This window comes from Lutra lutra, chromosome 8 (assembly GCF_902655055.1).
Source record: "Lutra lutra chromosome 8, mLutLut1.2, whole genome shotgun sequence".
NCBI classification, from domain to species: domain Eukaryota; kingdom Metazoa; phylum Chordata; class Mammalia; order Carnivora; family Mustelidae; genus Lutra; species Lutra lutra.
In genome coordinates, this window is record NC_062285.1 from 23,185,722 (window position 1) to 23,329,900 (window position 144,179).

At 41.0% G+C, this 144,179-nt stretch overlaps 2 protein-coding genes across 3 annotated transcripts; one reads left to right on the plus strand and one right to left on the minus strand.

The window, feature by feature from the left end:
- The first annotated feature begins 20,190 nt into the window (after nt 1-20,190).
- On the plus strand, nt 20,191-27,943 carry C1QL3 (complement C1q like 3). The gene is made up of 2 exons (XM_047739405.1): nt 20,191-21,685; nt 27,562-27,943. The coding sequence occupies exons 1-2, from the start codon at nt 21,098-21,100 to the stop codon at nt 27,739-27,741; spliced, it is 768 nt and encodes a 255-aa protein (XP_047595361.1). The 5' UTR covers nt 20,191-21,097; the 3' UTR covers nt 27,742-27,943.
- Nucleotides 27,944-30,376: 2,433 nt separating this feature from the next.
- PTER (phosphotriesterase related) lies at nt 30,377-99,227 on the minus strand. 2 transcript variants are annotated; one of them, XM_047739401.1, is made up of 5 exons: nt 99,088-99,227; nt 63,226-63,697; nt 61,634-61,899; nt 37,010-37,150; nt 30,377-31,220 (listed from the first exon to the last, which is right to left on the minus strand). In XM_047739401.1, the coding sequence occupies exons 2-5, from the start codon at nt 63,655-63,657 to the stop codon at nt 31,010-31,012; spliced, it is 1,050 nt and encodes a 349-aa protein (XP_047595357.1). In that variant the 5' UTR covers nt 63,658-63,697; nt 99,088-99,227; the 3' UTR covers nt 30,377-31,009. The 2 variants fall into 2 exon arrangements, with proteins under 2 accessions (XP_047595357.1, XP_047595358.1); XM_047739402.1 differs by having other exon boundaries at nt 99,048-99,208.
- Nucleotides 99,228-144,179: the final 44,952 nt, after the last annotated feature.

A 144,179-nucleotide genomic window follows, 5' to 3' on the forward strand; every position in this document is an offset into this window, starting at 1 on the left:
TCTCTGAGATCCCCGATTCACCGATGGTCTTCATCTCCACTGAAAGAAAAGCTTTCATAGCTGGGCCAGGTGCAGGAGCCAGCCTCTTTTTTTTTTTTTTTTTTTTTTTTAATTTACTTGACAGACAATGATCACAGGCAGGCAGAGAGACAGAAAGAGGAGGAAGCAGGCTCCCCGCTGAGCAGAGAGCGGGATGCGGGGCTCCATCCCAGAACCCTGAGATCATGACCCGAGCTGAAGACAGAAGCTTTAACCCACCGAGCCACCCAGGCGCCCCAGGAGCCAGCCTCTTAATGAATGGATATTGAGATTTATCTCTGCAGAGGCTGCCCACAACCGGCAGAGGGAGCTTCCCTTTTGCCTTCAGCAGCCCTTTCCCTTAATAGCGCGCTGAAGTTCGAAGGCGCTGTCTACCAACATGGCTTCTGACAACCAGGAAGTATGGAGGAAACACTGTAGCGGCACATATGTTGCCACAGGAGCCAAGGGAAATAGAAAAATGCGTGCCAAAGGAATCCAGGCTGAACAGGAAAGAAAGGAAGAGGCACCAACATGACTCCTAGTTGATAGGAGCTGGTTTTTAGAAAATTAAAACAGACGTTTAAGATCAAAGTTCAATTAACAAAGATCAAGGTAAAATGTAAAACAACAAGTAGTTGTTATGGGTATCCTCTTGGGGGAAACAAACAACCCCACTTGATGACTGTCTTTATCATCCTTTCTTTTTAAATAGATGATTTGGGGTTCTGGGGAAATAGAAAGTGATATCACCCGTGGTAAAAAGCATGGAGCCAACCAAATGTCTGGAAAACTCATACTTCACTTCTCACCAATCGCCCCTCATTCCTCTGAAAGAAATCTGGCTCCAGAGCTGCTGAGTGTGTAGTGAAAGGAGAAACAGGACAGCCTTTTCCCAGTGAAAACAGGATTCACAAAGACTGTGAGAAACAAACCAGCTTTTCTCCCTGTTCACGCATTTGGTGGAAGCTGCCATTTTCAGGTTTGGCACTTCTTTCCTTTCCACTAACCAAGAAGATTTTCTATGAGGTATTTATATATCTATAAAGTACTATCTAATGTTTTTTAATGACTAAATGTTTTTATAATTTTTTTTTATCCCAATGCTTTGGCTTGTACAGTAACTTTCATTTTTACTGAGATCCGTGTAGCCCTCGGAAAATAAATTAGGTTCTTTGAGATGATCTTTGGAATCTTCAGACCTTGTTGTTCAGGAGACACTCTTCCCTCCCTTGCCTACCTTCAGGTGAAGCCAGGGGACTGGGACCCGGGCATTTATCTGAGGTAGAATGACAGTGTGTCCTTCAGTCGAAAGAGCTATGGTGGGGCAGAGAGTTATGCTCACTGTTGCTGGAAACTGCCTTTTCCTCACATCTCATGAGCTGATATTATGCCCTCACTTAGGTGGCAAGGGAAACAGACACGTCAGTTTACACTGTCAGCTTCTTAAAACATTTTTTACCCGGCAGTGTTCAGACCATGTATTTACTGTCACATTTTATATTTGCTATCAGGCTTCTACTTACCATTTACAAGATATATTGAAAATTGCCCTCAAGACGTTGCATCCAATTGAAGACATATTTAAAGTTTTTTTTTAAACAAGATTGGGGCTTGCGTATCCTAGCTATGTGCATAGGAAATACACAAAGTAAATTAAATAAAGTTAAATAGATAAATGAAGTTAATAGATATAAAAACAACCAGTAAAGAGATGATCATTGGGAGCTTAAGCGTCTTTTCAGCCCTTATAAACCATCACAGACTGTGAGCCTTAAAGTAGGCAAGCAGGACTCAAGTGAACAGGATGTAAAAGTAAGGCATTTTGGAGAAGCCAGTCATGTTCACAGCCTCTCCAAGTGTTCCTTCCGAAAGAGTGGACTCTGACTGGACCAGCGGTGTGCACATGGCCCACAGGCATGAGATGGTTGGGGGTAGCCTGGCCATGAGTTGGTTTAATGACCTGTGGTGGCCTCCTACAAGGGACTCTGCCCAAAGTCACTGGAGTCATCAACTAAGCAAAGAAGACTAGGGCCCTCCAGAATGTGAGAACACATATGGAATGATCATTTAGGACTTAGAGAAGCACAGAGCCCACTTACAGAAAAAATCAGGAAAACAAGAATGGATGTTTACAAGAGAACATAGACACTAGAAAATCAGGTCAACCTTTGAAGACATCTTACTTTCCTGTGGTTTGTGCATGTTTTTATGATACACACCCTTTTACTTCAATTGCTGAAGTGAGCCTCTGTTAGCTTAATTTAATCCCCAGAATAGATACTGTTGTTATTCTCAAATATTTCATAAATGTACTTGTAAACCCAGATAGGACAAAGATGACCGCTTTTCATTTTCACTTGGCACTAACTAGACTTGATTTCTAGGACGAGAGTATTTCTGCTCTACCAGCATTCAACAATTAAGCCCATCTCCAGAGAATATAGTTACCTGGCACACACCACCTAGGGAACCAGCTGTCCCTAGAGACTTCCCTGGTTCAAATGAGGAAAAATTCCTGTTTGCTTATAGCTGTCCCTTTCACTTAGGTTTTTTTGGTTTGTTTGTTTGTTTGTTTGTTTTTGTTTTTAACATTGGAGAAAATATCAATAGAAAAATTATAAAACTTAGATGAAAAGGCAACATCAGGCAGTGTGTGGCATCTCTCAGTCCTATGGAAGATATATAGGCTTTAGTATTGGACTGGGTTGGGTTGGTGTGGCTCCCCGTTCCCTGTGAATTGTTTATAGAAAGTGAAGGACAGCTATGAAGTAAATCTCACCTTTAACCTGAGGGCAAGTGGTACCAAGATTTGTCAAGGGAACCTGGAGTCGAACTTGGACAGGAGATGTATGTACGTGGAACAGCCTAAAGTCACGTGCTGAGCTCATTTGTTCACCAAGTATGTATTGAATTCCAGACACTGTTGCAGGTGCTGGGAACATTGCAGTGATGAGGAAAAAGTCCCCGCCCTCACAAAGCTTATATTCTAGTTCAGGGTGTCCCAGATGTGATCTCCAAAATGCTAGTCTATGAAGGGTCAGTAGTCAGTAGCAGAAAGGGGGTGCTCTGGTATTAAGTGTTGGAAAATACTTGGTTGAATGAAATCAAGCAGGTTTTCATAAAGCAGGTCCTCACAGCCATATTCCTTTGTTAGGGCTGCCCTAAGAAAGTACCACAGATTTGGGGCAGAAGTTTACCGTGTCACCGTTCTAGAGGCTGGAAGGCCAAGCTCAAGGTGTGGGCAGGGTTCTTTCTTTCGAGGCCTCTCTCCTTGGCTTGCAGAAGGCTGTCTCCTCTGGGTGTCCTCCATGGTCTCCCCTCTGTGTGTGTCATGTCCTAATCTCCTCTTCTTCTAAGGACACTGAAGTAGTTGCATTGCATCAGCACCCACCCTGATGACCTCCTTTTACCCTAACTGTCCCTTTAAAGGCTCTGTCTCCAAGTCACATTCTGAGGCACTAGGGGTTAGAGTTTCAACATAGGAATTGGGGGAAAGAAAAAATTCAGCCAAAACAACAGCTTTGTGAAGCTGAGTCTTCCAGAATTGTAAATCACACCATGTCCATCCCATCCCTTGCCTACGTTGAGGCTCCTTGTATGAAAGAGTGAACCCTAATGTAAACCATGGACTTTAGTTAATAGTTGGTAACAAATGCACCATGCTAATGCAAAAGATGTTAATTATGGCAGAAATTGTGTGTGTAGCGGGAAGTGGGGATGGAGAACTCTGTGGTTTGTGGTCTATGTTTTGGTAAACCTAAAACCACTCTAAAAAAAAAAAAAGCTTTTTTTTTGTTTGTTTTGTTTTGTTTTGTTTTTAAGGACAAGTCCTATATAAACATTAAAAAAAAAAAAAGACCCCTCAAATGACTATACATCACCAGGTACTATAAGGAGCTGCCCTCCCCCTTTCTGTGTCTCTGACCTCCTCTGCCCCTGGCTGCATTCTGTTCCAGTCACACTGACCTTCCTTTTGGTTCTAGAGCAGGTCAGTCTGGTTCACAGTGGAAGGGGTTTTCCTCAGTGTTTCCTCGGCCTGGATTCTTTTTTTCTCTCCTGGTTTTCCAGCTCTCAGTTTACAGGTCACCTCCTCAGGGCTGTCCTTCCTGACCCTTTCACCTACAGGAGCCCACAGAGCACTGCCTCATCCCCCTGCGTTTATTTTCTTCACAGAATTTATCCTTATTTCTGTGTCTGTGATCTGTTTGTTCCTTTTCTGCCCCCTGGGCTCTTGTTCTCCCCGACCACTTCCTCCCACTTCCTCCAACGCTGCCTGGTCTCCTCTGAGGCTGCCTGCTCCAAGCTGCCATCTGACCTGATCAATTGCAGCAGCTTCTTAAATGATTATCAGTAAGATACAAATGAAGATGAGTGGGATCCTTGAAGATGATTCCAGCAATTGGGTCCTTTCGGCCAGATCTGGATTTCATCTCATATGCAAGGATTTCCAACCCCCCCACCTTTTTCTCTTGAACAGTGTAGCTGTAAGCACAAGAGGGGAAAGAAAGAAAGAGAGAGAGAGAGGGAGGGAGGGAGGGAGGAAGGAAGGAAGGAAGGAAGGAAGGAAGGAAGGAAGGAAGGAAAGAATGCCCTTCTTCCCATAGAGATCTTTGTTTAGCCTTCAAGATTTAACATCTTGGAACTCTTAGGGTAAGCACCTGAGTTGATCTCAGCTGGTAGAGTTAAGAAAGGTGATCCTGAGAGCAGCGAGAATTGATGAGGCAATTTAGAAAGAGATAGGTTTAAAAACACTGAGTGTTCCTGGTAGATTTTGGAGCACAGGTGTACTTTCTTCTATTTGGAAAGAATCACAAAGAAATTCTGTCCAACGCTGTGCATTAGCTGATGAAGGGCTATGGTTCTTCACTTACCCCAAAGTAAATGGGCATCAGTGGGAGATTTGAGAGGTAGGGAAGGGGGCCAGGGATTTTTATGCCTGTTTTCCTGAAGGGAAACACCTCTCTTTTTTTCCAGAAATTGTCACAGGGGTGAATGAGTCGGTTTGGGTTTTGGTTTTTTGTTTTGGTGGGGTTTTTTTAATTTGTTTTGTTTTCTTTGTGTGTTTTGTTTTCCAAACAACAGAAACACTCAAACCAACTTAAGCAAACAAGGGAAATTGATGATGGGGGTCACAGGGATGCCATGGAAATGAAGGGTGGAAATGGAAGTCGGCATTAGGAAGCTCCCTGTCACTGCTCTGCTCTGCCTGACTACATACTCCTTCGCTTTCTTTTTTTTTTTTTTTTTTAAACTCCTTCGCTTTCTGTGTGAACTGCCTTTCCTTCTCGGTGCCACAAGAGCACCAATCCCCCTTCTTCCATCACCTAACTATACAAAAAATAAGGGTTGCAGCCAGCAGCAGTGTCACGATTCTCAGTCTCAATCCATGTGCCTGGGAGACGTCATCTCAGTGGTGCAGTGTCCATCTCTGCTCCATGTCTCTGGCCAAGGGGAAGAAGAGAGAGACTCCCAGGACACACTCACTGACTTTCACCTCTGTGTTCTGTGCGTCGTGGAAGTGAGATGAAGGGTGGGGACGTGACAGAAATCTCAGCGAAGGGGAGTTGCTGGGAGCTGCGCCGATATTTCCCAGAGCCCAGTGGTGTGCACAGGGTCATCACCCATCCATTAAAGATTTATGGAACCCCTCCTGCAAAAGGGCAGAATTGCTGGCCCTGAAGACAACTCCTGCCCTCAAGAAGCTGGGAAGCAAAATAGGCACGTAGGGAAATTGTTGGACAACATGCAAATAGGACATTTTGGGATGAAATATCTATTGAGTACCTGCCATGTACAAGATACTACAGGTCATTAGGGAGTGAGGGTGCTAATAACTAGCTGCCCCCTTCTTGTCCAAGTTCTAAACCCACTGAGAAATAATGTAAAGCCAGCAGAAACCCAAGTGCTGCCTTTCTTAGCAAGAGAGGCTGGTAGGGGGAGGTAGTTTTTCTTTGCAGCTAAATGGGCTTCCTTTGCTAAACCACAGAATTGGGCAGAGATTGGTGGACCCAAGCATGTGGACTGGTATTCCAAACTCCATGTATTAAACCCCTACTACACACCAGGCATTGCTCTAGATACAGATATACAGCAGTGAACAAAAATAAGTTTCTGCCTTTACAAACTTGACTTTCTAGTGGGGAGAAATTGACAACAACAGTGAAAGGTGGTAATATATCCACCTGTATGAGTCTGCTGGTGCTGCCGTTATGAAATACCACAGACTGAGTTGCTTCAAAAACAGAAATTAATTTTCTGACAGTTCTAGAGGCTGGAAATATGAAATCAAGGTGTTGATGAGGTTTTCTTTGGAGAGCCATGAGGGTAGGATTGATCTCGGGCCTCTCTCCTGGCCTTGAAGAGGATCGACTTCTCTCTGTCTCTTCACTTGGCTTTCACTCTGTCTTATCTCCTCTTAGGAGGACACCAGTCATACTGGGTGAGGGTCCACCCCAATGACCTCATTTCAACTGAATCACAGCTCTAACAATCCTATCTCCAAATGCAGTCATGTTCTGAGGTCCTGAAAGTTGGGTGAGGAGACACACTTGGGCCCTTAATAGCACCATCAAGAAAATCAAAGCAGGGTTACAGAGTTTTGATGGAGGGAACACTATTCTGGACAGGGAAGACTTATCCAAAGAAGTAAAATTTGAATACAGGTTTTATTTTAATGAAGAGTAAGGCCTTTGAAGACATTCCAGATGGGGTAACAGAGCGAGGGGTTGGGCATGGAGTGTGTATGAGATATGTCAGCAGGAAGTGAGGAAATCTGGGGGGACTCAGAGGAGTTTTTTTCGGTAGTAGTAGAAATCAGAGTCATCCGCAGGGTGTAGTAAGGTGATAAATTATACTTAGCTCGAATTAGGAATTTGGGACTTATCTTGAGACAACTAGGCTGAGGGTCCTTTGAAGATTCCAGGGAACAGGAGGAACAATGAACATGGTCTCTTGGGAAGGAGAATCTAAGCTCAGTAAGTAGAATGAATGAGAAGTGGGACCGGCTGAAGGCCAGGGGATCATGCAGAAAGCCATTAGGAGGGTCCTGGCATGGGGTCATAAAGACTTACTCAGATAGCCCTTGGAGGAAGAAAAATTCAAAATTAGAAATAATTTTAAAGGAAGAATCCAACGAGTCAAAATCAGCATTCAAATCTGTTAGTTACATGGAATAAGTCGTACTCATTAAACTCCCTGGAAATGGTTGCTGGGAGTAGAGCTATGCCCATATCTATAGGTCAACTGCTGCTGCAATTAAAATGCAGAAAATGCAGTCAAACTTGGATTGGAAATGCGGCACAGGTCTCCAGCCTCAAGGGTGGCTAGCTCCTGGCCAGGCGAGCAGTTGGAATTTTCATCAGACCTTTGTCTCTCAGCCATGTCCACACAGAGACCATTAGTTATGGGTAGGACTGTGTCCTCCCAAAATTTCATACTTTGAAGTCCTAACTCCCAAGTGCCTCAGAGAATGGTGGTATTTGGAAACAGGGTATTTTAAGAGGTAATTAAGGTAAAATGAGGTCATTGGGGTGGGACCTAATGCAATATGACTGGTGGCCTTAGGAGGAAGAGATTAAGAAGCAGACAGGTGCATGAGGGAAGACCATGTGAGGACACAGTGAGAAGACAGCCATAAGCCAAAAAGAGAGGCCTTGGAGAAACCATCTTGCTGACATGTTCCTCTTGGCCTTCCAGCCCCCAGAACAGTGAGGCAAAAATATCTGTTGTTTAAGCCCCCCAGTCTGTGGTACTTTGCTACAGCAGCCTCCAAACGAATTCACCATTTTTTTCTGATGGCCATTTCTGAGCATGCCCGAGAGTCCCAGGAACCTTCCTTGATCTTTTTTCTCATGTTTTGCTTACAGCCAATGCTTAGCCTCCTTCCTTCAAATTAAGTCCAGTGTCTCTTGTTCTATCCATAAACAGAGGAAAGGATTTTCACCATCCTCAGCAGGCGGCCCCATCGAATACCTAGCCACTGGTCACCTGTGGCTACTTAAACTGAATTAAAATTAAATACAATTAAAATTTCAGTTGCTCCAGCACTAGCCACACTTCAAGTGCTCAGTAGCCACATGTAACTAGTGACCACTTTATTGGACACCCCGTAGACAGAACATCTCTGTTATCACAGAACATTGTACTAGACAGTGCCGGTGTAGAAGAAAGCTTAATCCTTCCTTAAAGCCCAGCCTGTTGTATTTATTAAGGTTCTCTCCAGTGTAACCAACATAAACCTGCTGTTGGTAGACTAAGGTTTAAAAAAGTGGGATAGGAAGGTGGTGGTGTGTCTTACTGCGAAATATCAAATATCCCACAGGATCAGAAGGTTGGTTGAAAGAAACAAGGGCAGCTCCAGGGCTTGAACAGTAGGCTTTTGTGGGCCTTTCCTCTATGGAGCTACCAATTTCCATATCTTTCCATGCTATATCTCAAAAATCAGGAAAGAAAGCTGAGTGCCATCTTTTTTTTTTTTTAAGATTTTATTTATTTATTTGAGAGAGAGAGAGAACATGAGAAGGGGGAAGGTCAGAGGGAGAAACAGACTCCCTGCCAAGCAGGGACCCCGATGTGGGACTCAATTCTGGGACTCCAGGGTCATGACCTGAGCCAAAGGCAGTCACTTAACCAACTGAGCCACCCAGGCACCCCTGAGTGGCATCTTCTGAGACAAGAGTCTACTTGGCCAAATTAAGCTGAGAAAGAGGTGGAACAGGGCACTAAAAGACAAAATGGCCACATGACATCCACCCTGGTATCTTCTCCATGATACCAAAGAACAAGGAGTCACTGTGAGTGGAGCTGCCACCTTGATCAGGGCACTGTTCTGAATAAAGAAGATCTCTTTTTTTTTTTTTCAAGATTTTATTTATTTATTTGACAGACAGAGATCACAAGCAGGCAGAGAGGCAGGCAGAGAGAGGAGGAAGCAGGCTCCCTGCTGAGCAGAGAGCCCGATGCAGGGCTCGATCCCAGGACCCTGAGATCATGACCTGAGCCGAAGGCAGCGGCTTAACCCACTGAGCCACCCAGGCACCCCTTGAAGATCTCTCTTTTGTGGTTGATCCAGAACCTTCCATTGCAGAGTAAGCATTGTGTATGCTTTGATCTGTACTTTTTGTGGGATGCAAACAGCAAGCATGTTGGTTTCCTTTACTTATTTTTTTTTAAGATTTTATTTATTTATTTGACAGAGATCACAAGTCAGCAGAGAGGCAGGCAGAGAGAGAGAGAGGAGGAAGAAGGCTCCCTGCTGAGCAGAGATCCCGATGCAGGGCTTGGTCCCAGGACCCTGAGATCATGACCTGAGCCGAAGGCAGAGGCTTTAAACCACGGAGCCCCCCAGGCACCCCTCCTTTACTTATTTTGACAAAGATTTACTGAGGGCTTGCTTGGTGCACAGGTGCTGATACAGATGCTATGGGGGATATGGAAGAGAATAAGGTGTGTTTTGTTAAAGATATCTAGTCCTCTAATAGAAACTCGTTCTACACAAAACCGAATAACCTGGAAACAGAATGGAGGCTAGTTTCACTGGATTCTTTGTCCCATCCTTTCCCAACCTTAATAATATTTTTATTCTTTTGCTGCTTCCCCACTTAGGAAAAATTATACAAAAACACAAGAAACTCTCAAACCTAAGGCCCTCCCTTCCAAAGCAACCACCTCGTTTACTTTAGCCAGTTCTGATCGCCAAGATCAACGATAATGATATCTTGCCAAAGCCCACACTTCTTTAGGGAGGAAAATCCTGTCATTTTTAACTTTCATGAATAGTTTACCCAAGAAGAGTTTTCCGTCTTGAATCTTGTACATTTTATTTAAGTCAGCGTACATACGCCCCAATCATCCCGTGGCACTGAGCTCTATGATTGCAGTTAAATTCCACACAAAGACTTCAAATCCCTATAAAATATGCTATCTACCATAAAGAGGTCACTTCGTGTCAGAGAACTCAGTTGAGATTGAACTCTCTCCTACTTTCAATTAAAAAATACTATGCAAATGAATCATTAAAATAATTGCAGTTGTGGTTAAAAAATTAAATCACTAATGATTCCAAAATTAATAATCGAAAAACAAAGGGAGGAGTGCATGGAGTGGATGACAGCCAAAATGAATCTCCAGACCAACAAAACAGTGAAGATTTTAATTTGGAGTTGCTCTACTCCTGGCAATTCATTCATAGCACACATCCATCAAGTCCCGATGACTATGAAGGAGCACGGTTTATCATGCCATCAGAGCCCCAAGGATGTCCGTGGATTTGGAGTTGGTCAGAGGAAATGGCGGACAACCTGTAGGGTGAATCTTCACCGTTCCTCTCCTTCCTCCCTGTTGTTTATTTCCAATTGCACTGCTAATAGTGCAATTGCCATTTCAAAGGGATTCCAGTTCTTTAGATAGGCTCTTCTTCAAAATCTGCCCGTGACCCTGACCGTGAGGAACCGTAAATGCTGAACTAAAACGTGCTGCCATTTTTGAAGCTTGAGTTATTCAGAGAAAGCCGGTCTGTAACACCCTCAAAGAAGGAAAATCAGCAAGTCGTTTTCCTCTCTCATTCAGATTCCCATTTACTAGTTTAAACCACCTATATTTATTCCTGCATTTTTTATCTCCCTGGCTCTGTTCCTTTTTGTGTCACGAAAGAGTATTTATTTCCCCCCTTTGTATTATGTACTGTTTATCGCTCTGTAAAAGCAGTTTGCCTTTTATCTTTTGCTGGTGGGAGACTGTTACCTTTTGAGTGGTTTCTGGTCCTGGGTATGAATGCGCCCATCATGGGGATGGCATTACCATCCACTGAACCCATTTCAAGTTCATTTGCATTTCACAATACATATTTCTATATTTGTGTGTAGATCTAAGAGGAGCTGAAAACCATTAAAATTCCTACTATTCTGCACGCTCAAAAATCTTCAGAAAATTCATCAGCTATGTCTGGAGTGCTGGGGCGCTCTTACCTCGCATACACGCATCTGTATTTTAGAGACCGTGAGTAAATATCCAGTGGCTTAGTACAGGCTTCATTAAGGCGTTACTAGGGTTGGCATAAATACTCTTAATTATAAGTAACCAATTCAATGGGAAGGGAGAGAAGTGATTTTTGTATTTGGTGTAAGTAGCTCAGCGCTTGCAATTCAAAGGGGTGCACGGGGTTGGCAGTCTTTTCTCTGAATAGTTCCGGTGTTTATGAATACTGTTATCAGACAGTATAGGCAATCATTTTGTTCTCAGAATTGAACACTGAGGTGTGATTCAGTTAACTTCCTGTCTGCTTATGGTTGTGTTTTTATAATATAAGTAGTAACGCTTTTATATCTGTAGTAATTCATGGGTCAAAATACTGTAGGCATGACTTGGGAACAAATCTGCCAAGTGGTTTAACTTCCTTTCTTTTTTATTTTCTGTAGCGAGTCACATTTGACTGATCTCCTCAAATTACATACTAAAAAGAACCCGAAACGTGGAATTTATTTGCATTTGTTTTTGTCGAGCTTCGTCACTCTGATGATAACATTTACTACACTTCTGATTTTTATCTGAAAATGAGTCGTCACCCCTTTTGGCTTAAGCCATATCCTCTGCTCTTCTTCCCATTCATTCTGCTCTTGCTAATTGTGTATTTTCTGGGAGTGCTGTTTGCTGCATGTTCAGCATGTCCGCTATCTTTGAATGAATTTTAAGATGTACTAGGGTTGGTAAGCTGAATTCGATTTGGGCTGCTTCAGTTTCTCACTGGGGAACATTTCTTCATTTTCTGGGAAGCTGTCTTTGACTCTTATTCATGATACAGTTTCATACCTCTGACTTAATAAATGCTTAGAATTTGACAGTTAAAAAAAATCTTGTTCTTCTGAATGATGAATCATTTCTTTTAATAAATCATAAAATGAAGATAACTCGTGACATTCCCTTTTTGCCTTGGCTATTGGGGAACCCAGAAGTATTTTATTTTCTATATAGCAGCTACCATCCTTGATATAACACTTCCCTGCATTTCTTTCTCCCTAGTCCCCAGCCTTTCTTTCTGTCACCTCGCTGTTGTTCTCTTGTCTGGATTTTTAAGGAGCTATTTTGTGTTTTCTTGTTAGAAACATCAAATATGGGGCGCCTGGGTGGCTCAGTGGATTAAAGCCTCTGCCTTCGGCTCAGGTCATGATCTCAGTGTCCTGGGACCGAGCCCCGCATCTGGCTCTCGGCTCAGCAGGGAGCCTCCTTCCTCCTCTCTCTCTCTCTGCCTGCCTCTCTGCCTACTTGTGATCTCTGTCAAATAAATAAATAAAATCTTAAAAAAAAAAAAAAAAGAAACACCAAATATTTCTTTGGAACTCAGTGATGTTTAAAAGAATTAAAATGATCAATCTGTATTTTAGAAGAAATACGTTGCATCCACTTTTTGACAGTTGATAGAGCATAGGCAGAATACCTTCCCATGAATCTTAAAGAAACAAAGGGAAGCACCCCATAGGAGATCCACTGAGGCCTGTATTTTGGGTGCTTCCTATAGCCATCCTCTTGGGCCAGAATCCCTGAGGAATTCATGTCCTCTTTCAGTAATCATGGGTGAATTTTTGCTCTCCACTATGTGCATGGTATGAGGTATTTTGAAAATACAGTAAACAAATCTAATTGCTCATTTCAACTATTAGAACCAGGTCTGCAAGTATCCCTGCTGGGAGATGAACACATATTAGGTATGAAATCTAAGGCACCATGTATTTTTTTTTTTTAAGATTTATTCATTTATTTGTGGGAGAGTGTGGGGGGTGGGGGAGGCAGAGGGAGAGGGATAGAGAGAGAGAGAGAAGCAGACTCTCCACTGAGCACAGAGCTTGATACTGGGCTTGTTCTCAGGACCCTGAGATCAGTATCTGAGCCAAAATCAAGAGTCAGACCCTTATCCGACTGAGCCACTCAGGCGCCCTGGCCCTAGTCCATTTCTAACTCTGATTCCTGTACAGGTTATTTCTCAGCTCTTATTTTTCCTTTTATTTATTTATTTTTTATTATTATTATTTTAATAAAGATCTTCTACTAATCTGATTCTTAATCTAATGTTTTTGGCAGTTAAAGGGTTTCCATTCCTTTAGGGAAGTCTGGTCCTTGGAAGCACCTAATTTCCAGTCCACTCTTATACACTACATCTAGATTTCTTAAATCTTACAAAGTTCTTTTGAAAGCTATGCTGTCAAACCCAGTTTAACAATTCCATTCAACAACCAACCTACTTAGCCCCCAGTCAACATGTCTTTAGGGCCTGTGGGTAGGGTAGGGCCCAAAGATGAAATGTCCTGGCATTTCAGTCACAGGTGAGGAAACAAAGCCGGAGGAGGGAAGCCCAGCAAGAGGAGGACACACCACAGGCTCTGGAGGCACCAGTGAGGTGGGGGGTAAGCGGGGTGGGGGAGTGCATGGTAGGAGCCAGTAGGAGGAGTGACGAAAGAGGAGGTGGCTTTGGAGCTGGAGGGCAGGGGGTTTGAAAAAGAAATAATATCAGGAGGAGGAAAGAGGAGAGGGAGGAAGTCGGTGGCCAGGGTAGAGGAGAGACAAGGACAAAGTGGAAAATGACAAGGCCACTTCCGGTGAAATTAATGACCACTTCCAGCATGTTTAACCAATAACCAGAGAATGGATAATGAGGGGACCGAGTATGAAAATCAAGGCTGGGAAGGCAAAGAGGCCTTTTGGCAATTTCTGAGGAGCCTGGCATTCTGAGCTTTCGTAGTTGGACTTTCCAGCCATGCGGACAATGAGGAAGATACCAATTCTGGGCAGAGTGGTGACATACTGAGCAGGTGCTGAAGGCAGATCATTGCAAATGCCAGCAGGAGACTGTCTGGTGACGGGAGAGGCTTCAGGAGGAGAAAATGGATTACAGAGTCCAGTTCTTGTGGGTTTTAACTCCATTCAATTGAATTACATTGAACACATTAATGAGAAGATAATAGAAGTGACTTATCCAGAGAATTCATTCTAACTAGTACAGTCAAACCCTGGATAAAACATTAGATTACGGCCTTCTGAGCTTGTTCTGAATTTCTGAAGGAAAAGTTAATTATGTAGTTTAGACCTAATGCCTTATTATATCTGAGAACCACACGTCCAAATTTCCTTTTAATTAGCTCCTTCTTTTCTTTTTTTCTATTCAAGGCCTTTAAAAAAAAAAAAAAAAAGCCCCTGCTACCCTCAGCCCTGGGGAAATGAGCAAAGAGGTCTGTGGAATGCTAGAACAAATGTTCATACGTACTCGGGTGCCGGAATCATGTTATGGGGCTTTAACGAAGAAATCCATCATGGGTGGTCCACTTCGGGCTCTCATTATCCAAATAACGAGACCTTCTGCCCACCCACAAAAACAAATCCTTAAGAGGAAGTGAAAGAAATCATATATATATGTATGATTGCAAACACACACACATACATGTATATGTGCACGATGGCAGCTCCTGGATAATGGACCTGCCTAGGGGATCCTTGATTTAGCAAACAGTTTTGAACTTTCTTTTACAAAAGCAGCCAATGGTAATAAAATGAACCATTTTGCCCCTGTTCCTGCCCCTGTGAAGTTGTCAGCCTGCTGGAATGGTCCGGACAAGAGAGCAGTAGACAAGAAAAGGCTAAAAGACCCAGAATGATTAGCCTCTGTGAAGAAGCTCACACTTAGAATATTCCCATGTGCTTATGAGTCTTAGAAGCCCGAGTGAAGTCAGAGAACCTTTGCAGATTTTGACTAGTGGAAAGATTACCCCTTGAATATGGGACTCTCTGGGCTGAAGAAAAACACCAAACCCTCATCTAAGTAGCATCAACTTTTACTGACTTTTTCCACTTTCCAGAGCAAAAGATAAAGTAATTAATAAAATTATGAATTGTTATAGGGTAACTGGGTGGCTTAGTCAGTTAAGCAACGGACTCTTGATTTTGGCTCAGGTCATGATCTTAGGGTCCTGAGACTGAGCCTGGCATAGGGCTCCACGCTCATGGGGGAATCTGCTTGTGATTCTCTCCCTCTCCCTTTGCTCCTACCCCCACATGATCATGCACTTTCTCTCTCTCTCTTTCTCATAAATATATCTATAAAAATAAATTATGAATCGTTACAACGACTCTCAGTGGGAAATGTTGAAATATACAACTACTTATATTCAACATACAACTCCCTCATTTTTTCCCCCTCTAGCTTATTACAGATCTAAACTACCTACCTCTGCAATTTATTTTTAGGATTATGGTTTCAAATTGTATCTATTTTTATATAGTTTAAGTCTTTTCCCAAGAGGTTGCCTGATTTAGGGAAAAGCTGATACATTGGTTCACATACAAATACCCAAGGAATGCAGTATGTATTCACAGACGGATTGTTCATATTTGAAGGTGACGTGCTCTGGGGTAGGAGTGGGGCCAAATGCACCTTCCCTTGATAGTCATATCCACTCCAGCCCACTTTCTCTTAGAGCCAGATTCTAGGATATTCTAGAAGATCAACTGCTCTTGGCAGGGTCTGGCTCTGTTGGTGGTTCTCTGTTAGACCTCTTAGGATTCATGATGCTTTAGATTTTTAAAACAAAACAAAAGAAACAAAACAGTAAGACTACCCCAGTTCTGCCTGGTTGGTCTGTGTGCTGCACAGCTGTGTTCCTGTGATACATTTTCTGCTTGAAATTCCTCAAGGTCTAATGGCACCTGTGTTTAGTTTCTCTAATTCACCCATCTTCCTTGTATGGCTGAGGTATCATGACCGTCCCTTGGGAGGACTGGCTGACCCTCTTAGATTTCATTCTTGGAAACTTTTCCTTCAGTTCTACATCAAATAGGGTTTTAGGGACCGAACATTCCACCCATGGAAAACAAGTATGAAATATTATATCCATCCTAGAGATTTCTTCCTTATATTGATTGATATGGCAAGAATTTGAGACCAACTTAAAGCCATACATTGTAACCAAGTTTTGTGTAATATGCTCATTATCATCTCCTCCTGACTATTCAGTAATTTTCTGCCAATAGACTTGCCAGGCTAGTTTTCCAACTCACTATCCTCCATAGAGAATTTTTTGTTGAAAATTCCCTATTGCATGGGGTTATGACTCAGGTGTCCTTCAGAGTGATTGATTACTCTTCTGGCTAACTCAAAGCAGCCCTCTCTCATATGTTCCCTTTTTCTGAGAATCACCATCCATAGGAATAGTTCCTGAGTAACTATCTCATTGATTTTTTTTTTTTTTAATCTCATTGATTTTTAAATACACTTGCAACTTGTTGACTTGGGGAACTTCTCAGAGCAGGAGAAATAATGCTTCCTCCCAGGTTGTAAATCCAAAATCTTGGTCTGTCAAACTGCAGTGAATTCAAATTATCTTGGTATAAAACTTTCTTTTTCTTACTTTGGAGAAGGGTGAAATGATCCTTGTGTTGAGTTTTGTCTTACTTTGTTTTATATTATACAATCGTACACACAGGCAGCTCTCCTGGAGAACTTGGGTGTTCTAATTTTGTCTAAGTCTATGACATTTAGTATCCATTGATGTCATTTGTCTTAAGTCTGACGCTTTAGCTTCCTGTACTGAGCATGTGTCCTACCATCCAGCTCCTATGCCCATGCACTGTTCAGAAGTCCTACAACATATGAACATGGAAATGGACATTTATTGGGCTCTGGGTGTGAGTTGGGTAGCATTATCATTATATGCACTAACTTGCTCGGGCTTCACAACAACTGCATGAGTTAGGTGTTAGTGTTCTTCCCATTTTAGAGAAAAAGAAATGAAGCCTCGGGGAGATTTAGTGACTTTTATAGCAACTCAATGAGGAAACCAGGATCCAAATTAAGACCCATCTGATTCCAAAGCTGTAAGGATATACTACTTCCCTACATTGCTCCAAACAGACCCTTTCTGGCTAGAAACCTAGAACTCTTCATCATAGGGGTGTATGTTCTGAAATATAATTAGGAGATCGAGAGCAGAGTAGCGCAGCGGGAGCGTGCTGGGCCCATAATTAGGAGATCGAGGAATCAAAGGTAAATAGCTGATCCCAGTCTGAGGGTGTTTTTTTTCTTTTTTGGTTTTTGGTTTTTTTTTTTTTTTTTACTCTTTTTATCTCTATTTCTGTAGATAGTCCTTGGGTTTGTTAACTCATTTTATTTTCCTCTTATAAATGCTATTTTTGGTTCAGTACTGCTGGATTTGGAAACCATTCTCATGACTAAAGATTTGTTTGCCTCGTAAGAGCCCAGTGTAGGGCTGTGCTGCCAGTGGGCGCTCGATAAAGATTAATGGATGGCGGTGCACGTCTGTGTGGGAGTCGTGTGGCTTCGGATCTGCTCGGTTCTCCGAAAGAGACAGAAATGATGCGGGAAGACGAAAATCAGTGGATCATCACCCAACCCAGATCTTGGGTTTCTGTGTTGGACTTTATGATCTGAATGGTCCCAGAGGCCCAGGTGCTGAAGGAAATGGGAACACAGAGCCTTATGTTTTCTTGAGACGTGATGGGGGAAATTAGATCGCAGGGCTTGCTTCCAAGATTAATATCAACTCTGAGAGAAAACTTGCTTCTCTGATGAGGACTGAAGAGAATCAAATATTTTTTTTAATTGACACATTTTCTATTATTATATACATATAGAGATGATGAGTAATATGCCATATCAGATGGCTTATTCAAACTGTCAGAATAAGGGCTGAAGCGTGAGTAACTTTCCAGAGAACCTTCTGAGAAATTCAAGCAGTGGAAAGTGGTAGCCACCAGCCGTTAGTTCATCTACTACCCAGTCATCCCTGAACCAAAAAGAAAAAAGAAAGTTTCTCCCAAAGCACATGGTGGGACACCTCTAGAGAAGAGGGAGGAGAATGGTAATGTATATTGACTTCACTCAAAAGCCAGCTGTCCATGCGCCACCAGGTTTGTCCCCTCACTGGAAGAACGGGTCAGCCGTGTGACCTGGGAAATGTTGCCTGCGTTGTGCACAATGCCCACAGAGCACTTTTCCAAATCTCAGAAGACTTTTAAAATGTTGGTGCCCTCCCTTGCAAAACCAAGCTGGGCTTTGGCATTAGAGATGGTGGAAAGAGAATCGCCTCCATTGTAGGCCTGGTCCCAGAGGTCTGACATTGTGGCATAGAGGAGAGTACAGCTGCACACGCACTGGGAGGCCTTTCCTTCTGCTCACACCTGTATCTCACACTTACCGTCTGCAAAAGTGAGCAAGTACAGGCGAGCTTTCTAGCATTCATTCCGTCTCTACCGTTTCATGATATCCTCACTGGCTTCCTCTGTAAGATGAGCAGCCTTCAGTGGAAGTGTATCTTGAGCTTTTCAATGAGAATTTACTTATTTAACTCTACCTTTTAGAAAGTCCCCGTCCATCCCCCACGGGAGTCTCTTTGGCAATGAGGAGGTCTTATGAATTTTGATAACTTGGTGCATTCTAAAAGAGTTTGATTAATACATTAACCTTCATGGCTGTTCCCACACTTTACCGTCTTGTCCCCCAAAAGAAAGGTGACTTTTTTAGAAGCAACCCACATGGTGTGTTAGGAAAATAGGTATTGTGGCCGGGGGGGAACTTTCTATGTGTCTGATGCTCAAACATATGAAAATAAGTAACTCCTGTGAACCAAAGTCTTATGCCCAAGACACAGACACACATTTCTGAAACCACTACCCTAAAAGGTAAAGATTTGAGGAGTGGGAAGGACTCTTATCCAGCTGCAGCCAGAGGGAGAGAAAATATGGAGACCTGGGCCAAGCTGAGCCCCAAAGGCCGGGGGCTCACTCTTGATTCTCCCCAGAAAGACCTAAAGGAGCTGTTGACATTTCTCTTAAAAGAATCAATGTGGTTTTCTTCTCTCTGCTCATTTGACCTTATTTCGGTTTGAAACATAGAAGAAGGAAAGAAAGAACTAAATTGACATGCGGTGGAAGTTAGGCAGAAGGAACAGACAAGGAAATGCTCAGGCAGGATCCCAGGCCGAGGATTGTCACCCCAGGACGTTACTATCTCTTGCCTTCGCCCTATTTGTTCTTGCTTCTCATTTCAGATTCTAGCCCTGATGTAATAAGTCACCGTCTTCCCAGCCATCATCCCAGTATTGACAAGCAAATGTCATCCGCATTTGATTGACATCCATTGCTCCTGAATGCAAAAGTATGATTTACAAATCAATTCCACTTGTTTATTTAAAGCTGTTCTTGTGTATCTTATGTATTTGTTAGTGCCATAACTTGCCTGATATCTTCTCTGGGGGTTTTACATTATTATTACAAAGCCAGGCTTTCCCTTCTCCCGCTCTCTCATTGCAAATGGGGCTCTTCTTTCTCACGTTTTTTTTCTTTTTGCCCCGTGCCTCAGTGTACATCCAGGAAATGTGCTGTGAAGCCTAGAGGACACTTTTCATACCTTAGCAAAAGATGTTGCCCAGTACTCTTGCAAAGGCTGCTTGATTTGTCTTAAGCCTTTTAAAGACATTTTAACAAGTGATTATTTTTCATTCATGTAGTGCAAGTAAATGCAACTTCAGGTCCAATGGCAGTGTCTCCTGAAAGGTAGCTAGAACTGTAATCCTGTAAGTGGAGGACAAAGTATATACTCACCATCCACAGCATTGGTTAAAAGAAACCCCCACCCCCTCGCCATTAAGTGGTGGGCCTGTTCACTCACAATCGTTCAAAATATCCTTTGGCTTTTCAATGTGCCTTAAATGTTCTCTGGGTAACATCTTACTTCATCTTAGGAGGCTGGAGAGGAAAACCATAAGGTTAAAAAAAAAACCATCTGGAAAATTCTAAAGGGCCCTTCTTATGTTAAAAGTGGCATTTCAAAAAACACCTGAAGCATAGGTTGATTGTGGGTGAGCCAGTAGAGAAATATTGTCAACGGAGCCACCCTCTTTTCAACCTTCACCTCCGCCCTCCAACTGGCGCCGCTGGCCGCATGGGAACTAGAGGGCTTAAGTGTGACCTTCGAGGGCCCAAGGCTATTGCACATCTGTCTTCCTCCCCCCAGGTGTGTCCAGCGAGAGCGCTGCCATCACCTGGGCTCGGCAAGGGAGTATTCACGATCTCACTGTTCATCCATGTGCAGGGGGGGGGGGGGAAGAGAGGCTGGAAAAAAAAAAATCCCACATTGTCAGAGTAATGCCAAACTCTCTCTGAGTGGGATGAGCAGAGCAGATGCTGCAGTGAGATGCCAAAGCGGCTCCCCTTCCTCTGTGCCTTGGGTGCCTATAAATTGCTCCGGCGCGCGTTTGTCAGCCTCCTCTTCTCCTGGCAGGTGGTACCCAGGCAGAATTCTGCGTTCAGTCTCTCTCTCGCTCCGCTCCCGGCCGTGAGGCGCTCGCCGCTGCTCACTAGCTCCTCCGCTCCAGCCCGGAGCCTCGCCGAGCTGACCGTGCCCGCCGCAGCTGCTCCGCGCACCCGGGGGGCGGCTGGCCCGAGCTCGCGCCGCCAGCGCCGGGCGTTGGGGGTGCGCGTCTATTAGAGTTGTGGTGGTTGCAAAGGAGGGGGAGAAAGGCAGTGGAAGGGCGAACAGAGCAAACGAAAGAAGAAAAGAAGGAGGCAGAAAAAGGCAACTTCAGACGGAAAGTTGGTGCGAACTGGCGCAGTCGGCAAAAACGGAAAAGTCGATCGCAGGCGGCGGCTGCATAAAAGTGTGAGCTGCCCGGGCCAGCGCGAGAGGCGGCGGCAGGCTCTGCCCTTCGGGTGGCCGCGCCGGCGCCCGCGGCAGCCACAGGTGCGAAGGGGCTCGCGGCAGGCGTGAGGGCGCCCTGTGCACCCCTCCCCCAGCCCCCACCCCGCAGCCCGGGACTTCAGCTCAAGTCACTTGGCGTCTGAGCTCCCTCCCCAGCCGCAGCTTCGGCAGGGGGGAGCGGGAGCGGGAGCAGGCGGGGAGCGGCCGGCGCGCGCCCGCCCAGGGGAGTTGGGGTTCGCAGGGGGTTGTTTTCGGCTCTGAGGAGGTCCCCGCCCAACCTTCAAAATTTTGTCCAAAAGCAGACAAGAGGATCGCCCCGCGCTGAGCCGGCTGGTGGGCAGCAGGAGGCGCCTGATCGCCGCCGGGGCGCTGGGGGTGGTGATGGTGCTGCTGCTGGTCATCCTCATCCCGGTGCTGGTGAGCTCGGCCGGCACGTCGGCGCACTACGAGATGCTGGGCACCTGCCGCATGGTCTGCGACCCCTATGGGGGCACGAAGGCGCCCAGCACTGCCGCCACGCCCGACCGCGGCCTCATGCAGTCCCTGCCCACCTTCATCCAGGGCCCCAAAGGCGAGGCCGGCAGGCCGGGGAAGGCGGGACCGCGTGGGCCCCCCGGCGAGCCTGGGCCGCCGGGTCCCGTGGGCCCTCCGGGCGAGAAGGGCGAGCCCGGCCGCCAAGGCCTGCCGGGCCCGCCCGGGGCGCCCGGCCTGAATGCGGCCGGGGCCATCAGTGCCGCCACCTATAGCACGGTGCCCAAGATCGCCTTCTACGCCGGCCTCAAGCGGCAGCACGAAGGCTACGAGGTGCTCAAGTTCGACGACGTGGTCACCAACCTCGGCAACCACTACGATCCCACCACGGGCAAGTTCACCTGCTCGATCCCGGGCATCTACTTCTTCACCTACCACGTCCTGATGCGCGGAGGGGACGGCACCAGCATGTGGGCTGATCTCTGCAAAAACAACCAGGTGAGTGCCAGCAGGCAGCAGGGTGGGCGGGGAGGGAGCGCGGGAAGGTACGGGCAAGAGGGAGGAGACCCCGGAAATGGGGGTGGGAGGCCGCGGTGGAAGGGCGCGGCAGCCCGGCTCCTGGGAGCCAAGCGGAGGGGTCGCCGCTATTCGCTGGCGAGGCAGGGGTCGTGAGCCCGCACGGGCGCCGGGAGGCCTGGAGAGCGCGGTTCCCAAGCTGGGATCTGCACTCAGAGCGCGAGTGCGAGCTCGACCCTCGAGGGTAGGGAAGCCGGGAGCTCCGTCCCTTGGACAGCTTGTGCACCTGGCAGTCCCGGGCAGGAAGCTACCTGTGGGATCCTCAGCAGGGCAGGGACGCTCTCAGGCTTTGCCTGGAAGAGGAGGGCTGGGGAGCCCCGAAATGGGCGTGCCAGGGTGACAAACTCGGGGGAGAAAGGGGCCCGCGGGAGAAAGAAGGGATCCGAAAGAGGGAGTCCAAATGTGACGCGTCGAGGGCCGAAGAGGGACCGGGGGACTCGCGGTCGCAAGGCCCCTGCGACGTCCCAGACCGGGGAAATGAGCATACCGTCAAATTCAAGGCACAGACTCCGGTTTAGATTTCAGCCCAAGGAGAAGAAGGGGGAGAAGTAACGAGTCCTGATAACAAGAGAGAAAAGTTGGGACTCATGGGTGTACTCAGCAAACACGAGCCCAAACACAGAACCCAGACTCCAGGGGCTGAAGTAGGAGGCCGCACAGGCAGGTGGCAAGGAGGGCGAGAGGCAGAGCCGGCGCTGGGGCGATGGGCCTCACTGCCAGGGAGTCCCCGGGCCGCCTGCGTGAGGGTCTTTCCAACTCTGCCTTCTCACAAGGCAGTGGCCTTGGCCTTGACTGTGCCCTAGCCTCAGATTAGCCCTGAGCCCCAGGATTTGCTCTCCCGGGCTGGATGGCTCCGCCATCAGGGCCACGGGGTCTGTTTTATGTGGGGGCCACTTTATCGTTTGCTTGAGAAACTCGCGGTCGCTCCAAAACCAAGGTGTGCCCGATCTCTTAGAAGAGGAAAACTGGATTTGTAACTACCCTGAAGTGTCCTCGGACCTGAGGCACGCGCTGAATCAGCAGGAGCGCTCTGGGCCAGGCCTTGCAACCAGAAGCCTGCAGTCTGGGCTAGTTCTCTGGCTTTCATTTTGCCTCTTGGGTGGTACAGGGAATGGCCAATTTAGATTTAACAAGGGCTACTGGGCTTCAGGTAACCCGCGTCTTGAATTTCAGACCTTTTCAGTTATAACCCAGGTTTCTATCAAGCAGCATTAAGGCAAGATTTCTTCCAAAGACCCAATTCAGGATCAGAAGTGTTGTTTTTTGTTGTTGTTTTTGAAAAGTGAAAGACAAATAGTATAAATGTATAAGAAAGAAAGGACAAAAAAATCCTGTCCCTCCTTTCTCCTCCCACCCCTCTTTTCTAAAGGAATTTAGAAGTAAATAGCTCAAGGACCCCACAGGACAGGTAGAAGCAAAAAAAAAAAAAAAGAAAAGAAAAGAAAAGAAAAAATGGCCACCAGGAGGCACTGACAGGGTTGTTTATTGTAGTTATTATGCACAAAAATAATATTAAGATAAATAAATATTTACAGAGGAGTGAGATAGTTATAGGTGTATGGTTAAAAAGGGCATGACTCACTGTATCAAAATAGAGCTATTCGATCACCTTTACGACATGGTTTATGAAGAGTCCCTTAAGCAGACAGCAATGAGGCACCCATTTATTTACAAACTAGCTCTCTTCTGACTCAAAGGTTAGGTCTAGAAAATACTGTCAGGCTGAAGGATTGTTTTTAGTGGTATTAATTAAGATGGAATAATATTCAAGTTTTATCAGCCACTGAATAAAAACACTCACATCTTTAAAGATCTGGAAATTGCAATTGCATGAAAAATCAGGGAATGACACATTTAAATTAGTTTAAAGGTTCCTGTCTCAACTGCGGAGCCCAACTATATTGAATTGATTCCAGGAAAACCATTTTATATACCTGTTCAGGTGCTTTTTGTTTTTAAAATTATTCCATTGTTTGGAGAGCAGAATGCTTCTTTGTATCCTCCTAGCTTGCACATTCTGTGAGGATCAGGAAAAAAAAATAAGGCAACCAGCTGACCTTATCATGTATAAAGCTCTCCCCTGGCATTATTAAGCTGTTACTTCTTCAAAAGGTATGCAACAAGTAATTCTGAAAAATATACATAGCAGCAAACAATATATTTTCAACTTAAGCATGGACTATTTTGGAAAATGGTTATTAAACTATTACTGTTAAGGAATTTTATCCCTAGAGTAGAACGATTTTATAAAGGCTGACCTGTAGACAGTTGCAAATGAGAAATATTTTATAAAGTTTATTTTATTAATATTAAATAAATAGTTTATCAGTGATCTTCAGTTATGTTCTTGTCTGATCACTTCTTAGAGTGGCAGTTTCCCCCCTGGGCAGACCTAATTTGTTTTCATAAAACAGAAACTCAGAGATCCATGTCAGTGTAATGTTCTATGGATTAAATGGATTTGAGAAGCACAAAAATTAAACTAAAAATGCAGTGCACTCTAGGATAGAGGAATGCCTCTGGACCGTAACCATATGAGAACCATTTTATTTATGCTTTGTGTTGAATGCAGGATCACAGATGGAAACATCAAAGGCCAGTAAATTAACCTGATGCACCACTTAACCTTTTGTTTATGATTCCACAGAAGTACAATGAAAATGAAATTATGAGAGCATCAGTAGCAATTAATTAAATTAGCAAATGTTACCATAAATATTGTCTCTAATGATAAACCCTCCCTAATAAGATAATGCTACAGCCACGCAAACTCCCAGGTTCTCACAAACAGGCCAGTAAAAGGATCACAGTTCTCATATTCCCCATGAAACCATCAGCCCAAATTTAATCATATCATTTGTTGTGAGCCCATGACAGTGCATATGAAAGCTAAAAGTTGGACTCCGGTGGCTTTACAGAGAGACAGGAAATATAATTTTAATGTGTTCGTATACCTTTGGCAGAAAACCTGAATTCAAAAATTGCTCTTTGAACACAGTCACTGTGATACCACTATACTAAAAGCTAAAACTGGCTCAAGATTAGAACTATAAAATAATTAAAGACCCGGTTTCATTTTAAGAAACTATTAATTAATTACAGCACCAATGACCACAAGATGTTGGAAACGATAGTTTGTGGGTTGATCATTCATTCATTAGCGAGATTAATGAAATGTCAAATTAATATTGTCTTTTTAAAAGCGGTGACACACGCACTACAGATCAAGCAGGATCTAAATAGTTAACTTAAAATTTGAAAAGATATTAGAGTACATTCAGGCAGAAATGGGGGATATTGGGCTAAGGAAAGGATGCATCATATTCCCAGAGAAAATGCTGAACTCGGTATACATTTAGGAACCTGAAAATAGCGTCCAAGGCGGATGCATTACCTTCCTCAGTAGTTCGATGGCTTAAAGGGAGAATTGTTGGAAGTCACCGAGCTGATTACTAGAGCTTGAAATTTCAAGTTCCATGATACCTTTAGAGTAGTAGGATCAGGTGAGCTGGCAGGCTAAAATCATGCAAAGCACATCGGAGTGTGGCAGTTATTTAATTGAGAGAGTCTTGTGGTACAGTATAGGGTAAAATTTTAAGAGAATCACTTTCATTAAAAAACAATCACACAACAAAGGAAGTGAAAAACCGTAAGGGTAACCTTCTAGTCTGTGGAATCACCCTAATGCATTTGCAGAGTTTGTGGTCAAACCTACAGAATAAAAACGGTCACATTTACAGGGTTTTCTCTTTATACCCTGTAGAATAAAAACTGCATCATATATATATATATATATATATATACATATACTTATATTTAAGACTATTGCCTCTAAATCAAGGGATTTTAATGAGTACTGGTTCCCAGATGCCTTTATAAAGAAAGCAGTGTTACAGCACAATACCCATAGAGCATATATTAAACATCTAAAGCACTAAATAAAATGTGTCTGCCTATTAATAATAGCTGAAAAGTATATTTATGGATGGCTAATTAATTAATACATTACTGACATGGCTAATTTCTAATTTGTATTTTAATTTTTCTCACCCATTAAAAGTCCACGTGTTTAAAAAAAAAAAAAGATGAGGTCATAACAGCGCTATCCTCCTTGTAGATTTTTTTCCCAGGGAGTTAATGACTAGATGAAATTAGTGAATCAAAGCACTCAATTCCTACAAACTTATGATTAATTTCTAGGAAATATTATGACATTAAATTGTGTTATTAATTAACAGTGCAAACAGATCACCTCATTGAATTGGTGTATACATTTGAGTCAATGTTTCAGAGCCTAATTGCATGGTATATTGCTTTCACTGTATTAGTTAGTGTCAGCACAGTGTTAAGCAATTATAAATCCTTTAAGCCCCTTTCTCCTTTTGCTATATGATATCCAGAAAGAAATTTTTTAAATACTACTCAAATTACTTTACAAGTTCAGCAGTGTCAAAGAGCCTTCTCCTTTTTTAACATTTTAGCATTAATGTGAGAACATACCACATGAAAATTTAATTTGAAAACCTATCATTTAAGTTTTGAAAGAAATGCATGGAAATTCTTGACTTATGTCTCAGTTCTCTCATTTTACCAAGTGATAAAATTCAGCATATTATACCCCAAGTCATGCATTATTACATAATGCAGGTTTACAAAACCACTAAATCACTTGCTGTGTTATTCAGGGAAATACCATTATAGTGGAATAGAAACAAGCCACAGAGTGGAAGATGTTTTACTGAAATAAATCAAATTACAAGTCTGCCTACTGAAAATTTTTTTCCAAGGCAGAACCAAAATATAGCTAAATGAATATAAAGCCTAATTTGAGTTGAGGAAGTGACAGAATGTCCATATTACTTGAAATGATAGGCAATTTGACCGTTTGCAAATGTCTATCAACCCACTGATGAGATCACAGACTCAACACGAGTGGATTATAGGCAACTTCCATTCTCAAAGCAAACCACACATTTTTAGAATCACCCAAATGAAAAAGGGTGTTCAATCAGATCACTAAAAATGTTTAGAAATTTGAGAGACCTCAAAGCTTAGTTCTTTCTATAACTTTTAGATATGTTGAAATTAAATATGGAAGCACACACATCACAGGTTAGTAATAAAAAGGCACATCTAGAAAAATGAACTCTGCAAACTTGGGTGATGTTTAAATGAGGTTTCTGGCCAAAAAAAAAAAAAAAAAAAATGCTTTACCTGAATTAGATTTTGAAAGCCCCAAATCAAAAGACTTCCTTCCTTTTTTTTTTTTTTCTCCCTATATAGTAGAGTTGGAGTCGTATTATTTCTCTGACGTCTCCACTGCTATGGCTCTCCATTTTCTAATAAGCGTGGGGACCCGCTGAAGTTCAGATTGAACCTCTGTCCTTGTAAACAGCTGCTTAGAATATTGCTAATTGGCTTAAATTAAAATGCAAAAAAAAATTTACCCTTCTTTCCATTCCAAGAAGTGACTGGGCCTAGAGATTCAAGAAATGAGAAAAGGCGCTGATTTACGAAGAGGATAGAGTGATGTGCATGTGGTTTACAGCACACAGTAGGAAAAAAGCCTGCTGGAATGACCATTGCATAGCACCTTTTCATCTTTCTGCTCCTCCCTTCCAGCGACACAGTTGAAGCTGTTACAAAGATACCCTCCCAGAGCTCCAAGGCCCTGGTGGACTCTCCCGGGCTGAATTCTGTGCTGTGGCGCAGGTTGGCTTCCGATGCTGAGTGAATGGCAAAGAGGAAAACCCGACAGCTCTCTCCTCCAGATTCTAATTCTCCTTTGCTTCACACAGGTGCGAGCCAGCGCCATTGCCCAAGACGCTGATCAGAATTACGACTATGCCAGTAACAGTGTGGTTCTTCATTTGGAGCCAGGAGACGAAGTCTACATCAAATTAGATGGCGGCAAAGCCCACGGAGGGAATAACAACAAATACAGCACATTTTCTGGATTTATTATTTACGCTGACTGATCACGCAGAAACTAAGCTTATTATTCTGAGTTTGAACGCTGGATTCGTATGGCTAACGTCCGTGAATCAAGGATCCCAGGGGATGCCGGTTGCGGGGCACCTCAGTTGTGTATATGTGGGGAATTCAAATGCTACCTGACTCACATCTGTATACGCAGAAACATTATGTAAAAAAAAAAAAAAAAAAAAAAAAAAATTAAAAGCAAGATAAGCAGATGTGTTATCCACTACCGCCAAAGCAAATACTCCTCCTTATCGTTAGTGTCCATGTGAATGAAGTCCTATATAGATCACAAATTTTTATAGAAAAATCTAAGACACTGAATTATTTCTCCAATATATCTGAACTTTGGTGTACTGTGATCTTGCTGCTTTTATCCATATGTCAGCTTTGGTTCTTGTGAGTTTACCTGCTTATTATGATACCTGGAGTCCATTCATAGTGTGGGGAGAATTATATTACCCTGCAGGAGAAGGTCTGATTGAAACAATGCTGCTTGTCCCCAAAGAAATTGTTTGCCTTGTACTTTTGTTAACTTTAGAGCTAGTCCTGGGAATGATTCAACTTCAAGCCTTAACCTGGAATTTTCTGGATTTGAGGGAATTCCCAAGCCTATGATAATTTTCACATTTTCTTTTTTCTTATGAATTCTTTTCTCTCTTTCCCAGTGATAGTCTTTAAAAATAGAGATTGAAATTGTATCATAGGATTACCCTCTAAGTGTGAAAATGTGTAATTATGTATGGTATTTAGAAAATCCCCTGTGTGTCCATTTTGTCCATAGGATGCGTTTAGATTTACTTAGAAAGTCAGAGAAATTTATTCTTTGGTGTTAAATCAGACTGAGGCTTTTGCCTTCTTTGGAACAAAAGATTATTCATCACCCAATGCACAGTGGTTTAATTTGAGCTACTGCATGGGTCACCAAGGGGACACTAAGTAAGGCCTTCAAATAGTTACTACAAGTCACGGCCTGAGGTTATTTCGAAATGAGCAATTTCACATATAACCAATAAGACAACAAGGTGTATATATTTTATACAAATACCTGCTACATATACATGTATTTGTGTGTACACACACACACACATATGTTAGATCAAATATAATATATACATGGCTTCAGACCAGAGGCACAGTGGCTGTATAGCCTCAAAAATTTAATTAAAAAAAGGTATGTGTATATATACACACAAACACTCATAAATTATTCGACTTATTTTCGATCAAAATATATTTTGGATTACAAAGGCATATGGAAGAGCAAAATAATTTAAGTGGCTTCTCTCTTAAGAGTTACCCAGAAAATTAAATTTTAGTCGGTTAAAATGCCCTATACATCACATGTCTGTAAATTATGCCTATGGCTTCTTTATTACCATGTGCCAATCAATATTTCCACTGGATTCTGTGGCAGACTGTTAATATTAGGACTGCAGAAACAAAGTGGCTCTCTTTTGCAATGTTTATGAATCACATGCATTTGAATTATCCATTTTTTCCCTTTTTTCTCAGGTGGATTAAAGCTGACGGTAAAGTAGATGTTGAGAGTAGTGTAAATCATTTCTCTCTGGCTAAAATACATTGCCAAAAGCCATCTCTTTAATCTAAGAAAAAGATTAAAAATGCATGTTGATAGGTCCTAACTATCAGACAACTTCCACTATTATGATGAAAAATGTGCTCCCCTCTCAGCTGCCTTTGAAGACTCTTTGAGCAAGTCGATTTGAAAAACAGGGATTTAAAAATCTGCTTGTTTTACTGGTGAAGGACATTTGCATTTTTTCATTTAAAGGAATTAGTTTGTTCTCATGGCTTGTTCCTCGTGGGTACTTTCTGTTCTAATACACAGAAAAAACTCGATCATCTTTGATCCACAGAAATATCTTGTATTTAGAAAACCTCAACTTTGCAAAAGAGTTTAGTGTGGTGTTCCCATCTGAAGGTGCTGTTGGCTTGGTTTAAATGCCTTGGTCTGAGTAACTGTCATGATTTTTATGATTAAAACACTTAGCCCATTCATCAAGAGTAGTGACTAATTCTGTTGGGCCTTTCTGATACGTTGGATAAGTCATGAAGGAGTTGCAATGGATTTATGTCTGTTTAACAATATGTATTTATCAAAGAGAAATTGGTAGCAAGGGTTTGGAGATTTGTTTTGGGGGGTGAGGCAGTTAACAAATAGTATAACGAGGAATCAACCAAAAGATTAATTTGTAAGCAGCAGTGCACATCTTCTATGGGTTTTAAAAAGGCTTTATTTACACAAACATCAGGGCTCGGTACCTTCTGAAGAGCAGGCTCTAGAATCAGAATGTCATTTCTAATAGATCTGACCTTTCCTTCAGATAACTAAGCATTATTTTCTCTGTTTAGGCCCAAGGAAAAACAAATAAAAGGTAAAGGGATTAAAGGGAATACATATAAGGCAAACATTTCTCTTTTTTTGCATTATATATTATTAATTAAACTGTGGCCTTTGTTATAGATATAATGATTCATTAAACTATATTATGTAATATATTTTTATTATTATGATTGAATTTTTATAATTCACTATTAGGTGTTCATGCTCCCTTATACAGGTTGTTTTAAAACAACAAAGTTTTACAGCAAAAATGGATACCAGGAAGCCACAGGCAACAAAACTGATTTATTATCAGTAAATATAGATAAGGTAGACAGCATATCATTAAGCTTACACAATCTTTTTTTACCATTGTGAATCAGTAATTGTATTACAGTATCCTCCAGGGGAAAAAAAAAAAAAACCTCAAAATGTAACTTCCTTTGCTGCTGAAGCTATTTTAAAGTGCCGTATTATTCATTAAGTATTAATTAAAGAACAGCAGGATAATTAGTAGGATCATTAATATTACAAGTAACATTAGATTGCTCCAGAAGGGGGTAATTTAACTAGAAACACTTTAAATTTTCTCAAGGAGTGCAGCTGATAGATTAAGAAAACAAAACAAAACAAAACTCCACTAAGGTGACACAGACTGTAAATCACTGTTTGGAAATAGGTATTTCTGTATTTATTTTGTGGAGGCAAAACAATAGGGCTGAATCAGGTTAGTAACTTCTTAAGGTACAGGGGTAACCGCAGTTTCTGAGAAGGCAAAACTCTTCTAATTCTCATGAAAAGGAAAGGGCCCACTATTGGTCCTACAGGGCTCTGATTAATATCTCACAATGCGCTCGAAATCACTGAAAAATGTTCTCCGCAAGCCTGATACTCAAGGTGTGAACTCATAAACAACCACCCTATTTGAAAGTTAGCCATTGCTTAGGGTTTTCTATCAGTATCTTATCAATCGCATTCTCAGTGATACCTCTAAGCAACATTTTAGGAACAATGTTGGTGAGTATATGAGAATAGCCGTGACCTCCATATTTCATTAGCCGATGCTTCGTATGTATGTCATGCGCCATCAGAATTCGGTCTTCATAGCCCTCATCCACCAGAAGACGCACTCTGTGAAAAATGTTAGCTCATTAAATGGCATTGGTCTCACATTTAAAATTATCAGGGCGCTTGAAACGTTTTACTCATAGACATATTCTGCTTGCTGTAGAAATACTGCCTTCCGCTATGGCACGGGTAGTGGGAAGCCCTCATTAAACACTCCACGGTGATGATAAAGATAGCACTGCATCCTAGTAGGAGCCTTGTCCTTATTCCACGCACAGAGAAATTTCTAGCCTGTGGTATTTATGACAACGCCAGCAATACTGCATTAAATACAGTTTCTAATAGAATGTACCAGTCATTCAGAAAGAAATAGGTGGCATTTCACAAAGGAACTTTGTTCTGGATTTGTAGCCAGCTCTTTGCTCTAAAATCCCTCTCTTAGTGGACCCATTTTCCAGATTCCATTCTCTCTCTGGCTCACTGTCTCTCTGCCTCTCTGTCTCTCTCTCTCTCCATTCTTCTAGCAAATACAATCAATGGCAATTTGTGATTAAAAAAGGGAAACAAAAGGAATCTTCGTACAACTAAAACATTCCGAGGGTAAAATCTGTTGTTTTGAAGGTGAAGGGCCTATTATCAACTAGATGATCATTTTTAAAAGGCCAGGAAATGTACCTCTGTAGTTTGAGCATTGGTCCATTCGAAGTAACTATGGAAATTTTGGCTTAGTACTTGTCTCAGAGCATTGGATTAAATAAACCAACAATTGATTCTGTCTTCCTTCTATTTCAATAAGATTGTTGTAAATATTGAGATGTTCCTTTAAATTTATAGCCAGTTGCCTCAAGAATGGCTTTCCAACTTCTGTCTAAACATCTAATCCTCTTTGCTTTGTTAAATGCTGTAATCTATAGTGTGAGTCACCTCCTGACAGCTACCATCTGTGTGTGTCTGGACTCTGGGCACTGTCTGTCGTGACTTCTACGAGTCGCTGATGGCAGGAGGTGCAACTTGGAGACAGTGGTTCTTCTCTGGCATTCTCTACACGGGCTTGTCAGTCTCTGGATTCCCAAACGAATCTAGACGGTTGGACAGCACCTTCTTCCCAGAGACTAATTATTTAAAAGGTATCCTTTTTGTTTCTAGGACATATTTTTGCCATTCCGGTGCATGAGTCATATTTAATAATAACTAAAATAAGCAAATTGTGGACCACCACACAGAAACCTCAAGCACAAAGCCTTGCCCTCCGAGAACAGATGTTTTAAAATAAAATTATAATTGAAGATGAGATCTTGTGTTTGTAGGTCAAAGGAAGGCAAGTGCCAGAGAAGAGCCACCCGAGCCTTTTGTCTAGAAATCTGTATTCGTGTCACATGTACCCAGGCGTGTCCTGCAAGATCTTGGACTTCTGTTTGTGCCGCCGTGGATATTTACCTCTTTAAAAATTTGTATAGCGTCCAAAAGCTCTTGTCTGACGTTACTTTTGGAACAGGCTCTCTTTAAGGGAATGCTCTGAGTTATATGATCATTTATGAGAAAAGAGGAAGATTAAACAGAATGCATACGCATTGCTGAAACTTAGCGTAACAAACCTTGATCCCCTACTGAAAATGAGTTATGTTCCCAGAAATTTTAGGGCACACTTCCCCCCTTATATTTTCTGAACATTTCCTGAAGTTTTTGTCTCTTTTCCGTGTCTGAGAAAAAAAATGGTGTCACGTTACTACAGAGGCATTTCGTATGGAGAAACAAATTCCTGTACGTGGCCTCGTGCCATACCCTGACACCCAAAGTTATCAGATTGTGAGATAGTAAGGAAAGAGTATAATGGATAAGATACTCGTTGAAAAGTGAGAACCCATAGAACTCATTAAGTCAAGAATGGGGAGACCAGTTCCCTCATGAGAATATTGCCATGGCACTTCAAACATATGTTATCTCCTGACTATCAAGATATAACTTGGCCACTCTTTTTTTTTTTTTTAAGAGTTTGGTTTTTTTTTTTTTTTTCCCCTTAAAGATTTTATTTATTTGAGAGAAAGCGAGAGAGCAGGAGCAGAAGGGAGGGGCAGAGGGAGACGGAGAAGCAGCCTCCCTGCTGAACAGAGAGCCTGATGTGGGACTCCGTCTCAGGACTCTGTGATCATGACCTTGCCCGAAGACAGATGCTAAACCAACTGAGCCACCCAGGAGCCCTAACTTGGCCACTCTTAGAATAAAAGCTTCTCTCTCGTGCTGTGCCATTGTATGGAAGAACAGTAGTTCCAGCGATGCCGCCAGAAGGAAGGAACCACTGTAGATGAGAAGACAAATATGACAGTAATTATAGAAATACAAATGAGTTAGTGTTTTGCAAACAAATATTAGAGAGAGACTACAAAGTGTGAAAAGGCAGAGATATAATAAGATTTGAGAAATGGAGCATAAGATTGAAAACAGGTGTTAGACACAGAATTTCTGGTGCTGAAAACCAGAGGTAGGCAGAAGCGTGCTTCTCTGTTCTTGCAGTTCAGAGCTGTAAGATGACTAAGGCTTGGAAAAGGACTGCCAATGGATGATGAAAATCAGGTGCCCAAAGTGGGGAGGGGGGGCGAGGGGTACCAGAGCGCAAAAGGTCATTCAGTAATTACCATAAGCTGTACTCGAGTCAAGTCACCTAATGCGTGATTTTCACTTAAGGACAATTAAGTATATGTATGTGGATATACATAAACACACGTATACTACATATAAATTTTGATGTATTTCCATATGTCCAGAATGTTTATATTTGGTTCAAGGAAAGCTGACCAGAATGAAATTCTTGTTCTTGAATTAATAGCCAAAAGCTGCTAAGAAGGGATATGAGACGAGGTGTTGGTTGTCCTCCCCGCCCCATATCTCCTTTGTAGACCCACTCTACAGATCCCTGCCCCCTTATTCCAGGTCCAAGAGCCTCATGAATAGCGTAGGCTTCCTCCTAAAGATACAAAAGACGCAGCTCACTGCCACAAAGGAGCTTAGGGAAAGGAATCAGGTCCTCAAAGCAAACTTACTGTTTCTAAGATGAATTGTTTCCTCCTCAGGAAATCATGGTTTTGAGATCATGGAAGATGAAAAAGCCCTACCATGCTGCCCACTTTAAATTCCAGGGAATATTCGCCTCTGAGTATGGCTTGGGGGTCCTAAGGACACACGTTTGCGCCTACTGAATGGTGCTTCTGGGCAAGTAAAAATCGTAACACAAGATGAACACACAAAAATAAATCTGTGTATCAACAATAATAATCAACAAATCTGTGTATCAATAAATCTGTGTATCAAAGAACTGATTTCAGTGGTTTAAAAAAAAATTTAAAGACCTAGCTTCACTGGTCAGGTCAGTTTGCTTACGTATGGCCAATATGTCTTCATATTGACATAGCTAGGGTGGGACGGATCAGCCAGCTCTCCCTGTCGATATTAAACTTGAAGCATCTTTTACTGTTACTGAGGTCATCAAGAAGGAGTGACCACACATAGGGACAGAAGAAGGTACGCAGATGTAAAGGTTGACTGCCCAGGGTAAGAGCTGAGGACTGTCCCAACTGTGGCCACCGGCTCGAGATCTTTCCCTCAGCCCCCAGGTGTGTATATCCCACTATTGCTGCTTGAATCTCAGTTTCTGGATGTCCCTTCTGTAAGTCAGTTCTCTCTACTTGTATTCCAAATCGGTTTCTACACCCATAACCACATTCTGGTTCTTGTCATCATGGAAGACTACTTCCTCTCTGAAATCTCGATCTTGGGTTTCCCACTCTGACCACAAGTTACATCCCTCTATGTTTCTTCTCACCTCCTTCTGTGTACATTCCCCCACTTCACTCAGGCTTCTGGTTATTCGCCTCTGCTATATGATTCCTGTATCGTCCCAGTTCTCTCTACACTCTCTTTCCTCCGTCTTGGACCCCATGACCCTCACTCAACCCCACCCTTGCTCCCCGGGCTCTCAGCCATGTTTTTGAAGACAGAATCCCAACCGTCAGTCTCTCTAACTGTTCACATTTTCTGCCTCTCCTCAAAGCTTCCTTGGTCTTACTGCCAAAATACGCAACATTTTGGGTGGAAATAATCACCACATCATGTGCATTGGAGCCACTCTGCAACTTTGTAAAGATCTTGAGTCTCACGTGGGTCTCACACACAACACGTCCCATCCGTGTCTCTCTCATTCCCTGAGCATCCATTCCCAGTCTTCCTCCTCTTCCACGAGGTCCTGCCCTGAATCTTTCCCTTCCTTCTCAGAAGATAACCATGTCTACTTCACAGGGACACTACCAAACATGTGTGACCATATGTCCTCAGTTTCCTGTTCTCACCACGACATCTCTCTGCATTCACCCCATTGCTCGCCTTATCCCTTTCAACCAACTTTCCGTTTGCTTCCCAGATTCCATCTGTTTGTCTCCTTAGAAGCCTCGCTCTGTAGCTCCTCTCTCCAGATTGTTTTAAGTTAGCATCGATTGACTATTTTCATATTCTGCACCAGACACTCACGTAAAAACTCTGCATACTTTATTTCATATAAATTCCATAGCAGCCCTATAGAATGAGTACTGCTTCCAGGACTGGTCTCGCTCTCCATCTTTGTCTCTCTGCTTTTGCTCTCAGGCACATAACCATGCTCAACTCTACAAAACCTCAGGATCTTGTCGTGGCTTCTCGCTTTGGCCCTACACCCCTGCTTCCCTTTACTACCGAGCTTCTTGAAAGAATACCCTCCACATTCTCTCTTCTCTCCCTTACCCCTCCTCCTTCCTCAAGCCTTGACTGTGGAGACTGCACTTACTAACTGCAAGACAGTCTCCAGCCTATGAAATCCAACGGACACTTTTCAGCCTTGACCACGCTTGATACCTACCACCTGTCCAGTGTCCAAGCCCTTCTGCTCTAAGTATTCTCCTGACTCTCACCACAACACATTTCCCTGATATTAAAACTTTTCAATCTGTCCTTGAGTGACTGTTCCTGAGTCCATCCCTTAAATATCAGTGTTCCCCAGGGTTCTGTCCTCATTCTCTTCTCTGAGTGATCTCATTCGTTCCCACGCCACCAACCATGACATATAGACCAAAGACGCCCACATTTAGTCTCAGTTCAGATCCCTGCCCTGAGCTTCCCACCCTTAACCATTTGTTCCACTGGAGAGCAACTCTTAGATACTCCCAAACCAGTCATCCTTGTTAATCCCGAATCTGTGTCTCCTCTCAGATTCCCTAATTTGGTGCATTCAAGGTTCACATTACCATGTAACCAAGACAAACCAGGTAGCCATCCGCCCTTAACTCCAAAAATTTTCCACTTGGTTGCAGAGAATGACTCATACGATTATTCGCTTAGACAGTTTGGAAGGGGTTAGATCTCCTTATGATGGTTGGTCTTTAGACATTCTACTTACAGCATTTAAGTTTCAATCATCTCCATAGTGAGTATTTTTGATAAAGCGTTTCAGAAATTCATTGTAGGAGGTTAGAACTTCAGCGTCGGCAACATGGGAAAGAAACTGCTTACTTCGTTAGGGATAAAAAGAGGAAAACATCTTTGTTCTCTTATTGCCGTGGCCGGGGTTAAATATTATCTGTTTCTTGTCAGCTGCCCATCTGCACTGAACTTCTAAGGCTCCGCTAAGCTTTTGCCTACTTAGGATGACTCATTTCCTTCTTGAAATAATATATAAAGATTTTCTCCCTGCAATAGCATTGATACTTTTTTTCTGCAAGTCTCTGGTTCTGCCTGCATACTGTTTTCTGAATCTTTGCTAATACCCGCCCAGCTATGAGTCAAAATGGGTTGGGAAAAGAGAATGCTATCAGAGATTTCATCATATTTACCTTCTAATTCTTTTATTATCGTCGGGCATGTCGATATCCGGGTTGAATTGGTAATGAAGGAGTTCGGTCCCAAAGAGATCATATTCCAAGTAACAGCCAAGTTGAGCAAACTCTAGTAGTTCCGTTTTATCAAGTATAGTCCTAGAGACAATAAGACAGACACACTGTTATTGTCAAGAGCACATCTTCCACATATACAGATTAAAAGTTCTAAGTGTACTGTGTACTGAAGTATAATGGAAGTAACAGAACTTTTGAGTTGGCTCTTACGGTTTAGCTATAAAATAGTAAATGCAATTTGTTACCAGAAATAAAGGAATTTACCCTTATCTAAAAGGGAGTTTTCCCTTCTAAAGTACTTAGGAGCTATAGAAATTTTAATGATGCTGCCATTACTCAATACCAATTTTTAATTCTCCTTCAGAATTGTCTTCAGGATATGTTCCATATTCTTTTGAAAATCCTTCATAGAAGTGGGATAGCTATGAACTCTGGAAGTTGACAAAGGGAATTTGGCATCAGTCTGGTGAATTACGTGAGTATTGCTAATCTGGATAAAATATGAAGCTAAGGTAAAGTAATAGGGTGATTTTCTTGTGAAGACCATAAAGCGGTTCCAAAATGAATTCCAGTGTCGTTTTGGGCTTTATTGTCATTTGTGAATATCACTGCAACTTTTCAAAAAGAGGGCAATACTCGTACAGCTCTTTGTGTTCTGGTGTGCCTAGTTTTTAAATAGAATTTATTATTTCATGATAATTTTTAGGGATGTCTTCTCATTTCTTTAGACATCATAGTAAGAATAGCACTGTTTTATGATGTAAGACAATGTAAATGAACAGGGAAGAAGAGGGGGTAGAAGAGAAGCTCCAGCTACAAATAGGGAAGCAGAGTTCAGAGCAAGAGTAGATGATCTCAAGAAATATAACAAGTAAAAATTTAAAGAATTTTTAACAAGTAAATTTAACAGGTAAAAAGGGGTACATGAAGCTAACCCCAAAATACCCTGGTAGAGGTGCACCTGGGTGGCTCAGTGGGTTAAGCCTCTGCCTTCGGCTCAGGTCATGATCTCAGGGTCCTGGGATCGAGCCCCGCGTCAGGCTCTCTGCTCAGTGGGGAGCCTGCTTCCTCCCTCTCTCTCTGCCTACTTGTGATCTCTGTCAAATAAATAAATAAAATCTTAAAAAAAAAAACCATGGTAGAGATTCAAACACATAGAGAAAAAAGAAAGAAGGAAGGAAAGAAGGAGGGAGAGAAATCAACCAATCAATCAGGAACAATATGGAAATAATGTGAATGAAAAACACACCCTTTAGACATTTGTGAAGGGAGGTCAGGGTGCAGAGAATGGAAGTGATTGAAATTCCAAACTGGCCTGGCACAGAGTTGGAATATTAGATGATCATTGTCTTACTAGGCTTTTATCCACTGATATTCTCTTACCTTGGCAATTCCAGGATACAAGGATTAAAGTACCGTTATATGTCTATAAATCTGCTTCGAAGAGGTCAGAAGTATTTTCAGGGCCTTTCTTCCAAACCATAGGAGGACCAATTAAGCCTCTGTGTGTCATGAGTGCGAGAGGTTTCTGCTGTCTTGGGATGCTACCTAGGAGGTGACTATTGACTTTCACTCTAAGCAGTCATATTGTAGCTGGTTCCGTTTTATTCCATTCAACAATTCAGCATAACTGATAGTGCACAGTGTTGTTTTAGGCAGGGAGGCTAAAATATCTTTCTTTTACACTATAAAATGTGCATTTGTTCTGTGCTATCTTCTGCTAATACCACTCTTTTTCCATCTTCTTACCCTGGAGACTGTCTTATGCTTCCAAAATTACTTGCCTAAAAGAATATGTGTTTTTCTATAGTAGACACATTGTGTTTTCCCCCAAAGAACCAGGCTTAAGAACAAAATATACACAATTAAAATAACATAAGAGGGAAGTTTCGTGTGTTTCTCTTGACTCAGTTCCTTCAGTTTGTTAATTACCAATACAGGCAAGGTGCTGGGGGTAGGTGAGGAGACAAGTAGGGGATAAAGGTGCCTATGACCCCTTCATTGGATCAAATAGGATCTCACTGCTATTTCAGCTCCTAATGTCCTTCTCTTTCCTTTGGCCTAATGCTTTGAGACTAAGTTTTGTAAATTTTAAGTGATATTTTGAAATAGGTATCCAATGAAAAGTCTATGTTCAATGAAAAGCCATAGGAGAGTTTTTAGTCTTAGTTACAACTGAAAACAAAAAGTAAAGTTGCTTGGCATCATAAGAGCTGAAAATTATAAGAACTTACTTGTGTCTGGCATTCTGCTAAGCACTTTATTATCTATTACCCCATTTAATATTCTCCGTACTTCCACTGATCTCAATTTTACAGATGGAAAATTGAAGTGAGAGATTGGAAACTTATTCAAGGTGATGTGTTAGAATATGGGTTCATTTCAATGCTAGAATCAGCTATCTTAACCATCATTCTATTTGACTTCTCCTACTGCCAAACATTTTGTGCTCAAAGGACTTTGTCCAGAATTATACTGGCAACAGCACATGAAGTGTTGTTTTAATCTTTATTTTGAACTTGATTTCCCTCCCCACAAAATGCACTTGAAAAATGGGGAATTTCCCATCAAATGGTAGCATGGGGACAAGGCAGTGATAAACCCAAAAAGTAAGAAAGGATTACTTTGTACATTTCTGTAATTGTTAGCTCAGAGGACAAATACATATGGTAGGCAGGAGTTGACTATTACAGTTATATTGGACAATTCGAATGACATGGTAAAAGGAGGAGAAGGAATTGAATTAATGATGACCACTGCTTACTTTCTTACTAGGAACGTGATATTGCTCTAAGGCTCTCAGGGGCACATATGAAGGGTCTTCTAACACCGGATCAGACCTCTGTCCTGAAGTCCAGAATTGCATATCTAATTGCCTGTTTGCCTTCTCCACTTAGGTGTCTAATAAACAGCTCAAACTTAACATGTCTCTAACTAGAGCCCTCATCTACCACCCTAAACCAGCTGTTCCGACACCCTTGCCTCTCTCTGCTGGTGGCAACTCCATCTATCCATTTGCTCAGGCTAAATGACTTACAGTCATCCTTGACTGCTTTCTTCGTCTCACACTACACATCCAGCCTATTGGGACAGCTTTTTGGTTCAACTTTCAAAATGTGACCAGAATCTGGTCATGTCACCATCTCTCCTGCTACCCTCTGGCCCAAATCACCACCATCTCTTTCTCAACTGCTCTCCTCACTCTTCTGCCTTTGCTCTACTGCGGTCTATTCAGATATGGTGACGAAAGTGCTATCACTACAACTAAGTCAGATCAGGTCTCTCATGTGCTCAGAACTCACCAATGACTTCCCATTTCCTACAGAGAAAAACCTAAGGCCTTGTAGTGACCCATGAAGCCATGTGCGATCCCTTTAATGTGGTCCTATAACAGCCTCATCTAACAGAGGGATGGGGAATAATAAAGATCCAATTCTCCAAATGTCAATTTTATACAAGTGCTTCTAATATTATAAATGTTATCAGAGAATATCGCCACAGATGAAGATATTTTTCTAGAGGAAGGCTAACATGTTTAATAAGATTCATCAGCACATGTAAGTTTCAAAAGCAACCCCTGGGAATTCTTATTCTGTAGAACAGCACATAGAAAGCAGTATGATTGGGAGGGGGGTGCTGTCCTTTTAAAAATTTCATAGTCACATGGAAAGGAGAAGATTTCTTCAGAAGAAGAGTAAAAGCTGTTATTTTGGACATTTGGAAAGTGCAGTTAAAAAAATGAAGCTGACAAATTTGCTATCATTAAAGAGCCAGGAGATAGATAGATGAAATCATACATTATACATTATATACTATATATTATGCATTGTATATTATTATTTTTACTGAGATTTGGTGATATGACACCCTCTGGATAACTGAACATTAGTGTGAAGGAAACTGAGAAATGAATTCACTTTCATTCTCCTCACTGATGTGCAAAATCCATGGGGAAAAAATATCGTCAGTGATCATACACAATTTTCAAAAGAAAGTCCTGGAAAAAAATCCAGAATTTAGTATGAGTTGTTAATGGGGGATAGGATGGGAGAGAGAGGTGAAGCAAAAAACCAAATCAAACCAAACCAAACAAAAAACCCCCACATAATAATCATCAAGTATTTAAAATAGCCCTATCTCATTTAATCCTTGCAAAAACTGTATGAGGAAGGTGGGATCATCCCCGTTTCATAGATGAGGAAACCAAGACTCAGAAAAGCTAAGTAACTCAACTTCCCAAATGACAGGTTGAGAATAAAGCCAGACTCCGTTTGTCTCAGAAGCCATGTTCCTGGGCCACGCTGCCCCTTCTGTGATGGGAGTGTCCCCACATACTTCTCACCAGCACTCAGCTACTCATCAGCACTCAGCTACTCACCCCCCCCCCACACACACACACATCCTGGAGCAGCCCTGCACCATTCCTTTCTAACAAGGTGACTTCACCACATTAAACTGGCATTCATTTGGATGACTTCCACAGACTGTCAAGGTGCTACTGAAGTTGCATTTATGCAAGTGACTTTTTTTCACTTGGAGGAAGCCTTGACCCCAAATGTCAGAATGGTACCCTGGGAAAATGTACTCTTCTTGACGCCTTTCAGATGAGGATTAGCAGAGGTCCTGCCCCTCCCAGTCATCAGTGATCTCCTGGCACTTCTTATAGAAGTGGAGGTATCAACTCCAGCCAGTTCTGTTCATTCCATATTCTATATCCATAAAAATTATCTTCTTTCTTATTCCGGTCTTCCCCAGCCTTTAAGGTAAGTATTTTTCACCTCTTGGCCTAACAGGCACTGGGGTGATTTTGAGATACAAAGAGCCTACTGCCTTTCACACTGGAGAAAGTCCCTTCTTCAAGGTGGATGAAGTGATTGCAATGTCATTTGTAAAATATCCTGGGATTTCCTGGGAAGAAGCTGAAATTTTTGTATCAAGAATTCTTGTCATTCATATTTTATATATATTATTTCTTCTACTACATGTTTTATACTTTCCTGCCTATTAAACTAATTCTCTTTAATAAGGAACAGGCATAAATTTAGGACAAACATACTGCCATCAGCCCCCCTCCCCCAAAATGGTACCTAAAATGATCTGGCAATCTTCATTTTCAGAATATGGTTATCATTTACTAGCATTTTAAGGCTGGTACTAAATCGCAGGAGAGTTGATTCTGTTTTTCAAACCTCTTTATATTCTAGATCTTATCCAAGTGCTGAGGGGTTTGGTTTAATGTCAAAATGTATCTTGAGTGGGAGCAAGGAAGTCTGCGTGAAGTGATAATTTAGATGAGGGTCGTGGGCTGTCTAGGTAGAAAGAAGGAAGGAGCAGAGGAAAGGATATGATTTGTGGATATGATCAAGATGATAACAGTATCTAACATCTGTCTTGGGTTTTCCAGTTTCAAAGAACTCTCAAATACATTGTTTCATTTCATACATTCAGGCACATCTTCTTGAATTAATTCAGCAAGCACCTACTATCTTGTACTATCACCTACCTTGTGCTAGCCTGTATGTCTGTATCCGCTGGGGATACAGACATGACGAAGAAATTTGAGCTGCTGTCTTAAGGAACGTAAAGTCCAAGGGAAGGAGATAAGCATTTAAACTAATAATGACAATTAAAAGTGTTGAAAGCTTTTTTTTGGTACAACTAAATATGAAGTGTTATGAAAGGACAATAAAAGGAGACATTCATTTGAGTGGAGTTTATTGAATAGAAGACTGTTCAGAGAAAGGTTGGGGGAGTTCAGGTGTTGAGGGATGGATGATAACATCTGTTGAGAGGGGGAAAAAAAAAAGAAAGAATCTTGTTACCGAAGACAGTGCTGTGATTTTCAGAGCTAAAGTGCATGAGGGTAGAAGCAACCATCCATCTATGCAACCACCTATAAGAAATTATTGATCATCAACTTATAGTATGAGACATTCACTGGATAAACAAAGACGAATAACACACTGTCCCGTCCTTTAATAGGTTCAGGGTCTATTAGAAAAAAAGAGACAAATAATTGTTTTACAGACCTACCAAGGATAATAATAAAATTACTGCTAGGAACTGCGCTGGCTCAGAGAAAGGGATAACAGATCCTGTTTGGCTCATTCAGGAAAAGCTTTGTAAAAAGAAAACCTCTCATGAGCTGCAGATTGAAAAGCATGTAAGAACAATGAGCACAGGGCACTGAGCGTCACAGCCTGTGTGGCATTAACCCAAATGTGGCACATGTGCTAGAGATCATGGGAGATGAGGTGGAGGGATGGGTGTAGACCATATGATCAGGATGTCTGGATTTTGTGCTGAAGCTGAAGGGGTCCTTTAAGAGCTACAAGTCGGGGTTGAGGAATGTAATCTAATTTGCACTTGGAAAGATCAAGATGGTGTCTACATGGGCAAAGCTAAGGGAGCAATTCTTGTTTGGAGACTATTAACAGTGGTTCAGATGGCAGATGAGGGCCTGACTTAACAACAGAGGACTGGCTAGGAGGCGTCATATTTGGAGATCTTTGTGAGGTAGACAGGTTTCATCATGTGAGAGCGCAGGCAAGGGAGGAATTTAACATCTGGGTGAATAATGCCGTCCTTGACAAGAATAGGGCAAACAGCAGGAAGAGTCAGTGATGAGTCACCATTTCCATAGTGACAGCGACAGAGAAGGAGAATCAAGGGCCTGTCTTGGGCAGTTGATTAGATGTTGGTGTCATTGAATGATACCAAGTGCATGAGACAAGTCTGTTCTGAAACTCACAGTCCATTGGTAAAATAGTTATGCCACATAGTATCATTATCGCATAGATGAAGAAACTAAAGCTTGGATCTCTTAAGTGATCGAAACCAGATATTCCTACTCCTAGTGCCCTTTCCATTACACGGACTGTGATTGTGCGGTAATCCATCTGCCATTACAATCTGTGAATTCCTGGGCCTAGAGACTTTGCACCATGATTTAGCAGCGCTAATGTGAGATCAGACTAGCTCAGGGCCTAATGCAGAGAGAAGCACAGGACATATTCATTGCTAAAACTTAATGAACTTGACCGAGAGACTTTTTTAGAGTTGGCATACAAATACAATAATAAATGGATCTGTAAACAACTGATTTATTAAAAACAGTGTTGAATTTCAAAGACTGATTCTTTTTAAAATTATTTATCACCAAGTAACTCCCAAGAAAAACTGTCTCTCTCCCTAGTGAATTCTTCAGTTTAAAACCAATGGATATTTGTACAGATAGTGTTATGTAAGATTCTTTATTATTTTATGGGAGTTTTTCAACAACTGCTTAAGGGAATTATTAAGCTCACCTAGAACTAACTATCCATGTAATAACCTATGAATGTTTAAATGTTTATCATGGAATATTTCAAAGAAATTAATATGAAAATTAATAAATTCAATATTAATATAATTCTAAAACACTATTCTTGTATATTCCTATATTGCTAATAGCAGTTGCATCTTATAAATCTGAGAAATTCTTAACTGACAAATTTCAATTAATTTATTTTTAATGCCAAAATAGAAACTAAATAGAAAGAGGCAAGTTGGGTTTTTTTTTTTTTAATTTGAATTCCTATGTGGTAACATACAGTGTTATGTTAGTTTCAGATGTACAATGTAGTGGTTCAACAGTTCCGTAGATTACTCAGTGCTCACAAGATAAGTATGCCCTTAATCCTGTTAACCTATTTCGCTCATCCCCCCATCTACCTCCCCCACTGGTGACCATCTGTTCGTTCTCTAGTTAAGAGTCTCTTTTTTGGTTTCTTTTTTTTCCAGTTTGTTTTGTTTCTTAAGTGCCACATATGAGTGAAGTCATATGGTATGTGTCTTTCTCTGACTGGCTTTATTCTCAACCTGTCATTTGGGAAGTTGAATTACTTAGCTTTTCTGAGTCTTGGTTTCCTCATCATTTATTCCACTTGGCATTGTACTCTCTAAATACATGCATGTTGTTGCAGATGGCAAGATTTTGTGGAGTCTTTTTTTATGTCTGAATAATATTCCGTTGTATATGTACCATTTCTTCTTTATCCATTTATCTATTGATGGACACCTGGGTGCCTTTTATAGTTTGGCTATTGTAAATAATGCTACAATAAGCAAAGGGATGCTTATATCCCTTTGAATTAGTGTTTTTGTATTCTTTGGGTGAATACCCACTAGTGTGATTCCTGGAATGTACAGTAGTTCTATTTTTAACTTTTTGATGGAACTTCATAGTCTCTGCAGTGACTGCACCAATGTGCATTCCCACCAAGAGTACACAAGAGTTTTTTTTTTTTTTTTTTTTCCTCCATATCCTCACCAACACTTGTTGTTTCTTGACTTTTGGGATTTTAGCCATTCTGACAGGTGTGAAATGATACCTCATTGTGGTTTTGATTTGCATTTCCCCGATGGTTGAGTGATGTTGAACATCTTCTCATACGTCTGTTGGCCACTGGCTGTCTTCTTTAGAGAAAGGTCCATTCATTTCTTCTGTTTTTTAATTGGATTGTTGTGTGTATGTTTGTGTGTGTGTGTGTGTGTGTGTTTTTAAGTTGTGTTAAGTTCTTCTTATATTTTGGATACTAACACTTTATCAGATACCTCATTTGCAAATATCTTTTCCTATTCAGTAGGTTGTCTTTTAGTTTTGCTGGTTGTTTCCTTTGCTGTGCAGAAGCTTTTATTTTGATGTAGTCCCAGTGTTTTACTTTTGCCTTTATTTCCTCTGTCTCAGGAGACATATCTAGAAAGATATTGCTATGACCAATGTCAGAGAAATCACTGCTTGTGCTCTTTTCTAGGATTTTTATGGTTTCAGGTTTCACATTTAGGTCCTTGACCCATTTTGAGTTTATTTTTATGTATGGTGTAAGAAGGTGGCCCAGTTTCATTCTTTTGCATATAGCTGTCCAGTTTTCCCAACATCATTTGTTAGAGAGACTGTTTTTTTTTTCCCCCATTACATATTCTTTTGTCCTTTGTCAAAGATGAATTAACCAGATGATTGTGGATTCATTTCTGGGCTTTCTATTCTGTTCTATTGATCTATGTGTCTGTTTTTGTGCAGGTACCATACTGTTTTGATTACTACAGCTTTGTAATATAACATGAAATCTGGAATTCTGACACCTCCAGTTTTGTTTTTCTTTTTCAAGATTGCTTTGTCTATTTAGGATTTTGGGGGATTCCATACAAATTTTAGAATTGCTTATTCTGGTTCTGTGAAAAAAGCTGTTGGTATTATGATAGGGATTGCATTAAATTTGTAGATTGCTTTGGGTAATATGAACATTTTAACAATATTCGCTCTTCCAATCCATGATCATGGAATACCTTTCCATTTGTGTCATCTTCATTTTCTTTCATCAGTGTTTTATAGTTTTCAGAGTACAGGTCTTTCACTTCTTTGGCTAAGTTTATTCCTAGGTATTTTTATTGTTTTTTGGTGCACTTATAAATGGATTATTTTTTTAATATCTCTTTCTGCTGCTTCATTATTAGTGTATAGAAATGCTATGGATTTCTGTATATTATTTTTGTATCCTGCAACCTTACTGAATTCATTTATCAGCTCTAATAGTTCTTTGATGAAGTCTTTAGTGTTTTCCAGATAAAGTATCATGTCATTTGCAAATAGTGATGGTTTTACTTCTTCATTACCAATTTGGATGCCTTTTATTTCTTTTTGTTGTCTGATTGCTGTGGCTAGGGCTTCCAATGCTATATCGAATAAAAGTGGTGAGAGTAGACATCCTCGCCTTATTCCTGACCTTAAGGAAAAAGCATTCAGTTTTTCCCCAGTGAGTATGATGCTAGCTGTGGGGTTTTCATACATGGCCTTTATTTTGTTGAGGTATGTTCTCTCTAACCCTACTTTGTTGAGGGTTTTTTTATCATGAATGGATGTTGTACTTTGTTAAATGCTTTTCCTGCATTTCATGTAGTTTTTGTCCTTTTTCTTATTGATGTGATACATCAAATTAATTGATTTGGGAATACTGAATCACCTTTGCATCCCAGGAATAAATTCCATGTGATTGTGGTGAATGTTTTTTTAATATATTGTTGGGTTCAGTTTCCTACTACTTTTGCTGAGGTTTTTTGCATTTATGTTCATGAGAGATATTATCCTGTGGTTCTCCTTTTTTGTGGTATCTTTATCTCATGTATGGGTAACACTGGCCTCATAGAATGAATTTGGAAGTTTTCCTTCCTCTTCTATTTTTTGGGGGGAATAGTTTGAGAAAAATAGGTATTAGCTGAAGTGTTTGGTAGAATTAATCTGGGAGGCCATCCAGACCTGGACTTCTGTTTGTTGATAATTTTTTGATTAATGATACAATTTCATTGCTGGTAATTTGTCTGTTAAAGTTTTCTATCTTTTCCTGTTTGAGTTTTGGTAGTTATATGTTTCTAGGTTTTCCAATTTATTGACATATAATTTTTCATAATATTCTCTTACATTCATTTTATTTCTGTAGTGTTGGTTGTGATATTGCCTCTGTCATTATTGATTTTATATGAATCCTCCCCCCCCTTTTTTTGTGTGATGGGTCCACTAGAGGTTTATCAATTTTGTTGATCTTTGCAAAGAACCAGTTCCTGGTTTCATTAATCTGTTCTATTGCTTTTTTACTTTCAATGTCATTTATTTATGCTCTAATCTTTATTATTTCCTTCCTTCTGCTGGTTTTGAGTCTTGTTTGTACTTCTTTTTCTAGCTTCTTAAGGTGTAAGTTTAGGTTGCTTAATTGAGATTTTTCTTGCTCTTTGAGTTGATGTATTGCCACATACTCTCCTCTTAGAACCACTTTTGCTGCATCCCAAAGACTGTTGTGCTTTCATTTTCATTTCCATGTAATTTTTGATTCATTTGATTTCTTAGTTGACACATGTGTTGTTTAGTAACACGTTATTTAACCTCCATGTATTTGTGTTCTTTCCAGATATTTTCTTGCGGTTGACCTAGTTTCATAACATTGTGGTCACAAAAGATGCATGGTATGACTTCACATTTTTGAATTTGTGGAGACTTGTTTTGTGGCCTCTGTGATCTCTTCTGGAGAATGTTCCATGTGCACTTGAAAAGAATGTATCTTCTGCTGTTTTGGGATGGAATGTTCTGACTATATCTGTTAGATGCCTCTGGTCCAGTGTGTCATTCAAAGCCATTGTTTCCTTGCCAATTTTCTATTTGTATGATCTGCCCATTGACGTAAAGTGGGATGCTAAAGTCCTTTACTATTATTGTGTAACTATTGATTATTTCCTTTATGTTAATAAAAGCTTTATGCATTTGCTTGCTTCCATGTTCGATGCATGAGTATTTACAATTGTTATATTTTCTTATAGGATTGTCCCCTTTATTATTATATAGTGCTTTTCTTTGTATCTTGTTACAGCCTTTGTTTTAAAGTCCATTTTGTCCAATATAAGTATTGCTATGCCAGCTTTCTTTTGACATCCATTTCTATGATGTTTCTCCATCCCCTCACTTTCAATCTGCAGGTGACTTTAGGTCTATAAGTCTCTTGTAGGCAGCATATAAATGGGTCTTGGTTTTTCATCCATTGTCTTTTGGAGCATTTAGATAATTTATATTCAAAGTGATTATTGATAGATGTGTATTTATTTCCATTTTGTTACTTGTTTTGTGGCTGTTTCTACAGATTTTCTCTGATCCTTTCTTCTCTTGCTCTCTTAGGGTTGGCTGGCTTCCTTTAGTGATATACTTGGATTCCTTTCTCTTTCTCTTTGCATATCTATTATAGGTTTGTTTGTTTTTTTTGTTTTTTTTTTTTACTTGTGGTTACTCTTAGGTTTGTATGTAACATCTTCTGCATATAGCAGTCTATATTAAGTTGATGGTTGCTTAAGTTTGAACCCATTTTTTGCTCCTCTCCCTCCTACCCCACATTTTGGTTATATGGTATCATATTTTACATCCTTTTATTTTGTGAATCCCTTGACTCATTTTTACAGATATACTTACTTTTACTGCTTTTATGTTCCCTACTTTTCTTACTCTTATTTATAGTCTTTCTTTTCCACTCAAAAAGTCCTTTATGTTTCTTGTAAGGCTGGTTTAGTGGTCATGAACTCCTTACCTTTTGCTTGTCTGAGAAACTCTTTATTTCTCCTTCTATTCTGAATGATAGCCTTGCTGGATAGAATATTCTTGGCTGCAGACTTTTTCCTGTCAGCACTTTGAATAGATCATGCCACTCCTTTCTGGCTTACAAAGTTTCTGTTGAAAAATCTGCTCGTAGCCTTATGGGGTTTCCCTTGTATGTAACTGTCTTCTTTTGCTGCTTTTTATAAAAAAAAAAAAATATATATATATATATATATATATATATATATATATATATATATATAAATTTATTTCAGGGAGGGGGGAAGAGCAGAGGAAGAGGGAGGGAGAGAATCTCAAGCAGACTCCTCCCCACTGAGCCCAGAGCTTGACATGGGACTCAATCCCAGGACCCTGAGATCATGACCAGAGCTGAAATTAAGAGTTGGAACCTCAACTGACTGAGCCATCCAAGTGCCCTCTTTTGCTGCTTTTAATATATATATATTTTTTAATCAGTACTTTTTACCATTTTTACCAGGTGTCTTGGCATGGACCTCTGAGAAGATCCACTGAAGCCTAGGTGAGTGGGGCTTGGTGTAAACAAGTCAGTTAGTAGATGGTGGTACCCTGCTGGTTCCCACAGGTAGCTGTGTGTTTATGCTGAGGGGCAAGGGAGGGAGAGGACATCTGACAGCTCTTTTGTTCCTGAAGGGGTCTTCCAATGATCCCTGCCCCTCCACACATGCTCTGAGATGAGTAAATAGCTTTCCCTCCCATATACTCCAGGCACTTTTCAAACTGCTGCTTCTAGGCTGTGTCAGCATGGACTCTTTGTTGTGCTGTCTCTTTAAAGGCAGGCATTCAGCTTCCTATTCCCCTCTCGGCTCTCCCAGAACTGAGCCCCCCAAGTTTCAAGTCCCTCTGGTTAAGTTCTGGTAAGAACTCACAAAATTTGGATCTCTTGCCTTCAAAGCCAAATGTCCTGGAGATTTGTCTTCCCTGTGCAGGCTCCCCCAAGTATTAGTCTATTTCTCTCTCCTCTCCTCACCCAGGGCTGCCCCATCCCCCAAGGACAGCCATCCCATTTCACTCCACACTGTGTCTCTACCCTTTGTGCCCTCTTTGATGTGGCTTCTTCTCGGCTTTCAGTGGTGGAGTTTGTTCCAGTAGTCTTCCAGACATCTTCTGGGTTATTCACACTGATGAGTTACTGCGTTGTATTTGTGGGACAAGGCGAGTTAGAGTCCTCTTACTCTGTCATCTTCCCAGTCTCGCCCTGAAGAAGGTAAGTTCTTAATGTGCAGTCTAAACATTGCGATGGATAGAAAGTATAACTTGTTATTTCAATGAAATATTGCCCAGAAACTTTAGTTTCACACAAAGTCAGACCTGCAGTTAGAACGGTGCAGTCACGTGAACATGCTCGTTAACTCCATATATGTAAGCATTTAAAAAAAATTTTTTAATTTTTTTATAAACATATAATGTATTTTTAGCCCCAAGGGTACAGGTCTGTGAATCGCCAGGTTTACACACTTCACAGCACTCACCACAGCACACCCCCCGTCAATGTCCATAACCCCACCACCCTCTCCCGACCCCCATCTCCCCAGCAACCCTCAGTTTGTTCTGCAAGATTAAGAGTTTCTCTTATGGTTTTTCCCCCTCCCGATCCCATCTTGTTTCATTTATTCTTTTCCTACCCCCCAAACCCCCCAGGTTGCCTCTCCACTTCCTCATATCAGGGAGATCATATGAAAGTTGTCTTTCTCCGATTGACTTATGTATATGTAAGCATTTTAAAGCTTCATTTATCTTTTGGTATTAAGACATTGCTTTTATGGGACAGTCTTTCCAACATGAGAAAACCATTGGGAATGAAAAGCAATAGAAATATAATTCACGTTGCTCTGTATTAATTTTATTCCCCATTATCTACAGTTGAACAAGGATCTTCCTCCTACTTTATTCACTTCCCTGACTGCATGAGTCCCCACCTTACAGAGATTATTTAATGACATCATAGAAGGAATGATGTCACACTTTCAATATTATGACTTAAGTGTCGGCTTACGCAAAAGGAACAGATGGCTGCAAGAGAGAAATACCCTTGTTTAAATTAGACTAAAACCAGAAGTTGGCTCTGAATTGTGAAGCGTAATTAAAACTTTATTTTAAAATACATTTCACAGTTTATATACCCTAGGAAGAGCTTTTTACCATATGAACTTTCCAGCTGCCACATAGCACAAAAGAGCTTGCGTTTTTCATATAAGGCGGTACACAGTTCAGGGAATGATGGTATTGAGAAGAGTGAAGATAAATCTCATAGACATAGCAATCCTATTTGTTAAAATGTCACATTCCATGGGAATGGTGTCAGACTCATGAAAAATTTCTTCAGAAAAAAAAAATTGCTGGTAGAAGGTTTGGGTGGGTATAATGCACTGACCAGTGCCTTCTTTGGGCCCCTGTATGGGCTGGTCTGCCCATATGTTTGCTAAAGTGTAGCGTACAATCTGGGATACTCCACAAATATCAATTACCAGCATACCTTAATTATATTTTATTTGGGATTATTTCTGTATTTTAAGATGTTCTGCTGCCTTTTAGTCTGTCACACATTTGTCTGGACTTTTAAAAAGAATTATTAATATACAGGTCCTGCAATGAAAGGAAATCCATGATAAACAATAATGGGGGGAATCCACATAACGACTTTAGGGGTTAGGAGTAATTTTTCTTAAACCCTTTTGACAGATGAGCAAAGGACTGGAAAGGCTTAAGTGACTTGTTCAAGATCACACAAAAGTGCTGGTGTCGTTACCAGAAATTAAGCCACATGATTCCAGCACCCCATTTCTACATCATCCCATGTGTGTGTAGAACACACTTAGAAGGAAGGCACATTGCACGGATGAAGGAATAGCTACAGCCAATATCATCACACAATTTTAACCTCAAATGTATTCAGAGTTTGTGTTTCTATGTCAGTGAGTACTCTCCAGAAACCAACGTAGATCTTTATATAAAATTTGGCCACAGTGTGACAAGTTATAGACAAGCGGCCATAATGACATGTTTAAAAGCATCTAGGCTCTTTTTTTTTACCCCCTAGTTTTTCTTTTCTGTCATCTGCCATAGCGAGAGCAGAAGAAATGTCAGTGGACATTAGTAAATTTTGAAAAGGGGAGTGTTCTTATTACCTATTTTCTTTTAAAGACTCTCACTTGCTTACCAGACCTCTCTCTACTTTGTTGCCTGAACTGATTTCTTTAGTTTTTCACTCCATGGTAGGATCTGAGCCAATATGACTAAATAGGTTGTCTTTACTATAAATAATGTGCACAATGTATATACTCTACAATGTGTACTCATGCCTCTCAGACATACTCTCCTTATGCACATAATGCATGCATATGCATAATGCTAATAATAAACTGTTAAGAACTACGGCACTGTACACACAGGATTCGAGATGTTCTAAACCATTTCACGTGCATGACATACCAATTGTTCGTTCTTTAAAATCCTACCATCCTACTTAAGGATATAAAGATGTTCAGAACCATTTACATTTGCCAGATATTTCCCTGGAATTGATTTTGAGTGATCCCATGTAAATTCACTAGTATTTATAGGAATTAAAAACATGCAGTTCCGAGGATACCATATAATAATTTTTTTGTGGCTTTTCAAAGACAACTGTAAAGTTAAAAGTCACCACAATTATAATCCAATTATCAGTTTGAAGGCAGAGAATGTGTCATGTTCCCTGCTCTATCCCAGTGTCTGGTACATGAGGCACTTGATAAATATTTGTTGAATGAATAAATAAATGAATCAATGAAGTAATACTCTACCCTCTTCCTTCATCTAATTGAAAGCATGAAAAAAAATGTATCAAAATTGTATCCTTTAAAGAGTTAGGTGAATTTGGCGTGAACAATCAGAGGTACAGAGAATAAAATGGCTTATTAGCCCATTCCTTATGCTCTCACTTCTCTTTCAAAACCCTTGGGTCAACTACTTCTACCCTCCACCGGGAGCAATTTTCCAAGAGAGAGGTGGGCTATATTCCTGCGCCTAACTATTATTGTGCCTCTCATCAAACTCTAGGCCCTAGATTTCCATCAAAGCCCTGTGCTTCGTTAGATAGATAACCAAGTAGAAAAAAGATGGAGACATAGCACCTGTCTTTTGCCCTCCCAGAGACTCAAAACTTAATCAGGAAATAGTTAGTACCCCAATGCTTTCCAGCCCTGTCCTTTTACCCAGCTTTCACTGGTAATGAAAAAATCTTATTGTCACAAAAATACCTACAGCTACCCTATTGTACACGATGGATAAAATATCCTTGGAGGTGAACTGCGAAAAGACCATCCATGGGCTATCTTCTTGAATCCCACACACCCTGTATTAGACCAGGGCAGAGACTGTGCTGGGATTCTATGCTCACTGGAAAGGTAGGTAGAGTTTTAACAGGTAGTATAATTATAATAAAAAGGGCATAAAGCCTTTGTAGATTAACAACCCAAACAGGGACACCTAAGGGCTGGTGTTATTTTGCAATAACTGTTGACTTTGGGTGGTTGTAACTGTGAAGGGCAGCCCCCTGCCCTGTTCCCTAGGGCTAAATTCACAGCCGTCCACAGGCACGTCCACAGGCCCGTATTTCTTGAAGAGAACAGATGGTGAGGGGAGGGCCTAGACACAGAAGCAGATTTATCTTGTCAAAGTTGCTATCTCTAGGTAAACGACCTTAAGCAGGTCATACATGGTCACATGACAACAGTGTGGTTCAGAGGTGTCCTGAGGTGTCCGCCATTCATTAACTCTTCCTTCTCAGCCTCCCAACTGCTCCTTTTGGATCAGTAGTGGCAATTTTGCTGTTGCTGCTGTTGGGGGTGTGTATGTGTATGTGCGTGCATGTGTCTACATGTATTTAAAGAGAGAATGCCTTATGCATGAATGCTAGTGAAGATTTATCTACCTTCAAAATATTTCACTGCTTTAACGTGACTGTGGACATCCTGGAGTATTTTATTTTGTGTTCTCAAATGATAGAAGTCCTACTTTGAAGGGGATAAAAGCACCCTTCTGATAGGTAGTCAAATCTGAGCGTCGGTCCTGGTGAAAGCCCTGGAAAAGCAGTTGTGGGGCAAAGCCAGTGTCTGGACCCGTCATCTCGTAATCACAACAACTCGGGGTTCAGAGCCTTCTCCTGGATGCCTGAAAAGGCATGGCAGGATGACTCTGTGTTTTGTTGGGTTGGCTTTTCCTGGAGGTCTTGTTCTCCAAATGGTCTACTTTTTATGTGCTGTCTGTGTATTTCCTTGCAGGAAATACATGCCCTTTTATGATTTGTCCCCATTATAAAAGCTGAAATCCTTGCCCTTTCAATACAGATCAGATTGTGTGTGCACCCTGGCAGACCTCAGGAGTCTGTGAAAGGCTGACCTAGTCACACTTCAGCCTGGCGACTGTCTTGCTGTGAACACCCACATTGAAAAGCCAAAGTTGCCAGCATCTGCCTTCCTGAGTATTATTATTATTATTATTTTACTTTATTCCATTTGTTTTTCCAAATGCACTACCTTTTTTTTTCCTGAAGCCATTTTTGCCCAGTCGCCTCTTCCCTGAAATGTTCCTACTTCTACATATTTATTTCTTCAGGCACTGGAGCCCCGCATTGTCCTTAATATAGGTATAGAATGGGTGGGCTGCTCTCAGAATGGTCTCAGGATTTCCCAGCATGCTCTGAATTTGTCTGATGTCAGGCCAACCTCTCAGTTCCATCCTGAGCCATTCTAGAGGGAGGCACTGGAAAGGCAACCCCTGAAAATCAGATAATGTAGCTTTGTTATTCAAAAGAAAATACACGTATGTGTATGATATATATGTTGTTTGGTTTTATGAGCTAGGATGTCCTACTGTACTTAGAGTTAAGATTTATTTCACCATTTCCAACAAAAGCTTCCTTTCTACTAAGAAGCATAATTTTCTAACTTACCTACATGTCTAACTCTAAAAAGAATCAGAAAGATTCTTTAAGGATCATCATGAGCCAGTTCAAGCAGTATGGTAGATGAAATATTCACGAAAAGCCTTTCCTACATAGTGCATGTAAAATATTGAAGAACATGAAAGGGGAAAAAATCATATTTTTAAATGCTTGGTTAGGCTGGTGGGGAAGTAAAGGACTTGCTCATGGTGCAGAAACAAGGGAACAGAGAAAGTGAGAGGTAAGGGAGACCTAGAGCGCCCATCTGCCTGGTGTGGGGTCAGTTAATGGGCCAAAGCGAGACAGAGCCCAGCCTGGATAATTAGGAGGTAAACTGCAGACACAGTCCCATCAGCACATAAAGGGATGTGACCTCACCCCACATAACACCCATGGGGGCAGAGGAGGAGGTAAAAATCTGGTCCACAGAGGGAGTCTTTGGAGATTATATGCCTTTCTTGGTCTTGTTTTCTGGTGAAAGGGAAGCAGACTGGGAAAAACCATCTCCAGTAAGAATCCACAGCTGCAAGCCTGCATTCACTGGGTTTAGGAGCCAAAATTCATAGACCTTGTGTGATTCTAAACCCCTCAGTGAAAAGTTTCAAGAGCCACAAAAAGGGGTTCCTGGGTGGCTCAGTTAGTTGAGCGTCTGACTCTGGTTTTGGCTCAGGTCATTATCTCAGGGTGTGAGATCAAGCCCCACACTGGGTTCTATAGTCTGCGTGGAGTCTGCTTCAGATTCTCTCTCCCTCTCCCTCCTGCTCACTCTCTCTCTCTCTCTAATAAAGAAATAAAAATCTTAAAAAAAAATAGAGTCACACAAAAATCCAAATACTGTATGATTCCACCTGTATGAGGTAGTTAGAGTCGTCAGATTCATAGAGGTGAACCGTAGAATGGTGGTTGCCTTGGCCAGTGTAGAGGAGGAGTGGGGAGTTGTTTAGTGAGTAGAGAGTTTCAGTTTGGCAAGATGAAGATTTCTGGAGTTTGGTTGCACAACAATATGGATGTATTTAACACTACTGAATTTTATACTTCAAAATGGATGTAAGATGGTAAATTTTATATTATGACCATTTTACCACAAAAAATAATTTTTTTTTTAAATTTTTAGAAATTGAGTTTAAAGTAGTCCCAGATTGGTAGTGCCCTCTAACTGCCTACAAGAAATGAATAACACAAGCCAACAAATGAACAGGGGAAAAAAATCCTTCAGCCTAGGACTCATAATCATTTCCAGGATCACAATAACATTTTTTTTAGTATGAGAAAGTAACTTCACATGAATGAGAACCCAAAGAACCAACAAACTATAAAATCAGGGGGAGAAAAACATTAGAAATTAGGGGCGCCTGGGTGCCTCAGTGGGTTAAGCCTCTGCCTTTGGCTCAGGTCATGGTCTCAGGGTCTTGGGATTGAGCCCCACATCGGGCTCTCTGCTCAGCAGGGAGCCTGCTTCCCCCTCTCTCTCTGCCTCCTGCTCTGCCTACTTGTGATCTCTGTCTGTCAAATAAATAAATAAATCTTTTTAAAAAGACATTAGAAATTAGATTTATCAATCACAAGGTAAATATTATATGTTTAATTTTTTTTTTTGAAGCTTGAATTGAAAACATACTGAAGGAAAAAAGAAATTATCAAAATTCACCAGTCAGGGGCACCTGGGTGGCTCAGTGGGTTAAAGCCTCTGCCTTCAGCTCAGGTCATGATCCCAGGGTTCTGGGATTGAGCCCCGCATCTGGCTCTCTGCTGAGCAGGGAGCCTGCTTCCTCCTCTCTCTCTCTGCCTGCCTCTCTGCCTACTTGTGATCTCTGTCTGTCAAATAAATAAATAAAATCTTAAAAAAAAATTCACCAAGGAGAATTAAAAAGTAAACTAATAGGTGCTCCTGGGTGGCTCAGTCGGTTAGGTGTCCGATTCTTGATTTCTGGTTGTGGGATTGAGCTCTGTGTCAGGCTCCATGCTCTGCGTGCAGGGCCTGCTTAAAGAATCTCTCTCTGCCCCATCCTCTCTCACTGATGCTAGCTCTTGCTTGCACTCTCTCTCTCTAAAAAAAAGAGATACTCCCACCCTCATCAAAAGTATATGCCCATGACTACAGAGCCTCTTGTCAGTTAGAGCTAGATTTTCCATAACACATTGCCAGTCTATGCCTCCTTCCCACAAAACCAAGTAGGTTTCAACACCTTAAATCTAAATATCCAAAATAAAGAATGGTAAAACCTTAAAAAAAAAAAAAAGTAAACCAATAGAGAGGTGTCTGAATGGTTCAGTCGGTTAAACATCTGACTCATGATTTAGGCTCAGGTCATGATCTCTTGGGTGCAGCAATGAAGCTCCATGAGGGGCTCTGTGCTCATGAGGGAGTCTGCTTGAGATTCTCTCCCTCTGCCCCTTCCCCCATGCATACTTGCTCTCCTCCAAAATAAATAAATAAATCTTTTAAAAAAGTAAACACATAGAATTTATAGAATTTTTTTAGAAGGACTATAGTTTTAAGTTTTTATGTTCTTAATATTATAAACCAAATTAATAGAGCAGGCAGCAGATTATTTTGCTGGAGAGAGAAGTAGTAAATAGGAAGATAGAACTTTCAGAAAATGGGTCCAATATGCAAAGGGATGGAAACATGAACGAGATGATAAAAGACCTGCAGGACAGGTAATCAGATCCTACGTATATCAAACTGGAGTTTACGATGAAAATAATCATGAAGATACAGATGAAGCACTATTTGAAGAGACAATCACTCAAGTTATCCAGAAACAAATGAAAAATACATCTTCATATCCAGGAATCCCAGGCATACACGATAAAAAATTCACACTGAGATAGATCATAGTGCAGAGAGAGACTCCCAGAGACAAAAATGTCAAAAACAGAAAGAAATGGCAGGTTACTTCCAAGGAAGCATAATTAGGGTCAGTGGATATGTCAGTTGAAAATGGGATATCTCAGAAAGTAGAATTGTCTATTTTAATTAATTATTATAAATTACCTATTCCATTTAATTATCTCTTATGAATAAAGGAATGAAGGCATTTTCAGATACATATATACTATTTATTACCAAAACAGATACATACTGAGGGAACTTCAAGTTGTGTACTTTAGGAAATTCAAGGATAAAGATCTGAGATGAAGACGGAATAGCGAGCAAAGAAAACAGCAAACAGAAAGCCTAATCTCAATATACACTGACCATTTAAATGTTTGATTATAATAAGATAATGTCTAATTACTGGGATTAAAAAAAAATTGACACCTATCCTGGAAAAAAAATAGTATGTAAGTTAGATGGTAAGTGATTGAAGTCAAAGGATTCTAAAGTCTGTATTACCAGGGAGGTTGGTAAAATATTTCTTATATTTAAAATTTGACACGTTAAATATCCATGTTACATTTTCTGTTATAACCATTGAGAGGATAGAAATAGCATAGATACCTTCCAAAGTATTAAAGTGCAGAAGGTGAAAAAAATCAATAAAAGAAATCAAGAAAGGATGACATTAACTATGACAAAAAGAAAAAGGCAGTGGGGGGCACCTGGATAGCTCAATTGGCTAAGTGTCCGACTCTTGGTTTTGACTCAGGTCATGATCTTGGGGTCCTGAGAGCGAACTCTGCTTTGAGCTCCACGCTCAGTGAGGTGTCAGCTTGAGATTCTCTGCTTCTGCCCCTCCCCCACTCATACACTCATGTGTGCGTGCTCTCTCTTTCTCAAATAAATAAATAAATAAAATCTTAAGGAAAAAAAGAAAAAGTGGAACAAACATTTTAGTAAACGTAGTCAATGTAAAAAAAAAACCTGAAGTGTTCACATAGGAGAAGAGACTAGATAAAACTCAAAACCCAGCCACATGCTAGGTGTGTGTAAAATGTATCTAATTTATAAAACTAACAAAGAGAGATCAGGATAGTCACATTAATATCAGATAAAGAAGCCTTAAAAACGAAAAGCATTACTCAAATTACTAGAGATAAAGCAGTTCAATATATGTTGAAATCAGTTTCAATTTGCCAGGAAAGTGAAACAACTTTATATGCACATGAAGGCATAGCTTCAAATTTATATATATATATATATATATATATATATATACATATATATATATATATATAAAAAACCTGATATATGTACAATGAGAAATTTAAAAATCCACCATAATAGATTTTTACATACTTCTTTTTTTTTGTAACCAATAGATTGAGCAGTCACAAAGTCAGTAGGAAGACAGAATATTTGAACATGGTTACTAACTGTAGTCTAACAGACCTCTGGAGTACCTAATAACAACAGAATACAATGTTTTCAAAAACCCGCGAAATATTTATAAAATTTAAAAATGTATACTATCTTACTCATTTTCATGCCATACTTCACACTGTTTAAAAGATAGTAAAAAATCATCCTTCTAGATTAAAGACGCTACATATGTTAAAAATCATACAAGGTAACATTATCAAATACATTATTTTAAATTCATATGAACTTACCCTAGATCTTACAGCAAATGGTTGAGTCAAGATGTAAAGGCAGGAGTCTCTGGGTCCAAAGATTCTATTCTTCATATTAGGATACATTACCTCTAAGATGGGGATCTAGAACCATCCTCTTCTTTATCAGTACAACCAGAAGATATTCAAAACAGCCATGTATTGATCTTGATACCAATCCAGTTGCCAGAAAATTGCCTTTACCTTGATGTTCTGTCAGTCCATTAATATCACCCCCTCCATTCTGCCACAATTGTAACTTTTAATTTCTTTTCAGCACAGGATTTTATAACATTTCTATTAAGTAGAAGCATATTATCAGTGCACGCTGTAGAACTATTAGTTTATCAAAGAGCAGAATGCCAGGTGTGACGGTGAGGGGCCACCAGTCTGTTAATATGGCTTTACTCCAATAGGCAAGATATTAGTAATTGTAATGTGTTATTAGTCTCATTTGTCCTGTGTTAATTTCTTTTTTTTTTTTAATTTTATTTATTTATTTGACAGAGATCACAAGTAGGCAGAGAGGCAGGCAGAGAGAGAGAGAGAGGCAGGCTCCCTGCTGAGCAGTGAGCCCGATGCGGGCCTCGATCGCAGGACCCCGAGATCATGACCCGAGCTGAAGGCAGAGGCTTTAACCCACTGAGCCACCCAGGCACCTCTGTCCTGTGTTAATTTCTTAACCAATTTCATCTAAAGGCTAATGCCTGGCCTTTGTAATACTGTTAGGTTTCTTCAAGAAACAAACTGCAGCCAACATCTGATCAAACAAGATAGTCACTTATTTTGTGGACCCCTACATATCTAATATAATGAGTTGGGGGGGTTGAGTGGTGGGCTCCAAAAAGATATGTTCATGTTTTAACCCTCTGAACCTCTGAAAGTGATCCTGTTTGGGAAAAGAGTCTTTGCAGTTGTGATGAAGTTAGGGATCTCAAAGGAGATCATTTTGGTTTATCTGGGTAGACACGAAATCTGAAGATATGTCCTTCTAAGAAACAAAAGAGAAGAAGACACAAATCGACAGGAGGGGACCATGTAAAGAAAGAGGCAGAAATTAAAGTTATGTAGCCACAAGCCAAGGAATGTTTGGAACAATCAGACAATGAAAGAAGGAAGGTAGGATTTTAACCTAAAGCCTTTGGAGGAAGTGCAGCTCTGGCCTCCAGAGCTGTGAATAAGAAATCTCTTGTTTTAAGTCACGCAGTTTCTTATATTTTGTTATAGTTGCCATGGGAAACCAAGAATACTACCAAATAATATACCCATTACTATTATGTTTTGTTTTGTTTTGTTTCTAAGATTTATTTATTTGAGAGAGAGAGAGTGGAGGGGAGGAGCAGAGGGAGAGGGAGAGAGAATCTGAAGCAGACTTCGGGCTCACCGTGGAGCCTGGAGCCCCATGCACAGCTCAGTCGCACAACTCTGAGATCATGACCTGAGCCAAAATCAAGAGTAGGATGCTTAACTGACTGAGCCACCCAGGCTTATGCCCCAGTATTATGTTTTATAATTGCATTTTCCCAAATTCGGATGACTCAAACCACTAGTCACAACAGCACATTTGAATCTTTACATTTGTGGTTTTCTTCTCAGGGTGAAACCATTCACTTTCCCTTCCCTTTATATTTGCAGATAAATTTATCACTTTAACTACTGACAAATACTGAGCAAGTAGACTTGGCAGCTACTGTGGTATCAAAACTTGAGGCAAAGAAGTAAAGTACACAGGGACAGTTCCTATGAAGGTTATGAAAGATTAAGTAAATGAAAAGAAATGATTTACACAAAATACCTAGAACACCAACAGCCCAGAGTCAGGACACAGAGCTGGCAGCATTGACTTTTACTAATGTCTACTGTAAGATACTCTCATCCAGGTGGTTAGTGGTTTTCTGTAGGTGATTAGTATTCCACTAATCTGATGATATTATTTATTTGGCCACCCATTATCATCTGGTGACTTGGACTCATTTGGAGAGAGTCTGCTTACCTATCGATGTGAGACATAACCGTTTTGGAGATGTCTACACCGGCTTCTTGCAATACTCGGATAATCTGAAATGGTGCACTTGGATTCCTTCCAGGATGAATAATAACAGGACAGCCTAGCTGAGCCTGAGCATGAGCTGTTGCTTGAAGAACCTTCCTTTCGCTCTCAGCCAGAGGCCAGGAGCAGCCAATTTCTCCAATGACGCCACACTTGATACTAGTTCCATCAGCTCCATGGAGAATTTCATTAACGAGGACATCAGTAAGCTAAGGAAGAGCAGGAAAGAAAATATTTTAGAGACTATGGAATTGATCAACCCAGAGTCACCACAGTAGGTGAATGGATTTATTCATTTGGTCATTCATTCTTTTAAAAATGTATCTGCTGTCCATTAAATTAATATGGGTCCATGAGAAAGGCCAAATCTCAAGTTCAGCAAGTTATTCTAAATCAAAGATTCAATATTATCTTACTGTGATTATTTGATGAGAAATCTGTGGCTTTAGGAAGCTATGCGGGAAAATGTGACTTCTTGAAAAGACATTCAGATGAGAAAAAAAAATCTATAATTTAAGCTGAGAAACATCTAGAACATAAAAAGACTGCCCTTGAACTATGTCAACTATATCAACTAATCCTTTAAATCTCCCTAATGTATGCGGTCCTTAATCCCATGCAGCACAAAAGATTCACAGCACACAATACTCCTAAGGCATTTTTTGATTCATAGGTATATTACTACTAAGAGTGGTTGGAAGAAGGTATAATGCTGACTTCGGGGTAGTCTTCAAACAATATAAGCATATAAAAAGGTAAAGACCCAACTGGAAAATGATACAGATAAAGTTTTGCGATACAAAGATTTTAACGATTAACTGAATCATTGCGAAGACTGCAACTGACATTCTTTGCCTAGCAAGCAGGCAAGGGAAGACATATACACATACAGACAATAGGTATAAACATGTATAAACACATCCAGGCATGTTCAGAAAGGGAGCACATATATATGCAAAGAAGCTACGTGGCTAATTCTTTCTGTTTCTCTCTGGAAGCTTTCTTTCCTTCTGCCCATTCTTGCTTAAGATCCTATGATAACAAAACCAGGAATGGATTTTCTTCCACCCTTCCTGTTTTGTAAAAGAAGGAAACATACTCGCCCATGTGCCAAGTCTCTGCCTGCCAAATTTCACCCTACCGTGAATTTTTATTGCTGGTTATGATAAAATCCAGAAAGGAAATCGGGGTTATGTAACTGAAGTTTATAATGGGAAAATGAGGTTTACAAATAGGCTGTGGTACCACTACAGAGCAGGGATACCAGATATCCCTGAATGTTAACACTCGGGGTTTTTCAGTGACTAGAGGGTTAAGCTCTCTTCCCTTGATGCTTTTTTCTTTAGGAGATGAAATGTTCCTAATTTGGGTCTCCACTGGCAGATGTCTTTGCTAGCTAGCACATTTCTGTAACATGCTACCTCTGAGTCAGTGACATTCCTTGGTGGGGATGACAGAGGGAAAATCCAGTGTCTGAGGTTCTGGCCTTTCTGAATTGACATGCAAGTATTGCCCACGTCCTTGGGGCTTCTCACCTGCTCTACCGACATGGCTCTGGTCTCCGGGGAGTGAGTTGCCTCCACGTAAAACCCAGCTCCAGCTATGATGTGGACGCCTGTCTCTTCCGCAAACCATCTCAGAGCCTTCATGTCTCGGCTAATCCCAACGGTCGTGTTCTCCACCACAGCCCCTCCACCTTTGGCTTTAAAATACAACAGTTCTTCCCTTACGGCTTCCATCTCCTGATTCAGCTGAAGATTCTCTTTATGGGAATAAGGGTTTTTTTGAATCCAGAATAAGTTTTTCATCATAATAGGTTCCTGAGATGTGGCTTCATGACACAGAGGAGGCGGGTAGTAACAGCAGTCAAAGGTCATCGTCAGATGTTCATGAGTCAGGGTACGGCCCAGTTTGCTGGGCTCCATGGGGCCCAACACCGTCTGGATTTTCCCAGTTAAGGAAGACATTTCTGGTGATACCAGTAAGAGGCTCTAAAAAGAGTGTTTTCTGGAAAAAAAAAAAAAAAGAAAACTATAATCAGAAAATGTAACACACACATAAATTTTGTCCACTGGGGAGGGGAGGCTGCGAACAGATACCTGTGTAAGAAGGAGAATCAATGGAACTAGAGATATGATCCCACTTATCATCCTGCCAAAGCCAGAGTTAGTCTCTAGTAAATTGTTGAAGTTCACTGCAGCCTTCAGTGACACGCATGGTGTTAAATGTCCCCGGCCACTTCCACTGGGACTCCTTCACTTGATTTAATCCCAGCCTCATCTACTGAAAATATTTCTTGGTATTCAGTTCACAGTTTCCTTTTGCTTAATTTTATCTCATTAGTCACGGCTGTACTTCCTTGGTTAATTCAACAATAATCTCCATTAAAAAAAAAACAAACTCATAATCAATAACTTAGGTCAAAACCAGCCTTGTATCAGAAATTTTTCATTTGTTGCTTTTCAAATAAATTAAGTAGACTGAGGCTATTGATCGTTCCATTACTCATTCACTATCCAAGCGAATAAACTTCTGTTGAAAGGTCCATCATGTGTCAGAAATTGTAGATTTAAATACGTAGGACAAAAATCTCTGACCTTGATGATTTAACAGGTTATTCCCCCCAAAAAACAACTGGGAGGGGGCATGCCTAGGTTTACTAATAAAAAAACAAGAATAAAGACTTTCCTTGCTGTAGATGTTTTCTTTGGTCTAGTGCACATAGTCAGAAATATTTCGAAAATCATTAAAAGCAAAAATTCCGAGGCTCCTGAGTGGTGCAGTCGGTTAAGCGTCCGACTATGAGTTTCCGCTCAAGTCATGATCTCGGGGTCCTGGGATTGAGCCCCGTGTCGGAGGTTAAGGGGTCCGTGCTTAGTGGCGAGTCTGCCTGATGATTCTCTCTCTCCCTCTGCCCCTCCCCCACCTATGTACACACGCTCTTTCTCAAATAAATGAATCTTTAAAAAAGCAAAAATCCTTTGTTATAATGAAAGTGACTATGATTGAAACTGAAAATTGCTGCTTCCAAAGAGTAAAAAACCTCTCTATTTTTCCTGTTTATTTTCATTTGCAATACAAACTAAGTAGTCACCAAGTTTCCATCACTGACAACAAGAATCCCAGTTCCGGAGCTTTCATGTGTCCGTATGTTTCCTAAATGAAGGGATTCTCTTGGAAAGAAGAAGGCGCGACTGAAAGTGTGAAGACAAACACCTTCGTGGCCAAGAGCGGAACCCCTGCCAGAAACAGTGGTCTACACGGAGTGCCGGCCGCATACATTCGGAGGGCGGTGACAAATTGACTGGGAACCAGGTAATACAAAATGCCTCCAAAGCTTTCAAGCTGTTCGTTAAAAAGACATTCTGAAATCCCTGACCTTCAGAGCCTCTGTTTTCTTCTCTGTAAATTAAAATAACAAAGCACATTTCCTAAGGTCAAAGGAATTCAATGAAATGAGCTACCAAGTATCAAAGCTACCACAGGTCTAGCACACAGCCCGTGGTTAACAAATGACAGCTCTGTTCTGCTAGCAGGAGGAACTACTGTGTATTCCCTAGATGATTTTTTTTCAGAGGAAGCGTTTGGGTGGAGAGGAGATCATTTCGGGGAGTACAGGCAGAGGACGATGCACAGTGGTACATTCAAGAGACAAGGTGAAAAGAGACCAGGGATGGCGAAAAAGGAGCTCGGAGGCTGGAGCAGCTTTTATCCGCAATTATCTGGAACTGAGGAGTGGGATATATATTGGCCTAGAATGTGTAAATAATTGGTTCCGACTGTTTGACAGACAACTGTAGGACTTGTGGCTAGCATGGCCATTAGTTTTTGGTTGGTAGTGCTCTTCTGCAAGCCAAGCTTCCATCATTTAAATAATTCACATGTGACAGAAGCTGGTGTCTGTTTAGAGTCACTGTGTGCCTGCCAGTCACTGCACGGGGCAATGATTTTCCTTGACGATGTCTAGGACCACACTGTTCGATGCTTTATTCCCTGTTACTGAGAGCAAGGGATAGGTCACTAGTTCTTTCTGTGGACAAAAATCACAGTTCCAGGGCGCCTGGGTGGCTCAGTGGGTTAAGCCGCTGCCTTCGGCTCAGGTCATGATCTCAGGGTCCTGGGATCGAGTCCCGCATCGGGCTCTCTGCTCAGCAGGGAGCCTGCTTCCCTCTCTCTCTCTCTCTCTCTGCCTGCCTCTCCATCTGCTTGTGATCTCTCTGTCAAATAAATAAATAAAATCTTTAAAAAAAATCACAGTTCCATTCATGATCGATTCAATCTTCCATATGGGTTCATTTGTTCTTTCCTTCCTTTTGGTCGATGGGGCCAAGGAACTTGGATAAACTGATAAAATGCTATCACTATCATTGCATGTCAACTAGGCTTCAATTTTTTTATTTTTTATTTATTTGTGTTTTTTTTTAAAGATATTATTTACTTATTTGACAGACAGAGATCACAAGTAGGCAGAGGCAGGCAGAGAGAGAGAGGAGGAAGCAGGCTCCCTGCTGAGCAGAGAGCCCAATGCAGAGCTGTATTCTAGGATCCTGAGATCATGACCTGAGCCGAAGGCAGAGGCTTAACCCACTGAGCCACCCAGGTGCCCCATAGACTTCAATTTTTAAAAAAGGAAAAAAAAAAAGCAACAACACTATAGCCGTTTTATTAGAAAAGCACCAAAATGCATAGTTAATTGATACAGATTTGAAAGAGCAGAGTTAGTAAGTTTCAAACTCACCACCTGCGAATCTGTGAAAAAAAAAAACACTTAGGAAATGTCATCTCTCCTGGGAAATTCCTGAGGCAGGAGTTGCTGTTTCCTATGATCACAAACAAGGTAACCCATACTTAAAGGATGAAAGAAAAAACTGTAGCTGACGTTGCTCTAGGATGGAGTGTTTCCTTTGCTCAGACAGAGTCTGTATACAGCGCTCCTGGTTTCTGCCTAGTTACGTGCTGTTTCTGTAGGGCTCTTCCACCCACATTCAGCCTGAAAGCTGTTCTCTTTCCAAGGTGCAGGCAAGGGGCTACCATTGGCTTCCACCATGGAGTGAAGAGTTCACAGTGTGGGGGAGAGGAAGGGACACCGAGAGTGGCCAGTGTACAGACAGGGGCGACCTGCACGGAAAAAAGCAGGCTTCTGGCATTTTGCAGACATCCACGGGAAGCTTCCGCATTGCACACACCTGCCATGGAAGGTAGTGGGAAAAGCGACAGAGGAGCTATACATGCAGTTGCCAAAAGCTCTGTTGTACTTCAAATGTGAAATCCGAGCAGTCAGAGACACCGAGGCTAGTCTGCAATTACCAGTATAAGCCTGGTCAAAGGAAACAATGCTTCGAACCCCAATGGATATGGGATCAGAAAAGATCACAAACTTCAAAGAAAAAAGAGAGAGAGAGAGAAGAAAACCAGTACTATAGGGTTGAGCTGGAAACCAGAGACAATACGTAGGATGTGTCATTTTTGAAAATACACGCATCAATTAACTTTTATAAATTTGCCAGACTGTTGGAGATTTGGTGGTGGGTGGGTAGTTTGGAGGGCAATTTTCACTTTGTTTCCCCAAGATTTTGCCAGTTATTTCACTCAGGCCATTATGCTTAAGATTCTTCTGTCCCCCTGAGTTGAATATCCATTTTGGTTACACTTCTCCTTTCAGAGGATAGGACTTCTGAAAATTTTACATTCAAATGACTGTCCTCCAGGATTTTGTAGACTCAAGCCCTTTTCCTGCCCCTGCCTCTCCCACACCTGGTCCTGGACCTGGCTGAAGGTACCTGCTTTGCAATTTTAGATGCAGGGGTCAAACCGGCAGGTTGCTGTTGGGTGAACTGATTTTCAGTTCACCTCCCCAAGAACTGCGTTTAAGTTCGAATCTCTGTAATAAATCCTTGTTCCATTTCACCTATAGCTGTTTTCTTTCCCTGATCAAACCCCTACCTGATTTTATTTATTTATTTATTTTTTAAAGATTTTATTTATTTGACAGAGAGAGATCACAAGTGGGCAGAGAGGCAAGCAGAGAGAGAGAGAGAGAGAGAGAGAGAGAGAGGAGGAAGCAGGCTCCCCACAGAGCAGAGAGCCCGATGTGGGACTCGATCCCAGGACCCTGAGATCATGACCTGAGCCGAAGGCAGAGGCTTAACCACTGAGCCACCCAGGTGCTCCCCCCACCTGATTTTAAAACGAACAAACAAAAAAACGGGAAAGCATTTCAGAGTTTCATGCAGGAGGAAGTATGAACTGAATAACTAGCAGCCCCACGGAGAATGGATGAAGGGGAGTCTGTGCATCTGGAGAGACCAGTGGGGACATCGCTAGAACCTGGGAAAAAAGTCAATTGGTGGCTTGGTCTAAGAAGATGCCCGTGGAGATGGTGAGAAAGCAGAAGCGGCACGAGATACTGGAAGTTTCTAACTGGACTTGCTGCTTCTATAAAAGTATCCCCCAAATAATGGGTTCCTAAAAAAAAAAAAAAAAAGTGTCTTCTGGTACAAATAGGCAGGTACTTCTATGAAGGGGGCGAGGGCGTATCCCACAGAGCAGCAGGACTCTATAAACACTGCCCTTAGCACTGACATTTGATCTGTGACCAAAACATTTTTAAAACCACGTAATATTTTTTAAAGCTTGTTTGAATACTTCCATCATGTGCAGGTTCAATCCTGTGACATGTCTTCTCTCAGTGTTAGTCTGGTGGCTGAACAATGGGACCCAGAGTTTCGTCCTCACACCCACCACCTGCCCAGATATGTATGGTTCTAAGGCTCTACTGCATGGAGGTTTATGACTTTTCATATTAAGCGTCGTCAAAAAAATCAATAACCAGGCCTGAATAAAGAGAACGCAATCCGACCGCTTCAGTACACAGAGCAATAAGGGGACCCAGTGAGTTCTTTAAACTGTGACATAAATAAAACAAAACCACTCAGAGATATAAATGAGCAGTGAGATTCTTGCATTCAGAAGAAAAAAGTGGGTTTCATTTCCAAGATTTTTTTTTTTTTTGCCTTCCCCCCCCCCCCCATTTGACTAAGGAAGTTGGATAGACATCTGAGGATATTTCCAAATTCCGAGTAATAAATATGAAGATGGTGATGAAGATGTACCCAGGAAGTGACACTCCTCGAAAAAGGCATTGGCAGATGGGTGCACTTGGGAAAGGTCCCTTCCCCTACGTTGGCTCAGGCCTTCCCTGAGTTCATAAAAAATGATAGGTCAGGGGTGTCCGGTAATTATTAAAGTCAGAAATCACATTGGGTTGTTCAGCTGTTGGGGTGGAGTTTGTAGCTTAATTGACTTTCTTCTTAAAATTTTTATTTTTAAAGTATAGTTGACGTACAATATTATATGAGTTTTAGGTGTTGAATCTAGTGATCCAACAATTATATACATTTTGAAATGCTCACCATAAGTGTAGTTACTTACCACCCGTCACCACATAATCATTACAGTATTACTATGTTCCTTATGCTGTACTTTTCATCCCTGGGATTTATAGCTAGAAGTTTGTATCTCTTAATCCCCTTCATCTACTTTGCCCATCCTCCCACTGCCTCCCTTCTGGCAACCGCCAGTTTGTTCTCTGTATCTGTGAGTCTGTTTCTGGTTTTGTTGCTTTGTCTTTTAGACTCCAGAATTAGTGAAATCATATGGTGTTTGTCTTTGACTGTTTTATTTACTTATCATAATGCCATCTAGGTCATCTATTTGCAAATGGCAAGATCGCCTTCTTTTTTATGGCTGAGTAATATTCCCTTGTACCCCATCTTCTTTACCCATTGATCTATCGATGGACACTTGGATTGCTTCTCTAACTTGGCTAGTGTAAGTAATGCTGCAGTAAACATAGGGGTGCATATGTCTTTTTTAATTAGTGTTTTCATTTAATTTGGTAAACACCTACAAGTATAATTACTGGATCATATGGCATTTCTATTTTTAGTTGTCTGAGGAACTTCCAGACTGTTTTCCATAGTGGCTGCATCGACTTACTTTCCCACCCAACAGTGAGGAAGGCTTCCCTTTGCTCCACATCCTCGCCAACACTTGTTATTTCTTGTCTTTTTGATCACAGTCATTGAGGCAGGTGTAAGGGGATCTCATTATCGTTTTTCCGATTGCCTTTTCTTGATGATGAGTGATTCTGCACATCTCTTCATGCATCTGTTGGCCATCTGTATGTCTTTTTTGGAAAAATTCCTATTCAAGTCCTCTGCCCATTTTTAAATTGACTCTTTAGTCAAACACATGCTAGCTGGTCAGCTCTTCAAGTCACATACACTAGGCCTTCGGTAAATGCTATTAATATTACTACTGGCTTCTGTAATTTATCTGTTTAGTCCACAAATTGAAAACATTCTTTCCTTAATAGAAAAAGGGAGGGAAGGGAATTAGAAGGAAGGAAAGGAGGAGGGAGAGGGGAAAAAAAGCCCTCGATCTCTATTCAGGTCAAAAAGCAACATTACTCACTACTTGTCACAGTAACATTGGAGTGGGGACAAGTGCGATGCTGTCAAAATGCTGTCTACAGAACTGACCTTTATGGATTTAGCTCATCTCAATCCCTCATTCTCAGAAAAAGGTTCCACAGTCACTTCTGTGAGACGTTTGATGTAAATTCCTTGATTTTGCTACTAGCATATTCCTCGCAGTGGAACATGGAACAAGTTATTGGATACAATGATTCTGGCTTCTTTTTCCTCATAAAGAGCTCTCTACACTGCAGCTGGTTCTCACCTTTTCTCTTCCACAGATTCTTAGCACTAGGCTATCTTGCAGAAACACCAGTATTTGCAGCAAATTGCACCGCTGGTCCTTTAACTATCTTTAGTCCCTTAAAGAGCTTACAATTGGTGTTTCTTTGAATTCCAGGTGAATCGCAGGTTAATGTTTTAAACATATAAAGCATCATGTTCCTCACACAATTTCATCTGGAAGACTATTCTTGAGGTGGCCTTACATGCGATATCAGGCAGATATGATTTAGTTGCAAGAATGGTAGGTTCAGAGTCAAGAGCTCTTGGCTGTTCCACTAAATAGCTGTGTGATTTGGAGCAAGTAACTTGACCATCCTAAGCCTCTTTTCCCATCTGTGAAATGAAAGGGTTGGACCAGATGATTTCCAGATGGCATTCATGGTTCTGTAATATCCTTTAGCTTGAAATGGATATTAATGACCTTCTAAAGATCATTCAATGAAGAATATTCATTCATCAATGAAGGTGTACTTTAAAATGTGTATCTTATTTAATTTTTTAAAAGATTTTATTTATTTGACAGACAGAGATCACAAGTAGGCAGAGAGGCAGGCAGAGAGAGAGAGAGGGGAAGCAGGCCCCCTACTGAGCAGAGAGCCCGATGCGGGGCTCGATTCCAAGACCCTGGGATCATGACCTGAGCCGAAGGCAGAGGCTTAACCCACTGAACCACCCAGGCGCCCCAAAATGTATATTTTATATATACCTTATATATATATATATATATATATATATACATATATTGTATATATGATATATACATATGTATGTACATTTACATATTATATGCATATATATGTAATGAGAATGAATTTCATTCATTACCTATCAATTTCATTCATTAACTATCAGTGAAGGCTGTACATATTAAGAATTTTTAATGTACAGTTTAATACATGTGGATACATACACACATGTACATGGAAAGAGAATGAATGGGTTTCAGTTTGGGATCCTTCTCAGTTCAAAAGAACTCTAGGAGGGACAGATGGTCTGAAAGAACCCTGGAATTCTGGCTCCAATGTTTCCTACCTGTGTAACTGAAAAATTTACACATTTTAAAAAGTTTAAATTTTACCATGAGTTAGTTTCCTCACTTGAAAACTGGAATCATATCTGCCTGATATCGCATGTAAGATTTGAAATGAAAAGCAAATAAGGTGACACCTAAAAGCACTACCTAAATTATAAAACACATACAGGGGTGCCTGGGTGGCTCAGTGGGTTAAAGCTTCTGCTTTCGTCTTGAGTTGTGATCCCAGGCTCCTGGGATCAAGCCCATCAGGATCTCTGCTCAGCAGGGAGCCTGCTTCCTCCTCTCTCTGTCTGCCTCTCTGCCTACTTGTGATCTCTCTCTCTCTGTCAAATAAATAAATAAAATCTTAAAAAAAAACACATACAAATGTTCAAAATTATTATTATATACCAAACATTATATTATTTTCCAAACATTTGCTGAGTATCCCTAGGCAAATACACTTAACACTTGTTCTTTCATAAACCTAACAATAAGGGGCTGAAGTTTATGAGTCAAACCCAGGCTGTAATCTGCTTATAGACGAATTCCTTCGCTTGAGACCTGTGATTCTTAAAAGCAAACTGACTGTTGCGATTGACATCACAGCTCATTAGGCTTTTGGAAATGACCTACCGAAGCAACTGTAGCTACAGGGGGTCCTCATTTTCCATGGGTAACTGGTACTGGAAATGTCTTTTTAAATGAATGCACTTAATACAATGTGTTCGCTGGCATCCATAGATGGCCTTCAGTGAAAGATGCCTTCCCACACTCACATCTGTGTGCCCCTCCCTTCTAAGTGAAGCCGAGCTCATCCGTGACTCAGTCGAACCAATAGTATGGGGTGGAAGTGATGCCATGTGTCTGGGACCCAAGTCTTTGGAAGTAGCTTCTGCTTTCGTGCCTCAGAGAAACCTGAGCTGTGATGTAAGAGGTCTGGCTACCTCTCTTGTGGAGAAAGAGAGGCCCTCAGATCACATGGGGAGTGTAAGAGCCAGTCACCTCCACATCCCTTCTGAGCTCAGCCTTGCAGCTGTCTCTGAGAAGGTACCAGATGAATGGGTGAGTCATCTCGAACATTCTGACCCAGCCAAGATCCCACATGACTGCAAGCACAGCTACAGCCAACCCAGTAGAATCTGGCCAGCCGGCAGAATTATGGGACGTAATAAAATGGTTGTTCGAAACCTGTGGTTTGGGCTGGCTTGTTACACAACAGTAGATAACCAAAACATACAGACACCAACATCGAGTAAAAAGTTCTATTAAAAGACATGATTAAGATTTCAAATTAGGGGGCGCCTGGGTGGCTCAGTGGGTTAAAGCCTCTGCCTTCGGCTCAGGTCATGATCCCAGGGTCCTGGGATCGAGCCCCGCATCGGGCTCTCTGCTCGGCAGGGAGCCCGCTTCCCCCTCTCTCTCTCTGCCTGCCTCTCTGCCTACTTGTGACCTCTCTCTCTCTGTCAAATAAATAAAAAATATTTAAAAAAAAAGATTTCAAATTAGGAAATAAAATATCATAAGTCACTATTTAAAAAAAAAAGTCATAATTATAAACATGTCCTAATTCTAGAACAAAGAAGTAACTGAATGTTGGATTTGGGGGCAACAAAACTTTGTGCTATGACATCGTTCCTTGACATTTGCACCCCAGTGGTGAAGAAGGCTATTTTTGCAAAAATATTTCTGAAGGCTTTATCATTTTTTACCAAGGTCCTCTATTAAGCTGCTGTTAGGCAACCTGTTCTGTGAAGCACTTATCCTGATGTACTATCTCTGTCAGTTTCTCCTCTTGTGTTGAGGGTCTGACTCTGTCACATCCTCACGGGGCTTTGTAGGGAGCTTTTGCTTTGCTCCAGTATCACTTGCATCAACTTCACGACAACTGCATCTTCTTTTTTAAGGTTTTCAGTTTTACTTTGCAATCTACTTGCATCCTATTTCTTGATATTTATCAATATTTACAACCACCAAGCAGACATGAAGAAAAAGATGCTGAGATGTGAGGCAGGCACAGAAAATTAGCATGCGGAAATAGGAACGCTTGAATGGAAATTGGTTGTCGAACGGTCCGTTCCTAAGAGCACAGGTGTGGTTTTTCTGAGTTACCTGTTCCTTGGGGGAAGGGACTCCCCTAGTGAGTATATCACATAAGGTGATCGAAAGTGTGTTTAGCACGCATCAGGTTGTATTGCATTGGTCCGTAAGGGATCAGTCTCTGTTCGACTATGTTCTGTGTGTGTGTGTGTGTGTGTGTGTGTGCACTTGCATAATATCTAGCATTTGGTTCTCATCTGTGAACCTGAACTGAACTGAGTAGAGAGAAAGAAAGTAATTCGTTTATGCCTTATTTAAGAATGAGGGAGTCAAAAATCTCGTTCTGAAATGAATAAATTTGACATTAGCTCTAAAATTCCAATAAGATTAATTTTTTTTCTTTCTTTTTTTTTTTTTTGGTCAAAGTTTGAAAGTGGAACAGGCATGTCAAATGAAGAACTATACCCAAATCCCATTGGATTAGAATATCCTACAAATAATTACATCTTCTTTTACATACAAACAAATGTGACCATCTAGTTTAAAATATTCATTTTTGGTGATAAATGAAGAAAGCAGTGGCTACACACATAAAATTCTCCTGTCTACAAACTAAAACTAAAGCGTGGTTTATTCTTTAAAAATAATTTTCAGAAGGTGTAACATAATGGAAAACTGCCCAGATTTCAAATAGCTTTCCAAACGCCCAAAGATCAACTAACTGGGATATTTGTTTGGAATTACTGCTGCTAGATAAGCCCCCAAACACCGTGGGGAAGAGGGATGCTTGATTTTAGTTTTGTGTGAACAGTGCTTAAAAAAAAAAAAAAAATTTAAAATGGATGCCACATTTAAGGAACTAAACTTTACTTGCAACACTGTAAACATCAAACAACCCTTTGAAATTTCTCATGAATAGAAATCTAGCTTTACACTTCAGGGAAAAAAGCTTTCCCCTTTAAATAGCAAGTTAGTCCTAAAAGTGTCCAAAAGTCACATTGTAAGGATAGGATAGAAAGCACCACTTGGGAGGCAGTGAAAACAAATCCGATCAACCAGTGCATTGTCTGGTCTGTGAAAAATTAGATAGATCCAGAGTGAGTGGGGATCTGGTGACAGGCCAAGACAGAACACTGGCCAGAGTGCAAATTCACTCAACTTTCCTGAAAGACAGTTTAGCAGTATATATCTGGAGTCTCAAAATGGTACTTTGCTGCTGAGGATCTGCCTTAAGGAAATATTTAGAGACATGTAAGACATATTTACGCACAAAGATTTCATTATGGCCTTATTGAGACTAGCAACCAAAATATCTCATGGTATGGGAATGTTTACATGCACACTGGAACATTATGCAAACGTTCAAGTTCTACTTTCAAAGACTATTTAATGACACAGGAAAATGCTCTTATTATAACTTCTGAAAAAAGCAAAATACGAAACCGTATTGTAAGTACTATAAATTTAGGGAGAGTGCATTCATCTACATGTAGGTAGAGCTTAACTCAAAATAGTAAAATGTTATGTGTATTTTTGGGTGGTAGAAAGAGCCAAAATAGATAATTTTTTTCCTCATTACAATTTAATGTATTTTCCAGGGCAAGTTTCTGGTTTTTTTTTTTTTTTTAATGTTTATCTATTTTCATTTATAACCAGTAAAAGGGAGTAAAATGGGAAAAGATCAATAACACCAGCATAAACTTATCCAATGCTTATACTAATGCTACATGTAAAATAACAGAATATATATTTTGAATCCTCCAACTAGAACACACAGCATGCAAAGATTTATGAACTCAAGAGCTATTTTGAATTCTTTATTATCACAGATTTGCTAATTTCTAGCCATGCCTAGAATTGAGAGCTTCGTGTGCAAATATTTCTGATCAAATTACATGTCTTTTCAGTGCAGTGACTGTGGTTCAAGCTGTTTCATCAGGTTCTTAATGGACTGATCTTTGTTAGTCGAAGTCCTGGGGCCCAGTGAGAATTTCAGAAAAGGTTCAGCACTCCAAGTAATTCTTATCACAGTCCAGTCACACAAGGACCAAGATCCTACTATCGAACACACTCTTGTGTGAGGTTAGGTGTGCAAATGGAGAATTGCCAAGGAGACATTTTATAGGAAAATGTCAGAAATTATGAAATGTGGGTTGTCTTTGTAAGTGTAAAAGGGGATCAAATGAAATAAGGTTTAAGTAAAAGTAAACCACACAAGGACAAAAGCATAGAAAGAATCTTTGTAAAGGAAGGTTAACAACCTCTGGCAGGTTAGGAGAAAGACAATCAGAAAAGATGAAGTAGCATTATTATAGATTCAATAAGTATTTATTGGCCATCCATTAAACATAAGACCTTGCGCTCTCAGTAAGAGGGAACCCCCAGCCTCACTTGGAGACTGTGAAGCAACAGTGATGCTTCATTCATTCATTCATTCATTCACTAAGCTGACTATGCATCAGATGCCATGCAAACCACTTAGTCTCTCTTATCTCAGGTTCTCGCTAAAACACTGCCAGGCTGATACCACGGGAGGAAGGTGAGGCCAAGAAAAGTGAAGACACTTAAAGTCACAGAGCCAAAAAGCCGCGATTTGAACCAGTCTGCTTAGAGAATGCCAAATATCGATCACGAACGGCACTTCCTGGAGAGCTCTGTTAGAATGAATCTGAGTTTAGCCTATGATTACAATGATAGGAACCCTAAATGGATGATGACTACACCAAGCCTACGTAGTCTTCGGGCAGGATTCAGAGGTCTGTCTACATTCTCTCCGACTACATCTATCCAACTGTTGAGGTAAAAACAAAACAAACAAGCAAACAAAAAAAAACAACCCAAAATCCAGGGGTCATCCCAGATTCCCACCTCACCCATTGGGACTTGTAAATGCCATAAACACCCCTACTTCACTAGCTCCTTCATTTCTCCTGCCATCTTTGTCCTCAAAGCCATAACCTGAGTGCAACCACCACCAACCTCTCTCAGGTGACTCCCGGTAAGAGCTTCTAACCCCATCTCCCTGCCAGTCTGCTCTGCCTTCACCAAGCCTACAGAGCACGCTTTCTTTCTTCCTTCCTTCCCTCCCTCCCTCCCTCCCTCTCTTCTTTCTTTCTTTGAAAGATTTTATTTATTTGAGAGAGAGCACAGAGCATGAGACAGAGAGAGAGAGTGCACCAGGAGCAGGGGAAGGGGCAGAGGGAGAAGCAGACTCCCTGCTGAGCAGGGAGCCTGAGGCCTGAGCTCAATTCCAGGACACTGGGGTCATGACCCAAGCCAGAGGCAGATGCCTAACCGACTGAGCCACCCAGGTGCCCCCAGAGTGTTCTTTCTAAAACACAGATTCAAACAGGCCTCCCCCAGAGTCATCCTTCCAACCTTCAGAGACAAATCTGCACCTGGAACCCAGTAGATACCTTTCAAACCACTCTACTGGGGCCCAGTTCAGCCGCCTGCCCTTCTCTGGGCTCAACATGTTCACACCTGTCTCCAGGTCCTTGAATGTGTCTCTGCCTCTCTTTCCTGAGCTTACAAACCCAACCTGTCCACCCTTTTCCTGTCCTGGCTAACCGCTGCTAGACAATGAGGGGGAGCTTCTGGCATCATGAGAAGCTTTTCTTGATGTTCTTCCTTGTTGCTCAAGAAGTCTGGGTCACATGCCAATTCTAGGTTCTCTTCTAGCCCTCAGACTTTTACTTTGAAACTCCCTTCTTATATTAATGCTTCATGTCCCTCCCTCACACTCTGACCTCCTGGAGGGCAGAGTCCATGGCTATGTCTGCCCGTCCTCAGCCACCCACCGTGCTGGCCCATGGTTAGTACCTAATTACCATTCATATGCTGGTTTGTTTGGAGCCAGCCTTCTTCTGCAAAGGATTTGAGGGAACTTGCAACAAAAGACACATAAAGTGAAGAAAAAAAAAATTAAAGCAGGAGCAAGGAAATGATGAAATCGAAGCAGAGTAAGGACCAGAAGGGAGGAACAGGTTAACAGTTGTTGGCAAAGGGCTAACCAAATCTGTCCTGGGATATTTATTTTTCTGACTATAGATAATTCAGAGATCACAGCACACCCCTTTTAGGGTACATCGCCTTATTTCCCTAAATCAAAACAGCTAAAAATTATTATGTAAAAGCATGGGAAATGGTTTCTTGAAAGTTTCTGGACTTGGGATTTTGAAGCCACGTTTGTTTTTTACAACTTTCCCTTTATTTTCGCACTCCAAGCTCTCAGAAGATAGGGAACATACCATTTTAGCGAATTCATCTGCACCTAGCAGGGCTACATAGGAATACATAAGTTTTTTGTTGTTGTTGTTTGTAACTTTCCCTTACTAAATAAGGGCAAGAATGTTTTTTTTTTTTAAGTTTTTGCTTTGTTTTGTTTTTTAAGTAATCTCTACACCCAGTGTGTGGCTTGAACTTACAACCCAGAGATCAAGTGTTGCACGCTCCACTGACTGAGCCAGCCCGGCACCGCAGGGCAAGATTCTTGAGCATATTAATACAACAACAAGCAACTTTATCTTCAAGGACATTTCCTATTTCAACGGGTAGAAGCCAATTATAAATCAGAAAACTAAAAGCACTTGGTAAAATTAGCGCAGGTGATTCACGGCAGTAGCTCTTCCTTTACAAGGACTAAACCTGGGTGAGGACTGACTGGTAAGGCTCATTTGTCAAACGTATCGACTCTCCACGCTAATTTCTTTTCAAGGCAGTTTAATTTTAAAACACGCTTCCTTGAATTACAGAGAGCTTTTCATTTGCACAGATAAATACATACCTACAAGGTGTTCCCCACAGAATCACGTCAGGTCCTTTATTTTGAAGACCACCCAGTAGACCCACTTAGAAAAGCCTTAACTTTGGCCACCCTGTCTGGCTGGTTCAGAGTTACGAAGAGTCAGCGTCGTGTATATGCTGTCACGTGGTCAGGCCTCCCCTGTTGGGTGTGAAGAAGGATATGCTGGAGAGGGGCTGAGACCCATTGCAAGGAGCGCGAGCCTGAGGCTGGCCCACCTTGTCTTGTTCTAGTGACTTCCAAAACATGATCCTCTGGGTGAGAAGTGCACGCCGTGCTCCATGAAAAGGAGAGGCATAGGTATAACTAGCTTCTCTGATCCCACCCCCACACACATGGGCAAGTAGGTACCACCTGAGCGACGTGAGAAACTGGCAAGAAGTAAATGCTCAGTGAGCGTCTGTTCAGCCAATGAGCGGTTTGTGTCCTACCCGCCCTCGCGTCCACACTGATGAAATGCAAGTTCAGCCAAAAGCACTCTGACCTCTTCATTAGCATCGTGGCCTCTTTACAGGCTTGTGACCAGCTATTGTTACTCTCCTTGAAACATTAAGAAGAGTTACTTATATAGGTTCGAGGGGGAGAGCTTGGACTTCAAATTCTCAGAGCACAGGAAGTTAACATAAAGACGTTTGCTTTCCAGGCACCCGGAAATTTCACCTGACGACATTTCCATTCAACGTGGCAGATACTTGCTGAGGATCTAGTAAGTCCAAAGGAGGATAGTATGAAAAACAAAGATGAAAAAGGAATAATCTTATTGCAGGAAGCTGAAAGAGGCCCCAAACAGAGTGCCTGGCTCATGGTAAGCATTCAGTGGAGGGGCTGATTATTTTTTATGTATTAGTGGGACACCTTTGCTATTAAAGTGAAGGCAGTAATGTTGGAAAAGAGGTACAAAGCCAATGTTCCGGGAAGATGCACCTGGATAACATTCAGCGGTACTGCAGAGGCCGGGAGGGCTTTTAGGAGGAGGTGGCATTTAGGTGAAGCTGCAGAAAGGAGATTTTTACAAGGAGGCATCCTGGCGGCATGGGGGACAAAGGGACTCTTTTGGGATGTGTAAGCAGTCTGTAGAGGCTCATGGACAGGATGCATGGCAGGTCCACAGTGAAAGCACGACACACGCACTGGGCCCAGAGGAAGAGACCTGTGTTTGGATGGTAATTAAATGGGCAGAGTGAGGATAGGCTGAATGCCGGAGAGAGGAAGCCAGGGAGGAGTTAGGAAACTAAAGCAAATTTCTTTGTTCCTTGGGGATTTTAAGAGCCAGAGAATTACATTTCAGGGCCAAGGAAGCCCGGAACAACACTCTCTTTTCCCCCATTGCGCTCACATACAAAAGTATTATCATGGTAGCAGTGTAAAGTACTCTTCATAATCACACTTTAAAACAAAATGTTGAAAAAAAATTAAAAAAAATAAAAGTGAAGTCTTTAAAGTGGACTATAACCAGCACGACTTGACTACTTTTCGACCTCTCAATATATGTTAGTTCTTGGTGAGCAAACATTAAATCAAAATATTTGCAATTAGAAAGTTGACAGTAATTGAACTCTGTGCTCTGGAAGCCACGTGATGACCACGATTAGTATAACATCGTAGGGAAGTCTTCATAAAACTCTGACTGTATTGAAGCCCTAGCTTTCTGTATTGCTGGTATCATTACCTTCAAGAGATTATGGAATATCAAAAGTATATCTACAATAATAATGCTGTTTATTTCTCTAAAGAGCATCAGGCAGTGCACATACTTTAATTAAATCTCCTAATGTCCTTGGAAAGTTGGCAAGGGATCAGCCGAAGGTGAGTCATTGAAAAGTATCCGACTAAAAGACTGGACCAGAGGACCTACTTTTAGATGAAACCCACTTTTATTATTATTGTTCCCATTTCACCAATGAGGAAATGGAGTTGTTATTCAGAGAAGGAAGATGGGCTATCCTCCATTTTCACTAAAGGCAAAATACACTCCTGTAGTCTCTATAAGCATTTGCTGGGAGACCTTTAAAAATAGTACAAGAACCATGCCCTCTGAGGTTTCTCCTTTGAGAGCCAACCAACCTAAACGTGCACCAAAGAGAATATGCATTGCCCCTTTCTTTCTCTCAAAAGAACACAAGACAAGGATCCCAATTTATCATGACGTATAACCTCTTAGCTTTAATGGACTGGTTGACCAGAAGTTCGGCTAAGTTCCTTCCATAGCTTCTTTCTCTGTATCCTCAAGCTTCCCCAGGCAACACCAGAAAGAAGGGTGGACACTAGTCTTTAGGAGATAATACTGGGAATAGAGCAGGTTGGGTTGAAGACACAGTACAAATTGCGGGGCTAGAAAAAATTGAAAAGAGTAGAAAACAGAACAAGTCTTGACTCTTGGTTCTACCTTAGGATAGTGGTATAGATTCCAAAGTCACAGGGTGAAAAACAAACGTGCATGTAGCTATCATATAGGATCTTGTTTACAAATCAACTCCACTTCTAATAAAGGAGGTGAAAGGGCTCATACCACTTTACCAGACCATGACACCACTGTCTCAATCTAACCACCTCCTGATGTCCCAGAAAATGCAGTCATGGCTCCCCGAAAAACAGAAATCCCAATTTGAAAAAAAAAAAAAATCATGAGCAAGGTAAATGCTGTTGTTTTAAGCAATAATTTCCTATCACTGAATTCTTAAAAACAAAGATATGAAAAATGAAATCCTATGGCAATATTTGGTTGTAAGATGGTTATATGGATCCAGACTGTGCTTCAAATTGTTTGGTTTCTCATAAAAATGAAAAGGCAAAATCAAAAATTTTGATGAGAACTTGTGGACCCTGAAGTTGGGGGAAAATGTCTCTAAAAGAGCCTTTTTAATTTTTATTATTTTTTAAAAGATTTATTTATTTATTTATTTGACAGACAGAGATCACAAGTAGGCAGAGAAGCAGGAAGAGAGAAAGGAAGGGAAGCAGGTTCTCTGCCGATGAGAGCCCGATGAGCTCCCCTCCCGAGAGCCCTATTCGGGGCTTGATCCCAGGATCCTGAGATCATGACCTGAGCTGTAGGCAGAGGCTAAACTCACTGAGCCACCCAGGTGCCCCAAAGATAGCCTTTTTTAATGGAACTAGGGAAGAAGGCAAGATGACAAATTTTGCCTAGTCCTAAAGAAGTGTGGCACCTGACACGGCAACCTCTTTTGTAGGAAAGACTAGTATTCGATGTACTAAAAATAAAATAACAAATGGCTTATTTCTGCCCCGGAAAGCAAATTTACTACAGTGGGATCAAGGGCAAATCTAATAACTTCATGGATCATAGAGTAATAATCTCTCCTTCCCAATCTTTGAGATGGCAGGGGGGAAAATGCTCTAATGGAATTCTCTAGATAAAAAGCATCACCAAATTAGGAAAATTCTCTATAGTCAAACAACACATTTTTAATTAACCAATGCCTAGTCACATATCTGTACTTACATATAAAGGACATGTAATTGCTTATGTAGTTTCCCTATAAAAATAAGGTGCCCTAAAAGATTTAGAAAGGTTTGTCTAGTGCTATATTTTTAATTTGATTTTTATTTTATTTTTATTTTTAGAGAGAGAGTACACGCACATGTACGAGTAGGGTGGTCGGAGTAGGGACAGAGGGAGAGAGAGAATCTTTTTTTTTTTTAAAGATTTTATTTATTTATTTGACAGAGAGAGAGATCACAAGTAGGCAGAGAGGCAAGCAGAGAGAGAGGAGGATGCAGGCTCCCCACTGAGCAGAGAGCCTGATGCGGGCCTCGATCCCAGGACCCTGGGATCATGACCTGAGCTGAAGACAGAGGCTTTCCCACCCACTGAGCCACCCAGGCGCCCGAGAGAGAGAATCTTAAGCAGGCTCCACACCCACTGAAAAGCCCAACTAGGTGCTGGATCTCATGACCTTAAGATCATGACCTGAGCCGAAATCAAGATTCCCACACTTAACCCACTGACCTACCCAGGGACCCCAGCACTATATTTTAATTTGGCATCTCAATCATTACACTCATCTGCTTACTAAGAATTCACAGAAAGCACTATGAAGTGTGTAAACCTGGTGATTCACAGACCTGTACCCCTGGGGCTAATAATACATTATATGTTAATAAAAAAAAAAAAGAATTCACAGAAAGCTTGTCTTTTAAATATTGTCCAACATGAGTATTTATCTACATATTTATTTACAATTGTGCAAGCAAAAGTTTCCTTTTTTGTTTTTTTAAAGATTTTATTTATTTATTTGACAGACAGAGATCACAAGTAGGCAGAGAGGCAGGCAGAGAGAGAAGGGGAAGCAGGCTTCCTGCTGAGCAGAGAGCCCAATGCGGGGCTTGATCCCAGAACCCTGGGATCATGACCTGAACCGAAGGCAGAGGCTTTAACCCACTGAGCCACCCAGGTGCCCCCAAAAGTTTCCTTTTACTGCAGTTCTGATCTATTTTAACAACATTGCCAGTGTACCAAAGGACTATAATTTTAATCTCTTCTTTGGATAGACTTATATGTGTAGCTTTAATAATTTCAAAAAATTCCCTAAATAAAAAAAGACATTTTTAAGTCAAATTACAAATCTGCTAAAAATGTCAAATTATGAAGTGTATCTAAATAAGGTATGGGGGTTTTTGTTTTTGTTTACTTTAGTTTTGTTTTGTTTTGAAATAGACTTCATGCCCACCACCATGGAGCCCAACACTGGGCTTGAACTCACAACCCTTAGACTGAGACCTGAGCCAAGATCAACAGTCGGACACTTAACAGATTGAGCCATCCAGGTGCGCCTAAATAAGGTACAGTTTTGAATTTAGATTAATAGCTTTAGAGTAAAATCAACAACTTATTAAATATATTTTTAATTAGTATATACAAATTTCAGTTAATATTAAATGCTATTTGACCTCAGAATTTTTGAGCAGAAAGAGACCGTGGAGATCATTGAAATCGATGACTTCCTTTTTAGGTGCGAACACTAATGCTTGTTCTTTTGAATGCCAGACAGCTGGGACTAGAAGCAGTCTCCCAGCTTGTCAGGGAAGCGTTTCTTTTCTTTAGCCATGCAGATATTTACTGTAAACATCACATTACATTATCCTGTGTCCATTAGTGTGGAAGTAGTATTCAGAGGTAACACCACTCATTGGCCTAAGGAAGAAGCTACAGTTATCTAGGACCAGAAAATCCTATCCCAACTCCACTGTTGATTCGATGTCATCAAGCAAGCCATTTAATTGCATAGCGCTTTCCTCTTCCTAATTATAAAAATAAGGGCTCCAGTAATTTAGACTTCCCTACTTAAATTGGTTGTGGCAATAAGTAGTAATAAAAATAACTCTAAAGCATACAGCATATCTAAGTGCAAACAAAATACTTAATAGCAAAAACTCATCTGCACTATATTTAAACCAAGGAGTAATAACCACTTTTAGTCATAATTAGGAGGGTGTATGTATTAGCTGTGGTGTGTCCTTATAACATCTGAACAAGTTAATGCAGGGGTATATCTAACAAGTTCAGTAGCTCCTAGTTTTTCACAATCCCTCTTTATGTTGACCTAAGCCAGAGAGTAATTATTACTTGAGAATAAATGAGAAATCTTTGACTTCTGAAATGCACCACTTTCCTAGCAGAGAAAAGTGTCAACGAACTACTTATTTATAGTGTTGCTAACAGAATCAGAAAGTTTGACTACAGAATCATCCTGTAACTGATATATGCAGAGCATAAACTAACAAATACTATTCCCTAGCAGTAGAATAAAGTTTCCTGGGTGACACGTAAAATCATCCAGCCTGAGCTGACCTTTAGAAGACAAACAAAAACTTATCACCCAGATTCTCCTGGATTAAAAAACAGATCTTGCAACTGGGAGAGAAATAACAAATGAATAAGTAGCCTTGAAAAGTGTTGTAGAACACAAATTTTTGTAGAAGAAAATGGATCTACTTTGCAGAGAGAATAATCAGAAAGAAAATACCCAGAGATACTAATGACGGGTCATTTCTAGGGGATGGAATTTTAAAACACTTTTTTTTTCTTTTTCTCCTTCGTGCTTATCTGTTTAGAACATAAATCAATTTTGTTGTCTTTTTAAAGAAGTTACTTTTTTTTTAAAGATTTTATTTATTTATTTATTTGATAGAGATCACAAGTAGGCAGAGCAGCAGGCAGAGAGAGAGGGGGAAGCAGGCTCCCCGCTGAGCAGAGAGCCCGATGCGGGACTCGATCCCAGGACTCTGAGATCATGACCTGGGCTGAAGGCAGAGGCTTAACCCACTGAGCCACCCAGGCGCCCTAAGAAGTTACTTTTAATGGGAAGAAAAAATTGCTGGAGTCTCTTGTGTGGGGGCAGTGAGGGAATATTATGCCCACTTCAAGAATGAAACAGGACTGCTTGCCACGTGAAGTGGTGGTCTTGCTAGAAAAGTGGCAGGATCTGAGGGTCCTTGTGCACTGATAGTGGTTTTGTGTAATGACAGCCAGTACACACAGAGGAAGTCTGGGGAGGCCACTTTGTTGTGAGCTTCCCATACCCAGGAAGGACCAAAGGGCAGAGTTGGGAATGGTTTCTCGCCATCCTCAGCTCATACCTGGCATGCATCTTTCGCCCACGATTTCCATTTCTGGATGGTAGGTCTCCATCTTAAATTTAAACAAGCATTGCTTTCAGTGTTTAATTACAATTTAATGGAAATACTACTCGCATTCAAATTAGCTTTTAGTTTTCGCATCACGAGTGTGTATGCAAGTTATTGTGTCATTATAATCTCATGTTATAATGGCTTCATAATGCAAGTCCCTACAGGGTTGAATTAGTAGTTTCCTATGGTAATCGCCCATCACTATAATATCATAATTACATAAGCACAGTCTCCACATGCTTCCACTGCAATCATTTTGACATTGTAAGAGCATTTTAATAGTATTAGCATAGATTCTCCGGAGAAATCATCTCATTGTCACTGCATTATCATATAAGATTAATTGTGCTATGAAAGCTTAAAAAAAACAAAAAAGATGACACTCAGCAATAAAGCACTTCACGTTTCCAAAGGTCACTGCATTTTGCACTAAGGTTTGTGACACAACCCTTCTTTGAAGAGATGCCCTTCCACACCATGGACTTTTTTTGTGTTGGTCTGTTTTTCTTTGTGTTTGTTTGCTTGGGACTCTTAACACTCATCGGTTAGGTCAGGCCCTCTCTATGCCAGAAACAGAGACAGCCCTGGTCCTGTCCTCAAGGAGTTGACAATTTAATCAGGTTTGCACATACACAGCGTATATAGGTCAGTGCAGGTCAGGATAAAAAAGTACTTGAAAGTAACTGGCATGAAGCCAATGTAAGAGCAAACCACACAAGGGGTTCCTGAAAGGAAATGCCTGATAATGACAAAGGGTTAAACCTAGTAAACAGGAGTGTGTGGCAGAAACCGAGCACAGCCTTATCAGGGTTCACAAGAATCTGGCTGACGACTTTGTCTTCACTGAGCCTGCTCAGAAGGAAGGCCACCTTAGTCACCCGTGGTGGACACGGACACAGTCCCGGCCACAACCCCAGCCCTCGGAGCAAGCAGGAAGAGCAGGTTAGGGACAGGAGCGCCTTCCCTGCACGCATCTCTCCTGATCTAAGTGGGAGCGTGGAAGCGGGACCTCTTTGCTCATGGCTAAGAGAGTAAGCAGAGAGCGGCTACCCAAGCACCAGATCGAGGGTCAGAAAAAGGAAACGCCTGCACAGAAAAGCACTGCCGGCCCCTAATACTCTCCCTGGGTCGAAGTCACATGTAAAATGACTCCGTTGTGTCAGTGACAAATGGCACACGCTGCAGAGACTGGCAGGGTATTGTGTTCCTGTGAGGGGCCTCTAATCCTCTGGTGCTATCTGGGGACCGCACAGGAGAATTGCAAACAGAGGATCCTAACTCAAGGAATCCTCTCTGCTCAGCGTCTGAGCGAGCACAGCGTCACGGCCAGCCTTCAGCACCCTGACCGGCCCACAGCAGGCGCCCGATAAGTGCTCAGGATGGATGGATGAGTAAATTAACAGGAACGCGCAGGTTTCAGAGCTGCCGTGGGTCCGTCTGGGAATACGTGTGCTCCAACAGCATGAACAGCGGAGGAATTCACAACTGGCAGTGTCTCTTGTATTATGAAAGACCTGCTTGCCTTCTTGTTCGGGTAGATGACAGCGTTCTGAGGAGTCAGGGTTGCTAATTTCCCTTTTCTTGAGTTGTATGGGCCTGGGAGACCTCAGAACGGCTCGGTGGCTCCCTTTCCAAAAAGAAGTAATACTGCTTTTTTAATTGGAACACAATGAGGGTAAAGATTGCTTCCTAAGTGCTAAAACTACTTTTACCAACAAGCTCTGGAGCCATATAAAGTTATTACATACACAAAATTAGCTGTCCTTCCTTTAGAAGTTATATTTAATTTCACAGGTAAAGTCTGTGGTACCTACTATGCTATTCTTCCTTGAGATCTTGTTTAGGCATCCTGTATAATTAAACTCTTCCTGCTCATTCTTCACAGTGACATCTGCCACTATGAAGTACTATCAAAACTGACTCTTACTGCCTTCGGTTACCAGTGTTTATTTGCTTTGTATTAGACATACAGACGAAAAGTCAAGAATCAAAGATGGGATGTTTGAATCCAAAAATACTCCCCCTAAGAATACAATTTTATTTATTTGGCAAAATATATCTTGACACTGCTTAGAAAAATGTCCTCATTTTCCTTTCTCATCCAAATGTCTTCAAGGCAACAGAAAATAGTCCTGATAGTGTTCAACGGGGTTAAGCTTGTATTTGATACAAACAATAGTCAGTAGCAATTTAGTATCTGGAGTGCCACCAAACATTAATGCTGAACTGCTGTGTTTCAAAAATGGAAGAATGAACACAGATGGGACAATAGAATTATCTTACGAACACACCACTATTTCCCCGATAGGGAGAAACTTTGCCAATAGCATAAAGGTTTCAAGAGGTTGATACGACCAAAGGGGGTCTTTGGGCAAATTTAGCACATGAGCCTCAGTTTTCTCCCAGATAAAACAAAGGAGTTAAACAAGGTGACCTCCAAATTTCCTTCCAGGTACAAATTCCATGATTCTAGGCAAAAAAGGCAGTAATGGACCTCTAACTGACTTCTGCAGTGGCTCCCCATGAGCTCACCCTGTTTAGACATTAGATAAGTGGGGATATTAAGGTATAGACAATCAGGCAGAACATTTCTATACAAGAAATGAGAACTCTGTTGATACTGATCTAATTCATTTTCTGAGCCATTCTCGAACAAACTATATTGTATTTTATATATTTTACATATATATATGCATGTATATTTATATATATTTATATATAAGTTATATATACATTTACATATATCTGTATTTTTACATATTACACTTTAGAGTATTTACTATAAACTTCAGATTATTACTAACAGATGAATTAAATAAAAATACTTCACAACGCAGATTAAGACTTTCTTATATCACTATGCTGCTTATGACTAAAATAGAGGCTAGGTTAAAATAATCCCAGCTTATTAGCCCTCAAGAAAATGATGCTGAGTGTCTAAGCAACTGAAAACTCTTGGCTCTTTCCCAAAGAACAGCTACAATGATCCATTATGTATCTGGGCATATATGTGTACATTTTTTTATACACACACATATCCAGTATTCACACTGTCTAATTATCACAGTGCAAGTACAGAAACTATTCTGGAAATTGTTTTGTGCCAACGTTACAGCCAAGAATCATTTGATGTCTTAGTGGACAGTGAGATAAGGAAAAAAAAGTCAGTCATCTGCTTGTTTTTTTTGTCAGTGTTTTCAGTAGGTGTGATATATATCCCACGGGTGGTTCAAACCAATTTTAGGTGATATATGGGCATTTAGAATGTCTTAAACACATATTTGTTTATTTTAATCTGTTTTAGAATAAATGTTGCAAGCCTCTGATCTTATGGATATTATTTTTTTAAAAGATTTTATTTATTTATTTGATAGAGAGAGATCACAAGCAGGCAGAGAGGCAGTCAGAGAGAGAGGAGGAAGCAGGCTCCCTGCTGAGCAGAGAGCCCGATGCGGGGCTCGATCCCAGGACCCTGAGATCATGACCTGAGCTGAAGGCAGCGGCTTAACCCACTGAGCCACCCAGGTGCCCCTCTTATGGATATTATTGTTTAGAATAAGCTGAAGTAAAAAAGTGGGTTAAAGAAAAATATTAATTAGAGAAGGTAGTACTTGGTCATAACAAACATGCTTTACTTTATTTTTTTAAGATTTAATTTATTTATTTGAGGAGAGAGAGCACGAGTGGTGTGGAAGGGCAGTGGGAGAGGAAGAAGCAGACTCCCCACTGAGCAGGGAGCCTAATGAGGAGCTCCATCCCGGGACCGGCTGAGCCACCCACACGCCCTGCAAACATGCTTTAAAAATGATAGGAGAATGAATCAAATTTGACAAATCTGAGAAATATTAATGTGTGATGAATTATTTCATTCTGATGACTATTACACTGAGTTTGTGAAAATTAAAAGGCATTTAGCATCTCTACAATATCTTGTGACACCTTTATTTTCTCTGACCTATTCAAGAGCTATCTCCTATTCTGGGGATAACATATTCCTAACTCATTAGAAATATAATCATGACTTCTAATTAGGCAGAGAAAGCTGTCATCCAATTTTAACTCTCAGACTTTTTGTTGGTCTGATAATTGTTGACATCATTTTAAATGATGTTGATTTAAAGATATTAAGTATGACAGACGGTGTTGGGGCACCTGGGTGGCTCAGTCGGTTGGGCGTCTGCCCTTCAGCTCATGCCATGGTCCTGGGGCCCTGGGATCAAGCTCCACATTGGACTCCCTGCTCAGTGGAGAGCCTGCTTCTCCCTCTCCCCCTGCTGCTCTCTCTCTCAATTAAATAAAATCTTCAAAAAATATGATATGTGGTATCAAGAATATAGATGAGACATAACGGTCAGACATGGTACAGTTATTGAGTAAACTTTCCAATTTTCATAGAATAAAACTCTGAAGTTGAATACATCATTCTTTGTAAAGAAACAACATATAGATAAAGAAACTTTCCTTTTTGCTAATGCTATAAAAATCATCACATTATGTAAGAATAGTTAATGAGAATTTATTTTACTGAGGGATTCCTAACACAAAGATAAAAGTAAGTAAGTGAAAACGAGTTCACAAAAAACTACACCATCCCTACATAATGCACTGTGCAAATTCCATATAAAAATCCTTTTACAATTCTGATCTTGTCTATCAAAAAGCAAAGAAATTTAGAAATTAATCCTTTCGACTTCACCATAGCAAGATTAAGTAGTAGCAAAGGTTCAGGAAGTGTTCCTAATGCTGGAAACTATGTTCTTTTATCTATTTTAAATCTAACAATTAAATGAATAGAAATATTGTACATTTATTCAATAGACAATAGATAAACTATATAGAATCTTCACATTTTAAACCTGGGTCTCTTAACTCGGATATTTTGGTCTTTCTACTGAAATACACTGATAAACAAAGAGTGAATAAAGAATGCGTGGGAGGAATGGATTATGTCAAAAAAGGGGAAAGGGGGCCCTGCAGAGCAGGATGTAGGAAAACACCTCCCACCCCTTACCCTGGAACACCCACCAGATCAAATATGGGTGTAAGGTCAAAGCTCAGTAATGTCAGTGCTAAAACAGCAGATTCTTTACTTCTTATACCTTAAGCTGATCCAAAGTATTTATACAGGACAAAGAGGAACACCTTGAAGATGCACCTCGCTGAATGAGAATGGGGAGGGGGCAAGTTCAAAGCAACCCAGAAGCCAAAGGAAATCAATGTCAGGTCTTTGACTTATGCAGCAATGTGAGTGAGACTTGCACCAGAGAGGCCCAGGACAGTCCCTAATCCTACCTGTGGAAGCTTTGGGAACTTGAACGGGCAATGGCAGTGACAGGAGGGAGACAGGGCTTTGGAGAAACAGACCTCGAAGCACACTCAGCAGAGATGTTTTCTTGCCTAGTGACAACCTGGAAAGACCCTTCCTGCAGTAGCAGAGGACTTTTTTTTTTTTTTTTTTTTTTTTAATAGAAAGTACTAGACAGAAGGCATTCGCCAGGCGTGGTGCATTGATTGGAAGCCAGCGCCCTTTTCTTTGAATTCACGTGTGAAATGGACTTGTGCAACTGTAAATGGAAAGTGTCTGAAGTGAAAGACTCTACTTGGAGAAAATGCAGCTTGGGCAGCGATTCTGTTCTGTTAGCTAATCTATTCTATTCTATTCTATTCTGTTAGCTATTCTATTCTGTGACTGGTAGAAAGGCAGACTCATGAAGTGACAGACATGCCATACACCAGGGAGTGGTTAATAAAAACATGTCAAATAATCTGGGTCAAAACTAGCAAAGATACCCTTGGACCCTGGATAAGGGTGCCAACAATACTTTTCTATGGAGCAACTGGTAGTGAAAACCACACTCTACTTACACATGTATTGTCTTACATATGCACACATACTTCACTATCCAAATGTAATTTCTCCCTGAAAACACAATAGGTACCAAATTTTGCATTGCAGGAGGTTATATATCACATTTATTTATTTTTTAAAATTATTTCATTTCAACTTTTTAATGTGGGCATTTTCAAAAGCTTGCCTATGTGGGGAGAATAGTGTAAGGAACCTGTAGGTATCTAGCACCCAGCTTCAACGATAGATTCCAATAAAAAAAGTTTTTAAGGGGAAAATGAATGTTTCACAGCTCATTCAAAAACACCAACCAGTTATTCCAAATATTACTAAAATACTCTTATAAACCCATACAATAACAATCTTCTAAGGATTTCTGGCAATTAATGAGCTGCAAAAGACATTCTTTTTTGGAATTAAAAAAAAAATTATTATTCTATTCTGAAGGCAGACGGTAAAGCTTTCCAGAAACAACTATAGTACCCATGGTAGATGGAGAGAGGGGACAGTCAAACTGAGGTATTGGAGGCTTTCAGAGTCGCAATACTTTTTCAAATGTAAGAGCTTTTCTAGCTTCTTATGTTCATCACCTCTCTTAGACATTTTCAGTTGATGACATGAAGGCAACACAAGATGTTGACCTCTAAGGGGGATATCTGAACTATAGGATCACAGTGTCCTCCACATCCTGTTGCCCTTTTTGATGACACAAGTATGTGGACTAATATTCACAAGTTTGGATTCAAAGAGGAAATTCTGAGGAAAAAATATTGGCGAGTTATAAGAAATATTTGGATGGTGGGAGTTCAGATGGCAAGGTATACTTAACTATGTACATTTTATGGTTAACCACTTAATAAAGTACATAGGATTCAGGTAATCATGTTGCTACAATTTCTATCTAATTACTTCACTGTTTTAAGTCACAAGCATAAAACTCTCCTCCAAGTAATGCTAAGAAGTTCCCAAGCTGAGTAGACCCTCCAAAGTAGTCATCACTTGGTTGCTCACATTTGATAATCAATGAAAGTAACTCCAAAAACGGTAGTTTCCACAGACCATTATTATTACAGTTGAGAAGTATGGACTGAATTGTGTTCCCCCTACCTCATAAGTTGGAGTCTTAACCTCCAGTACCTCAGCATGTAACTGGATACGGACATATGGCCTCTAAAGAGGTAATTACATTAAAATGGGGTTTGGGCAGTGAGTCCTAATTCAGTATGACTATTTTATGAGCAGAGATTAGGACACAGACAACATAGAGGGAAGACCATGGAAGGACACACAGAGGAGGTAGCCACTGGCAAGCCAAGAGAGGCCTCATAAGAGACCAAATCTACCAACACTATGACCTTGGTCTTTCAGCTTCCAGAACTGTTAGAAAATAAATGCCTGTTGTCTAAGTCACCCTGCTGGTGATATTGTGTTATGGCTGTCCTAGCAAACCAATACCATCAGTGATGGAGGTCATCTAAGCCAAGCTACGGAGGTGGCCTTTAATTACACGTGGAGGATCTGGGTCTACAGAGTGGGTAGAAACTTTGTTGAAAGGGCTGGGGGCACCTGGATGGCTCAGTGGGTTAAGCCTCTGCCTTCGGCTCAGGTCATGATCCCAGGGTCCTGGGACTGAGCCCCGCATCGGGCTCTCTGCTCAGCGGGGAGCCTGCTTCCTCCTCTCTCTCTGCCTGCCTCTCTGCCTACTTGTGATCTCTGTCTGTCAAATAAATAAATAAAATCTTAAAAAAAAAACCACTAAAAAAAAAAAGATTCTCTCTCCATTTTTTTCTGCCCCTCCCCCAAGCTCTCTTTCCTCTTTCAAAAAAAAAAAAAAAAAATCCCCAAATCAGTATATATACAATTTTGAAAATAGTAAGCAATATCAAGAAATCATTGTCACTACACAGTAATACTAAGGAGTTTTTGGTTGCAGTGGACTTGGAATTACACAAAGGAGCATTAAATTGACAACAATATTTACCAATATTCTCTTCTAAGTGCTTTTCAAACACTAAATAATTACCCAATTAAGCCACTGCAAGATAAGCTGTTATTACTCTGGATTTAGTGAAAAGGACTAATAATTACTATTTTAACAGTTTCTGTGAAGAAAGCCTCAATGTTTACCGAACACAACTGTGAGAACACCCCATCCGTTTAGCAAGTAGGGAACAGAAAAAAACACAAAAGGTTGATTAGTTAAGTGAATTCAGGGAAAGACAGAGTTGATTAAGAACTAAGAGCCACGACCTGTGAAAACAGAGAACTTAATATGCAAAGCGGTGACCAAAATTGGCAGAAGGCTATTTATGAATCCTGCCAATATTCAATGTTGCAGACTGACAATGGAGAATCTGTGGTCATGCCCTCAGCGACATAATTCATCACGCTAGTGCTTGGGGCGGTCATGTCCAAGCAATTTATCATCATCATATCACTCGTCTGAGTAAGAGAGGGGGAGAACTTTGATTGTTAACCTCTAGGGAGAATGGATTTATAGCCAACATCCCTAGGAATACAGCATAGCTCTGCCCGAAGCAAAATGTTCCCTGCTGCGCTTCTGTTTGACTCAGAGTAGAAGTGTGAACACATTGCCTCTAGGACACTGAGAGCAAAACCGAGGTCTGATGCCCTTAGCTCAAAAATAAGATAGCCAGGAAACCATATTTAAAATCCTTGAAGCTGCGTTAAAAAAAAAGGCTTATGGATGATGCATTTCAAATGTCCTTTGGTGACAAGATCATTTCTGAGATGCATCCGTGGATAATCATATTTGGGAAGAATCATCTCTTTTATTTTTTTTTTAATTTTATTTATTTATTTGAGAGAGAGAGGACAAAGGAGAGCGCATAAGCAGGGGGAGGGGCAGGAGGAGAGGGAGAAGCAGACTCCCTGCTGAGCAGGGAGGCCAATGTGGGGCTCAATCCCAGGACCCTGGGATCATGACCTGAGCCAAAGGCAGATGCTTACCTGACTGAGCTGCCCAGGTGTCCCCACATTGAGCCTTTCTGTATTTTACATTTTAACAACGGCTACCCTTACAGGGTGTAATGAAACACCTAACTACCATTTTGCCCCTGTGATTAAAATCATGAAGCTGATTATTGTGGAAACAAGTAGGCCTGTCTCCCTAACAGTAAGGGCAGCGTTAGGCACAACAGTGAGCCTTCTACAGCACCTTCCCTCCCAGTCTTCCAAGGTGTCTGTTAGACTGGAAATCAGTAATTCCTGGATGCATGCGGCTCAGCTCTTTCCCGAGTCCATTAGTCAGGATAGGCTAATTTCTGCTGTGGTAACAAACAAATCCCCAAATCTTGGGCCTAAACATAAGAAAAGCTTGTATCTAGCTCTCCCTACATGTCTAACACAGGTCGACAGGGGGCGCTGCTCTGTGTCCTCCTGTCCCGTCCAAGCTGACCAAGCAGCCACTATCTAGAAAATTGGTGGTCGCTGTGGCAGAGGGAAAGAGAATGTGACAGACCTCTCACTGGCTCTTAAAGCATCTACCTGGAAGTGACATGTCACTCCACTTACATCTCATTGGCCAAAGCAAGGCACATGGCCATACCCCGCTGGAAGGGGACAGAGAGACTCCCACACAAAGCATGTGGACTCAGGCAGATACTTCTCACTGAGTTTCATGAAGAGGCACTCAGAGCCGGTTTAGGCCAGGTGGCCAGGTGGGAGCAGGTATTTTATTTTTCTCCTTCTTCCTTTTTTTTTTTTTTTTTTTTAAAGTGAGGGAGGATGTCTATGAATGAGAAGCTTTTTTTAAAAAATGAAAGTCTTTTTAGAAAAACTTGGGACTACTGAAAACACACCCTAAAGAACATCTGGTGTGTAAAAAATATATTCAACCATCTTAGGTCCTCCTGTTAACAGTGAAGTTCATAGGGCTACTGAGCAGAACTTAATCAGGAATTAATTTTCCCATTGTTACTGGATGGCTCACTGGGCTATTTAAGACATTTGAGGAGAAAGAATCCTCATATGGTAAACGCTGTAAAGCATATGGAAGGAAGGATGGGCATTTTCCAAGGTCAGTAGTTCTTCCTATGTTATTCAGTTCATTATTTTGTCTTCAGATTTAATTCTGAAAGTAACCCCTAAAATCCTTACATGGGGCTCTCTACCAACTATAATCCCACACCGAGAGGGCACTGAGGATACAGACATAGATTTCTCGAGACTCTGAATGTTCTAACCTATATATGTGTTCTCCTTTTCTCTGCTTTTATCTGGGTCAAAATTTAACTACTCACACTGCAAACTATATTAAATTGCATTTTTTCAGAAATTCTTTTCACTTCAGCCATATTCAAGCTATCTTCTGCCCCTACATGGGGAAGGGGAAAGTTGTCCAGTGAAACCTGTCCTTCAGTGTAGTCACCCCAAAACACACACTGTGCTGGTTCTCTTCCTACCTCACTCACCATCCTCCTTTGCTGGCTCCTCCTCCACTGATCTCTAAGTACTGGGGTCCTGGGTACTGGGTCCAGGTTCCTCCTCCCTTCTCTACCTATATTCTCTCCCCGGGTCCTGTTATACACTTCCAATAGCTTCATATATCACGATTAATGACTCCCCAATAATTATCTGTAGCCTAGATCTCTCCCGTCAGCTGCAGTATAATATACCCACCAGCCTATATGACATTTCCCCTTGGACATCACATAGACCTTGTGGTAAGGCAGATGGTACAATGGCACCCAACAACATCATCCTTCCTGGTATTCACACTCCTGTGTTGCTCCCCAACACACACACACACACACACACACACACACTGCACCAGGGCTGGTCTGTGTAATCAACAGCAAACAACAGAAGTAACAGCATGCTACTTCTGAGATCAGGTTTTTTGTTTTTTTGTTTTTTTTTTTTTAAAGACTGACTTCTATCTTGGGTTCTCCTTCCCTCTTGGAACATTTGCGCTGGGGGAAGCCACATCATGAATAGCCCTATGGAGAGGTCCATATGGTAAGGAACTAGCCTCCAGCCAACAGCCACCCAAAATCTGTCAACAGCCCTGTGAAGAAGGTAAGAAGCAGAACTTATGGCTCCAGTCAAGCCTTGAGATGACCACAGCCCCGGCTGATGGACTGACTCTACCATTACAAGAGACTCCGAGCCAGAACAAACCCAACTATCCAATGCACAAATTTTAGACCCACAGAAACTGATAACAAAGGGCTGTTGTTTTAATCAGCTAAATTTTAGGGCATTTTAAAAAATATAGTAATAGGTAACTAATCTACACATCACAGAGTTAATACACCCCAAATGTAACTTTCCATCTCCCCTACCCCAATTCCCAATTTGTTCTTTCCCTAGCCTTCCTCTTCTTAATTAACATTTACCTCTGCCCAGCTTCTGAGCCAGCATCTTGAGAATCACCCTTGGCTTCTCCTTCCCTTTCACCACCACCTGCCATTCATCAGTCAGTTCTATAGAATCAAAATCCAAAGCATTTATCAAGTCCATCCCTACAATGAAATGGATTAAGAGCCCACTTTGCATGAGGTTCCGCATCAGGTGCTGGAGAAACAGCAGTAAATAAGACATGCCAACCCCACCCTCACATAGTTGACATTCTCCTAGGAAGGAGTAAAGAATTCATTAACAAAAGAAACAGTATGTCATATGGGAATAAGTTGTATGCAGGAAAACTAAAGGAAGGGAGGGATGGGAATGCAGGGGATTTGAGGGGTGCTAGAATATTATTTTAAATATGGTTGTTAGGAAGGCCCTGCTGGTAAAGTGATGGTTAAAGATTCCACATTCTCTAGCTTTACTGCCACTACCCCAGCCTGAGCTACCCCCATCCTTCATTTGGGCTACATCATAGCCACCTCCGTGGGGCTTCCCTGCCCACAACCCTTTAGTGGTTTCCCACTGCTGTTAGATGAAAATCTAGAGAGCTTACCAGGCTGCACAATGCCCTGCAGGACCTGGTACCACCCTGTCTTTCCAACTTCTTCTTGAACCAATCGCCCCAGCTCCGTCTCAAAGATATTTTGCAATTTCTAGAACATGCCAAGATCCTTCAGGGCTCCTTTGCCTGAGCAGGTCCCACTGAAAGTAATGAACATCGCTAAGTCCTTCTCATCCTTCTAAATTAGAAGGTCTTGGTGAGGACTCCTTTTCACAAACACATGCAAAGTGTCCCCCTCCCCACCCCCTCGACCCCACCAGTTCCATTTTCCTTTATCACAGCCTTCCGTTTATAATTTGTGTCTATTGGTTAATTAACTTGTTTGTTGATTTTTTTTCTTTGTTTCCTGAAGTCTCTCTGCCTCCAAACAGAATATAGACTCCTGGAGGCTAGAAACCTCATGTGTCCTGTTCCTTATCGGAGCAGCCCCACCGCATGTCCAGCTATACAACATGCATTTACTGAATGGATTAAACCAACCTTTCCTGGCCACCCTGTAATTTTGACACCAAGTGTGACCAAAAATATCATTAAACGGTAAAAGCAGAATCTTGTTTTCAAAAATCTATAGGTTTTTTGATCTAGTAGAGACCTAGAGATCAATTACTTTTATGTGCCAGAAAAGATAAGGAACTTGTACAAAGTCACAGAGTTGGAATCAGAAATAGAATTAGGTTCAACTCATGGGTCCTCAGAGTTCTTTAAGCCAGCCATCTGGCTTCCTGCCCCCCTCTACCAGAGTACCTTTAGTTCCTGTTAGACAGGGGCAGACTTGTGAAAAACACAGGTACAGGGTGGCTAAGTGGTAAGAGCACAGGTTTTGGAATTGGAAAGACATGGATTTTTTTCTAAACTTTGCAGCAGTGTGGCTTACCCTTCTGTGCCTTACCTTCCTCCGCTGGAACAGGAGAACACTGACATAGAGCAATGTTAGGTGCACAGAGCTAAAAGAAGATCCCTGGTGATTTGCGTTTACTAACTGATTTTATGTGTGTGTATATATATATTCCTATCATGACTCTAAGATCAAGGAATGAAAATAAAATGCATTTTGCTATTTTATGCCCCAAATCTATATTACAGATATTTTAGTAACTTTTATAATAAGACAACATCTAGCCTCCACAAATGAAAAACATAATTTCATAAAGCAGCACGCTGTGAATTTTGTGTTCAAATTATCCTTTTTAAAATTAAGTTGCTATCTTGCTATCAAGTGCAAGTTGTCTGATCTCTCTTTGCAGTGCGCACGGAGATTTCTTTTTTTTTTTAAAGATTTTATTTATTTGACAGAGAGAGATCACAAGTAGGCAGAGAGGGAGAGAGGAGGAAGCAGGCTCCCTGCTTTAGCAGAGAGCCCGACATGGGGCTCGATCCCAGGACCCCGGGATCATGACCGGAGCTGAAGACAGAGGCTTTAACCCACTGAGCCACCCGGGTGCCCCCGGAGATTTCTTTTTAAAAGGGATGAGTTATTTCTGGAATCACATTAGGTCTTTAGGATAACTGCTGTGCACCTCTGCTGTCTATGCAAAGTAAAACGTAACCGGCTAAGTCGGTGTCATAAGTCTTGGGGCTCTTTTCTCCCTGACGTTCATTCTATTTGACAATGAAAGCGATGATCCTTTAGGAGAGGAGTAAATGTTTGTCAGTTTCCTCCGCCGTGGCGGTGATTTAAGGACGAATGGACACGTTTTTATACAAGGCAGAAGCTCTCTGTAAATGTGTCCCCCTCGGAGGTGTCACTGCACCTGAGGCGTCTTCGCAAATATCACAACACTGCGGCTGTAAATACCAAGCTCTTATCCAAAAGGCAGGCGCACTTAAGTGTGTTTCGAGTACCTTTAGGATAGAAGAACCAGGAGACGGTAAAACAAAGGGCAAGGGCAAGGCCCAAGGCTTAGAGGTGTGACTTCAAAGCTCATTAAAGGAGAACGGATAGGGGAGAGAAGCCCCCGGCCCAGCGCAGCTGCCAGACGACAACTCCGAAGCCTTTCTGTCGAGCAACGCTGAGCTCGCGCCACGCGGGGCCCTCGGGCCCTGCCCCGCGCCGCACTCTCGGCCTCAGGTTTCAAGCCAGGCTTCGCTGGACTTTTAGACTCTGGGGCTACCAGCTGCTTCTAAGCCCAGGCCAGCCTCCTGGGTTTCGCGCAGCCTCGCAAACCCCGTCTTTGCAGCTTCCCCGGCGCATCTGGCTGCTTTGAACCTCCCTTCCCCAGGGGGACCTCCGCGGGGTCTCCCCGCAGGGATTAACGCGAAAGGCTCGGCCGCAGCGCCTCCCCGCGGACCTCACCCTTCCTACCCTGCCCACAGCTGCCGCGCCCGCTCCGGCTCCCGCGCACCTTCCCTTGGCTCGCTGCGCTCCGCCTTCTCCCCCGGGACCCTCAGCAGGGCGAGCTTGCGGGGACTTCAAGTCTCCCCGACTCCGGCTCCCACTCCACCCTCGGAGTGGTCTATTCCCCGCCCCGGGGTCGCTGGGCCGAATTTTGCAGGATCCGGTCACGCCCTGCGGCCCCAGCTACGCCCCATCTGGCCCTACGCCACGCCCAGCCGGGGGGGGGGGGGGCTAGGATGTGTGCCCGGGCCCGCCCAGCCCGCCTCCAGGCCAAGTCCCGGATCAGTCTGGCGGGTGGCCTGCCCTAACCTTGGAATGGCCAAAGAGCTCAAAGCCGCAGGATCCGTTCAGCGGCTGGGTTGGGAGCCCACTTTCTCTGCGTAAGAGTCTATTGTAGGTACCCCCCAAATGTCCTAGCACGAAAAGGACTAGGAGTTAGATCCCCCAAGGGGAAAAAAAGCGGCTACATTTTCCTTGAAAGTCCTTAAGAGTCGCAGGTCTTATAGAAAAGACTGCTTTGGCAAAGATTTCGGCTTCCTCCAAAGATTGCTAATCAGAGGGACGCATTGGCAATTTGTTATCTTAAACAGGATTTGGATCATCGTTTGAATACAAAGCAACTTTGGGTTTATTTCTTCACTGTTTCATGTCCCTGGGCCTGAGGTTTCTCATCTTTGCAGAGTTTTGACCGAATAGTAGCACGTGAACTGGCCTTAATACCTTCTATGGCAGCTGGCTTAGTCAAAGTGAGAGCATTTGTCCCCCCAAAAGAGCGCTAGGAACAGTTGTCGTGACACAGAGTAATTCCTTTAAGTATTACACTGTATTCAATTCATTTGATCCTGAATTCTGGGGGATGAGGACTAAAATGGGAAGAATCTCCAAGTGTCATGTGAAAGGAAGGTAAACATCTAATAATAATAATGATAATGATAATAATTAATAATAAGAATCTTGGATAGTGTTTCCTGAAGCCAATTCTGCTACTGTAGGTGATGCGTATATGTTATCTTGCTTAATTTTTAGAACGACCTACATGTGGTAGGATCATTTTCTCCTCCAGTTACAGATTGGAAAACAGATCCCAAGAGAGAAGTACCTTGTTCCCGGCCAGGGTTAGAACCTACTTTGGTCAATGTCAGTATACCACACCTTCTTAGATGAGAGCAGGGCAGTTTCATAGGAGGCTAGTTAATCGACTTATTTAAGTCAGAAAAAGAAGACAAAAGGAGATGAAGTTGTGTGTGTGTGTTCATTTTTTAAGGAAGGTAAAACTGTAAGAAGCTGGTTGGTGAAGGTGAGGCAGGGAGACAGAACTGAAGGAGAACAGTGGTCCTTAAAGTGGCGGCTGCTCAAATCCTAGGAACAGGGAATGGGATAAAAATAGGGCCCAAGAGTGGGAGGCACAAGAGTAAATGGAGAGCTTAAGAACTCTGGAGGGATGAGCCGCCTGAGTGGCTGAGTGGGTTGAGCCGCTGCCTTCAGCTCAGGTCATGATCTCAGGGTCCTGGGATCGAGCTCCGCGTGGGCTCTCTGCTCAGCAGGGAGCCTGCTTCCTCTCTCTCTCTCTCTCTCTCTGCCTGCATCTCTGCCTACTTGTGATCTCTTTCTGTCAAATAAATAAAAATCTTAAAAGAAAAAAAAGAACTCTGGAGGGATAAGTATTGAGAGAGCTGGATATCACTAGGAATGAATGACTGGGGCTCATACTGAGATTATATAATGCATAGGTGGATCGACTGAAGCTTCTAGAGTGATTTCAGTGCTGGCTAACACTTTGTTCATGCTGCAACCATGAAGCCTTATAAATGTGTACCTGACCATGGCTGTTGAGGAAAGACCTAAAAGTCCATTATTTATAATGCTATGCATCTTGCTAGTCCGTACTGCCAGATGTGAAATTATACGCAAGATCCATGTTTAAAAATGATGTCAGTTTTTCTTTATGGAAGCTACTAAAGTCTCCACTGCTCCTGTTGCATCCATCGGTGCAAGATCTGTGATAGATTTCACAGGCAGGCTCTTCCTTTCGTTGGCTTTACTTCTTAAAACATAGCGTTAAAGGGAAACTAGTCTAGATTTTATTTCTCTTTGAAAGAAACACCTTCAGAGAAACTTCAGATTAATACTGTAGGTGTCTGTTGTGAACACATGTGCTCAAAGGGAGAGAAATCCATGCAAATCCAGTGTGCCACGGTGAAAAATGTTGGTGGCATATAGTATTGGTGGCAGGGAGTATATACTGTGTAATTCCATTTCCCATCATAAGTGATTTAAGCACTATTGTTGATTAAGCACCAAATGCTCTCCTATGGAAAAAAGTAATTAAAATAAGCATTCTCCACTGCTGGCCCCCAATACCCGCTAGCCCTGGGGATACGCAGACAAGAATGGATAAAAGGGGTCTCTTAGGATGTTCTGCCATCAAAAATGATAATCTGGTATCAAACCTCGCGCCCAACTTCATTTTTCAGTCTTTCGTTCTGGAAAAGCCGAACTTGGAGATATTTTTTGAAACCTTGAATATCAATGTACTGCCATACGCCTATGATGAAATAGCCAAGTTAGAAATCACATTATTAAGGAACCAAAGGTTTCCAAATCAATCTCTCAGAGAAGGGTTTAGTTCAAATGTGCTCTCATTTCCGCGGTACCCGCTTTTCATTTTTATAGTATCTTTGAATTTTGACAGTACTTGTACTCAGAAACCTGAAATTGGCAGAGAGAATGAAATCAAAACCAAACATCCAAAACCCCTCGCTGTTTGGATGAAACTTCTGGAAAGCACTCAGGTCTTCATTACTCTAGTTAGTTGTTTTAAATATTTACACAAAAATAGTCTATGGGAGAGAAAAAAACCCGAGGAGGTCAAAATATGAAGTAATCCAGATAATTATCAGACAAGCCTCCCATACAGAGCACAGCTGACAATATCAGTTCGTAAATTGTGTGGCTGTCAGATTTTAATTGTTAATTGGAAGTTAAAACTGACAGCGCTGCAGAGATATTCTCGGTTTAATTTTTAGTTGTAGTATGATAAACTAGTCCCATCATTTCCAGGAGATCTATTAGAGACCAGTGTCACAAGAGGGCCAGCACGGAGGTTTCAACACACGTTTTCTGATCAAATTCCTCTTTTTTATACCTCCCAGAGAATACAACTAATTACTCAGTATATTTTATTACTTCACCTAGAGGCAAAAGAAAAATGAAATTAAAACTTTTCTAGTTCTTACCCAGCTAAATTGAAAACACATAATCTCCCAATTCAGGAAACTTTTTAATGGGGACTGTACCTTTACAAATGAGTCATTTACAACTTTTTGTTGAAGCCAATTACAAGTTTGTCTCCGGCTTTATTAAGACTCTAATGGCCACTGTGGAAAATAGAGCAGTTCCTCAAAAACTTAAACAGAGCATTACCAAAGGATCCAGCAACTCCCCTTCTGGGTATTTAGCCAAAGAAGGTGAAAGTGGGACTTGAAGAGATATTTGTACACCAGTGTTCCTAACAGCATTATTCACAATAGTTAAAAGGTGGCAACAATCCAAGGGCCCACTGATGGATGAATGGGTAAACAAAATGTAGTAGACACATACAATGGAGTGTTATTTAGCCTTAAAAGGAGCGTTGATAATGCCACAACACCAAAGAACTTTGAAGGCATTATTTTAAGTGAAATAAGCCAGATGCAAAAGGACAAATGCTGTAGGATTTCACTTATATAAGGTGCCTAAAAATGGTTGAATTCTTTTTTTTTTTTAAAGATTTTATTTATTTATTTGACAGAGAGAGGTCACAAGTAGGCAGAGAGGCAGGCAGAGAGAGGAGGGAGCAGGCTTCCCGCTGAGCAGAGAGCCTGATGTGGGGCTCGATCCCAGGACCCTGAGATCATGACCTGAGCTGGAGGCAGAGGCTTTAACCCACTGAGCCACCCAGGCGCCCCTGAATTCTTTTTTTAAAAAATATTTTGTTTATTTATTTGAGAGAGAGACAGTGAGAAAGAGCATGAGCGAGGAGAAGGTCAGAGGGAGAAGCAGACTCCCCATGGAGCTGGGAACCTAATGGGGGACTCAATCCGGGGACTCCAGGATCATCACCTGAGCTGAAGGCAGTTGCTTAACCAACAGAGCTACCCAGGCACCCCAAATGGTTGAATTCTTTTTTTTTTTTTAAGATTTTATTTATTTATTTTGACAGAGAGAGATCACAAGTAGACAGAGAGGCAGGCAGAGAGAGAGAGAGAGAGAGGGAAGCAGGCTCCCTGCTGAGCAGAGAGCCCGATGCGGGACTCGATCCCAGGACCCTGAGATCATGACCTGAGCCGAAGGCAGTGGCTTAACCCACTGAGCCACCCAGGCACCCCAAATGGTTGAATTCTTAAAGACACAATGTAGAACGGTGGTTCCCAGAGGCTGGGGGCGGGGGGAGGGAGGGGATTGAGGATTTAAGTGTTTAATGGTTCCAGAGTTTCGATGTGTGAGGAGGGCTGTGGAGACAGTTGGCCAGCAGTGTGAGCGTACTGAATGTGGTTGAACTCTACACTTAAAAAGAGTTACCATGTTAAACTTTATTTTATGACACTTTTACCATAATAAAAAAAATTTGCCCTTAGACAGCTGCTTGTAAATAACTTGTAAAAAGTTGACTTGAATTTAGAACACCTGTTATTCTCACTAGATTGGCTTGTATACAAAAGGTCATAATTTTCAATTATATCATTATTAATTTAAAAAAAAACCTTTTAAATTGAATTCCCTATTACTTTTTCTTGCCTAGCAGTTTCTTTCAGTATTTGTGACAGAGACTCGATTTTATTTGGTGGCTAGGTGCTCACGAAAGCCATTTCCTCCTTCTCCTGGGTGTGTAACTCTGCTACTTCCCAGCATCCCTTGCGGTCAGGTGTAGTGCCAGCCAATGGGATATGGTAGAAGTGACACCCAGAAGGGCCCATCTGAAAAACTCCCAGCCCCCCAGCATCCTCCACTCTTTCCATTCATGGGTAGGACAGAGAGAATGCCTAAAACCTGGAAAATAGAGCCCTAGGAGAGAAGCCAGCTGTGTCTGAAGGGCCACCGGGAGCAGAACGCCCGACTACCAACCCTAACTGTGAGAAAATGAGAGTGAAAAATTTACTCTTACTGTCTTAAGCCACTGAGATGTGGGGATCATTTATTATGGCAGATGGTCGACCTTGATGAATATGGTATTTGTCCTGGTAAGAGAACCGGGTGTTTCCCTATGCTACTTGAAAACCACCAACCTTTAGCCAGCTAATATTAATAACTAATATTAAATGGCTTCCCAAATCCTTGAGAGAATTATTTAAGTGTTAGAGGCATCTGTTAGCACACAATAATGTGATTATTGATCGCTAATAAATACAGTGTTGAGAGCTAAGTGAAACAGAATGAAATTAAACCCCCAAAAATCAGCAGGGAAGTTATTCATTAACTGTAGGCCCAGGCATATGTGTCTGCAAAGAATACCAAATAGACGTTGTCTCTGTATTGAAAAACAAAGCAGTTGGACTTGAAACAAACATTTAAGTGATGGCTTGAATTAATAATTCAAATAATTGAACCGTTTTCTCTTTAAGTAATATGGATAATTTCCTTGTCATTTCAAGGTATGTTTTTGATTGTGTGTGTGTGTGTGTAATCCACCCCCCCCCCCCCATGGAATTAGTTTAAATTGCTCTTCAGCGACCTGGTTGAAATAATGGTTTGAAGTATTTTCTACTATGTGAGGAACACAACAGCCTTTGCAACTTTAGCTCTTCAAGAATTCTTCTGTGTGAGTAGTTGGCTAGATTGTGTCACTTAGTAAACATTAAGAGGACTAACCGTATACTAGGATATGTAAAATTATGGGAGGGGATGTTAAAACCAACCTGTAGCTAAAATAATCGAAGAGAAGAGGTTACTTCAAGCTTCCATGGGGTAGAGATCAGGAACAAATCTCCTGACAGAGAGCGCCAGAGGCAGCTACATCCTCAGCAAACACAGGGAAGCGGGCAGCGCTGACGCATACCTTCAGACATAGCTCCAGAGTCTGAGAGACCTTAGTTCCTGGCTCCTTCACTACTAGGCTGTGGGACCTCTTGATTTCCCTGAGTCATGGGAAATGAAAATATCATGACCTGTGAAATGAAAATACTGTGACCTGTCCCTGGCAGCTTGCGGGCTGTCCTGAAAATCTTTCTTTGCTTTCACACTCATAATTCACCAGGACTCATGGCTGCCCAGTTCAAGACACACTTGGCAGCCTCTCTGGTGGCTAAGCAGAGTCACGTGACTTAGATTTGCTACACGTGCCATCCGGCTGGGAGGTGATGGGAATGGAAGGGGCTCTCTTGGGACCAGAGGTGGACTTTGTATGTTGAGGATGGCAGAAAACCTTCCTGGGGTTTGTGTGAAGGTTAAGTGTGAGGGCTCCGCGTGTGTCTTACCTGGATCCTTCAGATCGGTGCGGTGGGGGGACTGCGCCAGGTAGGAGGCGCCATAAGGTTTAAAGAGAGAAGTCAGATAGAGCAATAGAATAAAGTAAACAGCCTGAGAAGAGAAGGTGGGCCCTCCGGTGCCGAACTCTAAGAAATCACCCCTGCGGAGAGCCCGGGGTCCAGAAGGTCAGGAGAAGGAAGCTGATACCCAGGCTGGGGACAAGAAAATCAAATATCAGAGCCGTGGGGGAGGAGCCTGGGAGAGAGGATTTAGGGATATTGGTCAGTGTGGTGGGCTACAGGAATGCTAATAATAATAACAACTAATAACATTTTTTACATTTATAGCAGGCTGTGTGCCAGTCTCGATTCTAGTAGCCCTTTGTCAGCATTTTTGAGATTTTGTATTTACATAATCTCCCATTTTACAGATGTGAAGACTGAGGCTCAGAGATGCGCATTCCTTTTGCCCAAGGTTTCATAGATGATAAAGGGCTGACCTGAGATGTAAATCTAGGACTGGCTGATTCCAAAACCAAAATGCTAAGAAATAATGACCCAGTAATCCAAGTTAAGTGTGTAGCACAGGACTTAGCAAAGGGATCAGAAAACATTAGCTGTGGAACGCCTGGATGGCTCAGTCGGTTAAGCGTCTGCCTTGGGCTCAGGACATGCTCTCAGGGTCCTGGAATTGAGTCCTGCATCGGGCTCCCTGCTCAGTGGGAAGTCTGCTTCTCCCTCTGCCTGCCACTCCCTCTGCTTGTGCTGTCTCTCCCTGACAAATAAATAAATAAAATCTTAAAAAACAAAACAAAACAAAAAACATTAGCAGTTACGGTCTAGACAAAAGAATGAGTATCTGGCACACATCAGCAGGAGCAAGCCTCAGTGAGGCCAGTCTCCCTATAAACTCTGTGTGTGTGTGTGTGTGTGTGTGTGTGTGTGTGTGTGTGTGCGCGCGCGCGCGCACACACGCATGCACATGTAGCAGAGGTGGGACAACATAGGGGATGGTCCGCTCCTGATTCACACCAAAAAATGAAATGAGAAGTCAGGGAGCAAAATAATTCCCGATTCCATGCTCTCTTCTCTTTTTTTAATTGTGTAAAGAAGGAACCAGATGTTTGAGAACAGGGAAGCTGGAGAGGCAGGCTAACACTTTCCTGGATTGTCCCAGAATCAGATTTTTAGAGTCCGAAGAAGACCTTAAAAACAATCCAGTATCCAACTCTCTTCTCTCAGAAGGAGGCAAAAGACATTTGCTGAGATTTTTAAAAATCACCAACTGCTGAGAAATAAGTGAACTCAAAAGGGCTTTTAACTCAAAGATTCTGAGGTCCTAGAGAAAGGTTTTAACTTTAGAGAAACAGTGAGTGAGTCATAAAGCACTCCATAATCATGGCATATGTGTGAGATTAAGGTCAGAATTTGTGTTAATAGTAACAGATGTAATACGAAAGCATTTATATTAGACTTTGGCATTCTTTTTCTTAAATTTCCTTAAAATAGAGCACTTTATTATTCTGATGTTTTCATGGTAATAGTAGGTGAGGATGATGTGGTCATTTATTTATTTATTTTTAAGATTTTTTAATTTACTTATTTGTCAGAGAGAGAAAGAGCAAGTGAGCACAAGCAGGAGAGCAGCAGGCAGAGCAGGCGGAGCAGGCAGAGGGAGAGGGAGAAGCAGGCTCCCCGCCGAGCAGAAAGCCTGATGTGGGAACTCGATCCCAGAACCTTGGGATCATGACCTGAGCCAAAGGCAGTCGCTTAACCAACTGAGCCACCCAGGCGTCCCTGATGTGGTCATTTTAATACAGAACTATCTCTTTTAATGTAGGGTTCATGAATTTGTGGAAGCTTTAACAGATAGTCCTACTGGAATATCAGGCACATGGTATTTTTTATTTTTTTAATTTCTTCAGAGAGGGAGGGAAAGAGGAAGAGAGAGAGAGAGAAAGAGAGAGAAGTGGGGGAGGGGCAGAGGGAAAGGGAGAGGGAGAGAGAATCTTAAGCAGTCTTCATGCCCAGCATGGAGCCCTACACGGGGCTTGATCTCAAGACCCTGAGATCATGACCTGAGCCAAAATCAAGAGTTGGATGCTTAACCAACTGAGCCACCCAGGTGTCCCCAGATATCGAAGAATATATTCACTGAACATTATGGATATTATAAAGCCTGATAGTAAAATGAACATCTGTGTACCCACCACCCGACACTACAAATACCATAGATGCCCCTTGTACTCTCCTCTCCTATCTCATTACCCCTTATCCCCTGACCCCGCCCTGCCAGAGGCAGCTACTCTCCTACAATTAAGACATCCAGTATTTCAATATTTCAGGCACTGCCACCACACGGTATCCTGGATGCAGGATTCCAAAGAGTAGGGCAAGTATTACTGTTATAAATCAGACTTGCACAGTGACAGCAAATGCCATACTCTTAACGCAGTTTTGCCAAATTTAACTTGTCTTGAAAATTAGCTAAGGATGATACTTCTCAGAGACATAAAAAGTAAGGTAGAAGTGACTTATAAAAGTTCTCTCTCAGGGCGCCTGGCGGGTTCACTTGATTAAGCGTCTGCATTCGGCTCAGGCCATGATCCTGGGGTCCTAGGATGGAGCCCTGTGTCTGGCTGCCTGCTCAGTGGGGAGCCTGCTTCTCGCTCTGTGTGCTCTCTCTCTCAAATAAATAAGCAAATAAATCTCTAAAAAAAGTTTTGTCTCAACAGAATTAAGCACGTAGGATGCTACTTCCACAACAAATGAATAAACTTGACTTGGTCTCAATCTTATAATAAGGGATTATAGTTCCCCGAGGAGTAATGTCTGCAGCCGGTGCATATTTTAACATGAATACTCAAAATCCTATAACGTTCAGAGCATGAGTGTACAGACCAAGGCTTAACAAAGTCGCAAAATATATATTTGTGAGAAAGGCTGTATTGTACTTGGCAGATTTGGGGTGAAGAGGAAGGCCCCATGGCTTGCTTTTCTTCTTAAATCAGGGATCGGAAGCATTTCCTGGTGAGATACTGTGTGACACACCTCACAAAGACCCCTTTTTATCTGCATGGTGTGGGGTGAGGAGATGATGCTGGGAGCATTCGTGCTGGCCCCAATGGCTTCCCTTGCTAGAATTAGGACAGGGGCAGATCTGGAGAGCCTGAGCTTGGAAGGGCACCAGGAAGGACTCACCTCCAAGGCCGGTCATGCTGGACCTTGGTCAACTCCACGGTGTCCCAGGTGTGGTGTCCCAGGAATACCACTAACGATAGGGACTCCATCTCCATTCTGCTTGTCCTCTCCCTACTAAACATTCTGATCTGGCCATTAAAAAGAAAGAAACCTGGTAACCAGAGCCCTGCAGCCAATGATTATTTGAAATAGGAAGGCACGTGACTTTGTCAGCAAGTGGAGTAGAGAAGACCATGCAAGGAACTGCTGGCTTTGTTTTTGCGCAAAACAAACAGAAGCAAGGATGCTAACTCACTTGCTTTGCCCTTTTGATGGGAACAGTGTCTGGTATCATTGGTCTGACGCGTCATGTTGGAGGTGTCTTACTTTGTGACACATTTCAGTGCATTTCTAGGTGCCTTTGGCTGTGCGCTCAGGAAACAATGTTCGGTGATGGCACTAGCCAAGCTTTCAGACCACAGATGCCAGGGGTTGATGTGTGCCTGTTCCAAGCTGTTTATGCTGGCCTTTGTTTAGAAGCAGCAATGTGCTCTTGAGTCCGTGCCATAAAATTCCTCTACCTGATCAGCAGAGTGGAGAGAAGTCCCTTTGCCTCGTCTGGGAGTTGTTTCTTGCCTGTGAATTGCATGGAGACCTAGTCTGACTCTTCGCCCCTCATGCCTGACTTCGCAGATGTTCCTGTCTGGAGTCCTTCCTGTGGCTCAGATTCCTGATCCTCAACCAGCCTTTTTAAGATGACTTTGTAATAGGTCGGGGGGATAGGCAGAAAGGTAAAGAGGAAAAAAGGTGGAAGATACGGGATTTGAGATTAATCAGGAACTTAACTAAAAGGACAAGCTATTCTTAACTCACACCATTGATTATGGTCATAGAAAACAATGTACTATTTGTTTTCTTAAGATTTATTTATTTATTTGACACACAGTGAGAGAGAGAGAGATTGAGAATGAGGAAGAGAGAGAGAGAGCACAAGCAGGGTAAGTGGCAGGCAGAGGGAGAGAGAGAAGAAGGCTCCCTGCTCAGCAGACCCTGGGATCATGACCTGAGCTGAAGGCAGATGCTTAACTGACTGAGCCACCCAGGACCCCCATACTATTTTTTTTAAAAAACATCAGACAGATTCAATATTTTAAAATAAATCATGTAGGAATAAGATATCACTTAGACCTCTCAGAGGTGGGATTATTACTTTCCTTCTGGCTTGGGTGACATCGTGGAAATGTTTATTTCCCTAATTTTTTTGCTTGCCTTCTTTTCTCTTTCAGATAACAAGACAGCCTGACTTATTAGCATAAAAAAATATTTCTGTCAGCATTCAGAGAATGTGGGGTAAGTGGAAATGGAGAGTAGTTATGTCAGCCTGCACTTTTAACCTAAGCCTAGATGCCAAGAGCTGCGCTAAATTTTAAAAAAGAGAAATCTTATAGGCTGTCATTCTAATTAACAGTTGATAAAGTACAGATATCTTAGCACATCACATAACAGGCAGATTGGCCCCTTTGACAGGCGGTAGAAACCTCACATGAAAATATTTCATCGAATATGAGTGTTAAGGTAGAAAACATGACTTGAAGTGGGAAGAAGGGGAAAAAAATCCTCTTGCTGTGGCAAGACACATTTTTCCTTCCGTTGGGAAAGGATGCAGTTCAAAGTAACAGTCCACATGTGCATCACGTCTTCACGGAATTACGGGGCTGACATGCTCATCTCCCAAAATAGAACCCCTGTCACCATTCTTGAACCATAGTCAGCTATAATGAGAGGCAATGCACAAAAGTCACTTCTAGGTTCAAGTGAAGCCCTAATCCTTTGAAATATCTGGGAACTTTAATTTTAAAGTAAGAAGGGTGTTTACGCATTAATTCCAAAGCCTTGACCAAAACTTCACTTTGCAGGAGATATTAATATCTCATGCAGGAGAAATTAATATCTCATGCAGTAAAATTAATATCCATAGGAGTAGAGTCTAAAACTCTCATCACAGGAATACATGTGAAATACAGAATTAAAAACTATGTTTTTTTTATCTATTCCATATATACACTTTTAACTTTTAACTCATGCCTTTGTTTTTTCTATACTTTTTTTTAAAGATTTTATTTATTTGTTTGACAGAGAGAGATCACAAGTAGGCAGAGAGGCAGGCAGAGAAAGAGAGGGGGAAGCAGGCTCCCCGCTGAGCAGAGAGCCCAATGTGGGGCTTGATCCTAGGACCCTGAGACCATGACCTGAGCCGAAGGCAGAGGCTTAACCCACTGAGTTACCCAGGTGCCCTTCTATACCTTTTTAAAACAATTTTAATTCTGGTGACGTTAATACACAGTGTTGTATTAGTTTCAGGTGTACAATATAGTGATTCACTACAATATAGTGATACTTCCATACATCACCCTGTGCTCATCACATCAGGTGCCCTCCTCATCCCCATCACCTGTTTCCCCTATCAACACCTCCCCCCCCCCCCCCACTGGTAACCATGTTTCTTCTCTATAGTTAAGAGTCTTATTCTCTTTCACACCCAAAGGTACATCCCTTGTGGCTGCAAGCTACTCTGAAGCTACTTATTTTGATGGGGAAAAAAAAAGCCATGCTCAACTATTCATGAATGACAATGAGTTCATGTCTTGTCCATCTCATTAGGACATTTACATACGATTAGGAATCATCTGGGAAAGATGCATTTTCTAATCTTAGAAAAACCTAAAAATTTGGTAAGCTATATTGTTAAAAAAAAAAAAGTCGTCTTATGACCAATCAAGTTTGGGAAAACCCCATATGAACCCCATATGTATGGTCTGTTATTGGAGATTCATAACACTTTGTAGTTTTTCCAAGCACAGGTAAGTTCTACAGTAGACAGAGCTATTTGTTTAAACCTGAGATTTTCCCAAATTTATGAGCACTAACGAACGTGTCTATCTGTCTGTATGTTTTTTTTTTTTTCTTAGTATAACAACTATTAATGCTGCCTGGAGAACACACTTAGAGATATACTTCATTATTCCAGAGTAGGGATTTGTCCCACGGTGTGAAATTTCAGATACCTTGGTGGCACCTTGAGTGAGCAGTTTGGAATTAGATTGTCTTTCAGTTCTTCTGAAGTCACACTGGGTGATAGGCGTCTCCTCCATCCATGAGTATTTCACTCTCTTACCCAGTTCACTGTAATGTGTGATCAATTCCAGTTTTAAGTTTATGTAAATGAATCATTCATCTGTTCTTGATGTCATCGCTGTAGGTGAAGTTCCCTTCAGCAGCCCGTTCGGAGTTTGGATTGCTCCCTACAAAGAAAGCATGTATTTTCTGTCTATAAACAAAGGTCTTATCTTGATTCCTCTTGCCATGTTTCAACCGTTTCTCTTAACCTGGCAGAGGGTCGTCATCGCTGCAAATGCATTGTTCCCACCAAATCGTATCCCACAGGACCAGAGATCACTCGTTGTCATCGTGCAGAAAACTGAGACAGACATTTCACTGAGCAGGCATCAGCTCTGTTGGAGAAGCTGTTTGTCTACATTTCCTTAGCTTTATTTATTTTTGGTAAGATTTTATTTATTTGCTTGAGAGAGGGTGGGTGCCGAGGCTGCTTCTGACAAGAGTCCAGTTACCACTTCTAAACAGAACTGGCCAAGTCTTCCTGCCTGTGAGATGGCTTGCTTTTACTGGGAGCAGTTTCTCTGCATGATTTGGGGTTCGAGGGGAAAGGTCTCTCCCCAACCTTGGCCTTCACTTAGGATCTTTTTATATTATCCCATCAGCAGCTCTGGACTGGTCTCCAGCTCTTCACCTTGGGGATTTGTGTCAGCTGGTGAATCAAAACCTTCTTGGAGATGTCTTCAATCATTTTATTCCTCTATAAGTTAAGTTGGAGAGACTTTGGAAGGAGGAACTTTAAGGGAAGCATAAATGCTCTCAGTGGAAACTACTTAGAATACATAATTTCGTGTTGAAAAATAAGTGGTACGCATGGCTATGTAAAAAAAAAAAGTAATGCTCTAAGAATTTACTGAAAAAAAAGGAAGATTTGTCCATTAAACCATCATTTGAGAATTTATAGGGGAAGATACTGTTCTCCAAAAGCAGACCACAGCTAAAACAAAAACAAACAGGAGTTGGAGAAAAAGACATACGTTAGAATCTTAATGTTTGTCCTAAAACAATGAAAAATGTGTACTTGTCTACATTTCCTTAGCTTTATTTATTTTTGGTGAGATTTTGTTTATTTACTTGAGAGAGAGTGAGCATGAGCAGATGGTGGGGGGGCTGCTGAGAGGGAGAGAGAAGCAGGTTCCCTGCTGAGCACAGTGTCCTAGCAGGGGCTCAGTCCCAAGACAGATCACAACCTGAGCCGAAGGCAGATGCTTTACCGGGTACTCTACATTTCCCTAGTTGTAACATGATTTTTAAAAAATATTGCTCAGAGATTTCAAACGTTACTCATGAGTGCAGATTAGAGAAAGTACTTAAGTTTTCAAAATGGAGTTTAAAAAATTTTTAATTTTACATATAAATTTAAAAATGTATAGTACTCAACTCACCGATGGGTTTGACAAATTCCGCTGAGTCGTAGTTTACCTCTCTGTAAAAGGGACTATAGACTGGGCATATAATTTCATAGGTTATAAGAATGTGAAAGTATTTTATAACAGAAAAATACTAAGCAGATAAAGTTACTATCATTATCATTCAAATTGTTTTTAAGGGAAATTTCTAAGAAAGCAAGCTATTCTATTTAGAAAGACATGATAAAACAAAACCAAATCCTCACATACCAATCCTTCCAGTGCCTTCTACGTATAGTCTAGGTGCTTTTCCAACTGCTGTTTTTTCACTGGGTCTCAAGGCAAGTGAAGCCTCACTTGAGCCCTTTAAAAGTGTAGTCTCCATTTTCTACAGTACTCTGGGTCCTCAGGACATCAGCCCCGTTGGTTTTCCAAGCCAGATATTTTGGGGGCTCATGTCTCCAGCACAGGTCCCAGGAGTTGGGGTACCAGAAGTGGGTCACCAAACCCTGTTGTGTGTTGCCACTCCAGGGCTGGATTTTTGGTGAGGCCATATTTCTGCTTCTGCTGCCTCTTTGGATGTTGTTGGGGAGAAGCAATTCATCTAGTGTTCAGATATTTTTCAGAGCTGCAGCTGTGGATTTGGTGTGTCCGTGGGAGGACGTGAGTTCAGGATCTTCCTACACAGCTGACTTGCAGAAGTCCCTCACGCCACTGCAGCCTTCTTTCCAAGAACCAAGATACGGAAACAGCCTAAGTGTCCACCAACAGATAAATGGATAAAGAAAATGTGGTATATATAAAATGAAATGTTATTCAGCTGCAAAAAAGAAGAAAAGCTTGCCATTTGCAACGGCACGGATGGAACTTGAGGGCAGTATGCTAAGTGAAATGAGACAGACAAATACCATATGATCTCACTTATATGTGGAATCTAAAAAATAAAACCAAATGAGCTCATAAATACAGAGAACAGATTGGTAGTTGCTAGAAGCTGTGGCGTAGGGGGTGGGCAGAATGGGTGCAGGAAGTCAAAACGTACAAATTTCCAGTTATTAAATAAATCATGGGGATATAATGTACAGCATGTTTACTACCATTAATAATACTATATTGCAGATTTGCATGTTGCTAAGAGAGTAGATCTTAAAATTTCTCATCACAGGAGAAAAGTTTTATAACTATGTGTGGTTGTCAGTGTTAACTAGACCTACTGGGTGATCATTTCACACTGTATATAAATATTGAATCATTACATACTATACCTGAAGCTAACATAATGTTATACATCAATTATACCTCAAATAAAAAAAAAAAAGAAAAGAATAGCTTTTTACACTCTCACTATTCTCCATCTTCCTTCCATACATTTGTTGAAGTCAAGCTTCTAATTCCTCCTATTATTTCCATTTTTGCTTCTCTGTATTTTTTTTCATTCTATTCATGGGAACCAAGAATATTCTTGGCAGTCTGTTTTCCAATACAGTGCACAAGCTTATTTTCTCTATGTATTTTCTCAAGGTTACTGGATGACCATGTCAATCATCTGGGTGCTTATTCAAAACAAAGATTCCTGGACCCTTCTGTAGTCCTTCTGTATCAGTGTTTCTGAGTATGGTCTCAGTGTCTGAATTTCCAGAAGTTTCTTGCACATACTAAAGTTTGAGAGCTACTTAATTTTTTTTCAACTTACTTTTCTCACTAGTTTCTCTTATTGTAAATGGTAAAAGAAAACTTTGCAATCTACAAAGAGCCTGTGTTCTAGATGGCAGAAAATGGAGCTGGTGTTTAAGAATATCAACATGCAGGGGCACCTGGGGTGGCTCAGTGGGTTAAGCCTCTGCCTTCGGCTCAGGTCATGATCTCAGGGTCCTGGGATCGAGCCCCACATCAGGCTCTCTGCTCAGTGGGGAGTCTGCTTCCCCCTCTCTCTCTGCCTGCCTCTCTGCCTGCTTGTGATCTCTCTCTGTCAAATAAATAAATATAAATCTTTAAAAAAAAGAATATCAACATGCATTATACAATCAACTCCCCCCCCTTTTTTTTCCTAAAAATCAGGACCTGTGGTTGCTTTGAAGTAAGTCTAGATATAGTCTCTCTTTCAGTATCTTGATGAATTATTCCTGAAGAAAAGAGAAGGTACAAGAGATTGGCAGAGGATGAACCCCTCTTTCTTTCTTTTTTTAAAGATTTCATTTATTTATTTGACACAGAGAGAGAGAGAGAGAGAGAGAGAGAGAGAGCACAAGCAGGCAGAGTGGTAGGCAGAGGGAGAGAGAGAAGCAGACTCCCCGTTGAGCAAGGAGCCCAATGTGGGACTTGATCCCGGGACACTGGGATCATAACCTGAGCTGAAGGCAGCCGCTCAACTGACTGAGCCACCCAGGTGTCCCATGAACCCCTCTTTCTTTTGAGGAGGTGTGAAATGTAGGCAAGAACTAGGTGCCCAAAGACATGACTGTTTCATAACTTTGGATGGGTCCCTTCCTTTCCCTGAGTCTCAGATACCTCAGACACCATTGAGCCAAATAATCTCTTAGTTCCCTTTGAGCACTAATAAACAACATATCATTCTTTTTCTCCAGGGGAAGCCTAAAGCCAAACCAAAAGATGAGCGTGGAAATGAAGGTAGATGTTCCCTTAATCAGCAAATACTGAAGATGTATGCTTCACGGCCAATTTTCCTTCTTACATTAAAAAAAAAAAAAAGATGTATAAATACTATACAGCAGTGAAAAAGAATAAAATGCACATCCAGTTGGATGCAGCTCATGAAATAGTACTCTGAGGGGAAAAAAATCAAGTTGCAGAAGGATTCAGGTATTCCATTTATATCAGCTTGGAACATTTCAGACTCAACCGCACTGATCTGATTGAACACTGAACTGACTGAACTGATTGATCATATCACCATATGTGCTAGACTATAAAGAAAAGCAAGGGAGCAACAACCCAAACTTCAGGGTAGTGGTTTTCTCTAGGGAGAAGCCACGTGACATGGTGGAGTGACACATAGGAGCCCCCAGAAGAGCCCAGAACACTCTTATCTCTTATCCTGGGCGGTGGTTTCATGGTCGTCAATTTTACAGTAACTCTGTAAGTCATACATACTGTAATCATACCTTATACACATAATTATTCTTTTGTATCCAATCAGTTTCTAATGAAAACAATTAAAGATAAGTCAGGAACATATCACATTTTGATATATATTAGATTTTTCTCCTCCACTGTGTGTGTTTCTGCACTGTTGCTCGATTTCTTTACAGACTTCCATGTTTAAATAAACAGATCCTTCATGAGAAATGTAAAACAGAACCCTGTACTTTGGAAGTTCTTCATGTAGAAACAAAACTGCATCAACAATACAAGGTAAGAGAGCATCAACAAATATGTAACAGGTACCTTTGCTAAAGTAAACTAGAACTGTATAAACACGGATTGTGTAAGGCATGCATTTCTGCAAACAGAAATTTGGTGCCAGATTTACAGAGTCTTGTTCTCTAGAGTTATTATTAGCTCCCTCCATTTGAATAGCTCAGGTTCCTTTTTTTCACAAATATTAAAAATTGTGGCTTATTCTTCCCCATCCCGTTGGTCATAAAGGCAATGATTCATTTTTCAATATCATTATCCAAGCACTGTTTGCAAGAACTATTCTTCAAAAGAACACCAGGTTGTGTGAATGTTGAGTCTGGATTTCTTGGCCACACTGTTGAACCCAGGAGTCTCCTGCTGGTAGATCAGTGATTTTGCAGCTTTGGAAAATGTTAAATTAGTCATCATGCCCCTTTACTGAAGTTGGCCAGGATTCTCAGCTCATAGGAGATAAAATGTCTTCTGAGGTAGGGAAAACAGAACAGAGCAAGGTCCAAGATTTTAGATCTGGTGAACTTTCCCCCAAGGCTAAACGCCACCAACTGTGACCACCATGTTCCCCAACATACAAACACACTCTACCTCACTCCCTCCTTTACTCCATCCCAGTCATGACTCAGATCCTGGAGATCACATAGCTCTGTGTGTGTGTGTGTGTGTGTGTGTGTGTGTGTGGGTGGGTGGGTGGGTGGTGGGGGAGGGGAGAGGTGGAGGGAGAGGGCGAGGGAGAGAGATGGGCTTCCTTAAGCCTGTCTAACTTCTCCATTTCCCAGATTATATATAAAGAAAACAATCTCCTATCTCACGTAAGTACGCAGCATAAGGATTTTGCTTTCCTGAAATTCGGCATCTCACACGGGTCACAATTAAAGATGTATTTACAAAACAGAAATAATTTACTCAGCTCTTTTTGAGAGACAGCCAGTAAGTTTGAGGACTTGTTCTATCTGTGAATGCTATGGAAATGCATTGAAAAGGCAAAAATCAAAGTAGCTCATAGCTGTTTATCCTAGAAAAGGCGCAAGGAAGCCATATCCTTTCTTATATCTTGTTGCTATGGAAAGTTTCACAGTCTGGATATGCACCCTAAACGGTTTTCAAAAATGAAATAGACAATGCAATAAAAGTGACATTCATCGCTGTTCTAAACATTTAAAATGGAGGTAGCTTTTGCTGGTAAAATTTAAAAGTTTGCTCTTTTATTGAGATGGAAAATAAGTTTTTCTCCATTCATAATTTTTATAGAGGCAAGATCTTTTTTTGTAATGATTCAAAAATAGGGTGATGAAAGTGGATAGAACAGAGCTAACATACATGAAACCTAAAAATGGATGTAAAGACACACGTAGCAACTGGACATGCATACCTGAAAAGAGGTGCGTGGAATCCCCACATGAGGAACGTTCTAATTCGGTGGGTTATGACCGGACGCCCACTTGTTTGCACTGAAGTGAAAGCAGAGAAGTAGTTAAATGCAAAGAGAAACAAGGTAATATCTTGTAGGAGCCCAGCCTATGTACCAGTCCAATTAAAGGGCCCCATCTTTCACACAAGCGAAGGCAGCTGACATTTCTAACACAAATAAAACCTGAAAATTTGGGTGGAATTGCTTATATTTCTCTTCAGACTCCCAAAGAAAGACCCTATTAAGTCAAACTAAATTGTACCAAGTGCCTTAAAGAGGTGCCTGTCTGTTTTAATTTTCCTGACACTCTTCACTGAGGTTTGGTCTAATAGTGACTGTATAGGGCTATTAGGAATGCCTCTGATAGAAAAATGCAATTGTCAGCTAGTGCTGTATTATTTTGATGTTAAACAATAATTTCTCTCATAGCTGTTGTTACATAAAAGGATATATTGGCCTACTATCTCAGCTCCTAATTAAGCAACAGTGAAATTTTATACTAATATTGGATTTAAAGGGAAGATTGCAAATGCACTTTATCTTCCAAACCTACCTAATTGTGTACTATTCTAAACATAAAGAAATCCATTTTAGAAATGGATTGAACAATGCAAGGCATTTTGTATTATTTTTCTGAAATCTAATTCCTATTGGGTATTTAATACTTACCTTCCCTTTAAAAATATAGATCGGAATGGGGGTGCCTGGGTGACGCAGCAGGTTAAACGTCTGAGTCTTGGTTTCTGCTCTGGTCGTGATCCCAGGTCATGATCTCAGGTCATGACCTTGGGGTTGTGAGATGGAGCCCCGTTTCAGGCTCCACGCTCAGCGTGGAGTCTGCTTAAGATTCTCTCTCCCTCTCCCTCTGCCCTTCCCCACCGTGCTCTCTGTCTCTCTAAAATAAATAAGTCTTAAAAAAATACATAGACTGAAAAAAAATATATAGACTATAATGACTATGTGTGACTGAGATAATTTCAGACACTTTTTTTGCATGTATTACAAAAATAGGTGCTATAGAAATGTCACATTTCATCAATAAACTTGTTTTGATTTTGAGTTGATGAACCAGGCAGATAAGCACTGAGCAGGTGTAAGTTAATCTAAAGGAAAGAAGGAGTTCTTTTCCAGACAGATAGCCATTTCAAAACTAGCAAGAACATTAGCACAGTTGAAATAGTTCAAAGGAAACAAACAAACAAAAAGGATTGATTGCCAATCTGCCCCTTGATGCAGTTGTGTCTAATTTAGGCACGGGTCAGTGTTTTCTCTCAACACCAGCTATTTTTATTCCCATCTTGGTTTGCCGTAATTTGGTATTTCCTGGCCCCGGCCATCGTCATCATTAACCTGCTGGCAAATGCTGGGGGAATCTGTATCTGCCTGTGTCCCTGCCCTATCTTTCCCAACCACCTCCTCGTTCCCAGTACTGCTGAGTTTGATTCTTGTCCTAGTGGTTCGAATATTATTTCAGCTCCCACGGACCTCCTGATGTTAGCCTCAAATTGTTTCTTTGGTGTCTAAGCAATATATTTCCAATTCTATAAGCTATCAGGAAGTAAGTTCCTCCAGATGCCGACCGGGGCTTTACATATAATATTTAATTAGCAACACTGCTATAGAGTAGATATAATTTTTCTCATATATATGTAAATGTATCAAGCCAAGACTCAGAAAAGAAAATGACTTGCCTAAAGTTTCTCATAGCGTCTAAGCTGCAGAGGCAGGATTTGAAACCTGGGCCAGCAAACTTTGCAGCAAGTGCTCTCCTCCTTTCCTCCCTGGGCCACACTCTCTAGATAGGGACGTTGGTGGAGTTATCAGCCCAGTGCCTGGGGAAGCTGAATGGTCCACCCAGGGACCACCTAAGGGGAAGTAAAGGGTGAGTAGCCAGAGATAGAATGGATGAACACATTTGGAGGGGAAGTCTGAGCTCTCTGAGGAGTTGGTGATGATGTCCGATGAGTCTTAATGGATATATGAAGGCTCAGCAGACCCAGATCAGTGAAGAGCGAGGTAGGGTTTGGGGCAGCACTTCTCCACTGGGGCTGATTTTGCATTCACCCTTTCCCCCACCTAGGAACATTGGCAATGTCTAGAGACGTTTTTAGTTGGGGCTGTGGTCCTAGCATCTAGAGTTAGAGGCCAAGGATGCAGCTAAATATCCTATCAGGCACAGGACAGTCCCCCCAACAAAAAATGAGCTGGTCCCAAATGTCAATAGCTAGAAAACCCAGGCCAGCGTGACTTGAAAGTATCCGAGTAGGAGAATATTGCTTCAGTAGGGTCCATTTCACTACACTGATCTCTCTTTGTGGGGCCAACTGTTTTCAGTTCATTATGTTCAATGAGTTGGATTTAAATTATTTCAAAATGAATGAAGCAATTTTCAGCTTGTTCATTTCTGATGGGTTGATAATCGATTTGCTATTAGGCTACAGACAGAAAGTCTTCTGTAATCTATCTTCTCTCGATGTTCTTTGACCCTCATGACTTTGAAGTAACTACTAACTTAAAAAGAGCACTGAGCTTTGTCTGTGATGGAGAGAACATCCTCACTCTTGCTATTGTTTTTAAAGCAGAGGTTAAAAAAAAAAAAGTGCTTCTCTGCACCCCGTATTCTGTTTGTGCCGAATGCTATAGAAATCTGGGATGCTATTTTGGCTGGTGACAGGAGACAACTTCTCAGAACCTGATATCACACCACCCAATCTTTAAGTGGAGATACTTCCTCTTCATTCTCTGTGGGTTTCTTTTCAAAACACCACAATGAAATCATTGCTTTTCCCTCCAAGATGGAATCTTAGAGCGGAGTATTAGCAGTTCATATATTCATCAGGGCTTTTTTTTTTTTTTTTGAAGATAAGGTTTCCTCTGTCTCGAATATGAAAAGGCATTTTAATGCTATCTCTCTGACTTATTCTCCCTTGCTTTTTCCCTTAACATGCTCACATTATTCATAGCAATAGCCGCTCTTATTTCTTTTTAAATAGTGTGGCTTTTAAGCTGGGCAGACCCTGGTGGAAATGATCAGGGAGGATTTCATAGAAATATTGCTTCTTCGGTGGGGCTCTAGTTCCCATCCTAACAGATTGAAGGAAAGCATTGTTTGTCCTTGCCCAGCTCCACGGGCGCAGAGAATGTTTGCCACTCTTCCTTATCAAAATCCGCGCCTCTGGAGTTCTTGAAAGATGGAACAGAAATCAAGTTTTATTTTATTTTATTTTATTTTTTTCCATGTCAGCTGTTGCTAGCCATTCAGTGCTAAAGGATATTGATTTTGATCTTGGGTAGAGAATAGAGCAGAAGGACGGAGGGGGCAGTTCTCAGCGGCATTGCTCATTTTACCTCCGACAAGCTGCAGCCTTCACAAAGCAGAGTCACCCGGTGGCGTGTCACTGGGGGCCTCCTGTCCTCATCAGCCACAAGGGACACGAGCCGTCCCTCTGGCCTCGTCCATCGCTATAGCAAGTGCTTGATCGCCCTGCAGATAATGGTGTGCAATAGCTCCAAGAGTGTCCGGAAGAGCAGCTAGCTTTTCGGTAAATATTTATGAAGCGCTCAATCATGAGCAGAATCGTGAGGAGGGTGCCCAGCCGTGCACAGGCAAAGGTTGTGGTTTGCTCCAGATCTGTACCCATTGTTATTGTGATAACCAAGTTCAAAAGACCGGAAGGTGTGAAAACTATGATCCAAGATCAAGAGGAAGTTCATGGCACTGAAGGCAGAAACTTTTCATTTCCCGGTAACCCCGTGAACCAAAGCGGGTCTGAGGGAGCCAGACCTGTCGGCGAGGTATTGGCTCGTTGCTCTTCCATGTGACATCTCCCTCCTACCCATGTACCCGCAGAAGACCTGCTCTAACCCAAACAGGCACCCTCTCCGTACGATGCGGCCCCTTTGCTTGAGCGCTCTGTAGCAGGGTCTCACTTTTCTTCTTCTAATACTTCGTGAGCACTAATTGCCTCCTCGGCTTAACCATTCTGACATTTCTAGAAAGGAAGTGCTATTATTATCTCTCATCTCACAGGTAAGAGACTTCAACTTGTATAGTTAGCGGCTTGCTTGGGGTCACCCAGGGAGAAAGCGGTGGCACTAGCCTGGACCACGTGTGATTTAACTCGACTCAGTGGCGTCTTTTCAGACTGGCCTGTTTATTCTCCCACGGCCACAGAAATGAATCTGTCCTTGATGGACATCTTTGCTCTCAGAACCATGCTGGCCCTTATCACCATGGGGACCTAGAAATAGTCTGAGCCACATTCCTTCCCTCATGGACTGTTGACGTCACTGTTCTTAAATGATATTGAATGGCTGATACATTTTTTAGTGAAAAGAACCGAGGGGCACCTGGGTGATTCAGTGGGTTAAAGCCTCTGCCTTTGGCTCCTGTCATGATCCCAGGGTCCTGGGTTCAAGCCCCACGTCAGGCTCTCTGCTCAGCGGGGAGCCTGCTTCCCCCCCCCCCCCCGCCTGCCTCTCTACCTGCTTGTGATCTCTCTCTCTCTGTCAAATTAATTAAAAAAAAAAAAAAAAAAGAACCGAGCCCTGACTTACAGTAAGGAGTTGTGAAACTGGAATCAAAATTAAAATTTGGGGGAAATGTTGAGTTCTTTTCAAAAATGGAGTGCACCAGGAAGAAATTAGGGATAATTCCATTATTTGCAAACTCATACTTAACATTATGAAAAAGCAGAACACGGGGACTCCTGACAGGAGCCTGGCTTTTCTTGCTATTCCTGTCTCTGAGAGAGAGGTACAAAGTCGCTTTCTTTTCCACTTTCCGAGATGTTTTTCAGTGATTTCTACATTTTCCTTTCTGGGATTTGGGGGTGGGGGAAGCCGGGTTACTGTGTATTTCTTCTTACATGTTTGTTTTCCCACGGTGCTTAAGCGAAGTGACTTTTTTTTTTTTTTTGCCTCCTCTTTGGTCCCTGGTTAAACCTTCATTTTGCTTAGAGAAAATTGAAGGCCCCTGTTGCTAAAAATAAGAGAGATGATTTGATAGTTAAGCATATTAAATAAAAACATTATACATGGCTGAATGTGAGAATAGAAAAACATAAAGAGTGCCATTATAATATATTCTACTTCTCTTAATTTGACACTAAGCTGCTTGCCTTCCTTTATATGTAGTCAACATCGGTTCACCAGAAGGATGGCAGTTAAGAAACAAGCTGTTAAATATTAAACTTGGATCTATGTAATTGAATGTTTTTAGTATGGCTGTGTTCTAAATATACGCTATTAAGATACTGTTCCACGAAGGTATTTAATTACTGACATCTAATCATGTTATTGCTGTTTCTTTAACCGAGCGAAAATATGAAGTGCTGGAAAGAAAACAGTTTCATATGAAACAGAAACATTTTATTAATTTCAGCAATAAAACCAAACTCACATCTCCAAATGAAATCATCCCATTTTTAAAGATAGCACTTCTCAGTTTGGTAATCCTTGTGCAAGGCTGAGATAGATGACTCTCCTTAACGTGTTCAAACATTCCCACAAATAACGCACGCAATAAAAGTTAATTATGCTCATTTATTACATCAAAATAAAATCTAAACCATGGAATTCACAAAGGAGAATTTCATAGTTAATGGTGGAGCATTATTATAGATGTTTATGAGCATAACATTTTTAATGCCATAGACAATTTGGGAAGGCGTTAAGGCGACAATCAGAAAAATCACAGTATCTTTCATGGGTATAGTGCTTGCACAAATTCACACACGTTATCACATTTCCTCATAATAGCAGCGCTGTGAATTAGGTGAGGACGATATTGTTAGAATGATTTTACATATGGGGAAATTGAGGCCACAGAAATGTATATGACTTGTAGCTCATGTGGCAAGTCCAGTGACAAAACTAGAATTGAGGCTCTTAATTTCAATTAAGGAATTGGGAATTAGAATATAGGCTAAATTTGAGTAGTTTTATAATAGTGGTTTCTGATGGTCGATCTCGCATTTTTTAAAAATAAAGGGGTATTGTTTAAAATAGTATGGCCCAAATGATTTGACCAAGAATTATCTTCTTGGGATGCCTGGGTGGCTCAGTGGGTTAAAACCTCTGCCTTTGGCTCGGGTCATGATCCCAGGGACCTGGGATAGAGCCCCGCATTGGGCTCTCTGCTCAGTGGGGAGCCTGCTTCCTCCTCTCTCTCTCTCTGCCTACCTCTCTGCCTGGTTTGTGATCTCTGTCAAATAAATAAATAAAATCTTAAAAAAAAAAGAATTATTTTCTCTCAGACTAGGCATACTAAATGTTCTGAGTTCATGGAAATATCAAAGTAATGGCTTTTGTTTTTTCCTTTTCCTTTTTTTTTAAGCTTACAAAACCATCTTTGTTAAAAGGTAGTATTTCAGATTTTTAAAAAAATTCCTGACTTTTCTTCTCATTCTTATTTTATTTCCTCTTACAAATATGTCAGTTTCTACAAGGAGAGTTGAGAGACTATTTCTCCCTAGTATCTGTGAATGCATTCAGAGAGGCAGGTAGGAAAGGAAAATGACACATCTTGAATGCTGAAATAATTTTCTAGGGGTGTCACTTACGTTAAGCACTGACAAGATGACTCGGTCCACATTCATAAGGAAGGAATTAGGAGATTTGAAGTTTGATCATTGCATTAAAAAATTGGACACACTGCTATCTTATCTCAGTTATCATTTAGACATTCAAAATAAATCAGCTGACCAGCTTTAAAATTTCATAACTGGATTAAAATATCAGCCTATTCATCTAATAAGTAAGAGGGAGCCCAGCTCAATAGTTGGGGGTTCAGCTGCCATGATGGTTGAATTTGTGAATTCAGGTTTCAGAATGGTTCATCCAGCTTGTCCGGGACAAAATTCTGATTTAATCTTTTTCTTTCTTTCTTTCTTTCTTTCGTTCTTTCTTTCTTTGTCTTAGGGCAATATCCTCCGTATTATTTATTTTTTTAATAGTACATCATTGGTTTTTGGTACAATGTTCAATGATTCATTAGTTGAGTAGAACACCCAGTGCTCATCATATCACGTGCCCTCTTTAATGCCCATCAGCCAGTTACCCCATCCCCCCACCCACCTCCCTTTCTACAACCCTCAATTTGTTTCCTGGAGTCAAGAGTCTCATACGGTTTGTCTCCCTCTCTGATTTCTTCTCATTCAGTTTTCGCCTCCTACCCCTATTGTCCTCTGTACTATTCCTTATGTTCCGTATATGAGTGAAACCATATGATAATTGTGTTTCCCTGATTGACTTATTTCATTTATCATAATGCCCTCTGGTTCCATCCACGTTGATGTAAATGGTAGATATTCACCCTTTTCATTTTCTAGATGAGGAGTCGGCAAACTGTCTATGTAAAAGGCTAAGTAGGAAATATTTTAGGCTTGCGGGACATATGGTCTCTGTTGTGACTACCCAGCTCTGCCACTGAAACAAAAAGCAGCCACAGCCAACAGGTGACCACGTGGGTACAGCTGTGTTCCAACGAAGCTTTATTTACAAAAACAGGGGGCCCCGGGCTGTAGTTGGCCGGCCCCTGATCTAGACCAGTCAGATTTTGTTGTTCTGCAATTATCTATGAAATGCTACATCAAAATGTTGAATTTGATTGTTTTTCCAACCATTGGTTTTGGTGGATAAAATATCATTTATTATACGTTATTGTCAAATAATAACCTTACAGTTAAGTTGTCCTTGCTGTTTTCTTTCTTTTTTTTTTTTTTCCCCTGAGTTTCTTTCCCGCAAACATTCATTCCGATTTATTGAACAACTGCTGAGTGACAAGCAGAATTCTTGGCACTAGAGAAATAACTTAAAGACACAAAGTATCTTCTTCTGGGACACAGTAACCTATGAGTGTGACTATAATAAACAAAACACATGTGAGTGTTATGCAGCTGGTGTGGACATTTGGCAAAGGGAAATGGGGCTTGGAAAGGAGGTGGGGTAGGGGCGCCCGACTGGCTCAGCCTGTTAAGCATCTCGGATTACGATCTCAGGGTCGTGAGATCGAACCCTACCTCATCCTCTCCACAGGGTATGGACTCTGCTTAGGATTTTCTGTCTCCCCCTGTCCTCCCCCAACTCTCACTTGCCTGTGCGTGTTCACTCTCAAAATAGATAAATAGTCTTAAACACACACACCCCAAAAATAAAAGGAGGTGTGGTGGACAGAATAATGCACCTTTGACCAAGGCAGCCTATGTCCTGATCCCAAGAACCTGGGAATAGTTTACTTTACATGCAAAAGGTACTCTGCAGATGTGATTAATTTAAAGACCTTGAAATGAGCTTACACTGGATTTAGCCAGGTGGGCCCAATGTCATCAGAAAGGTCCTAATAAGGGAAAACAGGGAGGTGGGAGGGTCTGTGAAGGGGAGGGAAACAGGGGTCAGAGTGATTTGAGGGAGAGGTCATGAACCAGGAACTTCCAGCTGTTTCCAGAAAACAGGCAAAGCAAGGAAACAAAGTATCTCCAGAAGAAGTCTCTAGAAGAAGCACAGTCCTGTTGACACCTTGATTTTAGGACTTCTGACCCACAGAACTGTTAAAATGATGTTTGGCGTGCGGTAAGTCACTGAACATGCCGTAATTTGTTACAGCAGCAACAGGACGCTTACCAGGGGAAGAATTCCTTCCTCTCAGGTGGGGTGAGACACAGAAAAGGATCTTGGGGAGGTGGTTCCTGCACCAGCTTTTGAAAGATCACTTTAGTGTTCTGGAGGCAGGAGAGGGATGGGGAAGGAAAGTCTGCAAAAGAAGCATTGGAGGCCCAAAGAGCTGGTGTGTCTGGGTAATGTGGGGAGATTTGCTAACTCACTGGCTAATGTAACACAAGGTTCTGATCAAGCAGGACTGTGGAGAAAGAATGAGGTAGGCTGTGTGTGGAGAGGCAGGGGATGCATTTAAGCTGCTGTGGTGGTAAAGTGATACGGCCTTCTCTCATGTGCCCCAAAGCGCTCAATGTCATGGCTGCAAAGAAGGGGACCACCCTAGCCTGTCTGCTCACTGTTGCTGAAATTCAGTAGCTAGAGGCTGTGCTATGACCCTCCATCTTCCCAATCCGGCCACCCTTCAAGGGCAGCTTGCAGCAGCAAGGATGGAGAGAAATGTTGCAAAAAGTGTATTCTGATCTTAGTGCTGATTTATTGACTAAACTCTTTTGGACCCAAAACTAAACTCTTGGAGTCTACTCTAAAAGAAGAGAGAGCCAAGGGGAGCTCTCACAGGCTGAACTACACTATGACTTTATTCAAAGCAGATCTCTGACCCTTAAGCCATAAAGGCAAAAATGGGGCTGATGTTTTTAATCGAGCACTAGGTATTTACTAAATAGAACTGTATATCTTACACTGTGCGCATGTGGGACGCATTCTGCTGTAAAAATGTAACCCAAAATTTTGGTCATGTGTGTAGAAGTATGTTTGTTTCCAGAAAGATATACCTCTCTGATCATTGGTTATTTCTGTGTCCATCATAAAAAAAAAATGAGGTGAAGTCTAACTGATCATTTGAGAAATGACTTTTCTGTGAGTGTACTATTTAAGAAATGAAAGGGGATTTGAACTTCAGCAATTCCTACCAGGTATGTGGTCCCAGGACAACATTTTCAAGTGGGAACAGCTTTGATTTAGACATATATAGTAACATATGAAGGGGAAGAAAAAGAAAATTCATTAGTGTTTCACTTGGACAGATGCTAGGTTTTCCTTTAAAAAGCGGAGTTACACTTCCCAAAGCTTAACAAAGTTCCAGCGTGCTGTATTTGAGTGTAAACGACTTGAAGGTGAGAATCCTATCTATTCTTCTTTGTTCTTTCACAGTTCCTAATATAGTATCTTACACACTCTAGGTGTTTGATGGTGAGTGAATGAATGAATGAATGAAGAAATAAATTAAGGGTAAATGAATGGTGGAGCACCTGACTGTCTCAGTAGGTGGAGCATGTGAATCTTGATCTCAGGTTGAGTTTGAGCCCAGCACTGGGTGTGGCGATTACTTAAAAATCTTAAAAAATAATAAATGAATGGGTGGATTTTTGTGCTTTGTGTTGGTAGAGTTGGAATGGAGAAAAGAACAGAAATGATGATGACAGCGTTTTGGCTGTGGCTTATTGTCATACTTTCTTATCTTTTCCAAACTGTTTTTATTGAATTGGGTTTCTTTTTTCCTCCTGCTTAGTCCCTTCTTATAAGAATGGAACTCTCTTTTCTAGGAACTGGTGAAAAAAAAAAATGAAGGTTCACACCAGGTTCACAGGACTTTAAACAGGAATTCAAACCAATTCTAGCAAACCATTGAAATTCTGATCTCTTTCCCCATCCGTGTCTGTGCTGTATGAGAGGATATCATATTGGTGCACTTTTAATAAGATTCAGTCATTCTGATAAATATAAATTATTTATCACTTACTTCCCATTTTATGGCCTTGATGGTATTTAGAATTATATTACCCGGCATCATAATGCTCCCTTTTCCACTTCCCACAGGACTGAGCCCCTCTGCTAAAGGGACAAGTTGGCAAATGCAGCATAAGAGTGACAGCCTTTCCAACAGATAGATGACATGATTGTATAATTTAATCCCAGCCACTTACTGTATAGAAGCCTTTATGAAGGAGAGAATCGCATTAGCCATTTCTCTGCTTCAAGGATAGAAGCAAAGGGACATTAATCTTCTATGATTGAGGTATTGGTCTGATGGCTTGGCAAGCATGCGGCACCCTTCCCCAAGAGTGGAGTACATAGCATGAGCTATGTGGGTTGTTCGTCTCCCATAACAGCTTGGTGAGGAGCCCTCAGGTAGTTCAAATCAGAGACTGTCTGGGAAGAGGTGCTCTGGCAGATAGCTGAGCATCTAATTAGGGGGAGAGAAATATGAGTGCACGAGGAGACTGATGATCAATGCATAGCGGTTTGCCAAGCTTATCAACTCCAACACCCTCCCGGTTGACCTCCAGAGCCCAACTCCATTCCTGGAGGTGAACAGAAATGAGCAGGAAACCGGAAATAAAAGCAGAGAGAAAGGAAAAATGTTGATCTGATTTTGTATGATTCAGAACTTGAGCATTCTCTGCCAGATGCCTGTGGGCAGGGAAGGGATGGTCTACCTTAGAAGATACAAGTATAAACTGATGCAATACTGGAGTTGAGATTTGGCAAGGTGAAGTTTTCCTAAACTTCACATTAAGCAGGGCTGGTGTTCAAGGTCATCTCATCAGAGATGGGAAACAACACCTGTGTGAGTTAAACAGCTGAATATGTGATTCAGGTGGGCAGTCTGGTCTCGGGAACATCAAAGTTGTACACACCGACAGCACCAACAATAAATTAATTGGAAAGGAGGTTCTGGCCAAAAGACAAGAAAAATGAAGTAATCAATATGTCAAGGGGAAGTTGTTTGTAGTGATGGATGTAACATCTGGTAGGTGGTGACCTCCTGTGAAGAAGTCAATATTGATAGACTTAGATGGTCACTTGGGGATGTTTAAAAGGGGGATGGGGCCAGAAAATGTTCTTTCTACATGGATAGCCTGCAATGCTTCGGAGAAGCCAGTGAAATCTTAATATGGAGTGATTTCATGGATAAGCAATCTTGGGACTTATTTAGACTGAAAAGTATTCATTCAAATACGTCCTTCTTGGCACAGTTATGCTTCCTTTTCACTCCCCATGTACCCTTTCACTTTTTTCTGTGTTCTCATAGCGTGGAAATTGCCAAAACTCCTCTCATATTTGTCTCCTGGCAGAATATATGCTCTATGAGGGCAGAGAGTGGGATTGGGTTTTTGTCTCCCCTGCTGTATCTCCAGTGCCTAGAATAGCATTTGGCACAGATATGCGCTCCAAACACATTCACTGAGGGTCTGTGTTCCCTTTTGGTTTTCCCGCTCTGCTCATGGTTGATTTCTGCACGTTATTTTGCTTCATCTTGCTGCTAGAACTCTGGGCTAGCTAAATAGAACAAGTCACAGAAACCTTTCTTTAGAGTTGAAAGCATTTCTGATTTATCACTCCCCTTTCCCAACAATCTCAGTAGAGAGAATCTATTTTGTAGTGATTCTGACTATGACATTACTTAGTGTTTGATGACCTTCATATTGGGAAGCTCACTTCCATTCTCCATGGCATTTTTGGCGCTATTTAACTGTTTCATTGTCTTGCAGTTAACTTAATACACCTTCTTACAGTTATCACATACTTAGGGTTTTGCCTAGCACCAACAGTGTAAGTCTATAGATAATCCATTATTTGAAGAAAGACAAATCCTTTCCCCCAACCTCCCCTAAATATCACAGGGAATCTATGTTAGTTTGTAGACTCACCATGCTAACAATCCCCTTTTGGATATATGGTAATTTGAGAACGTTTGTAGATTCACCATGCTAACATCCCCTTTTGGATATATGGTAATTTGAGAACATCTTCTCTTAAAATGTCATGCTCAGAAATGCCTCTGTTCCAAACAATATATTCAGTTTGACCAGCACAGAATGGAGTAGAACTATTCTCTTCCAAAAATTGGAAAAAAAAAAATGTACGGGTAAGAGTAGCAGGAACAGTATTAAACAGTATTTTATTGTTGGTTCAAATAAAACTTGTATCAATGATACTTCCTTAAACAGTTCTGATTTTTTCTTTGCACTCATGCTTCCATAGCCTCTATGATCTTTTTTGTTCTTGATCCTCATTCCAACCTGTTGTTTGGATTACTTTGTAGCTTGATCATTATCCTGTTCTGAGCATTCGTTCCTCCGTGTTTTGCATAATCTGCATATTTGTAAGCGTGCTTGCTAAATTTCCATCCAAGTTAATAATAACAGGGTTGACCAGGAAAGAGCCAGAGAGCAAGCATTTTGTCTTTCCACTGGGAACTTTGAAGCTTTCAGTGGCTGCTAATCCACCTTCTTCAGGAGAATTGTATCCCTCTGTGTGGTCGATTTCAGCTAGCATTCAATTTCAGCTGGCATTAAACTACCTTATATGCTAGCCCATTTCAGCTAGCATTAAACTACCTTATCCCCAGATATATAAAGAGACACCTGATCTTGCTGAAATCGTGATAAAAGTGACATATGTGTGTGAACAGCATGCTCTTTATCTATAATCGTAGTAGACCTATCAAGTAAGAAAATGTACATATCAGATCTCACCTCTAAGTGTGGAAAGGAAGGATTGTAGGAAAATTGTCTTCTGAGCCAAGCAGAAACATACGTGGAATCCCGAGAGATACCCAACCAGTTGTTTCAGGTTCAGTTATAAATAGGGGTTCTTAAACTAATTGGAATTCAGAATCACCTGGGTGGGGGGTAGAATCCTGGGCCCTACCTCCAGATGTCCTGATTCAGTGGACTGGGGTTCCTTAGGTGTATCTACTGTAGTTGGATGGCAAGCTGTATTTGGACAAAGAGTGTCTATGAAGACCATGGAACACGTCCATCTTGGCTCTTGTTGATTATCTCCCCCATACTCTTCAGGAGCCCACCCCTTGGGAAGCTTGCAGATGGCATCCTTTGCTCTTGACTTTTGCACTTCTTTTTTGATGTTTAAGTTGACCTGTCCTGTGATGCATTTGTTTATAGAGCCTCACTTTCTAATATACCAAATATGGTTACACATTTAATATTAAGGTTGAAACCAAATGTGTTGCATTTGCTTGGTTCGTGTATCTCACCAGGCTTCAATGTGGCATATTTTAAGAAGTGGTTAACCTTTGTAGAACCTGCCAACAATACCACTTTGCACTTCTCTGCACTTACTTAATGCCAGATCCAAGTATATGGCCTGTGGGTCTGGTGAGAATAATACCATTTATTGGACAATTGCTATGGGCCAGTTACCTTTTACTTATTACTTATTTATTATGTTTAGTCATCATACAAGGGTAGATCCAAGATTTGTGGGGCCCGGAGTTGAGAAGTTCTCTTAAGGGAAAGGAATAACAAGTCCAAATATGGTATTGAGTATGGAGTCTCGAACAGACCCATGGAAGAGAGTGGCCCTGAAGATGAAGCTTCTTCAGCTCCACTGCAAATCGAGGGTCTCCAACAATGCCAAGAGATAGATGTGTATAACTCATGGCACAATTGAGGAAACTGAGACTCAGCTAGTTTGAACACCTTGCCAGGGATCACCCAGCCAACTACAGTAGAACTGGGATTTGAACCCAGACCCACCTCAATCTGAAGGTTTTAACCCCCAGGTAACAATGGATCTCTTCACATGAAAGATGCTCATGGCTGCAAGTTGCTATTGGTTTTGGTGGCAACTTCTTTTTGGATGTCCCCACACACTCTGAATTGAGGATGAAGAAGAGGAAGGAATTTGAAGTGAGAAATGGTTGATTTAGAAGAAAGTTATGTCTTTGATGAGATTCCTAAATGGGTATGTTCTGCCTCAGTCCCTTTTATCAATTTCCCAAAGATTCACTACATTTATGAGTCCGAGGATTTAAAAACCACTTTTTTTTTTACACTTTATGTTCATGAAATAGCAAATAGAACTGAAATAGAAATCTATTATTTAAGGATATTTAACACAAAGTCTGGAAGAAAAGATTGCTAATGAATAGGAACAAGAGGTAACTCATATTTTTTGAGAAACTTTTCCATGCTGAGTATGTAATCCTTACCATGAACCCAGAGGATAAATACACAAATCTCAGTTTCTTCAATAATTGAGGGAATTGAGACTGAGAGATTAAGAAAATAGTTTAAATCTATACTACTAGCACAGCAAAGAAGAGGTTATTTATTTTAAATGGCAGCAGTTAAAATAAATAAAATTTCTACAAAACAGCACGTCAAATGCATACTCATTTTAATACAAATTAACACAAGATAGTGGTTTTGGGAAAAAGAAAAAAAAATGAATTTTATTTTCAGAGGTAAAATATGATTTATCCTATATGGTACAGCATGGTGAGATTCTTTAATTGCAGTCTATTTAAGGGGTTAGTTAAAACAAGTGTGAAGGACCTATTAATACCCAGTACAAAAAATATGACAGAAAAGTAAAAGAATAGACAATTCCACTTTCTAATTGTGAAATCATTTGTGTTTGCGTTCAGTGTGATTTCCTGTAAGCTCATTAACGTCCTGGAAGGGACCATGTCTCCAGCCACCACAGATCGACCGCAGTTCTCCCTGAGGCGCAGTCTCACTGCTAGTCCACGTCTTTCTGTCGTAGGGGGCTCCGTGTCAGCCTCTGACCTTCCAAGGGTGGGAACTTTCCATGAGGGCTTAGAAAATATTCCCCCCCCCCCCCCCGATTATCTATAGAGAACTGTCCCTGGATTGTTCTCAGTGCTAAAAGTAACACTTGGGAGTACATCCTCTGAAGGCCTTTTGAATGTGTAGAGTAATAAGAAGTATGTATGTGCCTTACAATGCATACATTAACTTCTCCCTGGAACAATTTTATCCCAGCTTGTTGTGCAGTGCGAACGCACCAACTTCACACGGGAGTGGCAAACTAGGTTTTTGGTCTTGTTTGGCACTCTGGGCATTTATTATGCAACAGAGATTACACAATACAGATATATATTTTCTTATATATTTCCTCTCCTCATCTATATTTCTGTAATTACTAATTCTTGTCAGAGGATGTCTCAAAGACAAGTCACAGACCTATTCGGGGGCAAGATAGAAGGAAAAATACTTAGGTCTAGTTCCTCCCTCAGTAGTTAGGGTCTCGATGAAAGCATAATAAAATCCGACAGTTTATAATCACAGTGAAGCTCTCATTACTTTCTCTGACATTTCTGTAGGCTCATGTTTTCCCTGGATTGTCCTCCTCCTATATTGCGAGCAATGTGGTTGACTAAGTCCCGTTGTGTTTTTGCAAGTGTCCGTCGGTACCCTTTCTTGGAGCTGAGTAGGTCTTACTCACAGAGCGCTGACCCAGACCCCCTGAGCAGAGGCAGCTGGGCTGCATCAGAAGTTGGCATGTTTTCCCTCCTCAATCTCCAGCCATATGCCTCATTCCACACTCTGGCATGGGCCCCACAGTCCTGCCTAGAACAGCCTAATCGGCAGTAGCAGGCCTTCTAAAGAGACAGCCCTTCTGAGATAATCAGATAAGCTTCCCCTAGGCTGCCGTGGATTTTACCTTGCCCCTCTATAGGGTGAGAGCCTCTGATTATTGTCATGGTGATCAATTTGTCGCCGGGGAACCAGCCGGAGACCATCACACTGATTCTATGCAGGCCATTAGGTAATGCCGAGAATCTTGGAGAGAATTGCATTTTGTATGAAAGGAATCCCTGTGGGCAACCAGCACTGGGTTTAATTGGACTGTATAGTTAATACTGACTGAGAGGGGACAAAGGGTCTGTACAAATAGTCTCAGAAGTGACCTGACTGATGGGTTAGTCATATTCGGCTCCATTGTCCTTTTCTTCCCTTTTTAGATATTTAGCAGGAAGGAGGTGAATCTTCATGTTTTAGGGCCTAAAGTTATAGGCTATTTTCAAGTAATGGATTTGCAGATAACAAATAGTTGCGAAATTTTTAGAGTGCAGCATACATTTAGCTCTTCCTTGACAGGACACCTGAAAAGTAATTGTTGCTTCTTAGAGACCAATTACTAGACATCAGCCCAGCTGGAGACTGCATTCCCTCCCTCCTCCGTTCTGGCTCAGATTCTGCCACGGAGAACTAGCCATTCCTGAGCACCATTTTGAACCTTGAGAACTTCATCCCCGTCTTCACACACATTACCTAATCAACCCTTCTCTGCTACCAGAAACTCCATTGTGGGTTGAATACTGCGCTCTGGGTGAATATTGATGCTGTTAATGAGAGCTTGGGTGTAGGTACAGGCTTGAAGCTTGGTCAGTGTCTCTGCTGATCCGTGCATGCTGTTGGAGGCTGTATTTTTAGGCCCCAAGGGTCTTGTCCTGAGTGGTCCCACAGCCAATACGAGAATGGCTTTAATACTAGTATTAAAGGTCTTTTCCCTTAAGCCAAATGCCCTTGAGGGTCACAGGATTTCAAGTGCCTTGATTGCTGTTCTTTTCTGCTCAGATATTCCAACTTTAGTATGGATTGGGCTCGCCTGAAATAGTCCCAACTTTGCTGACCCCTAAGTCCAAATGGTCTTCTCCTACTGGGATTTGCCAGAGAAAATTTGCCAAAAGAAAATAAGATTGTCAGCAAAGAAGAGGAGCGTCACATTCTGGAAGATTCTAATCCACAGTGCCAAAGCCCCTCCTCCCGTGTGGATTTTTGCAGTTTATGTAGTTTTATCTCCACTTTCCCCAATATCTTCCCAGACCCCAGTTGTGGCCGTCGCTATTCTCAGGTATGTATGTGGAGGGCTGGTCATTCACATGCCTACTTCAGCTGGCTGATGTGCTGCCTTGAGCTCTCCTCTCCTCCAGGACACTGTGCTGTTCCTCTTTCACTCAACCACTAAAATGCTCTTGAATTCCCTCTTCTCTTCAGGGTCCCCAGAGGTGAGCATAGAGCTCACTATTTCCCCTCACAGTGAGCACGTTAAACTTAATGGCTACTTTGCTTTATGTCATCTTGATTACATATGCCTTAGTTCATGTTGCCAAGAGACATTCACTTGAATAACTATTCAGTGATCTATTTTGGAACATTTCTGATTATTTTTTCCCAGTCTGTATTCCTGTCTATGATAATCTTTGTCTAACAAACAACTAGAAAATTATTGTGTTCTTAATGTATACCAAAGTGACATCCTAGGTAAAAACTAAGATTATGAAATTTTTTTCCTGGAAAAAACCACAAAATCTCACCAGTCATGCACAACTGACATTTACTAGACCATTCTGGAAGATGATGGTGATGGTTTATGACATTCTGTTAGCAAATCACACCTGTTCAAATATGATTGAAAAATACCTAATTTTAGTTGATGGCCTCAAAACTCTTTGAATTGTGGATTTCATTGCTTTTACTTATTCTGTGTTATCCAGAAATTTCTCTTATTTTATTTAGTCTTAAAGTTTTATTCTTTCTCCTGTGAAGGTCCAGCTTTCTTGAGTTTTCTTCTCCTTTCATTTTATCTTTATTGTTTCCTCCCTAAGTCTTAATTTCTATTTGATATTCATTTTCCTATAGCTTTAGTACTTCCTGCAAAATGCTTTTGTCATCACTCAGCAACATCCAGCCACTACTTCTCTATATTCTGGTTGCTATAGCATTCTCCCTTGGTGCTGACACTATAAGTAGCAGAGGAAAAAACAAATTCTTCACTCATTAATCATTTGCTCAGTGTTCAAGTCAGCTGAGCCCATAGCAGAGGTTAATCATGAAGCAGATGTCCATCCATACGGGACAGTGCTCATGGACAACAGTCACCAGTGAGTCATCTCTGAATCAAGAACTTCTGTAAATGATTATTTACTTTTCAAGTAAAGGTCAACCATTTCATCTGGGTTAACCCACTGGTTGAGTCAAGTTGCAGAAAGTAATGTACAGGTCAAAAAATAGACCAGCAATGTAGTAAAAATTACTTCACGGCGGTCCTCGACATTTGCACTCCTCAATAAATGTTGTCTTTTAATGTACCTTTCTGGTTCTTTGTCAAAGGATTCTTTGGGCTAAGGGTAGTTTCAGATAGCCCTGAAGTTTCGCTTCTAATAATTCATTAAATCATACTTAAGTTTCTTTTATACCTTATGAGAATCTCCACTTAATGAAAATTTTATCACTTTTTAAAGTTAATTCCATTAATCTTCCAAGTCATTCCTTGATCTTAGGAGATATTAACTATTGTTATGAGTTCTTCTCTGTGGAGAAATATGTTTGTCTCTCTTTAAATTCCTTGTTAATTTCTACTGGAATATGTCTAAAGTGTTAGGTTGTAGAAAAATTTCATCTTTTTTTTTTAAAGCAATCTATATCAGAGGAGGCTATATTGTTTTGATAAATAGGTATGAACAGTGTACTCAAGTTAAAAATGACAAAAAGAATAATTTGCATGGAGAAACAGTTGAAACAGAAATGGAGTTAATGGAGGGAAGCTATTTGAGTTGAAAATCACACAGGTAGGTCCTTCAAGCCAAAAGGGGGGAGATGAAGAGAAGGAGCTCTGAAATCTAGCAAAGTCTAGAGTCTTGGTTAAGCCACTTATGAACTATGTGACTTTGGACAAGAAAGTCAACTACTCTGCTTTGTCCTTCTTGCCTGTGAAATGAAGGTGATAATACTTCATAGGGGAAAAAAGTAATAGATAAAACTCAGTCCTGACTCTACAGGAAGTACCATTTTTCATTGACTCTAAGTGAAATTTAGTCTCAACTAAATACTGATTAGCTTTGAATTAAGAAGTTTTAGAGAAACTAGAAGAATGTTTTCCTAATCTGGAAATATAAGGAGGGTCAATAGAAACAGAATTTGATAATAGACCAAAGGGATATTTTTAAATTTTTTAAATCTTAGCCAAATAATATATCATATTAGATAGTGCCTTCTATGTAAGTTTACCTATAGGAGAGTTGATATGCAAAAAGATCTTATATCAGCTTTGTTGAGGTGTTTGGGATATGAGGTCATTAACTGGGCATTATTGCCCATATGATAGTAATGTTACAGAATTTCAGGGGCACTGACAATGAGAAGTAATGGCCTCTGGGTAATATCTTTGAAAACACAACTTTACTCAGTGATTAAAAACATTCATCATTTTTTTTTTCTGGAAGTATATGTGTTGGTTGACTTGTATTTCTTCAGTTGAGACAGAAAAATGGGGGTTATTTCCTGAGTAGCACCTCTAAGCACTACATCTTGCATTACATCAAATATGTGACATACCAATTTGTTATTGTAAGGAAAATTCTTTTGTATAATTCAGTAACAGTCTCATAGGACGGATCACAGTGGTTTCAGACCTGTTGCCAAGAGCCCAATTCGGCCAGGTAATTTGTTTTAACAACTTTATGGAGGTATGATTGACAAAAATTGGATATATTGAGGTTGTACCAAGTTTTTTTAAGCTGTATGATGCAATGGTTTCGTAAATGCATTTATTGTGAGATGCTTACCCCAGTCAAGTTAATTACATTTCCATCCCCTCACTTAGATACCATATGTGTGCTGAGAACACAAGATTTACACTAAAATATTTACAAATACTTTTGAATTTAAATGCCTTTAGGTAAGCTTGACCTTTCTAGTTTGTCATAGACTTCACCCTTCCTACTGTGTTACCCTTCACCTTCTTCCTGTATTTCCCCAATCCCTGATCTCATACAAAAATAAGTTGTGTATTTAGTGAAACCAATCAGTTTCAGTTTTTTGCGTGTGTGTGTGTGTGTGTGTGTGTGTGTGTGTAAAGGGTTGAACGGGGTGGTAGTTAAATTCCAATCATGAACTTGAGGGGACTCCATGTAATCAAAAATACCCAAATACCTATCAGGTGTAAATGCTGGTGCTCAGCATGGGCACAGTTCATCCCTAATCCATAACATCTGCTGTGGTGACTCACACCCTTCAGGTCCCAGGGAAAGTTTATCTATATTTCCTGCTCTTTGACCTCAAAACAAAAGGTGAGAGCCCTTGAATGCCCTCAAGGTTTTGTGGATTTACTGACTTTGGAGTGTTGGATTGCAGAATGGGCTAGGGGTTGGGGTGGGCTTTGAATAGAAATGCTTAGAGGAAAGCCAACTGAGTTAAGTTACCAAATCTTTCTTTTAAGATGGCATGAATCGAATAGATTCTCACACAAATGTAATTTCCCAGTAGAACCTACAGTTTTCTGCTTTCCTTCCTTTTCAAATCCATGGTTTTGGATTTATGCACAAAATTTTATAATATTCACAATAGTTACAGGTGTTGACAGAGGAACATTTTGTGATATTGATGAGTTTAGACCACTCTTAAATTTGTATATGTGTAAGTCTAGGTCTGAAGCATGGTATCAATTCTTTTTTTATTTTTTTTTATTTTTTACTGTGTTCTGTTAGTCACCATACAGTACACCAATTCTTTACAATGGTAATTAGATGAACAGCGAACCCTGACATTAAAAATAGTTTTATTTTCTATAAGTATGTTTGATGAGATTTACATTTTCAAAAAATAAATGTTTAAATAATTATGCTTAAGTATTTCTTTTAAATTGATCAAATTTAACTGAAATTATATACATTATGTATATACATTATACATATTATATATATGTATATATATACATTAATGTAGTCTCTTTTCCCTTTATTTTAATTAATGTTATTAAAATATATTTTAAAAAGTATATAAAAAGTGCTTCTGGATATTTTGCATTTACATTAATTTACATATTACTTGAAAACATATTCAAATTTTTTTTTTTTAATATTTATTTAACAGAGAGAGTCACAGTGAGAGAGGACACAAGCAGGGGAGTGGGAGAGGGAGAAGCAGGCTTCCCGCCGAGCAGGGAGCCCGATGTGGGGCTCGATCCCAGGACCCTGAGATCATGACCTGAGCCGAAGGCAGACGCTTAATGACTGAGCTGCCCAGGCACCACAAACATATTCAAATTTTTATCATTGAAAATCACTACAGTAAATAATGCTTAAGGTGATTACTGACAAAATTATATGAATATCTTCATTATAACAACATAATTTATTGATTTGTGGAAAGGACAATTAGAAACATTTTATGGAATGATTTATAATTTATGTGTAAAATATCTTTATCTAAAGGTCACTGGTGTATCGACAAAATATCCTGATATATGCAGAAATAAATTGAGTCATATGCTATTTTTCTGATTTGCAGTGTTATAAAAGCCAGAGCTTTATATGCATGTTTCCATTTTGTTACTACAAAGGTTTATTTCTTAAGGTGGTAGAACGTATTTGATTTCCTAGTTATTAACTGATTTCTAATGTGTAAATATTCAAACAAATTTATGTCTCCATTTGTCCTCTTGACCCCCATCTTACTAATGTTAGGAGTAGGTCTCTACCTAAGCAGAATGGAGCTTCCATAGGGAAATGATAACTTTCATTCCCTTCTAAAATGGAAGAAGAGTTGACTTCTAGAAATGACCTTTATGGACACACTGAAATCACTTACCTAGAGGCTGACTCATGCATCTACACTTACCTAGAGGCTGACTCATGCATTATTCTGTGTCAGTTAATTTTGGTCCCATATTCAAGCCCCTTGATTTCAGAAATTTCTATAGCTACCCCTCTATATCTCCCAGCCTTTGTCTATAGAAACAGTTCCTTTGCTGGTAGAACTACGTCAAACATAGATTTAGAGAACCAAAAGAAATTAGAGCATGGAATTAATAATACCCAATCTTCTAAAAGAATTGATGTCTTACTGTGGGAAAAATTAGAAACACTTAAAAAGTGTCATTTTACCTAAAATCATGCTTACACTTTGTGTCATTTTGGGGATGACAAATTTATGTACTATGTCTATACAAAAATGTTATGCATCTACTTACTGTGCTATTTAAATGAAAAAGGAAGCATTGTAGATGCATTAGTAACTGTCTTCTCATATGAGGTATGCATCATACTGTTATTACGTGAATTCAAGATAAAAATAAATTCAAGTGCATTCTTTACAGAATTGGTATTGTAATTTCAGTTCTGTTTTTTTTTTTCTTTTTAAGTACTTTAGAGATTTTTTGTACTACCAAAAAAATACATCTGTGAAAATCTGACAGTGTCTGTGCTGATGTTGAATTTTGCTGACTTTTTCTCACCTTACTCTATTTTGTCAGTGAAATTCATCTGGAGAGTCCTAAGTGCAGGCCATGTGACTTGCCATTAGGGAAAAGTCTTGAATCTTTCTGCCTAACACCTAAGAGCAAGTGCCCTTCTCTCCTCCCTCTTGGCTTCTCTCATTCTATGGAAAGGCTTAGAGAGAAGAAGGTAGAGTTGAACAACCCAGGAAAATGAGTTGACTTGTCTTAGTTATTCCTGGATACCCCACTTCCCCAGGCAAAAATAAGTAAAGGATGACTGAGCAAAACTGACTTCTTACACCCAACAGCTGCTGCCTTTCTGGAAGACATCCCTCCCCATGACTATCTGATGACTATATCACTTTATCTCTTTAGCAGTTGAATAGCTTGACGTTGCTGATTTTTTCATATTTCTTGTGTTTTTTAATGTTTCAGGGCTGTCCTCCAGGAAGCTTCAAGGGTAAGGGCCTGAGTAGTAAGCTCCTTAGCTCCCAGAGAAGGAGCCTAAGTCTACCTCTCCAGGTGTCCCAGCTTCAATACTTGAATTTTCTGATAGTCACTGAAATGTCTTTTGTCTGTGGTATTAGTTTCTTCATACTCCCAGAAAGTGTGCATTATAAATATTCAGTACCTATTTACATTCTGAAGTGGATGGAACCTACACATAAGTATTAAAGAATGATTATAGTTATATGGTCTCATGTGTGGTCTCATGAAATTTGAGTCTTGTCCACATTATAAATTTTATGTGTTGATAATCAATGCAGAGAGGTAGTTTTGTGCAATGATCCAAATACTTCTTAGTCATCAGGATCACTTGTAGGGCTTTAACAAACTCAAATTTCTGGGCCCATTGTTAACCTATCAGATAAAAAGTAGGGAGGCAATGAGAAGGCTCCGGGGAATTGGAAATTATACTACGTGTATTCAATTTGCCTCTCCACATCCATGTTCTGTACAAACATTACTGAGCACAATTGCCTTCTGGCTTCCAGGTGTGTTTAGCAAAGGATGGTCCTAGAAAGAGACAGGAAGGAAGAGGAAGGGTGAGCCTGGGAAATTATTCTCCCCCCAACCCCCCAACACATCCATCCCTATAGGTTTTTTCTAACTGGTGACCTCCCTCCTGAATGTCCAGTCAAGTCAAACCTCTCCGTAAGGGTCTCTTCTATGTCCTGGAAACCACTCTTTTCTGTATTCCTTTGGTCTTAGAGTGATAATCTTCTGGATTACTGCACTTTCTCATACAGTTTCTTTATATCTGCCCATGTCTTTTTTTTTTTAACTTTTAAAAGATTTGATTTATTTATTTGAGAGAGAGAGAGAAAGAGAGAGAGCAGTTTGGGTGGGGAAGGGCAGAGGGAGAGGGAGAATCAGACTCCCCGCTGAGCGGGGAGCCTGATGTGGGGCTTGATACCAGGATCCTGGGATCATGACCTGAGCTGAAGGCAGATACTTAACGAACTGAGCCACCCAGATGCCCCTCTGTCCTTGTATTTTAAATAGTTATTTTATTTAATAATAAATTCTCTTTTAAATTGTCCTCAAATTATCTGAATGTATCATGTCTTTTGCTGGAATCCTGATACGGAGTTCAAAATATTCATTTAAAATTTGCAGAATCTTTTTGTTTCTGGAGATAGCTCATTGCTATATATCTCATGAACATATTGAGTTTATTTAGAATGAGTTCTCATTCTGTATATGCTTATAGCTAGTGATTTTTTTTCTTTAAAGATTTTATTTACTTATTTGACAGACAGAGATAATAAGCAGGCAGAGAGGCAGGCAGAGAGAGAAAGGGGGAAGCAGGCTCCCTGCTGAGCAGAGAGCCTGATGAAGGGCTTGATCCCAGGACCCTGAGATCATGACCTGAGCCGAAGGCAGAGGCTTTAACCCACTGAGCCACCCAGGAGCCACTATAGCTAGTGATTTTTTAAAAATTTTGACTTTTTAAAAATTTTGACTTTTGAAAAAAATATTACACCCATTTTAAATGTACAATTTGAGTTTTGATAAAAGTGTATACCTCTGTAATTACCCCAACAATCAAGTTGAAGAACATTTAGATCACACCAAAAAGTTCTGTGTCCCTTTCCAGTCTATTTCTTATCTACTTCAACCCCAGGCAAAAACTGATGTAGTTTTTGTCACTACAGATTAGTTTTGCCTTCTAGATTTTTATATAAATGGAAATACACAGTACATAATCTTGTGTCTGTTTTCCCACTCATCATAAGGCTTTCAGGATGTATCCATGTTATTGTCAGTGGTTTGTTCTCATTTTATTGTTAAACAATATTTTAATATATAAGCATAACACAATTTGTTCATCCATTCTGCTCTTAATGGAAATTTGAGTTATTTCTAATTTTGGCTATTATGAATAAAGATGGTATAAACATAATTGGATTTTATTTGTGGATATTTGTTTTCATTTTTCTTGAGTAAATATCTGAATGGAATTGATGGATCATAGGGCAGGTATATGTTCAGCTTTATTAACTAATATCTCTTTAATATTACTCTTATAATTCATAAATGTAACATATTTATCCATTTATTTAAATCTTGTTTAATTTCTCCCTGTAATGTCTGATAGTTTCCAGAATAGAAATCTTGCATATCTTTGTGTACATTTAACTCCAGCTTACTTTGTGTTTGGTCATGCTGTTGTAAATAGTATACTTTTTGAAAGTCCATTTTTTGTTGCAGATCTTTAGAAACTGAAAAAAAATACTGACCTTGGGACCAGCAACTTTGCTAGATTTACTGATCAGTTCTAATATTTTTATTTTTTATGTGCAAAAATCATGTAAACTGCAAATAATGAACACTTATTTCTTGCTTTCTAATTCTTAGGCTTTGTTTTTTCTTGCCTTATCACAGTGGTTAGAACTCTATGATTTTAAATAGGATTATTAATAGGCATCCTTGTCCTTTTCCCAATTTGAGAAAAGCTTAACTACTTCACAGTTAAATAAGGATTTTGGGGAGACATTTTTGTCAGGTTAGAGACGTCCCTTCTATTCTTTATAAGTGTTTCTTTGTTGTCATGAATGAGTACTACATTTTCACAAACGCTCTTTTGGAACTTACTTAGACTCACTAATTTTTTAATAACCTCCTTTTATTTCTGACTTTACCATCACTTGGATGGTTTAGTTTGATACTTTCTTATATTTATTTGCTTATTTCCCCCAAACTTCTGGAAAACCCTTATCTTGATAGTCTAAATAAAAGCAACAACAAAAAAGTATGTTTATTCAATTCACAGTTTATAACTTCTACAAGCTGATTAAAACCACTTGCTGTTTAACGGGAAATACCCCAAAACATAGGTTTAAACTCTCAAAACTACTTACATTTTTAATCTGTTACAGTTTGTATGAGTTGTGTTATTTCCTGTGAAACTGAAACTCAAATAATGATTGTATGCAATTTTAGAACAAGTAAAGCTAACAAAATAAGTGTGAGCTAGATGTGACTGGACATAGGGAAA

Excerpts from the sequence above, each read along its gene's own strand:
- C1QL3 (XM_047739405.1), top strand. The coding sequence starts at position 21,098 with ATGGTGCTGCTGCTGGTCATCCTCATCCCGGTGCTGGTGAGCTCGGCC. Across the intron at positions 21,686-27,561 it reads ATCTCTGCAAAAACAACCAG|GTGCGAGCCAGCGCCATTGC; the intron begins GTGAGTGCCAGC and ends TGCTTCACACAG.
- PTER (XM_047739401.1), bottom strand. The coding sequence starts at position 63,657 with ATGTCTTCCTTAACTGGGAAAATCCAGACGGTGTTGGGCCCCATGGAG. Across the intron at positions 37,151-61,633 it reads GTTATGTCTCACATCGATAG|GACTATACTTGATAAAACGG; the intron begins GTAAGCAGACTC and ends TATTGTCTCTAG. Across the intron at positions 31,221-37,009 it reads GATAATAAAAGAATTAGAAG|AGTGCGTCTTCTGGTGGATG; the intron begins GTAAATATGATG and ends CATTTTTCACAG.